The 137,570-nt window shown below is 42.6% G+C and overlaps 1 protein-coding gene across 1 annotated transcript; it reads right to left on the bottom strand.

Annotated features, from left to right (window-relative positions):
• Positions 1–16,765: 16,765 nt before the first annotated feature.
• On the bottom strand, positions 16,766–126,171 carry SH3RF3 (SH3 domain containing ring finger 3). Its single transcript, XM_026055355.1, has 11 exons — positions 126,142–126,171; positions 111,634–111,726; positions 109,323–109,598; positions 102,089–102,184; positions 78,206–78,559; positions 63,684–63,784; positions 58,447–58,617; positions 55,000–55,247; positions 50,565–50,878; positions 27,894–28,231; positions 16,766–17,436 (listed from the first exon to the last, which is right to left on the bottom strand). Exons 1-11 carry the CDS (start codon positions 126,169–126,171, stop codon positions 17,268–17,270), a joined length of 2,190 nt encoding a protein of 729 aa, XP_025911140.1. The 3' UTR covers positions 16,766–17,267.
• Between the last annotated feature and the right edge of the window lie 11,399 nt (positions 126,172–137,570).

Raw genomic sequence — 137,570 nt, 5'->3', positions numbered from 1 at the left:
GCAGTCTTGGCAATAAGGTATTGGCCTGTAGGTGTCCCTCTCTAAGGCAGGAGTGACTGTTTGTGGCCCTGGTGATCAGGGGAASAGCACCTTTGGGAAGGGCAGGAAAGAGAACGGAAGGGCAGGGAGCTTCCTGCATTTTTCACACCTCCTGGTAGGGCTGGGATTCGTGGGCTGCGGTGGAGCAGCAGAGCTGAGCCTGCCCAGCCACCTGCCCCTGGGTTTCCTAGCAGAAGCACGGACCCTGTGTCTTAAGCACAAGCTCCTCCAGGCTCTGGAAGATGGTACAGTTGAAAATCTTGATAACCATTACCTACAGGCAGAGCTAGCTCCCTAGTGTGTTATTGTCTTTAAAAGCCAGTGCTGCTTCACTACATTAGCCGTGATGGCTCCACGAGAGGTGTGTGGGTCTCTGACCCTTTCTGACAGAGGGTTAAAGTGTGATGTGATGTGATGTGGAGGCAATTCTGTTAGAGCTGGTGGTACCAGGGAGAGCTTTTAGCTTTGCACTTGTACTTAGAGGTTACTTACTCGCCATATGACAGCATGCTCATTTGGTGGCATGGTGCTGACCTTGGAATTGACTCATGTTGACAACAGAGTTTTAACAGAATTCTTCATGATATTAATGGGTGAAAAAGTGACTGAGGTTCTCCCAATTCCCTTAGAAGGCAATCTTTTGCTACAGCACCTATTCAAATCCAAGAGAATATTTGTTTTATCATTTAAGGAATTAAAAATCAAAGGGTTCCTTTAGATCTTGCTTCTAGGAGAAACTCTCGCCTGTATTATGGAGGTGCTGTGACTGTTCCTGCCCTACCCAGTCCACGAAACGGCAGCTGTTTCCCATTAGCTGGTGGGGCTCTTGTAGGGCACTGGAGGGGGTTCTGGAATATTTTACTTCTTGCATTAATCCTTATAGGTATATCTTAGTGCTACATCAACTGCTATGTTGCTTTACTTGCTAACGTTTTAAAAAGTGTACAGTGGTAATGAGACCTGAAGTCTTCTCATTACATTGCTTATTGTTATTTTTCTATTCATGCACTAAAACAAATCAAGATATTTTTCCAAAATCAACTCAGAATGCGAGTTTGTTTTTTATGTTCCGATTCAGTTTGCATTCAGGTAAATACTGTGTTTATATGGAAGATAGCGCAGCCTGTCAGACCCTGCATATAAACATTTTATCGTATACATTTTGTAACGCTAGCAGAGGTGAGTGGATTTAGGCCAGCAGGACATTGTGCCTGCCTGGTACAGTGCTGTAGTCCCAGTCCCGGGCAGCAAGGGGTTGGACTTTCCAGCTGTCCAGCCAGGGCTCAGCTGAACATTGTGGGGAGGCCATGCCTGCACATTTGGGCTATGATCTGTGAACTGGACTTCATTTCCATAGACAGAAATAGTATAGCAGCATTTTATAAAGGTGAGGGCAAGCTAAGAGACTGCTGGAGACTATTTTTAAATATGAAAAGCAGTGAAAGCATACATCCAGCATATGAAACTTCCTAAGAAAAACTGAAAACTGGGAGAGCATTTTATCCTCAAGCCTTATAAAGTCAGTGGGAATTAGGTTTGAGAGTCACTTAGGCATTTATACCTTGAAGCAGGTATACTTCTTGCCCTTGCTGGCAGAGAAGTAGGCCTGTATTTAATTCCACATGTAGTGGATAAAGTTAACCATGTCCTTAAATCTTTGTAGGACTGTGACTTCCTTTTGGCTGGCTCTATGGCGGGATGAGAAGTTCCTCCTCTTCTCCTTGGAGTGTTGTGCTTTGGCTAAAGGAGAAGCGGGTCAGTAGCTGGGAACACTTACCTGGAAGCCTGCGTGGTGGCAACGCAGAAGTGGAAGGAGCTGTGCCTCAGTGAGACAAGGGAGGCTCAAAGGTCCCGCGCTTGGGGCTTGAACCCAGTTCCTGGCTCTTCCCTGGCATCCTTGTGGGACCTGGGACCTCCTGGGTCCATCCTTGTTCTTCTGTGAAACAAGGATAATACTTCTCTGCATCCAGGAGTGCTGAAAAACAACCCTTCTGGGCCTAATACAAGCAGGTGTTTAGCTGTGGAGGCTGCCAATGGAGAGCTGGAGTGGGCTGGGGTTGGCCAGGAGCTCTCATGAAAGGGAGAGGCGCTGAGCAGCTGGCATCTGCTGTCCTGGGCAAGGGAGTGGGGAATCCAGCCCCGACCATCTTCCTGCAGACTTGTTACGGGCCTGGTTTAATTTGTCTTTTTTATAGGTGTGAAGGGGTAAAAGCTTCAGGCACAGGCAAAGCTCACCCATGTTACAGACCGTGGAAAGAGCATCTGGAGCAGGGCAGCACCGAGGTCACACCTCCACCAGCTAAACCCACAGCCCTGCTGAACCTCTCTGCCATGAAATAATCCCRTAATTATTCCTCCTCCGCTGGAGGGTCCAGATTTGTTTGCCAGCCCTACCTGCTACGCGTGCATTTTGGTGCAGCTCCCCACGGGAACCCTTTTCCACTTCAGCTTTGCTACTCTGCCTCTGCAGTATCTCCTTTTCCCCCCTCCCTTCACTTTTCCACACTGCCTCCCCGTCCCTTGGTAGCCGGTGTCTCGGCTCTGACGGCTTCGGCACCATTGGGCTGGGGTGACAAGCTGTGCTGCTGCTGAACGCCTGCTGGTGCAGGCTATTACTTAAATAGCAGCTACCCGAGCTGCCGCTGATCTCATTCCCTCTTTGTGCACTACCTCCTGCCACCACCCCTGCCGAGTCCTAAATAAAACCAGAGAAGTCTGGAGGCATGAAAAGGAGAGGTGACCTCAGTAACGCCTTGTTCACGTAGCCTTGCAGGGGTCACGTGGCCTTGCAGGGGTCGAGCGTGGCTGCAATGGGATAGACCGTGATTTCTGGGACAGGAGGAGGGCAGCCATGGGAGATCGGGTTTCCAGGTGTGTTTAATCTGGTTAAAAAAGCATCTCTCCGTTTTCCCTCTGGCCTATGGAAATGCTGCATGTGGTTACCCCGCTTGCGACTTCTATGTGGCAAATCCTCCAGGCCTCCATCAAGCCACTGCTGCTATTATCAGAGGCTATTACAGTGTTGTTTTGATTCAAATGGACATTTTTCACTGGAAAAATCATCCATCTGATGATTTTCACTTTCTGTGCAAGCAGTGATTACAAAGCAGTGAGAAAAGGTAGAACAGCAAAATTTTGGTTTTCTTCAGCTTGGTTTCAGTGGTTGCTTGACCCAGTTTTGTTCTGGTAGATTTTTGCCTCCAAAATTTGATGAGCTCTGATCTCTCTTCCAGTGCTGAAAAGACTTTATAAGCATTTGAGAAGAGGGAAAAAGAAGATGAAGAAGAAATAGATGCAACACACTTAAAAAGATGACCTATCAGAAACTAGGTTGCAAGAAATACTTTAATAAACACTAGCTGGTATTGTAGCAGATTAACATCTGAAAACCTGAGGTAAAAAACTGAGTTACACTTATTAGGATATGATGGGGATTTAAGTGAGACATTAAAGAGATGTGTTCAGAGTAATATATTGGATTTGCTCTAATTTTATTAAGTCAGAGACAGAGCTGGCAAAGTTCGCTTTGCAAATGTATTATGTGAATGTTTGATGTCATCAGAGAGGAAAAGGAGCAGACACCAAAGATGGATTTTTAAATTCATATTGTCACAGTTTGGACCAAGGAATGGCGATGTCTTAAAAGAGCTAAAATCAAGCCTGAAACCCATCTAAAGAGAAAATGGACTGTTTTTATATCCGCAAATGATTACTGGCATTGCTACTCAGCACCCCAGAAAAGGGCAGGATTTATATTTAAACTACAGCACTCTGCCCAGTAAGAATGGTAATTTTAGACTTGCTACAAAGGTCTTTTGTGCTGCACTCCTCTTAAAAATGTTATTTCAGGGTCTCCTCTATTCAATTACAAGTGCTCTCAGGCCATTAGAAAAGTCAGGGTTGCAAAGTTACCTCCCGCATGATGACAGAGGGATGTGGGGTGCAAGCAAAGAAAGACACTAATCTGCATCAAGCCATAATGAAACTAAATTCTGCCTTAACTGTGTTCGGTTCTTCTGCTGTCTTCATTGCAAGCCAGAGGCTTTTTTCCTAATTGAAAATGATAGCTCCCTGGGTACTGGGGAGTCACATGGCAGCCTTTTATTGCTAGATGTATTATGTGCCCACTATATTTCACATCCTGCCTGGAGAAATGTGGCAGATTTTATTGATATGAGGGACAGTCCCTCATTGGGTTTTTCTATCTCTCTCAAGCTTACACTCCTAGCGTAGCTCATTTCCAATTTTATTAACAGCTGGGATGTGGCAGAAAGGCTTAAATACAAAAATTATCAGTGAGATCAGAAAGAAAAATTCCCTGATGCTTGAGTTACAGGGATGTGTGTGCACACACACGCACACACACTTGCTTTGATAAAGGAAAACTGGGGAGAAAAAAACAGTGAATTTCTTTGACCATAAAAATGTTAAAGAAAGGAAATTCTTCTGTCCTCAGAAAGGTTAATTTAGTCTGTGAAGTGAGGAGATTAATGAAAGTGCAAAACCTAATATATTTTAGAAACTAAGTTAGTTTTAGAAAGCAAGATAAGGCTAATGACAAAATAAATCATTTTATAGACATTTAGGAGGAGTGTTTTATGACTAATGGGCTATTGGGAGGGTGTCCCTTGCTGAGCTGTGGCCATGCCATAGGAAAGGTCCCTGAGTTATCCAGCGACATTGCGTCTTCCCGGTGCCTTACCGCAGTGCGCAGGGTATGGCGCAGAGTCACACAGGCGATGGACACCAGGGCCTGTGGGACTAAATCAGCAGGATGCTGCACTGAGGGTCTTAAAGTGCAATTTGCTATTCTCATTGCTAAAAAGAGCATCTTTTGCTGTGTGATACAATTTAGTCTGCATCTGCCCTCTGAGACCTAAACCCAAGACATTTATTTGTAGGGATGCAGGAATCTCCCTCTTCTTTAACATCTTGGCCACTTTCCTGCGCCACCTCAGCTTCCCTTCACGGAGACTAAAGGGAAGCTTGTGGCACTTTTGGTACAAAAGCTACAGATTTTGCAGTGTGAACCGATGGGGGCTGGCCCCTTGGTGCAGCTCAGGGGCAACTTGTTTGCATTCAAGCCAGAGGGGTGCAGCCAGCACTGCTGTCCCGCTCGCCCGCCCCGTCACCCTGAAGCCTCCAATGCTGCAGGTGGCCATTGGTGCTTTTGAAATGTCCTCTCCTCTCATACCCCTTTCCCCCCTTCAGGCTATGCTATTTGGTCACTGTTTCTTCAAAGTGGCGTTTCCTGTCACAAGGCAAAATTAAAGAAAGAAAAAATCTGGTATTAAACCCTAATGTAGCTTACTGAAAGGCAGTAAGGGTGAGGTTCAGCTTGCAGATGTAGACACCTAAATGTCTGTGTCTACATGTAGGTCCCCAAACATGGTCTAGGAGTACTATCAGTTGCCCAGTGTCATCTGAGACACCCTGGTGCAGGTGAGATGCTGCCCATGGCTACCAGTCATGGCCCAGGACTCGTGGGGTGCTGGCACCGGGCTAGTGTGGGGCCAGAGGGGACACGAGCTGCCTACATTTAGGTGCTCTCTTGGGTGTCTGGGCTCCAACTATGGCAGGATCCCCTGTAGGGAGCTAAGCAGAATTCAGCTGCTTAATTATGTGTCCATGCATTTCGATGCCCTGGGGTACAGGAGACATCCACGCAGGTCTGGTAGATGTGGCACAGTACCCCAGGGGAGCTGACCCCGCTGGGGCAGCAGCTGGAGGCAGCCAGGAGCCCCCAGACATCTTAGATGGCCCCCACCACCTCCGCATGGGGGCCCGCATCCCACCCCGTTGCCAAAAGCTCCGCTGACCATAAGGGGAGCATTGACACTTCATGCTCATGCAGTCATCTACATTGAGCCATCTTAATTTTGGACTGAATCCCACCCTAGGGACCACCTAGTTTAGTATCTATGCAGATGCATCTCGTGTCATTTTTAAGTGCTGTGGACTAGCTTCCTTGCCTCTGGCTGCTGCCCCAAGAGGTGCTGGACTGCAGTAAGTGCTGTGCCAGACTTGCTGGCCCTGTGCGGGTCCCCGGGCACTGCAGATGTCACTAGACATCAGTGTTTAGGCAAGCAAACTCAGTCCCAGGTGTCTCAAACTCCGAACTGCATCACACCCCTATTTTTGCTCTCATGCATTTAGACATATGGAGGGGGCGGAAAGGAAAAAGGGCACTTTATAAATAGATAAGCTCTTAGCTGCATTTATGTGCTTCCAGAGCTGGGCTGAAGTGCTAGAGAGCATTTCAGTGCTTCCTACTTTTGCTGCAGCCTCATGCAAACATTTGGGCTTGGTACATTTCAGAGATCCCCCCTCTGAAACATCTTCTCAGCCAAACCCAGCTTGCCCCTCTGCACTCTACGGCTTATTTTAGTTGCTCACACATGGATGGCTGGTGTTATCTGAAGGTCTCTAGCGTACTGGAGATATCTGCAAAGGGCTGGCAGGGGCTAGGGTAGGCCTGCACCCTTCTTCAGGGGCAGCTGGAGGCCAGGAGAGGAGTCCTATGAGGCAACAGAAGTCTGTATTTGGCTTACCGATTTGAGCCCTTAATTTGGAGCATGGCATTGCCTTGTGGAGTTGTAGGACTGAAGAAAAATGTTGCTCCCCAATAGCTGCTCTGGTACCCAGCTGTGTTTAAGAACATGTCATTTCAGGCCCCAACCCATTTCTAGGTGTTGCTGAGATTCTCCAAGCCCTTGCTCCTGGGTCCAAGGGGTTTCGGCAGGTTGTCACGGCAGGTATGAGCAAAATTGCTGGAGACGTTGACGTCCACATTGCTGGGAGATAGGGGACCACCAAGCCCTAGCAAGGTCCCATGTCCYCAGAGAGAGACAGCTGATGGCACCATCCCAAGTGAGGACTGGGAMCTCCTCCCACAGTCCAAGACTGGGGTGCCGACCCCCCATCTCCAAAACCACCTCCTGGCTGGGGATGATGGGGCAGGTGCCCTCAGAGGCTACTTACGGATGAGCCAGGAGACCCTGAGGGAAGGGGAGAGCTGCTTTCCCGGTCCTGCACCACCCAGCTCGGGGCAAGGACATAATTCCTYGCTGTCCTCCTGCCAGCGCAGCAGCCGGCCCCCCGGGCAGGAGGACCATGGGCTAAAACGTGCCCCGGCTGCTCGCCATCTTGCTCTGCTTTGTATAAATAATTCAGCATCCACTGGAGCAGGGAGCAGCAATCTGAGCCTGCCTGTGCCAGCCACCCTCACTTGTGCTCCCTCTCACCCCATGAATATTAATTTGGACAAAGTGAAACAGTGCTTCTTACAAATTGTCTTGGGCAGAATTTAGTCTTAATTGGGTGTGTGTTTCCAGAGCACTTTACTGTCCTGTGCTCATGGACAGAGATGAAATACTGCAGCAGCTCTTCATCTAAAGACATGGGAAATGCTCAAGAATATATTTTTCTGCCTTTAAATCTGAACAAACAGTGCCCTGTTTGATGAAGAGTTCTTCCGTGAGGAATGGAGCGTTGATGGAAGGAAGACTTCATTTTTTTTCCTTTTTGCTTTATTTTTCCTTTAACTTTAAGGTGCCTGTTCCAGAGCCCTCTGACATTAATGGGAAGTTAGGGCATCAGAGCACTTCTCGAATGAATATTATTTCTGCACCTCCAAACTTGTGGGAGGGCATTAGAGTAAATCCAGAAGCCGCTCCGWGGGTCATGCTCCTCAAACAAGCAAGTCATTCACAGTTTAGACCTCAGAATGGCTTTGTTCAAGTTCCCTTTGCCGTTTTACAGCCAATGCCTGAAATTCTTGCAATGTAACACCCTCTAATTCAAACAGGGGTRACCTTGGAGCAGTTTATGTAACATTAATCAAAATGGCACACTACACTCAGCAGCATTGCCAAAGCTCAGCAAGAACACCTAGCTGTTTTAGGGGCTGCAGCTTAGGGAATGATGACGAGAGAGATTTATATACAGGTACATATATATATATGCATGTGTGTGTATATATATTATATATATATATTTATATAACATACTATGTATATATCTCTCTCACAGTGGTTAAGGCAAGATCCATTGTATATAACTTGTGCAGCCAACTGTGCTGAAGGGTTCAGTTCCCACTGGCAGAAGCAATAATCTCCAGCTTTCCTTAACTCACCTGTATTCCTAGACCTGCAAAATTAACAGCAATATCATCAAAGCCTTTTAAAAAATCCCATATTGTATTTTATAACGACAGTAAATTAAACAGGCACTCATTAATTTGCAGAATTGGCAAAACTTCCTTATTCCTTCTTCTTTCATGAGTCCCGTTTAAGAGGTTCCCCTGGTCAGGTGGCAATGGTCCTGCTCCAAGGAGCATGGCCGGGGGGGGGAAATCGAAATCCTGGATCCCCCTGAACACAGCGCAGAGCCCTTCGAGATGGGGTTACAATTTCTATTCACTGATTTCTCCTCCTAGGAATACAGATTACCACAGCCACCTCAGGTGTATTCACTTACTTTAAAATGTCCTTTTAATCTTAGATTACTGTGAGTTATTCGGCTATTCTGCATTAAATTGTCTGAGAGTCCTATAATTTATATGCACACAACCTGTGCCATTTTTACAAATCTATTGCTTTTTTCATGCCCTGCACAGATTCATGCGCATTTTTCCGCATGAGACATATTTAAAACTGGAAGTAAAAATAACACATTAATCCTTTCCTTCCTCTGTCTCCCAGATGACCCAAACTGTTAGAGTAAACTCCAAACCATTCCTTAGTTTATGGAGAAATGCAGAAGCCTAAGTCAAGCTCAGAGGAGGTTAGATTACAAATTTTATTGGGAAAAACTTCAGGCAGACCGATTCTGCGAGGGGCTGAATGCTTTGTGTTGTTGAACCCCCTGAACTGCCACAAATACCTCTTCATTTCAGGATAACACTAAAGAAAATTATTTTCTTGCCTAGGGAAAATGCCACGTCATATAAATGCAAACAGAGATGTCATGCCTTAATGGCAAACTTGCTGGTACCTCTGGATGCCCCCTCAGGCGCTCTGCCTGCATGGTGTGGTGCCTTGGCAAGAGGTAAATGCTACAAGCCACCCCAAAGGCAGATGCCGTAGCACCTGGCATGGAAGAGCAAGGTCTCCCAAGCAAGTCTGAAGTCTTCGAATTTCATGCCAAATTTTTTTTTACAACCAACCGTCACAAAAATTGCTGCAAATCCAACCTTGGGCACCTAGCTAGAGAGATAATACCAAGTGTGCGGCGGACTCCTAGGATGCCGGTGGTATTTATTGCATTTCATTTTCCAGGTGTGTCCTGTGATTGTTCCTGCATAAGGGACAGTGGGAAATACATAAATATCCCATCAAAACAGAGTCTGGGAGCTGAATCTAGCTGCTGAATTAGTGGTATAAGGAAGGCAAGTGGTGCTTCCCTGCAATAAGCATGCAATGTGCTCAGGGGTGCCCGACTCCCGGCAAGCTGAGTGCGCCTTTGCCAGGTACCTTGGCCATGCCGCTGTATAGAAACCTGCTAATCTAACAAGAGAAATAGCAAATGTTTTCCTGTCTGTACTCCAGCCTCTCCAAGTCGCTGCAATGTGTTTCATCAGGTGAGAACAAGATAGGAGCCATAGACATAACCGGATTAAAATGGGGGCTGCTCTGTCATTTTCCATGCTAACTCGGATGCCCAAGAATTGTTGAAATACGGATGAAATGCTGCTGTGCTGCATGTTGTTTAAAAAATGATTTGTTAAAAGAAAACCCTTGCTGAATAATGGAGCCTAGTCCATTAAAATAATACGTAAACACTGGCCCCACAGTTTAATTGTCACATATTTTGATAGCCTTTGTGAACTGAAAGGCAATTCTCTCCCCTCTCTGCATTATCATATAACCTCATCAGAAGACAAACAGCCTCCTTACCACAAAACATTTTGCAATTTGCATTTAGATTGTTCGGTGCCAATGCTCAGAATAAGATACTTTCCAGCTCCGTCAAACAAAACTTGATTGTTGTTTAGCACCGTGGCAGTCAATTTATGTTTCCATTAATGCAGTTCCCAGACAATTATCTGGGGAGGGGAAGGGGAAAAATCTTAATAAATTGCCCCTGCTGTCTGCTGCACTTATTTTCAAGTGGGCAGCTGCAGGGCAAATTCAACGTACCATGAAGATGAGCTATTGCTAGGGAGCAACTGAAAGTGTGGGACTGAGCTCGTCAATCCCTCGGGTCCCTCTGCATGCTGGAGAGACCCTACGGTGGCCGCCTGTCTTCTGAAAAGCGTCTTTGGGAGAAGCTGKGCTGATGGCACTGGTTCGACGCTTCACCAGTACGGGAATGGTGCAGTATGGGGGCCACTGTTTTCATGTCACTTTAATGGACCAGATGCAATTATCTGAGTGGCGTGCACAGGCAGCAAGGAGGGAGGAAGGCAGGTCACAGTATCATACTCAAGCCCTTGACCTGATGCAGGCAACAGAGGAGCTTGGTTTCTCCAATGCCACCTCCCAGAGGAGCTCCCTCTGTGTAAGGCTATTCCCAACCGCTTCTCGGCTGCTTTTTCAAAGTGGGGACAACAGCGCGTTGGCTGCTTGCATGTCTGCCCTGAACTGACAGGTGAGCCCCAGGGCACGTCTGTTTTTATCTTAGTGGTGGCCGAGACAGAAGTTAGGTACCAGACAGACACCCTGCCTGCCCCACACTGCATAGCATTGCTTCACACTCACACTTGTACACTAAATAATTTTCTAGGTGTTTAATGTTCACTGGATGGTTCATCTGTTGTCCTCAAAGCTCCCTAGATGTCACACCAAAGTGCCCTTGCCGGGGAGAGAGGCCCCAACTCCTGCTAAAGGCTGAGGTGGCAAGACACCTAAATCCAGCCCATGTTTCCGGCCTGCTGAGATCCAGGAGCACTTGGGTGCAACCTGCCAGGCTGGAGAAGGGTCTGGGCACCGCAYCTCCATCGCCTGGAGGTGGAAACCAGGAGGCCGCCGTTGGTTAGGAAGAGGGACCCAGGCTCAGCGCACTGCCCAAAAAAACGGCAGGCGGCTGGCAGTGCATGTGGGGTCCTCTGCCCCCATCAGTCACTACTACTGTGCCCCGTTACTGTGCTGCCATGTGACGCTTGCTGCTTCCCGTGCTGCCGGCCTGGACTCGTTGGCAGCCCCAGGGGCCGCCTCCTTGCCCCTGGCACAAGGGCAGTGGGATGGGGCTACAAGCACCCCTGTAGGCACATTGCAACAGCCTGGTGGCCCAGGACTCCCCTGGCTTTTAGCAGCATGCTGATGTGGGGCAGCAGTGATTTACACACACTCACACATGTGCACGCAGGAGAGTGCAAAGCTCGTAACCCTGCACGCACAGCCGTTTCACTGGCCTTTTTAAATGCCGTGTTGTGTCTGAGCTGGCTGCCATCAGCATTAAAATAACAAAATGTCCTGAGCTGTCAAAAGTCCTTCACAAGCAGACGAACATGTGTTTTGCTAGTCAAGCGCCTCAGCTGCTTTGGACTCCCAGTGTGGTGACAACTGCAGCAGTGAGAAAAGGTGTGAAAGAGCCATCTGTGTCAAAGATACCTTTCACTGGCTTCCTTGCCAAGTCTGTGGGATGCTGGTCGTCCTTTTGTGGGGCTGTGGGGGTCCCAATAGGGTAGAAGGAGTAAAGAAGAGTAGTAAGTGTTTTGGGGAAGGGCTCGCCTGCAATGGGACTATACCCATAAATAAGGGGGGGCAGTTCATGGTCTTCAGGCGGCCACAGCACACTGCAAGTCACCCTGTCGGGCAACCTGCGATGCCTCCATGGTCAGAGGGCCTGGATGTCACCACAGCAGGAGAAAGTAGCCCACCCACTCATGTACTGACTCTCGTCAGTACTCTGCCCAGATGATTTCTGGACAGCGCCTTGCTCCAGACTCAGCAGCTCCCCCGTTGCAGCGGCAGGGCCCCATTAGGGACAAGAGGTTATGGGGGCCGGGYGCTGAGGCAACCGAAGATGGGGCTGCCCCCACCCAAGCACCCCCCWGTCCGCAGTAATTGGAAATACATCTGTGACTGCTTGAAAAGTTATTTTTTTGCTACATGAAAGGCTGGGATGTGAGGATAGGACCTTCTCCAAACTATATCACCTCTTGGCTTGCCTGCTAGTACAGCTTATTTATTTGGTTTGGCACGGGCTCGCCAAGCTCGCCAAGCCAGCTTCACCGTGTTGTAAGGAGCTGCTGATGTCAGGAAGAGCTTTTGGAGCCAGGAAAGCCCGGCAGATGTTGTCCAGGTGGTTCTGCTCTCCACAAGTGTTCAGGAACAGTCAAGCCGCATAACAATTTTACGATGATTATTTTTCTTTTAAAACATGCCCAGAATTCCTATGGGGCGCTGGAGCAGGGGCCAAGCGCTCTGTGCGGGCCTCGGGCCAGGTGAGGTGCATGGTACRTGCTGGCAGGACAGCTGGCAAGCGGCCAGGCTGCCCGCGAGGAGCAGCGCTAGCCAAGCTGGGAGGAGACCACTGCTCCCGACCGGCTCGGGAAGAGCTGCTGTGCTTCTCCACKTTGCAGTTTGCACCACTCCACTTGCCGAATGGGGCAGCCAGGGAGGCTGAGCAGAAGGGAGAGCTTTTGCCTGGCCACAATGAAGTTCTTGTGGTTTCCACATTTTGAAATTTTGACTCAGGAGCCAGCTCCTGGACTGAGCCAAAGAGAGCCTCACCTCACCTCGCTGGAGAGGTCGTTTCTTGACAAGGCCCATGATGAAGATCCCCCAGATCTGGTCATAACACTCGGTCGTAATCAGGTCCCACTGTTGCAATGCTGGAGCTGCTGAGTCTGGGGTTAGCTAATCATGGCTCCTCCCACTACCCTAGTTACTTCAAACTGGGGCGATATATCACTGCTTGCAGGTGCCCCTTCCTCGAAACCATCTCTGTGTCCCAGTTGAATACAGGCAAACATGTCATGGCTGAGCACATGCACTCCCTCAGCTCTGCTGTGCTGTGTTCCTTGATGGGAAACTCAGGTCCTGTGGAAAAATGTGGCTACGCAGCTCAGCAGGGTCATGGAGGTGTTCAGATGCTGAGGTAAAACCTGCTGCCTCCTTCCCTTGCCTGGTTCCTGAGCTGTACATAACCTGGAGGGCACGTGTGGGGGATACTGCGTCTGCCCGCAAACCTGCTCAACCCACTGGGGGACCCAGAGCACACCTAAAGCCCTCTGAAAGGATTAGAGGTTGCAACACGGAGATGCAGCTGATGTTTTCCTTTAAAACATTTGCGTTGCCATGTCTGCTCCCAGCTTTGTACCATAGCCTCATCCTCCGTAGTGCATCCTCCGGGCTGCGGGCCCGGTGCCTTCTCCCTCAGCTCTCGGCTACCTGGAGGGCAGGGACCAAGTTGCGGGGACACTCCAGCTGCTGGGAGCAACCAGGAGGGAGTCAAGAGGCACTGGACAGGTGCTCCCTGCGGAGAGGGCACTTCTGCACCTTAGTCCCTCTCTTTGGCCTGCTCCTGCTCTCTTTCTCTGGACCTACAAACCTGCGCCACTTTTCTCGAAGCAGAAGTTAGGCATTTTTGTGCAACTTTCACGGGCTATTTAGCCTGGCAGCCAGATCTCCTGAGAACTGCTCTGTGCAGGCTGGCAGTTGGCACTTACACCTCAAAACGTATTTAGGAGCACCTAAGTGCCTTCGTCTGGGCTAGACATTTGTGTTCCCTATTTGGAGTCTCCTCTGCAAGTGGATCCCATGTTTGCCCTTTGAGACAGCACAGGCCTTTTTCGGAAGGGAGTAAGGAATCCCAGCAAGTCCCTCGTGGGAAAAAAGGGAAAACCAATGCCCTGGATGCCAGCGACAAGTCTGTGGAGGATGAACCCCCCCAAAAGACACAAGGCCTGTTTCTCTCTTAGGTGCAGAATAGCAGGCCAAAAAATTCTCAAGATTTTGAAAAAACACAGATCTGCCAAAAGAAAATGCAGAAACAGATTTTGTCTTCTGATCGGGCATCTCTTACCTTTAGCTGTCTTATACTTAGGTGAGAATTATGACTGAACGTAAGGGAAACAGGTTTGCTCAGAAGGAACAGGGTTTGGAGAGGGCTTTTTTTCTTATTTTCCTTGGGAATCTCAGAGGCATTTATATTGTTTAATCACTTTGCCATCAATAAAGACAGAAAACTCAATCAAGTTATCTTAATGTTTATTTTATTTAAAGAATCAGAAACACAGTCATTGTAGTTCATTTGTACTCATATCCGCCAACATTTCCTAAATCACGTTAACATTCATGTTTAACAAAAACATTTTCTGAGCTGTGCAAAGTTCAAAGGAATTCTTCAATTACTCAAACCCATTTCTAGAACAAACCTGGCATTTTACAAATGGAGGCTGCCAGAAGGATACTTTTCTTTTTTTTCCCCCTCTGTTGTAGGAGATGAAAACACCTCCTCATCCCCATTTCCTTTGTATGACAGGTAAAAATTAGACCATAGTACAAGTCAGACATCTCTCAGCCCAGGACTTTCCAAATGGCACTGGGTCACTTTCTTGTATCACTGATCTGTATTACATTCTGCACTTGTGCTCCTTGCATGGAAGTGATTTGTCCAAGACGATTACTCAGTAACCCAAACTATTACGATAAGCAGTAAACAGGGGCCAGAAACAGCTGTTATCAAAATAGAGCCCCTCGCAAAAGATTTTTCCTTACAGGAGGTATGACTGGAAAGGTTGTTGTCCATTAAAAACAATTATCCTCTCTGCAAAATATATTTTAAAACACTAATTTCATGACACAACATCTGCTTGTTTTCCTCTATCTTCTTGCATACCAACTTTTGTCCTCTTAGAGTTAAGCATTAAAACGTGGAAATCTGGAACCATTTTAGATCTGGCTAAACACAATAGGCAGCAACCAAGCCGTCATCCTGTTTCATTTTTCTGAGTGTAGTAAATACACTCACGGAACAGAATTTTAAGAAAACTTTAACCACTGTAAATTGTCAGAAAAATCTCCTTGTCTCTGACAGATCTAACCCAGGATTTTTATTGGAATCAGTAACACACATTTTGGCTTTGCTAACTCGCTAACTGTGCAGTTTACTGCTTGAGGTGCAGTGATACCAATTCTGATTTGGACCAAATAACTGGACAGATATGGTTCTATTCTCAAACCAGTCATTGCAGAAGACATTTCTTCAATCTCTTATTGGTTATAAAAAGGCAATTTCCTCTCAACAGTAACTAAACTTTTTAGTGGCTGACTCRCTACAATCTGGAACATGAACAAATGCAGCAACGTTAAGTATAAAAAGAAACACCCTGAAAATAATGCCTCCCTTTTTGAAGGTGCTATACTTGGCCATGGACTGTGTTTCTGGAATCTGTTTGTTACATATGACAGCAAGAAAAAACTTATTTTACAGAGAACAAAGTCACAGAGCTGAACTTAAATAGGAACATTCACTTCTATGTGTTTTGATATGCCCTAATATACTGTACACGGCTTGAATGAGAACAAAACTTACACCTTCGCATATGAAATACTGGTAACACAGTAATGATGTTCACCCACTGGGCCTCTTCCTTTCAATAAGATCATCTCCAGGTTATAGTGCCTCCGACACGCTTTTAAATGATCACCACATGCTGGCTTTGGCCAACAGCCAGCCGCTGGGAAAGGCAAGGTACAGATACAGCTAAGAAAATTCTTTCATCACGTTTCATTCATCAAGAATTGATTTCTTTTTAAATACTCTCACAATTACATTATTGATTTTTTCTCATTCTGCTTGATATGAATAACTGACTAAACTTGCTTTACATTTATTGCACCTTTAAGTCCCTGGTAGATGGAAGCTTATATTGCCTGATACATTTTGTATTGTAGCTTGACCATGTTAAGAAATGGAACAGTCTCCAGGACCGTACATTTCTACAGTGAGAAATCACATTTCGATAATGATAATTACAGCCATCGCAGATCAGCTCTCGTCTCTGTGATGCAGCTCCAGAGGAAATTTCCACAGTCCCTGTGTGTACTAGAACCTGCAGTGTTCTTCTTATTGCCATGAAAAAGTCAATTAAAATGATTCCTCTGGGAATTACTTCCAATTCTGGAGTAATTATTACTCTCTAGACAGAATGTTGTGCTTTAGTGTAGGTCATCAGACGCTATAAATATATATGAGATGTGAGCGTGTGCTTATTGCACACGCATACTCCTTAAGGTATATTTATCAGTGACCAAGCAGTTTTTTTCTTTCTTCCTCTATGAAACATGAACCAAACTGTCTGATCTTGATCTTCAGGTACATTTCTAATTTCACATGTTAAATGCAAATCTTGTTGCAGCCTCTCTGTTTAACCAAACCAAATCTTTAACAATTAAAAAAAATAGCACCAGATGTATGAAAAAGAGGAAATGTCTGATCTATTAGGAATATATATAAAGTATAACAATTCTTACAGTAAAAAGGTACGTCATCAAAAAAGCAATGGAAAGTGATACTGAAGGACAAAAATCCATGCTGCATATAATAAGGGCAGAAGACAGGCAAAAGGGATTCTGCTCAAATAACCACAGTTGAATGGTGGATCTGAACTTCCTCCAGGATCTCCCCAGTGATAACACTGGGACACTGGATGATATGGGACTCTGAGCACTAACACGTTTACTGACAAACTTACGCAGCATATCTTTGAGGTATATAGAAAGCATGACATTAACATTTTGGACTCTTCATTTTTTCTTGCATGACAATGCACAAATCTTACCTGTTTTTTTCTCCACCCTCCCCTTCCCCTTTTTCCCTCAGGAAAAGCAAAATCCTAGTTTAAGAGCTTCCTAGCACACCTCCTTGAACTCTCAAATCCGTCTTGCATAGGCCAGTAACAAGAACACTGCAGCTCTGACAAATAAGTTACAGCAATATAACAACTTTCCTCTTAATCTTTTTAAAGATATTTTCTCTATAATTTACACAAAGGGTTAACAGCTGGAGTTTAGGTTACGTACAGTCCAAATGGGCGTCCTTTCAGTCCATGATTCCAGGTGGAAGGCACTACTTCAACATACCACTGTATGCACCGCATGCGGTTTCAGAAGCACAGAGGGGCACTGTGTCTCCAAAGCTGTAGACTGAAGGACCTGGGGGAGTCTTTGGAAATAAAAATGGCAGTGGTTATCAGTCAAGTTTCCCTTTGCTGTCTCTTCTTGTGCTATGGGATTTCTCCTGAAAGCCCCGCCAGTTCGGAGAGCCACGATCGGTCCTCAGAAGCTCTCCACAAAGCTCCCAGGGAAGAGGCCCGTCCTGCCGTTCCTCTGTAATGTCCCTTTATACCAGCCGTCCTCCCTTTTCTTGTGCACAAACACAATGTCACCTTCTTTCAGTTCAATCTCAGCCTCGCTCTGCGGTGGGTAGGGAACCACAACACGGTACCTTTGGAAACAAAAATGCAAGGAGTGCATCAGACGCAAATCAAGCCGCCTGACGCAAGCACCAACACAAGGCTCTGCAGATTCAGCCAGACTAGCAATTTGGCCTCCGCTGTTGGTGTTTGCCTTTTCTGGACAGGCCAGACTCCTCTCAGTGGTGCTCAGTGACAGGACGAGAGGCACCGGGCACACACTGAAACACAGGAAATTCCACTTGAACATAAGAAAACACTTCTTTACCATGAGGGTGGTCAAACTGGCACAGGTTGCCCAGAGAGACTGTGGAGTCTCCATCCTTGGAGATATTCAAAACTTGTCTGGACACGGTTCTGGGCAACCTGCTCTAGGTGATCCTGCTTGAGCAGATGATCTCCAGAGGTCCCTTCCAACCTCAGCCATTCTGTGATTTTGTGATTCTGTGTTACATTGGCCTGGGCCCCCACTTTTCTGACACTCCCTGGGTGGATCTGAGGTGCTGTGTAAGAGGACAGGCTGGCTGTTGAAAAGGAAACTGTCCCCAAAATCCTACTGAAGGTACCGTAGTGACTGCACAGTATGGCACTTGCAAGCCAGTTTTGACTATGCAGATCCTTTTCCTATTTTTGGTGCTGACCTGTAAGTAAGACCTAAAAGTCAGCTCTGCTTTCACACTCTTTGCTACTTTCCCAGGAGCGCTAATGAAGTGCCAGCACCAGCAGCTGCCTGAAATCCCACATCAAGTCAGCCTGCTCCAGGAAAGAAAGAGGAGGCAGGTTTCCTCCCCGTTTCAAACACTTGTGCAGGCTCGCTGTGCGCTTTGCAGCTCAGAGGCAGGCTGGTTTCTCAGTCAAGCTGCCACATAGGCTCCTGCTGGCTCAGAGCTTGTACAGGACAAAATTCAGAACATGGGAACATTTTTATTTATTAAAAAAATGGCTTTGTTTCAAGTCAGAAACAATCATCTCACCTCCCCCACTTCCTGTGAAGCAGAAATCTTGGGAAAAGTACTTTTCGAAACATCAGTAAGCTGTATTTTCACAAATCAGTTGCATCTGATGCAGCTACGTTTCCTACTAAAAGTCAGTATCATGGGAGGATTTCTGGCCAGCTTGACTGGAGACCTCACTGGGATATGCTCTAAGGCCAGACTATAAAAGCAGGCAGGTATTGTTAAATGTCTGAACTAATGACAGCAGTCCCTACTTCTGAAGGCCTTCATGAGCCTGCACGAGGGACACTGGTGCTCTCTCCTAGCGCTGTATCTGCCTCTACTGTAACGTGTCTCATTCATCACTGCATCTGCTGCACCTAAAAATGGAATTTGCAGTGCTGTGACCAATTGTCTTTGATATCACCAGAGATCAGTGAAAACAGTTCACGTTTTTCTTCTTATAATGCATCCTGTGAATGCACTTTGGGTCCCTCAAACTTAGAAGGGAAGCTAAAAYACAGAGATATCAAATGACTTCCTAAGTACTCTCCAGATCAAGAGGGAGCCCCGGTGCTGAACCATTCACAGGACTCTCTAGGTACTCAGTTTTCATGCATCACTTCATTTTAAAGAAGTAATGATGGGTCTGATCCTGAGATGACTATTCTGCACTCAGGCTCATCACCAGACATTGTCCTCCTGAGAATACAGATTGGGCCCTTTCATATCAGTGCACTTGTGCACAGAGTAGTGAATATATTTCTGGTGCACTCATCTTCTTCCTAAGCACAGGTACTTCTGCAGTCATCTGGCATTTGTTTAACAATCAATAATTGCCTTGCTAATTGCAAAGTAATGAATAGGGTAAGATAGTTAAAAGATGCCAATTGATTATCCAAAGTCCATCTCCTGAGGATTAATACCTCCACAACCACTGCATGGCCATTGATGCCCCATTCATGTTTTTTAAAAGGCAAGTATTTATTTAAAATAATATCCTGCCTTTCAGGCCTAACTTCAATATGCACCGACAGGTCTGGAGCATTCCCTGAGGCCATTCCCAGTGGGATGGTACCAAAGCAAGGGGCTCTTGAGTGGCAGTCGTTAATTTTCTTTGCAGACATGGCTTTGGTACCTAGTGATTGCTGTTCTGAAACTAGAGACTCCATTCTGACATGACCGTGAAAATACTAGATTTGGCTAAAGGAGATCTCCGTGGCCAAACATCCGGTTACTTGGAAACACATTCAACTCCATTCAGAGTGTAGGTTCTGCTCTAAAACCTGATTACAGCCTTTTTATCTTGGCATGGCAACACAGTCATGTAGAAAATATAGGTGTTCAAGTGCCATCAGAAATCATCTCTGTCCCTTGGCCCATAAATCTAGTTGTCACTGCCTTCCTCTGTGGAAAAGCAAAATAATAGAAGTTGAAATGTGTGCTGTTGGCTGCCTGCAGGAAAATGGTCTATCACACTATCATCTGTGGAACAGCTACACTTACATTAGGAAGCTTTGCCAATTACAACCATTATGCAAATGAATGCACACATTATTTCAAACACTCTGCTTCAATGTTGATTAATTAAATTATCAGAGTGGAACAATTTTAGCTAAGATGATGCCAAGTTTCAGATCTCACAACTGTATATACAATCACAGCATATCAGAGCTCTGCTCTAGGATCTCAGAGGGCTTTGAGGAAACAAAGGATTGATCCTCAGCAGCAGCCAAGTCGTGCGGAGGGACTGACAGGCCCTTTTGACATCCAGGGAAACAGAAATACAGACACATGTGTAAGGTCATCCCCAAAATCCAGCTGGGAATCCTGTACAAAGCCATCCTTCTAAAGATAGATTACAACTTACTAGTGATGAGTTGCTAGTCCCTAAATGGTTCATATTAGCAGAGAAGTGACCACGCTCAATAAGAATGTGCCCATCTTCATCAAATCAATTCGACAGAACATTTCCTTAGAGATTTAAAAAAATGAATCTCAGTCACTGCATTACAAAATGAAGTACTTTTTCCCATTTAAGGAAACCCAAAATGTTATGGTTTAATTTTAATTAACTATGGTACCTCATATGATAATGCTAAAGTATTTTTGATGGAAAAATAAAATCTTAGATATAAAAGACCTTGCAAATCAGTTACAAAATCTTCCATGAGAGACAGAAAAAGATGCTTGCCTTTTTTTTTCCCTTGAGATGGTTTGGGAGCACAGCCTAGGAGAGCCAGAACAATCAAGGTTGCAATGTACAGAATAAATGATCACACAGCACCGCTGCCAGCAAGGGACTGTCAGGCACCATAAATCGCTCCTGTCAGAGCATGTGATGCTACTGGACACCTCCAGGTRGCATTTCAGCCTAGTTTTTTTTCTCTGGAACTTAACTGCAAATATATATATTAGCCACATTTTTTGGCAGAAGAGATCTCTTTTCTCTTCCCTCGCATACATCCTCTTCACTCCCCAAAAGGCAGTCCTATATACTTCTATTTATATCCCCTCTTCTCATTTCCCTTTCTGACCCTTACGCTTTGAGAAAATACCATAAAATAGCAGGTTTTCTTACACCAAACTGTTTTCTGGCATCTYACATGGGTCTCAGAAGAATGTTGATTTTTTCCATGTCACATTACACCTCTAAATTACCAGCTTTTTAAAATGCTAAGTGGCTACATAGTGACCACAGTTACAGGTGTGGCAAGCAGCTCTGCCTATTATTAAGGATGTTTGGTATTTTCTGTTGTAATTGCATACTTTCAGTGAGTCATAATTTTCCCAATTGTTATCCATATTGGACAAAACTCTCCAGTTCACTTTATCAGGCTGAGAGTCCCACACGCAGTCCAAATTGTTTCAGCACTTCTGGGAATAATACTAGGGTGTTTTTGCAGTGCTAACAGGACTGGGGTGAGGGCTTCCACAAACTGCTCTTGGATCTTCAAACTCTGCAGCAAAGATGTGGTCTGTGGCCCAGCTGGTCTGTCAAGGATGATCTTCTTTTGAAAAACTACCCACTCTTGGCCAGATTAAAATCTTTCAAAACTTCCCAAAATGGCACATCCTTAGTAGAGATTTGCAGGAGCACTGAGGGTAAAATCTCTGTTGATTCATGCTCCGAGTTGTCCTGGCTCCTGCAGGACCTCAAAGGTTGCATTTCTCTTCCTTCCCCGGCAATGGGCTCCTCTCCTCTTTTTCTCTCAGGGCATGGGCTTGATGCTGGACTTCTCCGGGGCTTGCTGCCATGGCATCCCTGGTTGGGCACTTTTGCTGAAGCAAAGGATGAAACCACTGACACAGATGCAGAGAAGATGAGAGCCACAGTGGGAGCATGGAGGAAGGAAGCGGGATGGGGAGAGCAGCCTGAGGAGACCGGGACTGGGAGCTGGCCTGGAGCGGGGGGATGGTCCTCAGTGCCCAAGAGAAGATACACTAAGGAAGGCTGTGGGCAGTATCAGCAAGGACAGGGGACTGTGTTTGCCTGGGAAGAGAAACTTCAGGGAGTCTGAGAGTGAGGGAAAGCGAGGGAGGGGATGGAGGGAGGTTGATGCTGGATGAACTGAGGGAGAAAACCGGGAGCTGAGGAATAAATGGGACCAGAGTGAAAACTGGAAGACCCAACACAAGATGTGGACATGGCTGTGGAGGGGGAAGCTGTGCTGAACTGTGACTGGCAGGACAAAGAGGCTTGGTGGGAGAGAGCCTGGGGCTTGACACGACACCCCATGGGGCAGGAGACTGCAAGGCACAGAGGGTGGCCCTGGGGCTGAAGGGGGACAGAGTCTCCAGCAGCATTCACCCACTGAGAGCTGGAAATGGGTCAGTTCTCACCGTTCCTCTGCTGTCAGCAAAGACCTGTGAAACCTGGTGTCCTGTGACTTTACTGTGCTTGCTCTCATGAGCAAAAGAAATGCTGCTCCCATCCAGCCCTCCCTTAGCTACAACCACTGACATCTGCAAGGTGGAGCTAAGAGTTTCTAAGCTCAAATGTGTGTTACGTGATGGGATTTCTGGTTTTGTTTCCTTTAAAAAAAGCAAAATCACTCTAAAAATTATGGGTATATAGATGCATAAAAACACCCATCACCTTAAATGAACACAAATGTTTCACAATCATGCATCTGAGATGAAGAAACAGGCAACTAACATTGGCTACAACTTCACTTTTGCTTGTACACAATAGAGTCTTTCATTACACGGTCACATACTATTTTTCCCATTGGATCCCTGCCTCATTCAGTGCACAAAATGGTCCTGTTCTGGGCATGAGTCAAGGCTCTGACATGGAAGAGATTTCTGTCTGCCAAAGTCACCTCATCTTTTGCAGAGGTTGGAAGATACCTAGTAAGTGACTACAGAGAAACCCACTGCGTAGCACAGGTGAATGCTATCCTGGGAAAGTGGATTCTCTCTCTCCTCCAGTTGTAAAGCCTGATGCTGGATAAGTTACTTCAGCCACGCTTTCCACAGAGTGAGACTCATCTCATGCACGTTAGGTGTGCAGGAATCAGTTGTCTGGTCTAAGTTATTCATGCAGAGATAGACATTGAACAGCATCAGTCAGAACTGACCAGTAATTAAGGGCTGGGCTCCAGCCTGGACACTGAGAAAAAAAACAAAATACTGAATATTTGCTTCCCTGAGTGAATACGTGCATCCAGGGCACTGATGGAACCAGAGAGACTTAGGAAAATAGAGGCACAACAAGGCAAATCAGGACTGCAGGGCTAACCTCCAATCTGGACACATTTTGTCTTCAGAGTGCTTGAGTTTGGAAGCTTAATGAAAGTTTCTGTTTGTAAAAGTATTCTGCACTAAAGGAGCAAGGATTTCAGGCAGAACAAACAGGTCACTTGTGTGTTAGGGATGCCAAATTAGTTTTGTGTGGGGACAGTTAATCAGTGAAAATAAAGCATCTAGCCCACTGCTCTTGCTCATCAGTGGAGCTCTATTTCGCTATCCTTTCATTGGCAGATTGCAGAGACCGGCAAAGCTCCTTTGCACATCAACAGCCAAAAGCTGCTTCACCACTTTCCATATTACTGTGTCTGAATCAGCAGCCTTAGAAGAACAGATCTCAGCTGGATCTTTTAGCCTTCTGCTGGAAATATTGCAGTATTCAATTTCTGAGATGGTTACTTCTAGTTTCTCAATTAGGTATCCCTGGTCAGAGAAGCACTTAACCATGTGTGTGCATGTCACTGTTCAGGCAGAACATACTCCTGGGGTCATTCCTCTAGTATCACTTTCCAGGAATGAAAAAGCCTTTTCTTTGCTTTCCCTTTTGGCAAAGAAGATATACGTAAATGGCAAAATTGAAGTCAATGGGCATGAAGCACATGCTTGAACGCTTCCTTGAAGTGGAAGCTCAGTTTCTAATGTGGCAGTGATTTGCAGAAAGTATACATGGCAACTCATGGAGAGGTGTACTTTAAAGCTCAACCCCACTGCTCCGATCTTATTCTGCAGCACTGTTGCAGTTACAGCTTGCTTGAAGGCTCCATGAAAACCACATAAATACTGCACGGATATGCCAGTCGTGACAGTAAGTCTGGATATAACTGCTTTATCAGAATATAACATGGCAGAATTAGTGCCAGTTACTATAAAAGAGTCAACAATGCGTGACATGTTTTACTCAGGTTTGTATCTGGGAACAGTGCCAACCTGCAAGGGGAACGTGACTCACTCACACACACACACACGCTATTCAGTGCTCCTATTTTGCTTAATGTACAGGCATATTTTCTTGAAGGAGGTGGTAAGGAAAGTATTTTGCTTTGGTGCTGTTAAGCAGACTACATATCCCTTTTCCACGTAAACAACAGTGTCAGTGCGATGTGGGCCAGTCTGCTGGCTCAGGCCCCGCATCACTACAGGGTATTGCAGTACAGGACTGGCTATACTGGTCCTGTTTCTTGCACCAGTAGGAACTGGACGGAGCAGTAGCTGGAAAAAAGTGTATGTAGCACAGGCAGCCTGATGGGGTGTTCACTGGACAGTCAATCATTGCAACACAAAGTGACAAGAGCACCACCTAGGAAATTTCTCTGCTCGGCTGCTTGGACTGCTGTATGCTTTATGGCAGCGAGCAGCTGAAGGAAGGTGGCTTTATAAATGTACTGTTGGAAACTACACCCAGAAGGTAGAGATGGATGCTAGCTGTCCCAGCAAACTGGGTAAACATCCAGCCTAAGTGACAGGAGAGCTAGGACCAATTTCCAGCCATCCTAATGGAAGTATGTTCTGGAATAGGTTCTAGAAATACGAAGTATGGTAAGATAAAATAATTGTTTTCCTTGCTTTCCCCATGCACAAAAAATTGAAGGAGAGCATAAAAGTTAGCAGAGTCTCTGAGAAAACCAAGTTCAATTTGCCTTCCTTTCTGACTGGCTGCAATTCCCGCACAGGGTTGTGCTGTACGGCAGCGGAATAGGTAATTCTTCTGTTAAATTGTGAGTGTCAAGCTGCAAGCAATTAGAGCCTTTTAATGCACCTCTGATACAGCTAGTGGCATGAATGCTTGGTTTTGCTCAGTAGCCTGCATGTGGCGAGTGCTGGAGCTGCAAGCCAACCTCTGTGGAAGAAGTAGCAAGGCTCTGCTGCCTGTATGAACCTCATTTCAAATGCTGTAAATATTAAGGAATGTGCTACTTCTTCCAACCTTTCAGTGCTCTGTCTCTATGTGCACAGATGGGCGTTGGGAGACAGAAAGCCAAGTACAGCTAAGTGCACTGAAATGCTTTGCAGCTTTTTAAAATTTCATCCAGCATCTGAATCTGTTTATCTAACCTTTTTTTCCTCCCCTCCCTTTGCTTTTTTCACAGAATTGCTCCTACTGTGCAGATGAAATGCACCAAAATGCAAACAAGCAAAATATGGAGCTGAGAGATGTTGAATGCAAGTTCCTCCATTGCCAGATGTGAAAAGAACAAGCAGTTTGAAACTGTAATTTGTTTTAAAAAATATATAATTTGGTACTTCTGAGCCATTTGACTATTTAATGAGCACAGATGGATGTGGGATGAATTTCTAAGAGACAAGTGTTTAACGTATCTGCTCAGATTATTCCAGGACTAAGCATTATCCTTCCTAGTGCATGAAGGTAATTAATATTTCCCATTATGGGCATAAAAAACCCATATGATCAGTTAAGGAATGCAGATACACCAGTGATATGGAAGTTAATTCATAAATCAGTTAGAGAATCTTGCCTGCTGTGTATAATTAAGGTTACTTCAATTATAGCTTATTTTCAGATTTAAGACTCAGGAATCAAAAATGCTTAAAATGAGAATAAGTTCCTTACCATTGTATACTGCAGTTGACAGTATTTGCACAGTTATAGAAGTCTAAATCTCTTTACTCATGACTCTAACAATGCTGAGCAGACACCACCAACCCATGTCTCTCCGGTTCTATCCTGTTTCCCTGCAGCTGCTTAATACTATTATTAGTTAAACCTTTCACTGTCAGGACTATCCTGAGGTGAACTGAGAAATTTGTAGAATAGGGGACTAGCACTGTCATATTAAACGTGTCCAGACTTCTCTGCAGTAAGGCTTTGAAAGCAATGCCTGAACAGCCAGCTCCAGAAATGTCAGGGAATGGCTTTACAGGTTTCTTTTCATGGTTACATTTAACTAAAGGTGCAGTATTCCACTGATTTAGTTACACTGGTGCTAAATCTGGTTTATATTGATTTAGCTTTTCTTATAGCATTAATCTAAACTGATGTAGACCAAATTAAGTGTGCAGTTGGTTTTTCACTCTTTTCATTAAATTGCTTTTTCATGGATTCTAAGGACAAGAGACTACTATGATGGTCTGCTATCACTGCCTATGTTACACTGCTGAAGGACTTGCCTGCATTTATTTCTGCTTCAAGCCCAATAGCTGCACTTGAACTACAGCACCTCTTTTAGAAAAACATCAAATCTAGACTAAAAATATTCCCATGTCTGTCCTTTCTGCAGTCTCTCACAGACTGTTACCAAGTTGTTCCTAAACCTGCTCTTTAATAGGTGTAACAGAGGTCCTTGTTTCCCTTACTAGAAGTATATTGTTTTAAATCTTCCATTGTTCTTATGATGCTTCTCTGAGCCCTCCATTTTGCCTAAATTTGGCTTTTCTGAAGCATACTGTTGCTCCATGTGCTGTTTACCAATACACTGAAGTAGCTCTGTACCAATGAGTCTACTCTCTTTATCATCTGCCTCCCACTTGAGTCATCTGTACTGCATCAGCAAAGATTTTATGTTGGACAGTGGGGGTGCAAGACCCAACTCTTGTTGGGCTACACTTCATACACAATCATTTGCCAGTGATTCCTAATCTATAATTACATTTGAAGCCAAGCAGTGAATCAGTTTTATATGTGCTTAATAAAGTGTGTCAGTTTTATAGTTTACTCAAAAAAMCATGTTGCACTGACAAGCCAGGTGCCTTAGGAAAGTCTGTTACAGTGTCAGTGTTACCTTCCCAACCAAATTTCAACCTGCATTCAATAAAACATCATGTGCAAGGTGTGACCTGTCCTGTAGTATTTCTTATCATGCCCTGCATTAGCTGTTCCATCCGCCTGAGTGGATTCAGGGTCAGGCTGACTTGCCCGACCCATTTCATTTATCCTCTTTCATACATTCAAACAAAACCAGCTTCTTTCAAAACTCTGGGACTTAAAACTGTTTCAAAATTGTTTAACAAATCAACTCCAGGTAGTTCCCTAGATTGCTCTTTGAAAACTCTTGGATGTTTTTTTTCAAAACCCATGTCCTCTTAGCGGGCACTGCCTAACATAATCCTTAGACACTTTTTGAGTGGAAAGCATTTCAATAGCATCATGTCAGTGCAATATGACTCTGCAAATGGAGACCTAGCTCTCTTTTGTACTACTGTTTCTAGTCACTTCTCTTTCTCTCTGCCAGTTTATCCCCTTTTTTTGCTGTTGCTATTCTACTCTTTTTGGGTTTGCATAGTCAATTATTCTAAGGTACCAAGGTGCAGAGCAGGCTGTTAAAATGAACCCCAGCATCCTTGGTACGTTCCTCTCTAGAAATGAGACACTTTTTTGGTAACAGTTCTCTGAGGAAGGCTCTAGCTGGGAGTATCCTAAACAAGAATTTTAAGCAGTCCTTGGTAATACAGTGCAGGCCAGAAGTGGCCTTGATGAGCAAATACATCTCCCTGCTATCCCCGAGCAGGGAGCACCGCACGGCTGCTCCACAAGCTTATTGGAACATGGGGATCCCATTTAAAAAGAGGCATTTGCCGGCAGCAGCCACACTCTCTGGGCTGAGAAAGCACAGCTGCTGCCCAGCAATACCATTTGTTTGATCAACGAACATTAAAGCTGCACCGTGTGTCAAATGTTTTGCAGTGGGCAGAAGCACCTGAGCCCCCTCTTCTTGAAAGACAGCTGAGCAACCGACGGTCAATCCACAGAGCAGCAAAACGGCAGCAACCCTCATGCAAGTTATCCTCACACCTTTCCTCCAAACACTGCCTGAGGAGGCAGACGACTCAGGAGACACAGGGCTTACCTTTCCCGGGGCAAAGGCTTGGGCTCTGGGCGGATAGCTGCCATGGAAGAAAGGGGCTGCCTGGCAGGAGAAGGGATGGAAAAATTCAAATCCAAGGAGCCTGTTTTCCTGTGCAGAGGCTCCAACCCCATGGCTCCCTGCATTTCACTCTCGATTGGGCACGAGCCGGCCCTGCCGTGGCTGGAGAGGGAGGAGAGCTCGGGTCCCAYCGCCCCTTGCAGGACTCCTTCAATGGCTGCCTGGGCATCATGTGTGGGGGACACAGAGGGTGGCGAGCGTGACTTCTTTTTTGTTGATGCTCCTGCTAGAAGTTTCAGCAGCCCGCTCTTCTTCTCCTTCTGGAAAGCAACCACAGGAAACATGGAGAGTGAGCAGACACCCCAACTCCCTTTGCTTTGCTTCTGGAAAATCTCACTGTGCGTGGCAGGAAACCTCCTAAACAGCCTTGACTAGGGCACAGGATTTGTGCCTTTGCTGTTAAAACCCTATGAAAATCCCTCCCTACCCAACAGCGCTGTGCTTGTTCAGCAGAATAAGGGCATAACATATTACAAAGACGATCTCTACTTTCAAATTCACCCAGGCAGTGATCATGAGCCTCTTGAGAGAAATAGTGTGGTTACAGTGGGATAGCAAAAGTACAAACTCCCCATCCAGAGAAGGCGGACAACCAGRCTGCTGCCCTCTCTCTTCTGGGAGGATCCTGTCCCTCAATAGAGGAACTCCTGAAAAATGATAAATCAGACCCTGTGGTGGAAAACCTCCACTGGGAAGCATGAGGGTCTTAGGAAAGATCTTGGCCCACTGCAAGAGAACCACTATTGTCACTGCCTCATTTACTATCCAATGCCAATTTACCAGAAGGAGAATGGAGACACTGGAGGGTGTTTTGATCCAGTGTGCTCCCTTGTCACATCTTGCAGTCCTACAGCTGTACCTACCCCCATCTCCCTCCCTGAAGGGGGTGACTTCTCCTGATGTGCTAAGGTCAGGAGAGTATCATCTTGATGTTTGAAGATAGACCACAAAATTTACAATCAGCAAGTACAATATCAGCGCGTGGGAAATTTCAGTGTTTTACAATGTTTTCTGCTACAGACAAATGAAAACTGGATAAAGCGCTCTTTCAATTAAGGCAAAAAAAATTTTCAAATTTTGTTCCTGAAGGAATGTATCCAATTTTACATGTCTTAAAATGTAAAAAATTTTACTACATGTTTACCTCAAGCACACACAAATAGAGAATATTTTCTCCTTCAGCTAGAAAGTTTTTGGGTGGAGGCATTGTGTGCAACAGCTGGACATTTTCTGGTATGTGCTGCACAGTGCTAGGCTTGAGTTGCAACCAGCATAACCACAATGCTGTGCAGTAAATTTTCCATCTTTTAACCAGACAAGAAGTTTTGCAAAAAGTCTGTTAGATTTCTTTTTCTTCTATCTGAAGTTCAAACCATTACCCAAGACTATATTCAGAGACTCAAGGCTGTGAAGTTTAGCTGTATTTGATAATTTGTTCTATAATGGGATCCCTGGGGGAAAAAAGATCCAGCAACTGTAGTACTTATGGGCCAGAAACTATCTATCTATCTTCCAGCAGAAATACTCCTTGGAATTACAAGACAGCAGTTTATTTATTCTGTGTAGACAAAATGTCCCATATAAGATTTAAAATGATGCTATTTTTATGTGCTGATTACTGAAGTCATTTCTCAAAGCAGCTTTAAAGAACTGGAAAAAGACTACAATAAAATGAATATAAGCGTTTGGAAGATACTCAGATTTACTGTAATGTATTTGGAATAGCTGGTGTCTCTGCTCCCTAAGGTCTCTTGTTGGCTCTCTTTAGCTGTCATAGACTCGTGAGAGAGCTGAGATACCTTAGATATTAAGACATGGGAAAGAAAAACTGAAGAACAGTTTTATTACAGAGACAACCTCCACTGATTTTTGAAGAGTGGAGTCTGAACTAAGCTTCCAGATCCCAGGCTCCCGCACATTGCAGGTCCCAACCATATGCTCTGCTAAAGGACGTTTGTCATTTATGGGTTACTTTACAGATTAAGGGACCTATCCTGCCAAGATGATGCTCATCCAAGCAGAATCCATGGAAGCCAAGGGAGGCCAGCCATACAGCACCATCAGGTCAAAATCCCTAAATTAATTCCTGTGGCAACAACCGACAAGCAGACCAAACCTCCCTGGTACRCCTCCTCTTTCCCTGATGGAAAGGAACCCTTGTGAGAACTGTGCTAGGTGCTAGGAATTCACTTAAAGTATACTTTGGTGTTTCTCTCACATCCTAATTAAGAGATATTGTTGCTGTCATCATTATATCAAATTGTAAAGCTCTTCACGAAATTGCAAAACTCTTCTTTCCCTGTGGCGCATGGAAACAATACCTCTAATGATCCTGGCATACTGTGTCAATATGCATTTGAAGGTGTCTAAAGGTCAGTGACAGAGTACAATAGCCATTGTGGGGGTCTGGAGAAATGGCTATTGTGCAGCAGTGAGCGCTTCGAGGCTCTTTAATTGGCAGCTTTGCACATGCAAAGCAACTATGTGAACTAAAGCCCTGTATAATGAACAATTAATATTCCTATGTGGTAGCAGCTTTTCTAATTTTTGCTTCTAATTTAAATACTTTGGCAAATTTTCATTAGAAAAACCTTGCACATCTTAGACCATTTAAAGCATGGAAGCAAAAATCTTTGGAAAGAAGGAAATACACATATTCACACCCATCTGTATATTAAAGAGTAGCTGAGTCCGACAGTCATTCAATTTTGATTATAAAAGAGCTTCAACCCTACAAGGTTACTCCTAGCATAAATTTCTACACTCAAGCTACTATGCCTCAGATAATAGAGAGCTATAATGAAAATACTGATGTACCCTTTGTTCTACTGTAACAAAAGGAAAAATCATAAAGAATTGATTTTTAGCCTCTTTTTAGTCAACAAAGCATTTTACAAAACTTCTGAGATTAAAATCTCTGTTCCCTAAAGAAACAAGACGACTTACTTCAGTTGCTGAGCCTAGACCTGCTAGTCAAAAATTGAAGAGTCCCATCCTTCCCATTATGGCCTCGGGCAAGATATTTAGAGGTGAACCGATATTAAACAGTTTGGGTGCCTGGATGCATCCAGCTTTCTCTCCCTTTAACCGAGTCTGGCAAATGCTCTCCGCCTCTKCTGGTATTGCATTGTCAGGTCCCCTGCTGACGCTGCTCAGAGCACTTCCAGCAAAACGAAGATTGCCAGGAGCTGATAACCTACTGCTATGTCTGTCATGAGAAACAGATTGGTTTTGAACCTTCTGTGATCAGCAGCTCAACCTCACCATGCCTCCTCCCCGCATCTGTAAAACAGGACTAAGTTAAAACTCCTCCTAGTCCTGGGGGAATGCATTAATGTTGCCAGTTTTTCAAAGCTGTACATTTCTCTGAGAGCAACTGGTCTTTTTCCACGGCTTTAGTATTACAAAAAAAAAGATGTAGTCTTTGGAATGGAATTTCAGAACGCAGTCCCAGTGATGATTTATAGCAAATGTCCAAGTATTATGAATTCATTTAATATTTAGTGTAATAGCAGCCATCCTTCACAAGAAATTAATTTAATATTTATATGGCCATCCAAGACAGTCCTTTCTGCAGCAGTTTCACTGTAAATCAACTAAGCATTAATTAATGGGCATAAATGCCATAGAAAAATCTACATCAGTCGGTTACAGACTCTGTGGGTTTTGGAAAGGGATAAAAAATTTACAGAGGCCATACCTGATGACTTTCAGGAATTACATTTTTTAATGAAGAAAAATAAAGTTTCCCTTTTGCATTCACAGACCACTGTTACATTGTTTTCTAGGMAATCTGTAATCTGCTAAAACAGCTGTGTAATTATTGAGTTTTCTTAGTCTGATAGCTACATTTCCAATTGACTGCAGACTGTGTTTGATGTGTCTACTTCCTGAACCTGCCAAGGTTAGAACCTTGCATCTGTGTTGATGGATGGATTCACAGCACTGACAGCACTTCTCCTGTCTCTTGGTTGCTGCCAACATGTTTAACTGAATTTAAATCATCACCTTTATGTTGCTCAGATTTTATTCTAGGATGTTTATACCCAAAACTTGAAAACCATTAATTTCAGAAGGATCGATACTTTGTTAGAGAAAAAAAGAGTGAAATTAGCTCTTTCAAATAAATCCCAGGCTGGTTCTTGTTAATTAAAAAAAAAAGGGACTGTGAACATAGACAGTATACACAGGTCAGAATTTCTTTCTTCCCCAACAAAGTCTTAGCATGAAACTGTTCCTATGTTGGAGCCTGAAGGGATCTCAGTGGGAATCAGTCTCTGGTAGCACATGGACGGGATGTGCCACATTTCTGTGATCCCGAAGTGCACTTTGTGGGAGCTAACACTTGGATAGGTGCAAGTTCCCATTGATATGTCACTGTGGGAACATTTTGAAAAGTGAATGCAGTCTGAGCTTAAAAACTCGTGCAGGACTAGATCAACATTAAAGTCTCAGATATGTAAATGTTGAAATATTTTGCTTCACAATAATTGGGGATGATTCTTCCCCTCATTAATAACTCTACTTGAAGATAATAACCAGCTCTTCTTTCAGCTTCAGAGATGAGATGAGCACAGAATGCAGCTACTTTGCTGATGACTGAGTGATAACCAAGTCCCCTGTCTGCAAGGTAATAATCATGCCATAATCCAAATACCAATTATACATGCTGGCTATATTAATACAGATCATCTTCCTTTTTTTTTTATAACCGTCCTAATACACAGAAAATTCCGGTTTACTTTTCTTCATCTGCAGCTCCTAATTCTTCATTTCCTACCTATCCAGGCTCATTAAATAAATGAGGAAACTTTATTGCAGCTGATTGATTGATAGAAAACCTGGCTCCAGCCACAGAGATGAGGTAATTTTTCATGTACCAGCAGTTACAGCAATAGATAAGAAAGCCAGAGGGGAAAAAGAGATTTCATTTGAAAACAGAAAAAAGTAACAAAACTGTATAAATGTTGCCCTGAGCCCTGAAAAACAAATGAGAAATTCATCTGTCAGTCAGTACCCCCAAACCACCACCTCTATTGCGTGTTTAACTTGGTCAGTACTTGTTTCAGTAAATTTAAGTTAGTGTGTGGAGAGTAGTCCATTTTTATTCTGACTCCAATTTGGCTATTGATGATTGACACTTACCATAGAAGAGTAAGTGGTACTGGATTAAGTCTTTTAGGGAAAAAGTTATTTGGATTTTTAAAACCTGTGTAAAATTATTTGACTTGAGATTTTGATAATTATAAAAGAAAAACACACAAAAAAAATCAGCATTGTCTCAAATGAAAACTTCAGGTCTGTGATGTTTCTGGATATGAATTTATCATTTGCAGTTTGTCACTATTTCTGTTGAGGCATAGGTGATGTGCTGATCAAGATGGAACAGTAATTATTCTCCATAATTACTACATAATTCTTTCTGATTTTAGGAAAAGACTAGTTCTGTATCATACATTGCATGGAAATACTTGCCAAAGATTTAATTTTTAATGGAGACAGCTGCTTCTGGTCAGAAGTCTATTATTATAAAATCTGAGCATACAAGTTAAATAATAACAAGGAAAAAAGGATTTTAGAATTGTAGTATCATTCATTGGGTTTCAAATCCCAGTGACAGTAACATACATACATAAATGCACAAACATGTTAGACTTATGGCCACTGACTTTTAAAATAATTAGTATTAAAGTCAGTAGAAAATAAGTAAAATGTCTTGCAGTTAGACCTGACCAAGGCATTTCAAATGTTTTGGAAAAAAAACTGAGAAGAGGAACTGGTGTACAGGTCCCAATACAGCAAAGCACATGGGTACTTAATCATGTGCTTTTGTTGAAGGGGGGTGGATGCAGGGCTCTAGAGACTGGTAAAAGAGATAAAGGGAACTCTAGAAATCTATTTGAATATTGAGCTTAGATGGAATATTAGATCTTTCCAATACTGGAACAAAGTTAAAGGCTAATTCACAGAAAAAAAAAAGAAGTAGAAGTAGAGACTCTCAGATCTTGGCAAGCTTCCTGCAGTAGGTTGCATTTGCAATAGACAGAAGGTAAAAGGCAAAACTACTGTCACACTAAAACTATTAATGGTGAATGAGGGACAGATGACTTGTTACACTGCTATTGCCTTTCTCTGTTTGATGGAAGGAGAACCTGATGGACTGATGGTTTATATTTCATCCTTTTTCCTGGTCTGGCATGTAGGAAAAAGGTGATGGCTATGAAAGGTATGGAAACTTGTAAGATATGCAACTTACTGCATGCCTCACTAACAGCATTCAGTGATTTTTTTCAGTAGGAAAAGCTAAAACCAAGCTTTGGAAAACTTAAAATTTCCCAATACCCTGATAAAGTTATTCAAAATCAGGTACCGATAAAGTGAAATGTGACAACAACAGCAAAGAGGATGATGAAACCATGGTTCCAATAAAGTCAGTGGTAACATTTCCACTTTTTTCCAAGTAGYCAGCATCTTTAGAAGTTCAAGCTCACAAGCGCTATGTGCTTTATTCCTAGTTTTATTCCACTTTTCCCCTGCAGTGTGAGCAACCCCTCCGGGAACACAAAACAAGGGGGTAGACACAATATTCTTGTACCCATTTGAGGTATAGCTTCCTTCTTCACCCAGCAGCCTGCTGGGTGTTTGATTATCCAACATGAATAAGAATCTGCAGCATGACACACTGAGATCTCCCCTGCTCTGCACCACCCTCCTGTCCCTCTGCACAGCCTATGCGGAGAGGCGTAAAGTGTTGATTCACCCRGGGAATGCGAGTTCCCATCTCGTTTCAGGAGAAAACTGAGCCAAGGAATTACAGGCAAGTGCTGAAAGCGTGGGACACCCAAGCATGACTACCAGCTCCTGCTCAGTTTTAAGGGGAATGCCTCATCCTTTATTTTTAGAAGGAAGAGTTGTCACYCTGTGGGATGGGTCATATGCTAAGTGGAAGCAGGTAACTTCCTTGCAGTGAAAAAAGCAAGACCTGAGCCACCCTTCTCTTACCAGTACCCTCTGCCAGCTAACTTAGACCCAGGATTTTGTGACTCCAATTTTCTAGGCACCTTATTCTACTCCCACATTGTCTGGGAGTTGTGAATTCCACTATGCAGCAAGAGGCTTAAAGGTAATAAACCTCTGTACTCACAAAAGCCAACGCCCACTGCAAAACTGGCCAAAAAGCAAATGTGGTATGTGCTCTGGGAATACAAATACTTAATCCTAAAAAGGCAAGCAGAATATTGGGAATTGTTAGGAAAGGACTAGAGAATGAGGCAAAAAACATCTGTAGAAAACACCGCTGCAGAAAACCCTGCCTTGCCTACCATCTTCAATGCTGTGTGCAGTTCTGGCCACCGCATCTGAAAACACATATTGCAGAACTACAGAAAGCACAGAGAGTGGCAACAGGGACACATAGAGGTGGGGAACCACTTCTGTACAATGGATTTGTCAGCCTGCAACACTGACAACTGACAGGAAACATGACAGCAGCCTATAAAAGCCTTTACTGCATAGAGAATGTCACTTGGGAACAGACTGGTTATTTCTCACAATACAGGAATTAGGGGAAGCCTAATGAGATTATCAGATGAATGATTGAAAGTAAAAACATAGGAAGCACTTTTTCATATATCACATAATTAAGTAGAGACTAACCACACACAGTATTGTGGAAGCCAAAAGTACAAATGGGTTCAAAGGGGGATTAGACAAATTAATGGGGAATGGATCTAACAAGGGCTATTAAAATGATGGTATGGATCCAACCTCTGCTTCAGGAAGTCCCAATCAGTAAATGAAACAGCACTTACAGCATTATAGAGGGTGCCTCCAGCTTGCTACAGAGACCTCATAAAATCAGTGAGAACGATTGCTATGGTAAAAAAATGTAGCTATTTGGGCAAGAGCAGGATAAAGCCAAGAATGATCCCTCCCCTGTGCCCTCTCGGTGCTGGGAAATCAGCTGTTCAGAGACTTCTCCAGCTACAGGGGTCTGAGAGAGGGCGAAAGGCAGCAGGCGGGATGCACTGTGAGCCAAGGAAGAGACAAAAAAGGGTTGGGAACTGCGACCCCACAGCACTTTCACAACCCCGCAACTGCTGTTTGGATTCCTCAACTCCACCTCTGCTGGGCAAAACATCACAGATGGAGGGCCGCGGAGCTCCCCCTGGACCAAGGAGCCCCAAAAGTAGTGGCGATGGGGCTGCTGGGCCCTGCTGCTCCTGGGAGGCCAGGTTGTTTCCTGGCCTGGCATCACACTGCCATTTATATGTACCAAGTGCTTCCCTGGAGATAGCGTGGAGGTCTCCTACATGATGCTACACTGTGTCTTGAAGAAACACCTCAGACTAAAGCCCAGTAATATTTAAATCTTTTTTGGTATAAAACCAAGTGTGAATAAATGATTTAAGCAACTATGCTAGACCGATGGTACTTTCCAGAGAATTTAAACAAAACAGATGGACAGAGTATGAGCATGTTTTCGAAAGTTTAGAGGGAGTAAAGATTCATTTATTTGAACTAGAGAACCTATCATCACAGCTTCACTGACAGCATAGGATTCTGAAATGAGAAAAAGATGTATAAATACATTAAATGTGAGACAAACTGCTAAGAATTAGTGTTTTTAAATACCAGATTATTTAGACTGACTGGTTAGCTTGCTTCTCCTTGTCTCTCATAAGGAAGTGAAAAAGATTTATTGGTCACGGGTAGCACTGGGAGCAACACTCATATTTTGCAGAAAGCCAGAGCAAGCTCACTCACTGAACACTTCAATGAAAGAGAATCAACAACAGGATTCGGGATGCGCATTGACATACTCTAATCTTACACATAGTTAGCACTGGCTTTCCCCATTCACAAGGGATGGATTTCATTTCAGAAGCAAACAGCTAAAATTGCTTGGTCCTGCTTTGTAATCTTGTTAAATGACAGATAACTGAGACCTGTATTTTTATGGTAAGTAGAAACATGTGGGGAAAAAGGTTTGGGTTAGTGGAGGTCATCTTGTCCCTTATGGCTGATGTACCTATTCCTGCTTGGCTGATGTTGCTCCAGCAGCCGTGCCACCTCAGGCTGTAATTTCAGCAGTTCCAGCAAACTAAACAGTATTGGGCTGGCCTGTACTCAGATGGAAGATTGCTTGTGGAAAATTCAGGCATCACAGGAGGTATATTCTTCTCTCAAAATCAATTCCCCATGGAAAAGAAAAAGGACGTCTATGGACAATGAAAAATTGCCAGAATTTGCTTGTCCTAGACACTGAAATACATTATAATGAAATAATTCCTCCAAACAATTCATCAGTTCATAAAAGATGCACTTAATCAGAGACTGAGGAGTAAGCTGCAACCAGCAAAACTTAGTACATTCTCATGGACTGTGGCCTAGAGGTGACAAGAGCAGAAGCTCCTACTGTTCAGGCACTATATTTCTGAAAATTAGCCACAGTTCACATTGCTATTGGGATACCCCTGCTCGGGTGAGGGGCAGGAATAAGAGGTGCCCTCCTAGATCTTAGATGACCTAACATTGTAGTAGCAGATCCTTGACCTGATCAAAGCCACGAGCATGAATAATTTTTCTCCCTCTGGAAGCTGTCCTCCAGTTTCAGCAGCTCCCACCACATCAAATCTGAGTATCCAAAAAACTGTTCCTAGTGTATTTCACATAAAAAATACCAGGTCCTGTCCCCATTCCCTCATGCCCTCATGAGAGTGTGTTCTCAAACAAGACAAGCGATACTTTATTAGCATCAAGAAGAAACAGCAACTTGCTCAGCCTGCCAGCTTCTCTTCTCAGAGTAAAGGGAAGCTTTGCCTCGCGCAGTTTGTGGGACTACAGGGAATCACAGGTGCTCTGTATCCATGGATATCGCAGGCCTCGCTGCACTTGACAGCACAGCACAGGGACAGAGGTGTTGTCCATAGCACTGAGGTACAATCAATTATTATTGTGCATAAGCTTTGCACTCTCCTCCTGCAGTCTCTCCTGTCAGCAGTGCTACAGGCATCTTCAATTCTACTACGTTTCCAAGCAATGCCCTATGAATTACTCCTGGGACACACTGAGGTGGCTTAGGTCCTTTTCTTTCCTAGGGATCAATTTATCACACATGCTCTTAAGAAAAAAAAAAAAGGAAGAAAGAATCTGAGAATCATTTTAAAGAATTGCAAAATAAGTGGTTCTCAATGTCAGACGAATGCCAAGGCATGTGTATGACAATTTCTTTGATAAAGTGATGGCTTTCCAAATGTCACAACACTTGGGTTGTAATTACTAATAAGGACACAGCTTTGCAATAGGAAAAGACTTGCTAGAAGCTGCTTAAGTCCTGGCAGAATTTGTAGCAAGAACATCATCTCTACAGCAATAATTGGCTTTCACCTTTTCTTCCTTGTTTTGTCTTTTTGTTATTTAAAAATAAAAATGGAGCCAGCAAAGACCATTCGCTAAAAAGCAATACTCTTATGTCAAGGTCAGGTCCCTTCAGGAGAATAAAGTTTTCCTTTCTAAAAGAGATGAGCAAGAAGAATCATCAATGAAAAATAGCAGAATGTTGCAAAACCAAAGTGAATAATGAGGGTTTAAGTAGGAGCGGGGAGTCAATACCACTGTGGCTTTTTCCCCTTTTCCACTAAGCCCTGTTCATTTTACAGTGCAATCTTATCCCTTCATTCTACCTTCTCTTTCTTTGTCTGTTTTACCCACTTAGTCTTCCCTGACACATGAGCTGCAGGTATGACCGTATGAACAAATGCAATTGAGTTGCACTGATTTAACAAATTACCATCCATCACATGCACCTCCTAAACCGACGTTCTCCATTTTCTCAGTCCGCTTCAACTGGGAGGCAAAACATGCAAGCTCAAATGTCAGTTTAAGCTCATCTGGGTAACCAGAGATGTCCAAGAACATGCTTTATGTCAAAATTGGTCTAGGCTAATTTCAGTGGTGTAGCCAGTGAGTGGCATCTCGCATGGGCTACACACAAACTCATGCCTGGAGCCTCAGGAGCACTCTGGATACTAATGGCTCATTTCTTGCTTGTCTGGAGCATGCTATGCAATGAGGTGCTGCCACTGCACAAATAATTAGCAACAACAATTCAGTGTATTCTTCGTTGTTCCACCAGCTAGCTGATTGATACAGAAGAGGACGGTGTGACCTGAAATCGAAGGTGGGTCCTGACAAATAATAATAGCCAAAATATTTCCTATTTTAGCAAAATAATAATAAAAAATTGCTATTAGCAATGATAACAAAAAATAGTCTGTTTTAACATGCAAGAAATGTAAGCCTCAAATACCTCTGTGAAGATGTTGGTCACATATGCCTCATATCTGAAAAYGATGGAAACTATATAAAGATACAATCACTACAGCACTGGAGCAGAAATGACAGCTTAGTCATAATAGTCTGTCTCCAAGCCTGCCTACTATAGAGAAAGATGAAAATCCATTTACGTAGGCAGATAATGGCACAAGATTTCCTCTGGACCCCAGTGGTTGATCGACTGATGTTCTGTGCAAAAAGACTGACAACCTTTCTTATTTTTATTTTAGTAAAATAGTATAGCTAAACATTAACTTAGAATCATTTCATCTTCAGTTTGATCATGTTTGATTGGAATGTGTCTGCCTATAAAGATAAAAAAGAATTAGTTAAGCAATCATGACTTCTGTTCAAGCTCCTGTACTATGATTACTATTTTTGCATCTGACAATCTTCCCATAGTAGATCAGGCAATATGATGAATATCTTTTACAAGTTTGTTCTTTTGACTTCTTCCTGCTAGGACAGGACTGTGTGCATTTGAGGGGCTCCTTCCAGTCTCTCATGTTCTCTCTTTTGTAACCCAGCAGCATACACACCAGAACTCAAACTGCAGACAGAAAACCAGAGGCTACTGGTTACTTTGCGATGTGTTCCTGATAATGATTTTCTGTCAAACTAGGAGGGCCTTTCAAGTGGGTTCCAACAGGGCTTGTATTAGGMCCCATGCTATTCAATCTTTTCATAATTAGTTGGTGGATGAGCTAGAGGGTGCACTCACTAAAACCTGAAGCTGACACTGAGTGGAGTGAATCTGCAAGCACTTGGGAGAATTCTTGAAGGCAGAGAACTTTATTAGTTTTCTAATATGTGGAAGGTTATTAGAAGGAGAAAGCTGATCAGCTGTTGACTCCATTCATCTGGAGCAGGACATGAAGAAGCAAGATTGATTTGTAAGCATAGAACATTCAGGAGTGATAAGAGGGAATTTTCTAGCCCCAGGGGTATGAAAAGACTAGAACAGATTGTCCAGAAAAGTTGTGGAACTACCTTCATCTTCATTGAACAATTTTAAGAAACATTAGACAAACCCCTATGGTGGGTAGTCAGCACACATCTGACTTTCTCATGGCTGGTGAACGGAAATCCCTCCCGGGCCTACAGGCTATGATCCTTCAGTGCTCCTCTGCGCCACTTACCCTGCTGGCCAGCAGCATCTCTTTTAGCCAGGTTGCACCTAAGCCTGCCAACTGAGAGTGTCTGGCTTAGACATAAAACCTGTCCAGAAAAATTTAAAAAGTTGCAAAATCAGTTCTCCCTTTTATGTCCTGATCAAAGCCTAGGTTATGCGTTTCCCTTGCCACAACAGGCACCATTGTGTTGATAGACTCTGCCTCCCTGTCCTCCCCCATCGTCTCTCTCAAAACCTAAGATATGAAGAATAACATGATGGTGTGCAGGAGGAAATAGAGATTTCTGAAATCATCAAAAAAGCCAGCTAGTTTCATTTTTAAACATACCAGTTCTGAACTGTTCTGAACTATTCATACAGTATACTCTGATCATGAATTGGGACTAAAAACTATAGTACAGGAAATTTACTTTACTGCAAAATAAATTGGCCATGGACTCGCATTAAATTACTTCTTCTCTCCCTGGGGCACCTGGTGATGAGGCCCAATGCCAGGCTGCTGCTAGCAGGCTCAATACAGTGAGCTCTGAGTGAAGATGAATATTTTAGTTTTTTTAGTCTTCCTTTAAAGAAACAGATCAGTGAATACGAACCAAACAAAATAAATGCAAAAAATGCAAAGCAACAGGAGAGTTCTGTTTTTATAATTAATTGTTTTTTAAAAGGCTGACTAGTTGACACCCTTTATTAATCAGTTAAGGGCAGCCTGCAGTTGTAGTGCCTGAAAAGCAACTTTTGTATGATGTACTTTCTGAATTCCTGTGAATAATCTTTTCTCCAGAGGGCATTTTAAGAGCATTATTCATTAGTCCTTCTTCAGGGACAAGCACAGACTCCACGTTTTGACTTGGTCTGAAAGGAATTACTAGATGCTTGAGACATTCAGACAAACAAAAAAAGACCGTTTGCCTCTAAAGTGACTTTGCCATTTGGCAAAATGAAAGCTGAGGGCTTGTGAATCTTCCTGCTACYACTGCAAAATGAAAAGCAAACAAAAATGTACAAAATAAGATAAGTATCACTCTGCTATACCTTGGTTATGCCCTCAGGTTACACGATAAGAACAGAAACATGCGGCAGATAGCTGTTGTCCRTTATGAAGTGCTGTTCCTACAGTACTGTTGTTTACCTTTTGACAGAAACTGTCTTTTCATTTAGTTTATGTAATTCTTCTAACAGAGCTTATTGAAGTATTTCTGCAGCGACCCTAGATATTTTAATCCAGCTATTATGAGTAACTATGGAGCTAAGCAAGGAAAAATATCAGTATCTGTACAACTGAAAAGAAAAGCAGGGACACTGAAAAGTTGATTATAGCCAGTTTTCACAGAAAACTTCAGACTTTGTCTCCATAAAACAACTGTACTGGCACTTGAGATACTTGTTACATCTCAGTGAATAATCTGTGTTGCCTCTTGGCTGTTTACAACTTACTGGCTTGTGAGTTTATAGTTGGAAATCCATTAAGCAAAGCAAATGAGTCCTGGGCACAAAGCACATGACTCCTGGGAGGCCAAGACGCCACCAGCTCTGACACATTGCAAGTGGTTTTCAGAGCTGTGTTGTTTTCAAGGTGTTCAGCTTTTTACTGTGTTTTTCTGCTGGAATGAAATCATGACAAGTATCATCCTGTCTGGGGGGACAGGGCAGTGGCAGGCCACATGCCAGCTCTGTGCTTCTGCTCCAAGCGGAGGGCAGGAGTCCTCCTTGCGTTTTTTGGAAAAACTTGGGTTTTTCACCTGTGTGTGGGAACCGGGAGCTTACTGTTACCAAGGAATGAGGGATCAAACCACCTGCCCTCCGCGTCTTCAGGAGCTGGGCAGGCAGTGGGCTCGGCTGTGATGGACTGCTTGGAGGCAGAGTTTGGAGGCTTGTGGCAGGGGCTAGGAAATGGGGACTTGTGCAGAGGGCGAGCAGAAGACAGCGGAGCTGTACTGTTTTCCTCTGGCTGAGCGTGAGACATGGTAACGCCAGAGCTGCCAAGTAATGAGCAGTTTTTCAATTGGGAAGGGAGGGCTACTCCAACTCACATCACTGCCTTTACCTTCTGTCACTCACACCCCTTAGCTCATCAGACGGCCTCTGTGATCCCTTTACAACTGGGACGTGGCAGTGTCTCCCATCGACACCATCACAGTGCCTACACTTCACTGGACTAATAAAAGAAGATGCTTGTTATCCCCTCCCACAACATGCCCCCATCCAGCCATCTAGGCCAGGCTGATTGCTTCTGCAGGCACAGGAATGCCATAGCAGTGCCTACACCGTAGTGCTCACACACCCCATACACAAACACACACATGCACACACATGATGATAGCCTGCTGCTTCCAGCACTCCCGTGTGTGCTCTTTCTTTTGTCAGTTCTACTTTTTCCCCCCAAACAGAGCTAAGAACTTAGTAAATACCCACGGGTCTTATGCATTAGAAAATTAGGTCTCCACAGGTGCCAGCAGAACATTGTGTCTTGGCATCCAAACAGCTTCATTTCCAGTCAGTAGATAAACTGAATTTCATCTTGAAGCTAAAGCACTCTCCATCCACACTTCCCCTGGATCTGTCTCCCCTTATGGCCGCAGAAAACAGCACAGAACCACTCGAAATGGTGTTAGAGAAACCTACTGTGGACACTTCAGAAATCCTCTGACAGTATTATGAGGAAGATAGCAGAGGAGGGGGGAGAGGAGAGCAAAGAGGAAGAGCTTTCRGAGACTGCTTGGCAGCAAAGTCAATGCTTGAAATATCTGTGGGGAGTTTGAAAGCGTTTCCTAACATCAAAAATGCAAAGAAGAAAAAGAAATTTTGATCAATGGCTTATTGCCCTTGATCTAAGCAAAAGAATCCGAGCCAGTCAGAAATAACAGAAATCTGTTTTATTGTAAAGCTGAAGTTTTCTATGTTTTGACAGCTGGGGCTCATGCTTTTGGCTAGGTTATTTGCCAGCCTTAAAATATTCATGATGATGATGATAATGAGTTGCCAGATTTTTGTCCTTTCAAATTAAACTCTAACGATGAAGGAGAAGATGCTGGAGAGATTTTAAGCACGAGTCCTCTGCCCTAAAACAGAAATTTGTGGCCTGAACTCACATGACCAGAAAAAGAGGTTTCTACTCCCTGGCCAAGTTTCTGGTGAATCACTTGCTGGTCACAGAGCCAAGATTCGCCTTCTGGAGCATGGGAAGCAGTGGATCATTTGTGCAGAACACAACCCTCCCTCTTTTGTTGAAAGGAAATGGATTAACAGTATGTATTCTGCACAGAATTCTTTAGAGAACTGGACTGAAATATTTCAAATTAAAGAATTTTTACTTTAGAACAAACTGGAACACAAATTGAACAGAAAAGTCAAATCTCACTCTGAAAATGATTTGTGAAATGTTGGCGTTGGTGGCTCCAGGATCAACTCGGACATCCTACAGAGCATCTGAACAAATTGTCTTCACAGAATTTATTCTTTACCTTTTGGATGCAAATCTTTATATTATTATCTCAATGTTACTTCCTCTTAATGCTATCTGCATTTTGATAGTTATTCTAAGAATTCAAACCAGGCTCTTTTGCTTTTGTGCACTTTGTTTATTTTTATTTCTTGCTCTGCTTTCATTTAGTCAGTCAGTTGTTATYGTTCCATTTCATACCCATACAACTTAGGAGGCTGTCTTAGGTGAACTGGTTGTAATATGAAAAATAGTAAATCATTTCATATATATTAGGAAAATGGAATTCCTCTCCCAAAACTTCAGGGTTAGTCATACTGACTTTGCATCTGAAAAATCTACTTCCATCAACTCTGTCCTTAGCTTCCTTTCTTTGTCCCCGGGTGACCAGTATTTTTGACATGTCATTTCATATCTACCAAGTCCTTACAAGTGCTCAGCACTTCACTTTTGAGACTGATCTTCCATTTTCTGGATGAGGAATTCAATTTCTTTAGCAGATATGAAGTGATAACAAACCCATTTCACTCAGGGACAAGTTAGTACGAGAAAAAGTTGCAATACAAAGGTTAAAACTTAGTAAATGAAAATCGAAGGTGCACTATCTTGTAGAATAAGGTTCTTTAGGAAGTTGCCAACTGATAGCTTAAACAGAGAGTTTTAATATAAAATCAAGCCAAAAAGCATCTTGTAGTTTACAGAGCTAAATTTTCAAAGGGACTTTGACCTAGTCTCCAACCCTATGTAAAGCCAGGCTGGGCTGCTGAGCAGGCAAGGTCTACCGTGAGGGACATTGCCTGGAGGGACCAGGCACTGGGCTGCAAAACAGAGGAAGGCAAAGAAAGGCACTGGCAGAAAAGGGGAGTGGTGGAGAAGGAGGTCCGCCTGGTCATGTCTATAGCWGTACATAAAAAAAAAGCCAGGATTTAGGATCAAACACTGGTCTGCATCCATTATTCATTGTAGTTTTGGCCCATGTCAGCTAGCGCTCTCCCAGGACAATGCACGGGCACAGTCTGGGCCACACAACGCACCATGACTGTTCCCATTAAGCAGTCTGGATGCATCACCCTCTTTTGGGTGGAGAAGAAAGCATAGACATGTGGATGCAAGTCATGCAGTGACATTTGTTTGCAGGGCCAGAGAACAGGCTTTGGCTTATTCTATTTTGTAACGTAGTCCTTACACCAGGATCGTGCCAGACATACTATATCATTGGAGGAATGCAGCTATTTTGAGCAGAATGACCAATATTTGGGAAAGTGAGTGATACTGGTGAGAACAAAGAACAGAGAGATGTTTACTGATTCAGTCCTCACATGCAAAACTGTTGGTGCATGTTCAAAGTCCTTTTCTGAAGATGTGACTCTTGTTATCTTAACATCAGTAAAAAGTATCACAATATATTTTCCCATTTGTTGCACGCTGTTTGTCCAGCTCCTCTACAAATTCCAGGAACACAGTTACCAATTTTAAAGCTGCAAATAGATTTTTTTTTCTCAGTACACTTACAAAAAACATTTAATTTTATGTTGCTGATTTGCAAATCTTTCTATATGATCTGCTATGTACAACAGAAAAGAGCTGGTGTACCTGAGTGATGAATTAGTAGGTTGCTCACTAGAACAAGCTCTTTTTTTCTCTCTTTAACAGAAATTGTGCCATATATTTTGGAGGAGTTTAATCAAAATTCTCATCAAAAGCCAAATGAGTGGATTTTAGAGAAACTTTAATTACAGTGGTCAAACCACCCAGTGTGATTTGCTTGATTTGATTAACGTAATGAGGAGCACATTTAATGAGAAATGCATTAATTCATTCAAACAAGTGGTTTTATCAGAGGTATTAAGCACCACACCAGATTATGTATAGCAGAAACTATGATAGAAAAAATTGACCTAGGTCAAAATAGTAGTCACACCATAATTACATGCTCTCAGCTGTAATCTACCAGTTGAACTTGAGCAGTGCTCATCATGACTGAAAAGTAGGGTCCCCATTTAAAAAAGCCCCAATAACACAGGGTTTTGCTTCCATTCCACCGCTGGGATATCTATTCTGTTTTTTCAGATGTTCAGAAGATTCAGGGACAGGGATTGTATTCTCTGAGTTTCAGATGATTACACATGGAGATATTATTAGCAAATGATGAAGCTATAGCTCAGAGAACCCCTGAAACCATCCCCACCCTTAAAGGAAACAATGATGTTCCCTATTTGCTCTCTGTTCTAACTCCCTCCTGTCCCTGTGACATTCTAGGGACACTCCTGAACATAACCTTGGGGAGTGACTTATGGGGGCGTTATTATTTTCCTTCTGAGAAAAGAAACTTCCTTGTTGGAAAAGAAGACAAATTGGCTTAAAACAGGAAGTATTTGGGAAAACTTTACACCTTGTTCTGTTCAACCGCTTTCTTTAGCTAAATGTCAGCACCTCCATTCCAGCTTTCCCCTTTCATGTTCCCTTTCTGCAGGCTTTATATAGCACCCTTCACCTCAACCATGCCCACTGGGATGCTTTCTCTGCTGCCTCCTGCTATACCTCCTGGCAGCCACTAATGCCCACATCTCTCCTATGCTGCCCTTATCATGTTACTTCTTTGACTTCTGCCATGCTTTTTTGTTTTTATTCTATCCCCAGTCTGTTATTCCTGTAGTGTCTGCTCTACCTCTGCGTGAGCTGCCTTTCCTGCTGCTTTGGATTGAGTTAGTATAGCACTGCAACAGCTTTGATTTTCAAGTATTCGGCTGCCTGAGCACTTTTCAAGCACTGTTGCACAGTGGACTTAAGCACTATCCATTGCTCAGTCTCTCATCAACTACCACCAGCAGCTGGCAAGGGAGGACAGCTTTGAAACTATTCACTAACCAAGTAGGAGACTGGTCAAGGAGCTGAGAAGCTGAGCAAAAGCCCGGTTGCAGACAGGATCCTCCTGGGATAGGTGCACAGACAAGTGAAAACTGGTGCGGAGGCCAAATTTTGCCTCCTGTTGTCTCCAGATTAAATCAGTGGGAATTTGACAGTCAGAGCCTTTTATGAGGGTGAATGAAAATATGAATGTAGGTGCCAAGGTTTACCTGCCGGTTTAGAAGTTCTGATCAAGACCTTCACAAAATAAGTTAGAGAACTAGATATGGCAAAAAACAGACCTAAGGATTTACTTGCTATTTTAATAGAAGATGAGCAAGCAAACTATTTCTACTGAGCTGAAAACCACAACTTTTGGGATTATTTCTGCCACTTGTATGTAAACCACAATGAAACAAGAGTAAAAATTGGAATCAGAGTCCCTTCATTTTAGAGAAGTCTTGGAATGTGTCTATATCTGACTGCTGCACACCAAAAAAACCTTCTGATATATCATTGGCATCTAAGACATTTTCACAGAGGAAAGCATTAACAATGACTATCTCACCAATACACTCAATAGAGTTGTTCCCAAGGAATAAGTGATACCATCTTGGAACAAGCTCCCCATATAACACATACAGTCTCCCTACAACAGCTGCCCCTTGATGTCACATTTGGTATCCTTGAGTGGAATCTAGATAGGAAATCATAAAACATAAATTAGTAGAGGACCATATTTTAAAATACTTTTTCCCACCATCCCCTGGCCTGGCCTGCCAGCAGCCAAGCAGCCTTGCTAAACTTCATCTGAACTTCTTCATCTGAAGAAAACTTCCCAAAGACCAGTATGTCTGACTACATCAGAGTGATGCATGCAAAAATTGCAATTTATCTCCATAGCCCTCACAAGAAACATCTTCTATAAAAGGACCATGAAAACCAACGGATTCTCAGCCTGTTCATCACAGAATGCAAACTTCTTTCTATGTCCCATGCACCCTCACAGTGAACTCACACTGACAATCAGGATGCAGAAGAACGAGGTTATTAACAAGAAGATGTTTCACAAAACAGCCACTCTCCCACTGATCACTCAGCCCTTATCCTCAAGGAAATCCTACAAAATACCTCGAAAGACAAGGCTGGGGATTAAAATCCACAACATGACTGGATAACAAAAATCATTGATTTCAGCAAAGATGTTAGTTTTATGGCACATTACAATTTACCTCAAACCATAATTGCTAATCTCAGTTTTTCAGGAGATAATTACCTGTGTATTTCTTCCGTTTTGTGTTCAGTAGAGCTAAAGACCTTATTACCACTCCTCTTGTTAACATCCCCTCTGTTCCTTCCATCTCAAAGTACCTGACTGATTAATATAATGAAACTTAACTCAGATAAACAGCTTCCAATCTTTGCTTACCTGGCAGCTTGCTAGCTCTGTCCCTGCTTATGTTTTTTGCCCCTTGTCTGTTTTTTCCTAACAGCTGTACTAATAGCAGATACTGCCTCTCTCCACAGACCTTCCTTTTGAATGTGATAACAGTTCTCCATTTACCAAAGAAGCTGCTCAACTAGCCTCCACTTTGGAAATATCAAGTGTGGTTCCAGATACAGCTCCAGTTCTGACTCTCAGATTCTTTTTTGAATAGTTACATGGCTTTTAGTCTGGCACTATCCAAGATCTCAATGGCTTCAAAGAGATATTTGGCTTTGATTTGGATTATGCAAAGAATAGGAGCACAGCTTAAACTGGCCAAACATCAGTCACTACTTCTAATAGGAAAGGAAGCATCATTAACTCAGATCTTCCTAAAACGAAAGCAAAATATGACATGGGTAGATTCAGGAATCTATTGTTCAACACAGGGGACAGTTATGCACCACTCTATCCAATCAGAGATGACAATTTTAATTGTCACTCCTCTCTCCTAGTTTCAAGGTATCGTACTAGTCTTTGGCAATGCTCTTTGTGTTGCTGTAATATATTATTTGCTTCTCCTCATTATCCATGAAGCTCAAAAAATCATGACTTTCACTTCCCTGCATCCAAATTCAGTAACTTAAAGCTATAACAGCTTGGGAAAGCTTAACTAGGACCTTAAGAGGGAACTCAGTATAATTTTGCCTAGGAAATCTGTGTGTGTAATCCCACATGAATTGAAATATATGGATGTATAGAATAGCCTGCTGAGTTTTAGGAAGCATTAAATATGCCACTATACAAAGCCTGAAAGAAGAAGATGTTTCTGAGGTAACATGCATATCTACCACTGTCTGCCAAATACCATACACTTTCTTTGGCTTGCAGAGGTAGAAGGCATTGTACTGGTCACATACCATGAAGTGCTTGATATATACTTGGAATTCATTCTTTGAAAACAAATACTTAATTTTCAGATCCAGAGCAGAAGTTCTATACGCTTCTCATGTTTACTGAAAGACACTTGGAGAAATTTCAAGACAGGATTAAGGAAGAGATTTTAAAACTCACATTCCTCATCTTGTGAAATGAGGAGTTATCTCTGACCCTGACCACATGTGGTATGTACCAGTTTCCCTCAGCATACTCTAGAGATCTCCAGCCTTAACATTATTGTGTACAGAGTAAATGTTTACCCCATATGTGTCTGTCACCATGGAAAAGCTTGGGGAAGTTACGGAAAGGAATTTCTGCAAGTCCAAAGAAAAACCAAGCCCCCACATCTCTTCTTGCTATTCAGATACAAACTAGGGATTTGCTTCCAACAAGCAGTTTAATCAGTAGGGTCTGCTATGGAGTACAGAGACGGGTCTCAGCATTGATATATAGCAACTTAGCAAAGTGTAAACTTCTGTTAAAAGCAAAATATTTACTATGGATCAAGTGTTTTAGGCTGAGTGCTTAAAGCAGCCCACCATGCTGGCTTTCCTTAGCAAGGTGTGTAAGGGATGGGCACTGAAGTACTGGTCCCAGTGCTGACCCCTAAAAGCTTGAACCTGCAATGTACTGATCATGTATTGCAAGGAGTCATATTTAATCCACTTCTCCCTATTTCACTGAACCATTGCAATGAAATTTTCTGAAAGAAATCAAGATGTTTACAGAGCAGTTAAACAGCTCCTGCCATTTACACGTCAGTGTTTTATTATGCTTCTATCCCCAGCCCTAAGGCTTGTACCCCATATAACTTCTTCCATGTAATTAGGCAGATAGCTTCTGACTTGACCATCTGGTTTTGACGCCTCAGACCCCTCTATAATGTCTTTCCGCCCTATTGTGAATTTGTAAGATCCAGACACCAATCACTGGGAGTGCCAGAACGCAGAAATTTAACAGATTAGGAGCTACCCTCACTTCTCATCTGCAAGTGGATAACGCTAAAGCAGAACCAATGAACAGATGCAGGGGAGAAAAAAAGATGAAGTGTGAAAATAGTCTGAGTTATGGATGCCCAGCTGGTATATGATGAAAAGCAGCTTCTGCCCCTCACAGAGGGCCTGGCAGGCAACAGCATCTCTTGTTGATTTGTTCAACTTTTCCAAAATCTAACGTAGGCGGGAACGTTACATTCAGTAGAGGATCCTTGCCTTTTTATCTTCCTCCGCGACAGCGAGTTAGGGATAACGGCAGTCCGTAACTCTGAGGGGCAGACAAGATGTTAAACCTCAAGCGTGGCTGGTTGACCTGGCGAAGCATCACACCCCTTCCCACACACAGGAGAGGCATCAGCCCCAAAAGACGCGGGCTGCAGCGAGGAGGCGGCAAGCGCAGGAGGGGACAAACCGGCGGTTACTGGGGCCCTGCTTCCCTCCCCAGAGGCCGCCCGGCCGCCCCCGAGGAGCACCGTACCTTTTCATTCTTCCTCTCCTCCGCCTTGGCGCCGGGGGCCGCCAGCCCGCCGAGGGGCCCGCCGCCGGCCTCGCCATTGAGGTGGGCGGCGCTGACGTTGGGAGGGGTGATGGCGGCGGCGGCGGAGGTGAGGGGGATGACGGGCCGGGCCCCTGGCAGCCCCGGGGCCGGCGGCTGGTGGCCGTGCTGGGGGGAGACGGCGGGGTGAGGCCGGACTGCCGCGGCTGGCAGGCGGGAGGGCGAGCTTGGCGTGCGCAGAGGCGAGACCGTGGCCGTCGGCCGCTCCGGGGCCTGCGCTGGCGGGTGAGCTGCRGAGGGAAAACAGGAAGGAACACGTTAAGCCCTGGTGCCCACTTTGTGTTAGGACTGTAGATCTGTGACAGCAACTCCTACTACAGTTACCCCAAAACAGCCGTTTAATGCACTGGCCTGGCCTGAAGGTCCAGAGCTGGCTCGGGGCAGGAACCTGCCCTTATAGCAGCGGCAGGAAGCCATCCACGCTCAGAAATGGATAACAAACATACTGTACTTTAAAACGCTTTCTTACTTTATTCCAACTGAGCCGTGTTTTCAGAACCTCTGAGACCCCCTTATAATGTTGCTGTTGGCTTCCTGCTAATTTTTTGGAGCAATGCAGCAGTGAACCCAAAGGGTTAGCTTACGTGATCCAAACTGACCTTGTAGAATGCAATTACAAAGAAAGCTCCCTTATTTCAGTCTTAACAAAAATGATCAGCAGCAAATCACTGTGTTGTGCAAGATAAATTAAGCATRAATTCACTAGAGTATTTCTGAGATCAGCCTTGTCTCTCCCAGTAAGGTCCCTAAAGGACTATGCTGAGCCTTTTAGCCTTCCTTCCCCAGATGAGCAAACCCTGCTCTTAACCACTAGGAACCAGGAATTAGCGCTCATCTGTTTAACAGTAACCAAAATGTACTGCTGAGGTCTGTTCTCCAGGGATTCAGAAGCATCTTGCATGCCTTTTGTCAAAAAGTACGACTGAGCTCCAGGTCCATTTCTACAATGTTGTTTTCTTTGACCTCCAAGTTAGTTGATTGCTTAGGCATAACCTACATACAATTCTATTTCAAGTATCCATAGACCAGAACCTGAGGCTACATTCACTCACTCACTCACACAATTCAATAGTAGGGCAAATAATTTCAAGGTTTCATAATCTGGTTTAGTTCTGCATCAGTGCAAAATTGGAACCTTTGAAGAATTTTCTGGGCACAACCTACTTACCCATTCCACAATAGCCCCTATTCTGGTGGTTGGGCATTCACCTGGGATATGGAAAACACAGGATCTGTCTATTCTCTGCAGAGAACAGCTCTGGATAGCTGCCTGTTCTCTTTGCCTTTCCTTCTCCTTCTCATTGCAACCTGAGCCAGGGCAGCTTCCTGGCTGAAGTCTGGTTGAACTACATCCATTCCTGAACAAAAAGTTTTGATTTCAAAAAATCAGCTTTCTTTTGGGCAAGAAGCATTTCATCGGAAAATTCTTGACCTGGTCTATCTGCGGTTTTCTTTCTTACAAACTTATCAGCAGGATACATTTTTATGCAGCACCAAAAGCAACTGCTCAAACTATAACTAAACAACAATGCTAGAACAACTCAAACCACAATTTTTCTATTTCTRTGGCTAACAACAGCACCCATTACTAGAGATTAAAAAGATAAGGAGTGCCATTTACCATACTCAGTATACCAGTTGAGCACTCTTGGGGCCAGGAGGGAATTTCATCCTGTAGCCTTGTGACCTATAATGCCAAAGGATACTCAACCAGATGGGCCTGTGATAGTCAGACAAGCATCTCCATTGTTTACATGATCGTCTTCACAGTTACTCCCTGATTCTGCAACATCTCTTTTTATTAATGCTGCTCATAGCAAAGCAACCAAGCTATCATTAACCAGCCTTAAACTTGCAGTGATTTTAGCCTGTAGGATGTGGACGGGCCTAAAAATTGTTACTACGGATCCTTCAAGGCTGTCATTATTATTATTTACCATTTTTCCCTCCCCAGATTACCAAGAACATATATTGGAAAGTGTAATTCATTTCCAGAGAGCTAGACAGGGCACCACTGGTTATCCTGATGTGATTCCCTCCTTCTGATTTTTCCTGTTTTGAACCTGTGTAATGAACCACCCCTCCTGCCAGAAATCTAATCTTCTGGGCTAGTTAAGCTTACAGGGTCAAGGTTTTAAACTGCTGGTTGTGGGGAGGAATGGCTTTCCTAAATCTAGAATAAAAGCACTACAATGGAATTTCACTGCATGTACCTGGATGCAGAAGACTGATTTGATAATCGTAGTAGGTAGGTACATTACTTCTTTCATATAGTCCTCTGTTTCCAGACATAAAGGAAACTGAAAGCACGAGAAACAGCAAAATAAATGGACTGAGAAAAATCAACTGTGAGCAGGGCTCTCACATTTTATTCTGTAAATTCATCAGCTTACTGTTCCAATGTATGTCTTTGCTCTGATATCTCTGGATCTGGACTGTGCTGCATCAAACATGCTATTAATTAGCAATGCTCACTGAAGGCTATTTTTGTTCTACACCACTCATATTTCATTTTGGGTGTACTCCTACACTAGTGGCCTTGTGCACAATTGATTTGTTACTCATGTATATTGCAAGCCAACAGAAACGTGATTGGAATATTGTGTCAGCTTGCTTCTCTTGTAAAGCTTTTCAAGAAGTGGGTCTGCATTGCTCTGTCTCACAGGACTAAAGAGACCTTTTCTGAAGGGCTGCTACCCACAGGTTACCAGTCAGGTCATCTATTATGGAGAGAAATACTGGTAATCCTTAAAGTTTTCCTTTATTTACCCCTTTTATTTAATTAAAAAAAAAAAGTCACGAACAATTCTGGAATGGCTTGGGAACTCCCCCACTTATGAGGCTTCAGAGCAGCTCTGTGGTCTGTGCCTTACCTGGCCTGCTGACTCCTTGGCAGATTAAGACATCAGAGTGCCCTGGAGGCACAGTCTTAAATCTAGGAAGCAGCTGGAGCCGTAACACAGCAGCACCATGGAGGGAAGGTCCGCGGCATTCCAGGTGCATGGGGTAAAAATAACCCTTCATCTCAGCCTCAGGGGAATATGTCCTTCCAGTGGCRAGGGGACAGGAGGTACCAGGAGCTGCCTAAATAGGTCCTGCGAGCCAAGGGCGGACTGGGCTGCCAGGGGCGGGTGCACGGGTGCTCCTGAGGCTCTGATGCCAGACATACAGCACAGGGGCAGACCTAGCACTGCTCTCCCACAGGCACTCCGCTACGCTTCATGCACCTGGTTCCGAGAGTGGACATTTCTGCCCTTGCTCTGTGTGAGCAGAAGGGCTTTTGGATGTGTGTAAGCCTGAGGGAAAGCAGCAGCCCTCTGAAGCAGACAAAAAGAGGATAACTAGACTATTCTCCAGTTTGACATGGATGTCAGGTAAAGACCTGCCACTGTGTGTTCAACAGAGGAGTCTGCACTGTTCAAGATTCAGATTCATGTGTATTTAATGACTTTTTTTCCTTTGACTTGGACTGGGAAGGAGGTGAGATTAGACGGTCATAATGGTTCCTTCTGGCTTCCAAAGGTATGAATCTATGACTTACATGGCAGTATAATTCTCTTTTGTATCTGCTCTGTTTTGTTTCTAAGACCTCAGTTTTCAACAGTCACAATCCTTAGTGATCTCTCTTTGTAAACACAATGGCTCGTGTTCCCATAAAATGTCAGAAACAAAATGTTTTAAATTTTGCTATAAAGTTCCACCACAGGATTTACTTTTACTTTATTCAACATGAGAGCTGTTTAACATCAGGGAAAGGGGCATAAATTGTGCTCTAGAAAATTGTGCTCTACATCAAAAGGAAACCTAGAAAGAACAGAGGCCCCCTGGTGCGGGAAGCTCTTATTCTCATTTCAAAAAGGTGGCGGTATTTTTCAGATCTCTTGCTTTATCACTAACACCAGGTCCTGTTCTGCCTAATAAATACCTTTCATCCCTGAAGCCCAATGAAATGCTTCTTAATTTTAAGTCGCATATTACTTGCTCTGTGATAAGAGCAGGTTTTTTTCTGTCAGCAAGCCAACTGGACTCGGAACTGTTAATCTCCTTAGTATGCAGGGTGCTTGCTTTCGCTCAGATAAGTTGTATAAATATTTGTAAACACTATAATCTATTTCAGCTGTAGCAACAGAACAATCTGATAAACACAACCTGGTTCCCAGAGATCAATAGAAGCCCATAAATATTACAAGCAAATAAAACATATTCTTTTCCACATTGACTGAGCTGTGACTAAAACAAGAGACTGGCAAAAGCAGCTACGGGGACTGGCAGATTCCAGAGGCTTGTGCTCCAGGGATGCAACATCAATCCTGCAACCGTGTGGCGAGAGGCATCAGCAGGCATTCATACATACCCATCTGCATGGCGCTGCGTGGCTGGCTGGCTGGTTGTTGAGCCGAATATCTCAAGCAGTTATTCAGCTGCGGAGAGGCTGCCTGGAGCTGGGGATGAGTCTGAGGCGCAGTGATAGGAACAACTGGTCTGACAGCCGTGGCGGTGTTCGTGTGACTTGCCCCTCCAGGGTGGATGGCTCCTGGGGTCCCTTTCGTTGCCTGAGCTCCCCCGGCTCCACTGTTGCGGGGCTGCCCAGCTCCCACAGGCACTCTGCGTGGATGAAGCAGTGCATGAGCGTCCTGGAGGGACCCTGTTACTCACCCACCGTAGTGATAAATGCCCTGAGTTACTCAAGGGCCTCAGCATAATGCTGACTCTGGTATTAAAACAAACTGAGCTATGTGTATTATTTTTTTCTTTACAGGACACAGTTATAAGTACACTTGAGGACATTTGCACCCTTTCATCTTGTGGGAAGAAGTGCAAGGCAAAAATGAAAAGATCTCTTCAACCACTTTTTTCTTAAGTTACATTTCTGTCTGAATAATTTCTAGTAAAATCCAAATCTGAATTCAGAGGAAATGATATCTCCCAAATGTCCTTTTGTGTGCCAAAGGCTATTTTACGGGCAGTAAAGGAGTAACAAATAAATCAGACTTAAAGATCTTTTCTTGAGACCAAATCTTCATACAACCCCAGGGTGGGAAAAAAAGATGGAGAGCACCAAACCTCTGTGTGTCTGTTGCAGGGGACCCAAAAGCAGCAAGCCTGGCAGGACTTGGCTGAGTGCTTACTCTAGTTATTTAACCAGCTCTAGGTTAGACTTGCTAAGGAAATGCAAAGGGGAAAGGAACTCAGCTGACCTTCCTGGAAAGGAAACTCCAACAATAAACAACCCCCCTTTCACTGCTGACTTGAACTGTATGCAGAGTTTTTCTCTCATCTGTGTGACAGAGGGAAGGAAAGAGGCTGCTTCTCCTATGCAATGAGTTCAGTATGGAGCTATTCCTGTGACGAGCAGGTCTCATTCCTCTTACCACTGAGTAAAAACTCTCTGACCAGGGAAACAGGGCAGTAATGCACAGGTTTGGCTGCTGCTCAGCAGCACTTTTGCTGAGTTTCTCACTCGGATTCCCAAGTGCTTTGGCCTTCCCAGTGGGAGATGCTGTGAAACAGAGGGAAAAACAAAATCTAAATGAAGGCTACCACTTAGTGGTCTTCTGCTCTCCCTGGCCATCCCATGTGCCAATGTCCTCTTCAAGAAGAGGACAGCAAAGAGGATATGATGCAGAATGAAATATGGTGGAGCAAATGGAAATGAGAGTAGGGCAGGAGGTGAACAAGAGAAGAGGGGATTACAGAAAGGACAAATGCACATATGCACAATCAGCATATGGGTCGTGGGAAGGGAGAACTTTGGAGGCTGAAACTGTTGTGTGAGAGCAGAGAAAGGAAAAGGAGTATGCTAAAGAATCTGGTCTGGTTCAGAAGACAAGAACTACTTCTGAGGAAAACAGTGCATGTGAAGGTACAAATTCTGACAGAGGCCAAAAGACAGGCTAGAAGATATGATCCAAAAGTGCAGAAGATAGCTCTCCCTTGGAAAAAAAAAATCACAGAAGGAGGAAAAATAACACAGTAGTGTCATCAAATCTTTGACTCTTCTCATCGTGCATCATTTGCCTGGTTTATATTTTGTTAAATGAGTCTAATTTCTTTTTTTACTTCATACTTTTTGAAGCTGGAGCTGGCTTGGGTTTGTCAGAAAAGCACACCTAATAATCCACTGAGAGCTGCGTTTGGGCAAACATGCACACTGAAAGGTGGAGAAATTTATCTGTGACTCCTGTAAAGCTGGATAGATGCTGCATGTGGCAAATTTTCTCTGCTCTCCTGTGGCTGTCTCTCTTTCCAAAGGTTCCTGCCTTGGGAGTCTTCTTCCACTAGACTCTGCTCACACATGCATTCCCTAGTGGCTTATAAATCTAGTCCAGTGTTATTAAGACAGCTTCTTTTTCTTGCGTTTTGTACAGAGTGGCAGAAAAACGCGTATGAATCTAATCCTCTGCTTTGCTGCCAAAATAAAGAGGAACAAAGTAAGTTGGAAGTACAGCAAACAAGAGATTTTGTTCCTATCAGATTTTTCTTGCTGTTCTCACTGAGGGTGATTTATGCAGGAACTTAATTAGCTCACAGGATCATAAATATATATATATCATAAAGTTGCTCTTGGGTTTTGTGGGAAGCATTTTTGCCCTTTAGCACTTCCCTGTGTCTTGTTCTAGCTGTGACATGTTGCATTTAATAAAGTCTTGCTGACTCAGATCACCAACACTTCAATATAAACCTCTTTACTAATTAAGACCTGAAGAGGCAAGGAGTGAAGGCAGTCAAGGGGCTCTATAAAAATCAGGTAAATATATTCAGGTTGATGAACATTTAAGACTCAATGATTTAATGCTTTTTTTGACTGAAATGCAATATTAGGACTGTCAGCAGACTGTTATCAGCATCTAATCTTCTCTTAATTTTTAGTCTTGCCCAGTCCACATATTACAAACTTCATATAAACTGAAGATGGAATGAACCTGGAATCATTTTTCAATTTCAACACTTTCTGAAATGTGAGGTGCACTTCTTTGGAGAGCAGTGAAAAATGGTGGGGACTGTGTGCATGTGGGAGGAGAGACCCAGAGCATGCGAGGAGGAGTGAGTGCAATTCACAAACCCAAGGCTGCTCTAAAGGAGAGATGGGCATACGCTTGGCAACATTCACCTGGCAAGGAGCACTTGGGACAAAACAGTCTGGGACACTCCGGTGAACTTTCTCCTCAGCTAGTAGAGTATTTCACAGAGCGGGCTCTGGATCACAAACACTTTTTGATTTGGGGTTGTCCAATACTGAACTCTAACAAATGGCATTCCTTCCCAAACATGCTATTCTTTCTTTTCTCATCTTCTGCAATTGAGACAGAGGTAGCTAACATGAAATAATTTACTGAATTCACCTACCAATTTTGAATTTTAATGGTTCAAACATTAGTCCTGATCCAAATAACCCAAGAGCTTTGATCTCAGAAAAACAAAATCTAAATGAGGGCTACCACAAAGCAAGTCACAAGCATTCCTTGCTTTGCTCATCCCCATTACATGACCAGTATTTCCATAATGATATGAAATCATTAGCCAACAGATTCTTTAAAACAATAAAGGCTAGGCCCATCAGACCAATTGTAAGTGTCAACATCTAAAACAATTAACAAGGTCTTCTGAAAATATGAGTAATTCCGAAGCCACAACGAGAAAGTTGCATTACCCAAGCCTAAAATGGATGACACTGCCACTGGAAAATTTCTGGAGGGGGAACGTGATTTAAAAGCAGATTTATCCTTTTTTCCAGCGTCCTCAAGACACGGAATTCCTCCCACCTCCTGCCCAGGCATAGCCATTTTTGGCCAGTGGTCCTCACCTGGAAACCGGAGTCACGTAGTTGCCTGGGAAGACTCCAGACATCCCACTTCTCAGAGATGTGCCCTTGAACCAGCCGTCTTGACACTTCTCAATGACCCGGTACATCTCACCTTTGCGGAGCTCCAGCTCATCATTTTTCTGAGGCTTGTAGGCATACAGAGCTAGGTAGCTGCAGGGAGAGGTTACACACAAAGAAAGCACACAGCTGACATCAAACCAGGACTGTCCTGTTTCGATCACAGCCTCACAGAGCCAGAAAGTGCCATGGTGCACACACTGCTTAGAAACAGTCATTAAGACAGGACATAATTACAGTACACAGAATGAGAAATGGCATAGAACATATCAATCAAATGCTAAGATGATAAGGGGACAGCTAATGAGATTAAAGGGAAGGGGTAATTTAGATATTAAGAGAAGGACATACTTCTGCACCTAATGCACAATCAGTCAGAGGAAAACACTGCTACAAAACAGCACTGAAGTTAAGAACTTAACAGCAATTTCAGAAGGACTAGGCTTTTACACAGATAGCAAGAATATCCAGGATTCTAATAGTAGGGATTTCCAAAGTCTAACATCTGGATGAAGTATATATTCATATGGTTCAGGGTGTGAGCCACCTCTAATGTGGACTGTGAGAAGAAACTTTTCTTCTGGATAGGCTATTTTAAAATATTTAAGACATATTTAATATAATATTTAATATTTTACTTTTCCTGAAGCTTTCTCTATGCTTTTTATGCTGACTAGTGCTAGAAACAACACACTGAACTGTTCTGATCCAGGACAGTAATTCTTACATCGTGTGGATAAAACAAAAATTGATAGACGGCCAAATTCTTCAATGGGATTTTTGCTTAAGTAAGTGGTAGAATTTGGCCTTAGATGTTTTGTATGCAAGTATATTCATAAGTATTTGATCTGGGACCCAATATGTAGAACTTTTTATTTATTTAATTATAGTTTCATTTATTCTCTTTGTTTAGAATCTTTCTTTTTATCTCTCTTTTGTTCTTCTGTCATTACTTCAGGGATGTGTCTAATGTTATGAAATGACTACAACTTAAAGTCCCCAAAAGTAATCTCTCTGTTTGGAGAGATCCTTGTTGAAAATTAAGAATGATTGCTTGCACTTCGGGGAACAGCGGAAAGTCTGGAGAGGATAGCAAGAATGCACACAGAAAACAACACTTTCTTTGTAAATATCAATTTTTGGCACTGTCACCTTTCTATGAATCCAAAAGGGATTTCTGGTAATTCTTGATCAAGGTTATGCCTCCTTGAGGTTTTTTTTTTGCTTTGTTTCTTAGAGGCAGTGCAGAGAGATTAGGACAAATGGGGAAACACTTACAAAGAATGTATTTACACTACAAAGTGCAGCAGAATGCTTTTAGGGTAGGGGGTGGGTAAGAAGATGCTTGTTGCCCACCTCATAGCAGTGAAACAGAGAAATAATGAAAACTATAACCATTGTGATTGTAGACTTGCAGCCAATAAAAATGATACATGGCTTTTTACTTCTGCTCTCTAGGAAATATAATTGAGAAATAAATCCTGTTAGTTTTACTGATTCTACTTCTTTATGGTACCAGTAGATTTCTTAATTTTTATTCTGAAGGCAGTAAATAAACAGCAGTAATGAGAAGAATATGAAATATTTGGTAACAGCTCCTTGGGGCATCCTTAGGTTGATGTGCTTGGCTCTATTTACCATGTGCATAGAGTACAAAGATCTAATCGGAAACTATATTTCATTAGTCAACAGATGGGAGAAACCATCCTACACATCCTTTGTTTAGTCTGTATAATCACATGACCTTGATCAGGTCTGTTGTTGGTCACCTGATGGAAAACATGAGGCTACATATGAACTACAGAACATTTAAATGCATCTCCCTGGCATGAAACAAGGTTACATGCTTCAGTGCTAAATCTTCTGCACAGTACTCTGCTAGGACACAATGGAAAGTGCCAGGACTGCACTCACTTGAGGGAGCAAAAAACATAGTTTTGACTACCTGTTCTTAAGTTGCTGCTTACCCAGGTGTCATATTCAGAAGCTAGGGTTAAAGCAACGGTCACCACCAGCATTTTAGAGAGATGAAGTTGTTTTCCCAAAGGGCTATATATAACGATGTAATTTACAGGTTGACATGTTGGAATAAGGTGTAAGGAAAACTAGCTTAAGATAAGTGGATTGTAGGCTGCTTTCCCTTGCAGCTGCCTCCAGCTCTCCTATTAGTTTCTTTCTGCTCCTCTGTGAAAATTCCTCCGACTTAAACTCCAGGAAGTCTGAATTAAACAATAATCAAAATGAGCCTAAACATATGCAAGAGAGAGTACCAAAATCCTTGCAAAGATTAAAAGAAGATGTACAATAGTCCAGCCTGGACTCCATGCCAAAACTGACCAATCTTGGTATTGCCAAACTCATAACTATATGTGACAACTGTATGGCATGACTCTGGTACAACAGATGTGATCAGTGCTTTCTTAATGGACTGGTGATCACACTGCCTATGTGATCACACCACCTATGTGGCGAAGGCAGGATGCTGGTCCCTGAGGGTTTCCACTACAGTCAGCAAAGAGACAGAGGCTTCTCCAAACCCAGACATTGGCCCAGCCTAGTTTTGAAGGGCCTATAATCTGCAAGGCAGCACAGCTACATTGCTCCTGGTTCTCCGTCACATCTGGGGACTGTACAGCTGCTTCCATGTCCTAAGCTAATAATCCTGCAGTCTCAACCTGTGCTGAGCATCTTGCTGTACACTCTCTGAACACACTTCAAGGATGTCTGTGGACTCAACATGGAGCTAACAAGGGCCTAGGAAAGTTTATTAACTCAGGTTTGGTGATGGTTCTGCTAGACCTGGTCTGGTTCAATACAGAGCCACTTGGACAACTCTGCAACCAGCACTCACAGCTGTGTGAAGGCTGGATAACCTGAGCCCAAGGCATGCTGATGCATGGGGATTTCCTGTCCTGTGCTGGACCCGAATCCATGCTGCCCACCCAGAGTTGCAGTGCTGGGGAATGTGCTCTGAGGCAGCCACATCGGCTCTCGAGCCTGTAAGACCTGCTTTACTGAGGCAAAAATCTTCTCTTCCATTATCTTTTATTCTTCCAGGCAGAAATACCACCAGGAGTATCTCAGCACTTAGAAAATGGAAATGCCTGACCCTGAATCTCACCTACATGTGCAGTGAAAACCCTGTCCACTAGGGACAACAGATTGCGACAAGCAGCACACTGACTCTATCGGGGTCTCACCACGTTTGCTGGATGTGGCGGACATGTCCACCCCATCCAGACACCAAATATGTTGGTGGGGAGGGGACCATGGAGAGAGATGGGTCGGACACCTGCTGTCAGGCACAGCTGAAAACAATTTGACTACGGACAGCTTCACTCACCAGCAATTGTTTCTGGGCTCTACCTTTGGCAGAGAATCATGGCTAACAGCTCGGCTCGCTGAGGCTGGCTTTACTTAAGCCAAAGCCTTCGAACCTGGCTGCATTTCACCATTCTCTAGATTTAAGATGTAAAACTTCACTCACAAACTTTCTGCAGCTGAGATGAAAGGAGTAAAACAATAACAATTGAAATCTCACAAAATGGAGTAACAAGTTATTCTGGGCTATGTAAAACAGTGAGACTAACGGTTGGGGAGTAAGACCTAGATGAAGCCAAAATCTTTATAAAAAGTTCCCTAAAAAAATTTCTAACTTAGAAGGTAGCTCATGTTCTTGGCCTAAGGGAGCTGTCTGTGACTCTAATTATAACACAGAATTCCCAGGGCTCTATTTAAGGCTGTTCCTCTCTGGTTCTGTTACAGCTTTGAGATAACACTTCCTTTTCAACTGGAATTTGGCTTGTAAATATAAAATGACAGAGCGGCTTATGAGGCTGCTTCTCTGGGGAGACGACAGGAGAGGAATGGGAAAGAGAAGGGGATGGCTTGCTGAGGGACAGAGGCAGAAGCACATTCTTCTTTCACTGAGCTGGAAGATATCCTGGTTTAGCAATTAAATTTTGGAAATACTGCAATTAGTGCTTCCTAATCTAAGCAATGTTTAAAGCAAATTTTTGCCCCACTATATTTCACACAGGCTCCCTGGTCTAAGTGCTGAGATACTCCTGGTGGTATTTCTGCCTGGAAGAATAAAAGATAATGGAAGAGAAGATTTTTGCCTCAGTAAAGCAGGTCTTATAGGCTCGAGAGCYAACGTGGTTGCCTCACAGCACACTCCCCAGCACTGCAGCTCTGGGTGGGCGGCATGGATTCAGGTGCAGCACAGGACAGGACATCCTGTCYCTGGACAGGATGACTACAGGGTGATGTTGTGACCTCTCTGTGGGGCAGAGTGATGTGTGGTACCCTTTGAGTATGAAGACCTCACTTAAGAACAATATAAGAAGACGTAAAAGAAGAACAATCTAAGAAGACCATACCTAAGAACAATTTTGTCTTGGTTCTGTTCCAAATTCCCTATTTTCCTTAAAGCAGATTTGCTATGCTATTTTAGGATTTTATTTGTGCACTCAGACATTATTTTCCCTATATCATAAAACCCTAAAATATTTGTGTGCATGTTTGTGTGTCAGTATGTTTCTACTGCTTTCACAAGACATATGTGATCAGAGGAAAGGGTTCAGTAGTTTAACTAGGCAGGTACCAAATAAACCAACTGGGCTATAAGAGATTTATTATAATGAAGTCTATCATTTGTATTCTGTATCCAGTCAACCTTTTGTTCTTCCAAATACTATTTAATAAGCTCATATGCTCACAATACTCTTGCATTTAAAAAGTTTACTTGATGTCTTTGTTTATGGTGCTGAAAAAATGTAATTGGGTCATTTTTTCTGGTTAATGATGAATGCATCAGGTGCATGATTGTATGGGGCTACACCTTTATAAGAGCTTTAATCGAAGGAATAAGATTTTCTGTAGCTCAGAGACATTCCATTTGCTTCACAGTGATTCATACAGCTGTAATAAATATACCAGGAGCAGAAAAAGGCTTACATAGAAAGGGGGGGCTCTCGCCTTTCACTGTTCCTTTTCCAACTTCAGCAGAGGCTGGGCCATGTATGAAACTGCAGTAACTGTGCTCTCAGAATGCTGCTGGTCTGAGATGCAGGCTTTCAGATTCAAAGTGTAAACACACATGCACACATGATTTGAAAYAAACAGTAACCAGTGACTGAGATGAGATGGCTGCTTACATATTGAGGGGGAGCTGGACCTTTGGTGGTGTTCCCTGATCTCCAATTATTGCACTTGTCCTGGGACCAGCCACCGTGGCTGTTCCAACTGAAGGGGAATCCTGAAAAAACACAAATAAGAACACACAAGGATTAAGGTGAAGCCCACTGCTTCCTAAAATGGTGTGGGAAGAAGGCACAGAGGAAGAAATCACACCCTGTGTCAAATCACAGACTTTTTACCTTCCTGATACTGCATAAAAAAAACATCTTTTAGCTGCCACCATTCCAAAAATACATTTCTGACACGAGGGATATTAGCTTATTAACAGCATTTCCATGTACATGTCAGAGAAATTCAGCTGTACCTTGCATGCAAATCTTAAAACATTTAGAAAGCAAACCCAACTGGCTGCTTTGTAAAATGAGCTCAGCATGTATATCTCTGCAATGGTACCTTCTCTGATAAAGGTAACCTTTTCTCTCAGTAGCTTGTTTTTTAATTCTTACTTTTTTCATTAATGACTTACGGACCTACAGAAAAGAATACACCATTCAGTTTCCAAAACGTGATCTCATCTCAGTATACTGTTTTATCATCAGGAATATTCTTCTCCTTAAGAAAGAGAGATAAGCGACAACACAACCCAAAACAGGAGTACCTCTGAATGGACAGAGTAGGAGTCCACCCCGCTTTTATTTTACTTTCTCTCTTACAAAGATCTGGGCAAATATATTTTCCAGCTATCACTGTTGAAAGACATTTTTAAATATAATCCTTCTGTTTTTCAAAGCTTAATGCTGAGCAAAAGTATGTAGGGCAAACTCTTGTGAGTTGTCGCAATGAAGTCCCAATTCATCTATGTTAAAAATGAATCCTGATTGTAAACGTCTCCTGGAGCAAAGACAAGGGCAGCAGCAACAAATCTTTGCTGCAAAGACAAGGCAGAGCTGGGCAAATGGGACTTGTAATGGTTTACTTGAGCAAAAGGTGTTAGTAGGTTCAGCCAAATGCTGCATACAGTAAGAGCTGGAGTATATGTAGAAACTGCAGATTCAGACAGAGCCTGTTACATTCAATAAAGATTCTGTGTAGTTCACAGACCTTCAGTGTAGCTTTTCTGTTTCCAAGTGCCATCTAATAAGCTGTAAATATTGATGTATTTTGGGGACAGAGACATAGGGACTTTTTTTTGCACTTAAAAATTACACTGAATTAAACCAAGACACACATTGCTATTTAATTAACAGATTTCAATGTCACCTCCTTCCAAAGTAGCTCACATAACTATTACAGTGTCATCTCTCAATATTGTGTTGCTACTCTGTATTGCTTTGCTATATATTAACATATCATCATTACGAAACTATGCAGCAAGATATGAAGACACTGCCCTGTGATTCCATAGCTTTTGGTGACAAGCAGCAAGCTGTCTCCTCTCTCACCAGCAACTACTCTCAATCATAAAGTTGCAGTGACAAGTACATCTCCTTTTTCTCATTATTTCTCCTCACTTTCTGGCTGCTTGCTCAAACAGAGAAGGTTCCAGGCAGTTCTTAGTCCTATGTGCAAAAGCAAGCATTCTTTCCAGTTCTGTGACTAAAGCTCTATTAATCGTGCCTGTCACGTCAATGACATAATAYCAATTTACAGGAAAAAAAAAGGCAGGGATAGCTGGAGAATGATCCCTCATTTATTATTTTGAGCTGGTTATTGGGGTTAGGRGTTGTGGAAGATGCTGGGCAGAGAGGCATGGCAAAAATCAGTGGTTCAAACTTTCTCATGTTGGGCCACCAGTGTACATCTTCTCTGCACTAGAGAAACTGCCACCAAGAAAACAGAAAAGAGATCAGTCTCCACCCTTTTCTGGTAAAACAGAACACTTAGTTTTTACCTCACAAGAAAAAAACAAAGCTGAGCAAACAACCACAGGGTGCAACCATATAAACAGAGAAAATCACAACAGTGTAACACACATACTATTATTCCTTCCTTAGTTTATACTGGTCTCTCTCCACACACCTCAGTGAAGGCAGAGTTTGGCATCTATCCCACCCATGACTGCATGCTGCAGGCAACCTGGACTAAGCCAGCCTGTCTCTGCAGAGCAGCATTGAGCTCTAGGGAGAGGCCAACTCAAGCCCCGAGAGCAGTGTAGCTGCATTACATCCATTCATTCACTAGTCTGCACTGAAGGTGCTGGCTTCTGTGTCATCCGTAATTCTGGAAGTGTGAGCCCAAATACCTTCTAGTTGTTATTACTCTTGTGCTAACATATTGTCCTGGTGATTAGGACATCACATAATTGTCATTTAGTGTTGCTTGATGGCAGTGTTGCCTTCTTCCCTTGAAAAAACCTGAAGAAATCTTCATAGTCCTGGACATTTTGTATCAATTTGACATTCAGTTTCTTGCTTGTTGTGTGTTACTGTATTATTGGTGCATCTGGTGCTAGCCTGGACCCAACAAACCATTTATTTTTGCCACTTTACACAGCCTAATATCATATGCCTCCAAATTCTAAGTCAGTGCCTGCTCCCTTATTATGCTCCAGTTTTTCTTTAGCTTCACTCTGCAGGCTTTGACACGATGGTGCATTTGCCAGTCTCAGCCTATGACCCCACATTTCACCATGAAGCTTTACTCTACAGGACCTACTGGCCTTCCATTGCACTGAATTCAGCTCCTCTGTTTGTGCCTTGACATTTACTTGCACACAAGTATTCTTCTTTGCAGTTTCATGTGCCTCTGTGCTCCCTGATGAATTCTCTCAGTGGCTGTCTGATTGCTACTATGCATCTGAATGTTCACTAGCTTTGCATTTAAACTACAGTTCCTGATACAGTTGGTGGAGGCTTTCTAAGACTTGTCATTCAAGGTCATGTTCTATTTCTAAATGTATCACTAATTAGCTCATACTGGAAGACACAATATTGCTAGATTATTTTGCAATATAACAATTGCAAGAAGATTTTGCAGAGACCAAATTTTGGTGAGAGAATGATCTCTTATTTCTTCATATTCTTGATTACCTTTATTGGAAGTTTACCTTTCCACTCAAAATGTTTTTGAAACATTTCTATGACTTTATGTGAGTTTCCCCAGCTACCGGTAATATTAATAACCCTCCTGGAGCATGCTGCAGGCCTTTCTCCGTCAAAACTAGTGGGAAGACTTAGTTTGTTTTCCTTCTTTATTTAGCCCTGGGGCCAGCTTGTACTTTTGCTACTGTGATCTAAGGAACAAGGTACTAAAAATGTCCTCCTTTCTTCTTCATCTGCTCAAGGGAATGGGAATTTGAGTGAATGCCCTGATTTTTTTGTTCTTTGTTTCGATACCTTTTGGGAGGTTTGTGTGCTACATCCTTCCTTTCTGATTTCATGTCCCTGCGTGAGCTGCCTGACTGTGGCACCGTGGCACACAAACACAGCCACATGCAGGCACTACACAGGGACGGCCCAAACATTGCAGCACTTGGATCTTAATAGTTCTTCCCCACCTCTGCTACTCACAGTCACTAATCACTCCCTGAGAGGAGACTTCATCTGACAACCAGGTTTTTAAAAGGCATAGGGGCACCTAGTGATAAAAACAGGCATCTTGTAGAGTTTTCTCAGGGAGGCAGTAAGAGGTACTTCAGTGCCTGACTCCCATTGATTTTATTGCAATCTAAGTAAAAAGAGTCACTTCTGAAAACGCTATTTGGTGCCCCTCTGTATCCTTATGAACCTTTAATACCTTTAAACATTTAGCCATTGAGTTTCCAGACATGACCTGCTGTGTAATCAGACTGTAGTGCACCTCCTGATTAGGAGGCCATTAACTGTAATAGCGGTGTGTAGTTTTCTGAACTAGACTCTACTGGCTCTCAACCTGTGTATTTAGGCCACTAAACAGACACGTCTGACTTCTGACATGTCCCCACTTCAGTCTGGCAGCCTCTGAGCACCACTTACCAGTACCGATGTTTTCAGCTCAATAGCAATAGTTCTGTTCTTCTAAAGGACAATTCAGCCCCATCTGCCAAGCAGCACAGAAAAGCAATCACACAAAAGCACACTAAAGACCACCTCTGGATATCTCTGGGCTAATTTCTGTCTCTTCATGCCCATTAGTAGCACCGTAATACCACCTGTATTGTGGAGGGCTAAATCTTGAGTAAAACTCCAGAACTATACACACAGGCACAAGATGCTGTTGACAGACTTCTCAGTCCCAGCCAAGGCTCTATCACTTGTTTGTAGCTATTCTGGTGTAGTTGGTGATTATGTACCCATGGGCTGCATAATAATATAAAAGGACTTCTTGTCTGTAAACACAGCAGGCCCCTCATTATGATGACTGCTGAGACACAGCCCCCTCCAAAATTCAAGCTAATGCCTCATAGCAACTCGTGCCTCAAGGCCTACTTAAAAACTGTCTGTCTGAACAGAGAGTTTCCTCCTCCCTGTTCCTGTGCTGGCTGCTACAGTGAGACTTTGTGCGAGGGCCAAGAAGGAGAAAAGGTTCTGCACAAAGGTACCTTGAGGCTTGGCTAAGCTTTATCTAGTCCTAACAGTAATGTGGTCCTCCGGAGCAAAATGGAAGTGGAGCACAGCATCTCTGCTCTCTGCCCCCACACAGCATTTCCAATGCAAATTGTAGGTGTTTGAATAAGTAGTGGTGCTAGGCATTGCTCGGGTCACATATGAAAGGAAGGCTTTAAAATACTGAGATCCACAGCTAGCTGACAAAACTGAATCTTCCAGATGACTGTCCAGCCTGAGRGTCAGCATTTCCTGGTGAGAATGAATAATCTGACTTCCTCAGAAGTCACTGGAAGTTGTCTAAGCTCAACTGTATCTCATTCCTCCTCCAACTGATAAGTATTATTTACAAGACAACTACAGGAGCATCAAAACAAACTGTACTTTAATGTATATGTAATGGTATATTTCTAATACAGTTTATGGCATACACTCCTGAGTAAATAATACACTGCTGAGATGTTGCTGCCTCTTGTGTCAGCTCTGACATATGTTTAAAAGCAAACAGCCTCGCAAAATGTTACTGACAAGCCTACAGAGGCCAGGAAATCAAGGGTAATAACCACCCATCTAGGCTGAAACGTCATCTCATTTCATTCCCTGATGCTTTCTCTCTTCCCATCCACACCTTTGTAAAACCATGAGAATTAACAGCCTGGACTTCCAGCATGAACTATCTTTTTCTCGCTCTCGTAGATATACTTCAGATTTTCACTACTACTTTAAGGCCATATTTGTGGTTTAATTTGAAAAGACATGGTACCTGTGGGAATTAGTGAGGTGTCTTGCAAAAGCACGGGACTCTGTCTTGGAGGGGAATAGAAGTTATGAAGACAGTGATAAAACTAGGAACAGAGTACGGCGATATTGCAACTTGCAGCAGCCTTCACAGAAAAATAATTGCTGCTGCTATCAGATGAATGTTCTTATCATCTTGAAAATCACCAACCAGAAATCTCTATTTTGACTTCAAAGCAAATCCAGCACTGTCTCACCACAGGGCACTTACCACATTCATTAATTCACAGGGAAATTTCTTTTAATGTCTTGAATGCATATTTACAGCTTACTTTAAATTTCYCTTTAATATTACTTTATAATAAGAGAAAAGCACTCAAACATTCAACTCACATATAGGTTAATATACCATCCTCTGGAAATATCACAGAAAATAGGCAAATGGTCTTTAAGATTCCTGCAACTTATTTCTCTAATTCACTGACTCCATAAAACAATGACTGTGCCAATCACTCCAGGCCTTAATGCTCCTAGAAATAATGTATAAGCACTTAATGCATGATAGTGACACCAAGTATTGATGAAAAGTGTTATAGGCAAGATCAAGTAGCCTCATCAAATGCTAATTATCAAAGTGGGAAGTGAAACAGACTTACCAGTTCTAGACTTTTTCTTCCTTAATGGTATGTGTGTAAAAACAAACAAATGCACATAATGACAGCTGCAGCTGCATAAATACCCAGCTCCTTCCTGCAAAAAATGGTGCTAAATTTATATAATTTAGTATTTACTAAGGGTTTCCTCCAATCTGCAAATGTCTAAGGCTGTACGTAGAGCTAAGGCAGAATATTATGCCAGCCTATGCTGGCACCACATTGACCCTGATTCATAAGAGGCCAGAAATTCTAGACCATGTCACCACGTCTTCTGTGAACAGCTTGTGAAGCTACTTGGAGAGCTGGAAAAGTCATGTAAGCATGTTTCCTTAGCTTTCATTTCCACTATCCTGCAGTCTAAAGATGGCTACAAGTTGGAGAAAAAAAAAAGTTTTTGTCATCTTCTTCCATAGGTTCATCTGACATTACCATTTATAAGAGCACTGATTATTTTGGTTTGCAGTTTCTCAGCTCCCCCAAATGAGGACTAATTACRTATCATGTGGATAAGGATCATGAGAATTATATTTTATTCAGCTTTGTTTCTCTCTCAGAGTAACCCTTTCAGCACTTAGCAGCCATATTCTGGCTCTCTGCCATGCTATCGGAGGTTTTATAGTAAATGGATTCTTGCAATGCCGGGATCAAACAATGTGAAAAATCACAGGTGGAGAGACAGGAAAGCTTAAAGTGAGGGCTTGCCCTCTAAAAGATGTTAATTTAATCACAAGTTTGTAATTATTCTTTTGATAATTGAACAATAAACTCATCAGGAGCCTGTGCAATGGCTCCACTAAGAGTTCCCCTTCAGGGAAATTGTAATATTAGACAAATAAACAAGAAAAAAAGCCAAACAAACAAAAAGGGAAAAATACACATTGCAGACATTTCTGCTAAAATGTCGTGCATGTACACATAGCATCTGCTGGATGGACAGGATTTTGTGGTATAGTGTAAATATCAAGAGAGTGCCTTGCTTGTTCCTGAGTATCCAAAATCAGTAGTTGACTGGCAGGTAGCTTAAAGCCTCAGGATTAGCCCTATGCAAAAATGATTTCAGTGGAAAAATGTTTTTGGGTTACTACCCTGAGGAGCATGTGGAAAAAAAAAAWTGTTTTTGTTTTACAGTGAACAGGATTTCATAACACCCTCCTAAAGCATATCCTTCTTACCTAGATCCAGTAAAAAATTAGGTTTTGTGGTTCTTGAAAAAATCTTTCAAATTGTATTTATGATGAGACGAATTATGGGATAAAGAGAAAACATTGTCTCTGAAAGCGGGTAGTTTCTGAAAGGTGATTCTGCTTTGACCCGGATTGTTGGTAGCTTATGTCAATATGAGTCAATAGACTCAGTCAGTTAATGTGTCTCATTTGCAACAGTTTTGATGAATAATGTAATATATCCCAATGCACACAGAGTACATTTAAAGACCTGTTGGTAGCTATAAAAAACATAGCTTACATGCCTGCCTGAAACACTCTGCTTTAAAAAAACCCAACTCCTCCCCGCCTCCAAAAGCCCCCCAACAAAAGTTTATTGTAAAGTTACTTAAAACAGAGATGCAAATAATAGCCAGTGTTTGGATCCAGTTCTAAATAATTGAGAGTAGAGTTGGGAATATACAAAGACAGGGAGTAGTTTATGTTAGACTTCAATGAAGTCTCTTGCACTGTTTTTATGATATATTTGGACCTAAATGACAGAAACATAGATTGGATCAACTGTTATTATCTCTCTTTTTCCTTTTTGAGTGGTGAGATCCCCTGAGACAGCTGCCATTGGTTTCAGCTGTCTAAATCTCATTAATATATGTCTAGTCAGTTTGTTGTTCACAGCATAACAGCAGGGCAGGTTGTATACAATTTGGACTCCAAACCAAACTGAAAAATATCTGAATTTCTCTCCTTTTCTCAGAGCCTGTTGAACACTTGAAAATACAAGGTTCATATTTAGTCTTTGGATTTTAAGTATAATCTCTATGCTTCTCATGGTTAGCACTTTTAGATTATCAGTCAAGGCTCAACCGCAGCTCTGCTATTACATTTTCTCAGCTAAAACTCAGGACTTCTAAGTAACTGATAAGGAGTCACATTTCCAAATGATTTATATAGAGAGACTTTTTATTTCAAATACTATCAGTGTCTGGGACTGGGATCGTGCAAGACATTGCTCTCAGCTTTTCCTGAATGTGTGGTCTCTGGTTAGGAGCCTGTACTAATACACACAGATACAAATGGATTTTCTGTGCATAGTGATGAATTGTTCAAAATACACATACAAGTTCCTTTGGTGAGGAGGGTCTTTTCCTCCGCACTCAACTATTATGCTGGTGTGCACAAAGCCACGCTTCATTATTCATGAGATGCATTTTCCTTCAAAAAACCAGGGGTTTTGGAGCAGTACTGGCCTATGACCTTTCCAAATAGCAGGGTAGAATAATTCATAAGGGGTGAAAATGGAAGCAGGATGAGCCACCTGAGGCCTAGGCACGGTTACTGTCCAGCGGGACCTCCCTAGCACCCTGGGGAGTCTCAATTACGACCACCTCCTCTGCACCCGTAATCAAATTCAGCTTCAGCTCTATCCCAGGCCTGCAGCATTACTTACATCTTCAATAAAAATCCATTTCACCAGCACGTTAGGATATTCTCCATGATGGACAGCCACTATTACCTTTCAGATGGAGTTCTTATGTTTAATGAGTGATATTCAGCACGCAGGCATAAAACATACAGCATGTAAATTTGGCTGCAAGGGAAATGAAAATCCCAGCCCCACCTCTTTCAAAATAAATGCTTTGTATCTTGACTATTGTGGTTTTCCAGTCTGCACTGATTTGGTGCTATTTTATCCAGCTAATGTGGCTTGAAGTTGATTGTTCTACCTTTGAGCATCCCTAGACTTGCAATCAATTAAAGTATTTTTAGGCCTCATTCATTTCCAAATGCATCTTAGCTAGCAGGAAACAGCCGAGTTGGTTCTACTTAAAGAACACAAACATGTTATCGAAGGCCTGTAGTCTTCATTTATTAAGTTAACAATATGTAGAAATGCTTTCAAAACATGTGATTTCATACTCTGGTCTTGTTCTTGTGCATGTCAGTGCTCAAAATGTATAAATATGTGCCCTCCTAGAGAAGCAGGAGGCTTATAACAGTCTAACAACTCACACAAAGAAAACCCATGTGAACACAGCATGAAAGTCTGGTTTCAATTGATACAAACTGACAAAAGCCACAAGAATATAGTCCCATGTATGAAATTACTTTTAAGAGGTGAAAATATATTCCACATTTACTGAAACAACTACAATTTGTGCCTACATTTTAGGTTCCTGCAGTGGGAAGCCTTCAAGGCCTCTGTTCCCTATCAAGTCAGTAGAGGGAAGGAAGGTCCCCTTGAAGGTCTCCTGCAGAAAATCCTGTCTGCCAGATGTAAGCACCTCAGATCCTTAGGGAAAATGGGTGCTTGCTTTAAGAAGACTTTTTCACAGGGCACCTGTGGGTTGCCTATGGTAAGGGACTGGATGCCATTCAAGAACTTCTGTGATGTAATTCTGCTTGTTTGAGGGACAAGACGCAGGAAAAGGTGTGTGGGACTTTCTAAAAAGGTAGAAAAATCATCCAGTTAAGTAAATACCAATCCTCATACATACTGGAGAAACTCATGTCTACTGAAGTGAATAAAACTCCTTTATTTCTTTTTCTAAGGAGATCTGCTAAATAAACAATGGTAAAGTGCCTGGAAATTTCAAGAACATGATATAAAAACACAACAAACTAAATTTAGATTCTAATGGTAAAAGGAAAGGCATAAGTTTGCCAGATAGTCAGCAGTGAAACTGCAAATTTGTTGTTTCCCCTATAAAAAATATACTTTGGCTGAATTTGCTGCAAACCAGCAGGGACCTGAGATGGTTAAGCCATTCAAGGGCTGTGATGGTGACTTGTAGGGAACAGTGGTTCCTCTTCAAGGGAGGAAAGAAAAGGTGAGACATCTGCGTGTGGAAGAGCTCACCCATAAGGTCGGCAGCTACCTGCACAGCCTTCTTACCAACCCACCCACGCTCTCAGTAACACCACAGTGGAGTAAGTTTGCAGGTTGTCGGGATGCCAAATCCCTAACGAGACATACAGAACATTTACCTTAAAGATGCCAGACACATTTTAGAACAAAAACAATCCAGAGACAAGATTCTCGTTGCCCTGAATGCCTGTACATGAGAGCTCAGGGGTCTGTTGCTCGCGGTACTTTGGTGGGCATTCAGCCACTTGAATAAAAGAGGAACGCTGAACTGATTTTTCTGTCTGGGGCTGCAGTATCATTAATTGTTTCAGAGCCATGTCAGGTCCAAGCAGATGGCAGAGAAGGAAGTGAGTTTCTGACATTTTGATTTAAAATGTAATCCCTATAATTATGGTATTAATAGATATATAAATATAGATGCTATTTGTTTTGTAAGAGGTGAATTCAAATTCTTTGTAGAGCTAACCAAGAAAGCTGAAAGCAGGAGAATTCATGTGGGTAGCTCTTGTGATTTTATTGCAAGCATTTCAATAGTGAGGCATTTTTCTGAAGGTTCTTGCTCCTACAGTTAAGAGAATATAATGAGAATGTCAGCTCTGCTTTTTTTTAACAGATCCATATTTCTAGCAAAGTTTGAAATATAATTTTTTAAATTTCTCAAAGCCGAAAGCAATAAAAAGGCACCAGAAAGCAGACATATGTATTTGTGCATGCAAATGTCACATTTTTGGTGACTGGGTCCTCAGGGCTGCAATAATGGGCATCAACAAAGGGAAACCTCTTTTCACTAAGTTTGGTCTGAACCACCAGGTCTCTTCTTTCCCTCTCTTGGATTTTGGCTAAGAAATTTTTGGCCAGTGCTGATCAAGGCAAGTGCTCTGCTGCCTTCTCTGCGAACCTGCTCTTTGCTTTCAGGCGGAAGACTCGATCCCCACACTGGGGGCTGCAGCACTGTCCCTGCGTCAGCCTGTCTCTGCTCTGGCACACTTGAGTGGTTTCATTATACCCCAGCCTTAGCTTTGCTTTTGCACTTAACACTGATTACATGTCTTCCTTTCTGCTGCAGAGAAAGAGCCCAACTAACCTTCCACAGGATTGAAATTTGATAACCATAATTTACTCTGGAGAACATGTTCCTCCACCGCTTGTCGAAATAAAATACAAGAGTGTGTGGTGGAGCAGATCATTGACCAGCACATGAAAGGGAATGGTCCTATCATGATCCGGAAACTTAAGCAGCATTTTGTTATGAGAAATTTGTAGCCTTTTAACTTATCAAAGATATATCCTGGAAAAACAATCTCTGCTTGTCCAGGCAGATTTGAAGACTTTTATTTATCTGTGATTTCCAGAAGTTTGTCAAACTGTCAGGTCAAGAGCCAGTGGCCAGCAAATAAGGTAGTCCATCCAGAGCTAGTATATCTGTGTGAGCGCTGCACACACGGAGAACTGCTGGGATGTGCTGGATACATTGCGCTTGTGCTGCCCAGCCTGCATGCACATCTGTGCCTCATGGGAGATGCTTCTGGAAAGTGCTGGATGGACTTACTGTGCCCTCATAGACCAACTGTACAGAAATTCTGGAGAGAAATATGTGAGCCCCAATGGCCCTTTGTGTTCCCAACCAGTTGTGCCCAAGTGCCACAATGATCTTCAAAATGAGTGGAATTTTTGCACTCCAGTTATTCTGTTAAAAAGGGGGAGAGTAATTATGCACTTCCTGCTTTATCATCTAATTTTTGTGTCTTATTAGCTTAGAGTGAGCCTGCACATTACTCTAGCAAAGTGTGTGCACGATTTTTTCTCGACTAATATAAGAACAGAAAAGCCACAGACTGTCATCTCTGTGAAGTCCAAACGTGTCACACAGAGTGCCAAAAAGCTGGGTGTCATTTACTTGATGAGCTAGGGACCCTCACCCATGTCTAGTACTTATGCTGTTGCACAGTTGTCCCAGGATATCTTGGCACACGTAGTGCTTTGTGTGGGGGCCGTATCCTCACCTTCAGCATCCCGCTGAGGGGGTGAAACAGAAGAGAAGACTTTACGACAAAGAGACCCTGCCTGGAAAAGGCAGGAGGGAGGAAATGAGCAGTGGTACAGAGCTGCTTTGCTGGCTCCTACATGCGGACAAGGAGCGGAGGGGAAGCGTGCAGCTGAGGTCTAAGCAGAGTGCACTGCCCTGCCATGGCAGTGTCTCCTCAGCCTGCTGTTTCAGCTGGCCCTGCTGCACACGTCAGTGCTGCACACAGGCACCCTGCCTTCCCCGATGTTCCTTCAAACCTGTGCTGCAGGGGCTTGAGAGCCCGATCGTGCAGCCAGTGGCAGCATGGCACATACGTGAAGAATATGACCCTTGCTTCACAGTTCGTGGCACAAGTGTGTGTTGGAGGCCCTGGGGCAGGTTTAGACGTGAGGAAAGTCACACTGGTCCCCACTGCGGGGCCCCACCAGAGCTGTAAATGGGCATAAATAAGCATTCCTGCCTAAAGCAGCCCGATCCGCCCCTGCGCTTCATTGCTTGTTGCCATTCACACACTCTCCCAGTTGTCTGCACGCATACCAGCATGGCCAGCAGCTGTACCGTGGATCGCTTCCAGACTCGGGTCACTGCATGGGTGCGCACACATTTGTCCCAGTCCAGCAACACAGGTGCGAGGGGCAGGAATGCACAGCCAGGGACAGGAAAAGGGCAGGACTGCTTTTTTTCAGCAGAGTGCAGTATTAAATGATGGGTGGAAAAACCCTGCTACGCTTAGGTTACCTCCACATTAGCAAGCAGTGCAGACCAAAAGGAGCTATCTGTAGAGCGAAGCTGTTGGTGCTGAGGACCTGGTGTCAACAGCAAACATGTTTTGGGGCTTTTTACTTAGAGCAGTTCTGGTTGGGTCCCATGGACTGATTGCCTGTTTGTGGCTGGAGTGCATGGGTGTGCTCTGGAAATGCATGCTCTAGTTTAGGTTCATCTGAAAGAAATCCTGTTAATGTGGTCTGAGTCTGCTCCATGGTGCAAACCAAAGCACAGTAAGAGGGCAACAACTGGGTGATTCACTTCAGCAGTGAACTCCTGATCCACACTAAAACGCTAGTGTAGTTGCACACTTCATTTTCTCAGGCACACTGTACCGATGCTTTAAGAGAAGCTAAGCTGCACACAAAGTGTGTAGAAGATCGTGCAATTATTATTCTCCATTTTCTTCTGCTTCTTCAAACTGCAAATTACCATTTGGATTCCCTTATCCACTGAAACAGTGGGCAATTGCAAGGGATTTCAGCATATCCCTGGTGAGTTTGGCTCATATCTCTGCCAGGACTTCAGAAGACATAGCTCAGAAGTTCCTTTTCAGTTCTGCTGGAATTTTCAAGAGAATGTGCCTTTGCTCCCTCTCATTAGAAAGGAGAATGGAGGGAAGGGCCTGTACAATCAGCACGTATGCTAATTTAAAACCTTGTTGAGTTGTTGAGCTACCAGCCAGGTGCAACACTTATTAAAGTACAGTGCATTTGTTTTTCTTCCAGTAAACTATAGAGAAATAATTACTGTAAAAATCTTTTTTATTCCTGATGTGTACCCAAGCATATGAATTTCATACTAACGTTGTTACCCTACAGGACATCAAATACATTTGGGAGTAAAGGTGATAAGATCACTCAAAATTATTACTTTCTGTAACTGCAAGTGATGGAATATAAGCTGCATTATAAATAAATAAATTATTTATACGATTAAATTTTTTAATACATTGCATTACTGCAAAACAAATCTAACATTATTTGGCCTTATTCTTCAGCTTCTCATACCTGTCCAGTGATTAATGCATGTGGAAGACAGATGCAAAATACTGTCAAATTAGAACGACAGCACTTTAAAACAACTTTGCATAGGTGTAAATTACTTTGAAAGAGGTGAGGCAATGACAAATCAGGCCCTCTGGGCTCTGTGCTTTCAACAACCAGCTTACAAAGCTGTGTATTTTCCTGGCTTTGCAAATACATGCATCACCAAGCTGATAGTTCTGATTTCTGAGACACATTCTTTCAAAATGGACTTTTAGCAGCAATCTGAGCTGCTCCTTTCTGGCTGTGCAGATGCACAAAAGACTTAGAACTAGGTCACTATTTCTTTATTATTATCACAGTAATTCTACTCATCTGTCTTAACAAATGGGCACAGTGATTATTTTGATCTTTTAGTGAGAGTTGTAGGGGGAGGAGAAGGAAACATATGAACCAGCTGAAAGGCTGTCTATCAAGTGTCAGCCTAGAGATAATTGTTACTGTGAGCCTGAAATATCCCAATTTAGGGCTGGGGAGAGAAATGAGAACGAGAACAAGACCTTTAAGTACCCCCTCAGTTAGAAAATTAAAACAAAATAATAACATTTTATGGCAGTTAGAAGTTAATGTCATTGAAAGAAGTAAGTCAGTGAAAAGCAGAATGGTGCGTATAGTGTGCAATTATGCAAAAACCACTTCCATGTGTTCAGCTACCATCTAGGTGCTTGTGATGTTATAAGTCTAATAAATGGGGCTGTTTATGTAACTAGCCTCTCCTCAGCTCAGCGTTACAGTTCATTTATGCATCATTGTTACCTGGGCTGGAGCACTGGATGAAAGATGAGTCAAGTCTCCGATTCTGGCAGCAGCTCGCGGGTCACTAGAGCTGATCAAAACGGGAGCACTAATTTCCATGGAGTGCCTGTTACTCATGGCCTGGGAGGATTTGTGTGTCATACTGAGAGCAGTGAAGGAGTGGCGTTTCTTGGCATTCTTCTTGCCCTCAATGTGCCTCTGGATGGCACTGACCGCTCCTGTACTGTTTAAGGTAGAGCACGGCGCCAAATTGACTGCCATGGTGGTGTCAGATGGCAAAGGGACATCACAGCCAGACGCGGCAGCTAAGCATGTCTTGTCCATCTCAATAAGTTGTTTAGCTGATTCGTTGAGCTGAGGGCAGAGAAAAAAAAAAAAGAAAGAAAAGAAAGAAAGAAAAAAAAATAAGGGGGAACATTAACAACCTGTCGCAGCTTGCCGGTGGTGCCTGCTGGACCTGCCAGGGCCACTCTTGGAAAAGCACCACGCTCCTTTCCCAGCGGTGGGGAGGAAGCAGGGACGGCTGTGCTGGCCCCAGCTCTGGCAGGGGGATGACGCTGAGCACTGCAATGGCGAGGGAGGGTGTCAGGGCCCATGCATCGCACACCTGGAGGCTCTGCCCTCACAAATAGGGCGCTTGGGAAATATTTAAATCCRACCTGGTTTTATCATTTGTCTGTGATCTCTCTGTCTGCCAGACAGGTCCCTGTGACTCAAACAAGCAATTCTTGTGTGTCAAAACCTGCCCCAAGCCTTCCAGTCCCCAAAGCCCTACAACACCTACAGTGTAGCATTACTATCCAGCTCCAGGGAGAGGCTCAGCTTATTTAACTTTCTGAAGTTGGGCAAATTATTTCCATCCTCTTTCTAACGCCAGATAAACAGAAAGAGAGATGCAGAAAAAGTATTCAAGAGAGTTAAGCTAAAACCGGACACCCCAAATTGGAGGCAATTCAAACTATGACATTTCAAAACAATGTTCCCCCAAACAGCCTGTCTAAGGCTGTGGAGACGCAGCTAGGGGTAGAAGTCAAGAGTACCTGCGTTCCTGACACAATCACCACGGCACCCTGATTTCTTCTTGCCAACACCTCTCACAGTTCAGATGCCAGTCTGCTGATGTCTGCTCTGGTTTGTACCACAGCACAAAACATTGCTCTTGGGCAACATTTATTCTACTGTGATCACTAGCGAGGTGTTGGCACATACAGGAGCAGGTAACAGCATCAGAGACTCTATCAGTGTCACACCGTCTACAGCTTGCCAGCATCCCCATTAATTCCTCGCTATTCACAGGCTCATCATCATAAGCATATTCTTGAAGCTTGCTACACAGGCTTTTGAGACAGCTTTTAAAACTTTCTGAATTTATATCCCTGCCTTCCACCTGCCGTAGGTCATCTTAATGCAAAAACAAAACGAAGGCATTTTTCCAGCTGTATCACTTCTGCTGGGGAGGATCATGATGGCCCCCGCGTCACTGGCTCAGGGTCTAACTTAAAAAATTGTTTTCAGCAGTCCTACTGAAGGGTTGAAAACTTGGCCTTCAGTCCACACAGAAAGCAGAATGTTAGGATACCACCAAGGTCTGTTTTCAGCCCACTGTTCTTTATTCAATCAAAACTCACAGATAACCTCATGCTAAAAATGCGGAAGGCATGCTGTGTGGGACAACCTGTCTCCAAAGCATCTTGCCTCCTAGCTACAATAACCTGTACAGGAAAGCTACTTCTTACACAGACAATTTTTAAGCGCATGGGGTGCTACAGTCACTGATATATGAAATACACTCTGAAGTTAGCAGCGTTTTTTGCAGAGTGTTCATTGCCAATAGATCTTCCCTCAAGGGGTGCTAACAGCTGAGGGAGAATGCCACATTTTGCCAACAGACCTTTATATTAAACTAGGATGCAACACAATATGTTTGCATTTAATGAATAAAAACAACATATGAAACAGAGAACCATGGCTAACACATACATGCTTTTGCATACACTACCATTCTAAGGCCCACATAAACCAGAGGTACATGAAATACTATTCTGGACCCCCCAAAAGACTATTTTTATTACTATATTCACTGTATAAATTATGACAGCATCCAAGAAACTCAGTCAAGGACAAGGACTTCCTAGGCTCCAAAAAAAAAGAAAAAGAAGCATTGCTGCTCCAAGCTAAGCCACTTTAAAAACCTAATACAATATGTGAAAATAAAAAGGGAAAAGAGAGGAAAGGGAAAGATAGCAATAATAGAAGCGTGAAGCTAAACAAATGTGTAATTGAGTAGCTTTTACGGCTTCAAATCACTGCGACCATGCTGTAAATACAAATAAGAAATAGATATTGTCAGCCTTATGCCAGTCTTCCTAAATTTGAAAGTACTTTGGTCTCCACAAGGGCTCACTTCTGAGTAAAAGGCAATRAACACGCTAACGCCTAGAAAGTAAACACTGACTTGCAGGATGCTTCATTCAGTGACAGCCTCCACCAAGTCAACCAAGAGCCTCCAGTTAATGATGCTCCACCACTGTTGGAGCTGCTGGGCATCCTGCTCCCATTCAATTAGCAGGCCATTTTCCCAGCTGCACTCTCCAATATGAGCCCAYGCTTACAGCCGACATAGTGCACTGCACCTGCCAGTCTTTGCCAGTAACAGCTGATCCCATTTCAGATTCTTCAAGAATGTCCATTATTTCCCACTTCATCACGCTCTAAATTGGTACAACCTAATATTTGCCAGAAGGCTCCAAGTTGCAAGGAAACCAGATGGTTCCCCTCCCCTAAGTAGGTGTTATGGCTCTGCTTACCCAATTGATGGAGATACTCTAGCTGAATTATTTGAAATGTTAAGGAGAAAAGGAGAAGGACATCAAATATGCATGATTCTTTTCTACAGACAGGGTGAGCAAATACTTTGCTAGTCACTATTAATCAGGACAACAATATGTTTTTAACCCTTTTATATAAGAATATATAAAGGGTCAAAAAAAGAATTTTGAACTCCCTGATTTTACAKCAACGCTCCATATAGACAGAGAAGTGCTCCAGCTCCTAATATCAAAACTCTGATTTCTCTTGCAAGAATTAGATTATAAATCTCACTGGCTGGAATCCAATTAACCACTGAATCTGTTCCTTTTAAAACAACATTTACTTTTTTTGTTCAAAGCAAAACCTAGTTAAAAAGGTCAGTAAGAGAGCTAGCATCTAACATGGAGTGATAAAAAATAGCCTTGTACTGATGTAAAAAAATCATTCTCAATATCAGTAGAAGATGTGAAGCAAAAAGAAAATCACTTCCAAAAACAGTCAAGCTAATGAACTACTGGGACTGTCAAAGCCTTCCTGAAATACTAGAAAAAAAGTATTTTGGTCTGGCAAGGCAAAAAATGCTTTGTAGCTTCACCACTTTATTTTTGTACTGAACTCTTGTTTTTGAACAACTTTGCCCATGGGTGCTGGGAAGTACTTCCCAAATAGGTTATGAATACCATAGAAAAGGTTCTGCTTTCTACCTAGCAAAAGCAAACAGCRCTGTCTTTTCATAAAAAACTTTCATAAGTTCTTTATGAACATGATTTTAAACATGATTGCAATTTTTTTACTCTAAACTCTGAATATCTAAACAAAGCACTGCTTTCTGGTGTCTGTCTTCTGATCTTCATCCAGATTCGGTTCCAGAGGAGAAGCTTAATGTAAAGGTCTGACCCACAGCCAGTCTCAGGAATTCGACATTTCTGAAAGACTGTACCTCCTACAACAACCCCTAATACCAGAATTCGGCTTTCTTGCTCATTTTTGATCCTTCCTCTAAAAAGAACCTGTGTTTGAAATTCTGGTCCTGCTACTCCCAAATAGTAAAATACCCTTGCAGTTGCAGCGGGACTGATTTTACCCCAGATCTATTCTATAATAATGAGAAGTCCTAGAAAACTCAGTATACAATGCAGAGGGATACGGCCTGGATTTGGATGCCAAACCAGTCAGACAGTCCCAGCGGTCCTGCAATCTTGGGTCTGGGAATGCAAAATCCTGCAAGGCTAAGCCTTAAATTAGGTGAGGGACAATGCTGCATAAGGGATGTGATGAAACACTACAGTAAAACTGTTCACAGGGTCTCAGCGAATACTGAATGGGGGTACTGCATGATAAGATAAGGATGTACCAGCCTCAGTTTATAGAGTTACTGTGCCTGTTTCTTATGCAGGTATTCCCCAGTTCTTAGGAACTGTACTTGAGACAGCTTCAGTTCATCTAATTTTGAGTGTGAAGGAGGGTGCATTCGGAATATGCCTTTGTACTGAGCCTTGTTCACCTCCAAACAACCTTCTCCCTCAAAGGGAGCAGTAATCAAGCTCCGCTCATTAAAAATTTGCTGACCTTGATCTGAGAGCCACACTGCTCTCCCAGCCACAATACAAGCTGTCATGAGTTTGGCCACCAGCCAGACAGTCCATACAATATGAACTGAGAGGTTTTTTTTTTCTTCTTCTGGCTTTTAGATAYGACTCTTTTAGATAGTTTATTTGAGACTTTACCATATGGGCAACAAAGGTACAAGCATTAAGCTACCTCACTCAGGACTTGTCCACTGCCAAAATTATTGTTTTATTAGTCTCTAGATAAGCCTTACTTTTCTGCAGAATGCATTATGATGGCTTTTTCTCTCTCTCCCTCCCTCCCTCTCTGTTGCACATCCTCACATACCCCCAAACCCCTACCCCCAGCCCCCTACCCCCCACCAATTTCTGATACATGTGTGTTTAAAAGGGACTAGCTGGCAACAGTTTGAACAGATTTCTCAGTTAAGGATGAGCAGATACAAGAGAGAGACTGTCACCTGCACTGTGTATTCCAACATGGACCTAGATATTCCCTGTATGTCACAATGTAATTTAATGAACTATAGTTTCAATGTGCAGCATTGTGCACCTACCTACACACTCAAGCTGGGATGAAGAATGAGAAAAGAGTTACTTGTCCATTGTGGACTGGGTAGGTTCATAATTCTAGTTTTAGATCAAATAGAAAATTTTTATTCCATAGAACAAGGTAGAAGTGAGGGAGATTTGGGTCAAATTTAAATGATTAACCTTTGCTGCTCTAGTCTGTAAGAGCGATATTTAAGGTAACTATTTTCTTAACATGCCTGAACCAGAAGAGATCACAATATATGCTCAGTTACACCAGCAAAAACATGACATTGCCAGCATAACTTATTTTCTTTGGGAAACCAATATACATCCGTAATGGCAAACCCACTATTTTACTAATAGAAACTGCATCTCCCCTGACAAATGTGCCAGTGTGTTTATATTAATCAGTGGTACTGGCAAAATTATTCTAGTGTAGTTTAGACCTCCAAGGGACACTCTGATACACAGTGGTCACCAGAGCAGCTCCTGGGTTGTTGCAGTTCACTAATGGCACTGTCTTCTGTAAGACAGAAGACATTAAGTCTTATTCTGCTACTGAATACTCTTACCTTTCTAGTCATTTATGTCTGGGTAATGGATTCATTTCTGACTGATATCTGACCTACTAAAGATAGACCCTCACTCTGTTTCTGATTTAGCAACATACTTCAGCACATACTTAATACAATGCACAGACCAAAGTGCCACTAATGGAACGAAAATGCCATTCTTTTCAGAATAAGGAAGGATTGCTTAAATTCTCAGTGTTAAGCACATGCTTAAGTGACTTTGTTAACCTGGAGCCAGTTTGAACCAGAAAGTACAATTTATTAAGGCTTTCAGGAAAACACTGCTTTATTTGGTCTGCAAGCTTTCTGCTGTCTCCATAGAAAGAAATACCTAAGTGATGGTGCAGTGCAAATACAGGTGTAAACTCAGAAGTATGGCCCCTTCAGGCCCCTTTGAAAAGAAAAAGGTTAAAAAATCCCACAAATCCATGAATAGCTAGTAAAAAAGGATAAAATGGCCAGAAAAAAATATCTTGGTCAAGGTCTTAGAGAGGCACCACTAAGCAGAGCAAAAAGAAAAAATAAAACTATTTATAAAACTTCTTCAGAATGCCTCCTTGAAAAGACTGATAATATTTTCACCCAGAGAGTGCTAATTTTTATACTTTACAGTTCATAAACATTGAGAAGATCATGCACATCCCTGTGTTATGCCTTGCAGAAACTTTGGTAATTTGGAGTTATGTAGCTGATTTTGTGACTAAAATAAGCAGTCTGAATTTATTACAGTGTTTTCAGTTCGGAGTAGGTACTTTCAGAAAATATTATGTTCTTATGCCCCCATTGAATTGGCTTCACTAGGATTATAATTTATGCTCTGAAGCACAGTGAGGTTATTAAATAAGCAAGGGCAAAACTGCACAAGAGTCTCTGTGTCTGCTAGGTTCCTGAGAGGACTCCATCTTTGAAAGCATTCAACCTTTTCACCCCCCAAAAGCAACATTTCAAAAAGTTAAAGAAGCTTTTCCTTATTGTTATCCATTTTTGCAAATGCAGGGTAAAACCCTTCTTCTACTAAAGCCAAATAGTAAAAATGTCCTTTGACTCAAACGGGCATTAGGAGAAAGTACATAACACTTTATCTAAAACTTTAAATGTTCATTGGGTAAGTTAGTACAATCCATGCACAGCAGTTCCAAAAGCTTACTAACGGGATATTAACAGATAAAGCTGTGCCAAAGGCTCTTCAACCAAGTCAAACCGAATGCATCTATAATTTTCCTCTTTTATATGTTTTGCAAATGCTGAATAAAAAATATTTAGAGAAAGTTCTCCATGAACAGTTTAAATGCACTGGGCAGAAGTTACAAAATTCTATCTCAAGTATTCATTTTTGCATCATCTTTTAACAAAGAATCGTTAGTAAGGCACAATTTACAAKAAATTATTATAATTAAAATAGAGCTTTATTTAATGTTTTTGTGTTAATCTTTGTAACAATCCACTACTGCCTTTTTAAGTTTATTGCCAGGAAGGGACAAGCAAATGTGGAACAGATTTTCTGCAAGCAGTTTATCCACCATGGAAGATAGATTTCTGAAACCCTAAACTGTGATTGAGAACAGAATTATTTATTCCATGCACCTAGAAAATACAAGAAATATAGCATATGCACTTTCTTGGACACATTCACACAGAATGATAGCTGCAAAAATAATTTTTTAGGACACATCTCAAACTCAAAGCACCCTGTTCCTCTACTCATAGGCTGAGGTGCCTCTCTCACTCTCTTTTCCAAAAGCTTGATAAACATGTTAGCATGTTCTTGGAGAAGGAAGAGAAGTCCCTAAACATACCATCATCTAGCAGATAGCTTTCCTAATAAGGGTCATACATATACGCAATTATATATAGTCTGGAAAAAAGCAAGCCAATCATTTTTGTCTACAGCATGGTTCCTTGAAATGTAGAACTGTTTAGTAATCTCTTTCCCTGTCTTACAAGATCTTTCTCATTTAGCAGCAGTGTCACTTCTAACACATGGAGAGGCCAAAGGAATGTAACATATTAGAACAGCATGTGCTTGGACAAGCGTGTCATCATGATCTTGCAGAATGAAAATAAATGATGCGTGCAGCAGAAGTAAACACTAAGCCTTGGGTGGTGAACTGGGAATTTTTTTTTTCTTTTCCTTTTTTCCAAACAATCTTAAGATGGAAATGGTTCTCAGGGATATAGAACAAACACATGGCTCAGTGAAACCCACAAAATGTACAATCTGCTGCAAAGTCTGCTCAGGAGCAAAGCATAACTAGTAAACTTACGGAAACTAACTTCCAAATGCTGAGAAGAACGAATATACAAATAAATGCAATGGCATTAAAAATAGAGGAACTCACTAAAAAGAAGTATGTTTCCACATTCCCCACCATCCCCTGAAACAACTCTAGCTACCTAGCCTTCAGCTGAGTATGAGGACTACCTTACCCTGATCTGTCATCTCTGAATCTCAGATCTGCTGTGAGTCTTCAATGTGCCTAAGGATTTCCTTCTCTTTTCTTCCTATCTGTCCTCTATGGACACCTTTTTTTTCATAATGAGATGCTCATGATTGCACCAAAGCTTCTTTGAAACTAAAAAAAGTAACTGAATACAGCTTTATTCAACATCAGAAAGAGTGGGAGAATCCAACCTGGTTTTGCTTATAAATTATTCAAAAAAATAAATAAAAAAAAGTGCAGTCACGAATTCATGGGCTTGATCCTAATTCCTTTGAAGTCAATGGCAAAGCTCTAGCTGCCTTCGATGGTGGAAGGATTGGTGCCCATCTGGCACCAATTTCAGTAGCAGGAGAGTCTCTGTTAGAGACAGTCAGGAGTTTACTGACAACTGGGTTTTTCATCAAAAAATGCCAGTTCATTAGAACTGAAATCCTTCCCTGGAATATGCTAGTTTTGACAAGACATCCATCAGGAAATTTTCTCTCAAATCATGGATCAGCTAAGAAACACAGCAATGACCCAGGATACAATGATTCAGGAATTCAGGCAGGTGCCTCCAAGTTCAAAGTCCCTGCTCTGCGTAATGGCAACTGGAGACCTGAAAATCGACTGCCACTTTCATGGGAGAAAGCCACCATGCCTCTGGCCATGCTGAGTCTCCCTCACTCTTTCTCTTGTTAAACGGAAAAACTTTTCAATGATGCTATTTGAGGAATACTGTGGAAACTGTTGAAATCTCCAGAATGTGCAGAGAACAAGAATCCCTCTTTCGATTGACCTCAAGTGTCTGGTACCTTGAGGTGCCAGTTTTGCATAGTAGTTTTAAGTTTTCTAGCCTATACGCTCAGAGGTATTATCAAAATAACGCGTGGCTGCTGAGCCACAGGACAGTCATCATTGCACTGAGTCTGCCCCAAATACAAAGAATTGCAACAGTTCACACCAGTTACTGCAAGGAAAGGAAGCCCTCTAAAGTAGCTTTGTGCTGAAATTCAGAAACCCTTCACTTGCAGAAACTTTCACTTTGAGCCATTTGGATCTTCAAACCTGAGCACGGGCTAGAACAGACACTGCAGTTCCTGGAGCAGAGCTGTGCACATTGCAAGTGAACAAATACCACCAATGAAGGCACAAGATCTCTTCAGAGTCAATGAACCCATCAAAATTGGAGTATTAAAGCAAATGACTCCCAAACTAAGGCATGTGACCCCAAATAATTATCAGTGGGCTTGTGAACCAGGCAATACTACACTCACACTGTTGTGAGAACCCTTGTCTTTTTCCTAGCAGCACTGGCCACAAGTTACCTGACTGTACATAAGCCACAGGCTGCTAGACACTACATTGTGCCCTTTTGTTCATTCTCTGAGATTTGTTTGGAAAACAAGACTGTAGTTGTAATGTTCAGGGTTGTATGAAGGAAGCAACAATATCATAATTTCTTTTTTTAAGGAAAGCACTTGCTTCAAGCTTATGCTGATAAAGTATGAAAGAAACATTAAAAAATATATATGCTGAAGTACTTTCTGAATTTGATTACAGGAGTGTTCTGGTGGACAATGAAAAAAAGGCCTACATATACCCCACATGCAATGTTGCCTGCAGAAAGCTTAAAGCTGGATAAACCTGAGAAGTTCTTGGAATTACAATACAAGGAGCACACGGGAAAGCCAAAGTCATTTTTCTAGCATTGCAAGGCTTCACCTATATTTGAGCAAGCAAGGAGTCTTTGTCGAGGTGATTTACAACTTTGTGTAGAATAAAAAAATCTCATGCAATTGGGGAAAATTAAGTTTTACCTGCTGCAACTGAAGATTACTCGTGGGGAATTGCACACAAATAAATGTACTGCTGTCTCTATCTCTGATAAAACAGCGAAATGAAGGATGAAAGCAAGTGCCAGGAAAAAGCTTTGGTTCAATTGTTTGTAAAAGGAACTTCAAGCAGACATCAGCACTAAAAGGTTGTGATAAACAGTCCCTTAGCCTGTGTGCACTATATATAGGGAAGAGCCATTTTTGAGGACAGACTGTTCTGGCTCCTGCTTCCCAGATACAAGACAGCAAAGGAATGCTGGATGTGCTACAGGGCTATTTGCAATAGAATAATGTCCCATGGGACTGTATCGTTAGATATCGTGTGCAGGGAGCTCCTGCTACAGTTGGCTACAGAACAGGGTTGCTTGTGGTGAAGAGCTGCCCCATCAGTTCTGGGTTCACACTACGTGTTTCACTGAGAGCAAGTAACATTAAAGGATCTGAGCCACCAGCTGAGCAGAGTTATGAAAGCTGCCACTCCATCAGAGAGCTGTGTCTAGGCTTTGGATTCTCTATTTGCCAATCTGGGTGAAAAAAATGGTTCGGGACATGATGTGCTGTTGTTTCAAACAAGAGCCTGATAACTCCCTAGAGGGACAGTACTGAAACGTTTCAGTGAAATGGGAGATGAACTATGTGCAAATGGCCACAAACCAGGATATGGTGATCTTCTGTGTGACAGGGAGATAGGACTTGCCTATGCAGATGGCATTTAAAAAGAATTTTTTCTGAGAGAGGCAGAAGTTACCAGCCTGCATTTGTGTCTCATAGTTGCCCTATCCTGCTATTAAGCTGTAAGCTCTGCTTGAAATTATTTGTGCATTTAAAGTGCTTCCTTCCCGCACAGATGTGCTGATGCCTGGTAATACAGTGCAGCGCGCTCTCTTTCAGTGGGAGCACTAATTTGCATCCTTCTCTTCCCTGCATTTTTTACACAATTTTTACACAAGTTTGTCTTACCTTGGAGACCTTTATGCTTCTGTCATATTTGGTAAAAAGTGGGAAATAGATTGGAAAGGCATTAGGAAGGAGTGGCTGTTAGACATGGCATAACCATGCACATCTCAGTTGTTTAGAAAGCCTGAGAAAGCTCTGAAAGCTGGTCTGTAAGACAAGAAAATGTGTTTTCTGGGCAACATGATGATGTAATCAGGTTCACAACCCTCCCCCCTCATTTTCTGGAAGAAAAATCTGACGAAGCTGAACTATGATGCATTCCCTCAACTCTGCAAATTCTTGACTGAAAATGGCAGCTTTCAGCTTCATGTTCACAGTATGACTATCCCTTAACTAGAGGAACCATTTGCAGCCTTCTTGGGAGAATCAGAGATACTAACATATGATTGGGTGCAAGGCYGAGGTCAGAGTCAAATGTTTCTCAACTGACTTGTCAACAGCTGCAGTCAAGAAGTTCATTGAACTCGCTGGCTATGAAACTAGAAAATGCTATTTGTTCTACTTCCTGAAATTGATTTCTGGTTCAGTGTAGAGGACACGTACCAAGCTCTGTTGAGTCATGCAGTGAAACTGCTAGTAACTTTCCCTCTTGTATATGTATCTAAAGCTGGATTCATGCTCTGGTTTCTCTCAAAGAGTGCTCTGCCATGGATGTCACTGTTAGATAAGAGGTGTGCCATTCCATCAGCACCAATGAGCTTTGAGCAGATCTGTCAGGGTGCTCAGGCACATGTGTCACATTACTGCAATAAAGTATGATGATTGCTGGCATTAGTCATTTTTACAACATCCATATGCAAATGTTGTTTATGTTAGCATGCTACAACTGGAAGGAATTTGGAAAACCACTGCTCGAGGCCATGCTGTTTGAGTTCTGAAATGGCAAGATTAATGGACTAACAAAAATTTGCACAGTAGGAAATCTTTCTGAAAGTGCAGAATACTGGTTTGGGGGGGGGAACTCTTCTGTTTGTGGAATTACTCAAGCTCACATATTTTTCTAACACATTCCTTTTTGAAAATGGACTGCCTTGGATTGCACCTATATTCTCTAGGCAGAGAGACAACTTGTCCCGAGGGAACTGAATTTCAGAATTTCCTTTTGCAAACTGTGACCACACCATGTGATATAGTCACGCAGAGACATTTGTTAATAATACTTTATTATTTTTGTCATTAAATGCTGAAGAGCTCCCACCATGGATCAGAACCCCATTGTGAGAAACACTATAAAAACATTATGCAAAAAGACAGCTCTTGCCCCAAAGAAATTACAATCTAAAATGAAGACAAGAGACAACATATAGATACAGATAAAGTATAAAATGAGACAGTCTTGTCAACCAGATGGGCAGAGAACTTGGCACACCATGAGTCTTCTGTGGGCATTACAGCAAAAAACAATTTTAGAAAGGTGTCTGGAGAAGCAATGCTGATGCAGTTGTGCAGATGTTTTTGAAGCACTCTTCACAACACTGAGGAGCACCATGGAAGAAAATAAGAATTTCAAAATCTGAGAAAAGTGACTGGCATCACTGACTGATCAAAGTCAGGAGCTGATTTTTCAGTGGTAAATAAAAGATTGTAGGTAGAGTAAGAAACGAGTAATCAAAGGTCTGCAAATGAGGGCAAGTTGTGTGTGTTCAACATGATAAAAAAATGGCAGCCAGAGGTCTACAGAAACAAAGAAGGGGCAGCAGATGAGCACTCTGGAGGGATATGAATGAGGCAGGTCTGCATTTGTTAAGGATGGAAAAAAGGATGTTGGAGTAATCCGGATACAAGGTGATAAGTGTTTGATCTCTGTGGATGTTCAGCAATCAGGATCTGACATGACCAAAGACTAGGTAGGAGTGCCAGTCGCATGGATGAACGGAGCCAACTGTGAGGATGATTCCCACTTGCAACATCTTTATTACTTGCCATGAAAGCACATTTAACTCTCTGTAACTAATGACCAAATGGGAATAGTCACACACACAAATCTGACAGTGCACTGCATAGAAACCTCTGGTACGCACTGAGCAAAAGTTGCTCTATGCAAAAGCAGCCAGATGCATCCTCAGAGCAGCACGGAGCTGCCTTTGTTATGACCTTAAATCTTCTTTTTTTGAGTCAGATTCAGTCCCCAGGAGCCCTCTTGTGCCATCACGGACATGCAAATAACAAAAACTAGAGGTGGCACTTGAGAAGGAGCATGGCCCTGAGCAGCTGCTGCAGAGAAGCCCCCTCCCTTCCCCCAGTTGTTGTGGTGCAGAGAAGCCCAACATCGAGAGCTTCCAGACCTTGTCATGGCTTGGGGGACTACCAGGAACAAGGTATCAAGCACCTCTATAGCCCTCCTTCCACCCCAGTAATTCATATATTCAGGGAGAGGAAAAACAGGCAGCCCCTGACTCAATACAACCACACTTCTCTCTCTTGAGCAAAGACCAAAGGAAGGAAAAGGCTTGGCTGGGAACAAGCAAGCCTAAGTACTAAACTGGAGCCAGCAGAAAAGATGGCGAGGCCATATTTCTACCCTCAAAGAGAAGACACGTAGTCCCTTCTCCTGGGGCAAGAGAACAAAGGAAGGAGGAGACAAGAGGAAAGCAATCCCCTGTAAATTCCATACTCTGCTGCCATGGTAAAAGCAGATCAGAGAAAAAGGAGCAAGGAGCTCCCCAGCAAGAAACACCCCACCGAGCCTTACTTCCCCACTGACAGCAAGGCGGACAGGGTTTGAACCAGGAGCACTCTCCCTCCTCCTGCAAGGCTGCCTTCTTCTAGAGAAACAGGTAAGGGAGGCAGAGCTCCCTCTGCCCTCAGTTCCCTCTCTTGAGCCACAGAGCAAGAGGAGAGAGAGTATCTCCAGTGTGAATCCACCACTGCCTGAATTCTCTGGTGCCTCTCCTGATTTGCCCCAAGGTTTCCAGAAAAATTCTATTATGGCAAAATTCTATTATGGAAACCTCTCTCATGAAACTTCCTGCCAATCTGATTCAATTGTGCCTAAACAGATTGGAGGGCTTCAAAGTCAGATTTAGAGCAGGGCACTCCCTCCAGCCTTACTGAAACTGAGGCTAATATTATTAACCTTGTTTACAGAGTACCTAGTGCTGCTTTGTCATAAAATAATAACTAAATAAAATAATAAGATAATTTGAGGGAAGACCAGGAGGAAGAGGGGGTTGCTTGTGCATAGCCAGTGCTCCTTACCTCACTGTTTTGATGTGGTGTCTTAGAGCACAGTTCACCGACGGTATTGCCTACAGAATATCTGTGGGGTGAGGGTTGCTGCCTTGGTCACATTTCCCTGAGGTATAAGTGGCCAAATGCCCTCCTCTTCCATTTTCTGTCCCCTCCCCTGTGTCAGCACAGATGTTCACGTGGTTATGCAGTAAGTGGGATGAGGGAACAGATGTGACTGAAAACTAAAAATTCAAAGACAACTAAAATGAGTAGCTTTCCACAGGATGCGTTCCTTGATCCATCTCAGCACACAGCCATGTGTCTGGTAGTTCTGGAACAAGGGAGGCAGCAGGAACATGTTGTCACAGATAAAGGAAAAGCAGGACAATCCCTTTGGCAGCAGCCCTTGCTTTTGTCAGATTAAAATAACCACAGTATCACACCCCAAAATAGTGCAACAGAATATAAAAATAAACAGCGGTTAATCTAGTTTGTAAAGGAATAAAGGAAATAAAACCAAGAACTTGCACCAAACACAAAGGAGCGAGCATTCAAGAATCCTGTGCTCTCTATGACAAAATCTGGAAAAGATGGAACTACCCAAATTAATTCCAACTCCCTCCTCCTGTTTCTCATTTTTGTTTTTAATTTGCTTGTACTGATTCCTTCTCTAGTTTTGTGAACTTGGTTTTCTTGACACTCCACACTAACACCTAACAAAATGTTAGGGGATTTGAGACTTAATCCAAACATCTGTTTTTGGCATACATAGTGACATTTTTGGGCTAAAAATCAACTTCACATGTTATTTTTGTTGTTTGAGGAAAGCATTCTGTACATATCTGCACTCCTGGGTCTCTCATGCGTAGTATAGAGAGCGCTCAACCATTCCAGGAGCTGTTGCAGTAAGAAGTAGTAAGCAAAATTCATAGTTTCATCCTATAAGGAAGGTATTGTTCTTGAAGCTACTGTTTTTTGAAAGTTTTAAGGGTCAAGCCTAACCAAACATTGTGACTCTTCATTAAGGCAGAATAATATTTATGTAACATGCTATCTTCTGAGAACTGAGACAAGGGAGGGCTCTAACAGGCATCCTCCAGCAAATCATATTGCATCCATTTACAGTGTTATGGACACCAGCTGTCCATCCCGTCCCTCTGTTGGAGGCTATCACACCCATAACAGGAATGGCAGAAGACAACATGGGCCTCCACCTCCTCCAGGCTTGTTCATATGCTGTTACTCTAACAGCAGGCCCACTTTTCTTCAGCAATCCTAGGACTAGTCCTGGGGCTGATGTGTGGAAACATTTTGTCCTCTGCTCTGAGGGTGGTGGCTGTCAGCAAAGGGGCAGAGAAGACAGCTGATTTGCCAGGGAGCATCTCCCAAAGCCCTAATGCACTCCCTCTGTGGCTGCATTTTGATGGCTGATCTCCACTGTTAGAGTTTTACAGAACTAGGAAAGCTCTCCAAGGAGGAAGCTAATTAAGACATGTAACATACAATAACAACAACAACAGGAAACAAAAAGAAGAATGTCTGTTTGAGAAATAATGAAATCCTTTAGGATATTGTTTTTAATTAACTGCTAGACAAATTCAGTATCTGTTGACATTTAGCTTCTTAATATACATTCATGCATTAGCTTTAGGTGAGCGAGACAGATTTTCTTTTCAAAAGAAAAGAGACCCCAAGAATTCAGTGTGGCTGAAACAATCTTTAGAAGCTGTCAGAGGTGATCAATGGCTGGAAAAGACAAAGCCTCATTCACGTGACTCCTCCAGAGAGCGACCAGATTACTGATGATGTGCTCTAGAGCTGCCTCAGGACCCTGGGGCAGTGTATACACTGAAAGGGAAATGGCACAGATGCCCTCAGAAACCTGTGCTGCTATTGAACCATATCACTCTGAAGTGTGATGTAACAGAAGAACATTAACTTTGAGGCAGAACTCAAAACTCAGCGTAGAAATAGCAGAAACAAGACAGAATGGCATGTAGGAATGAAAAACATTTATTTGAATGTATGCACAGTTCAGAAGTGTTGGAAGTAAAGGGAAGGGCAGATGAGTAGCACTGTATGCTAATAGCATTGGGGAAGTGACAGCATATTTAAAACACAGCAAGGTCACTCTCCTGTCATTTCACGCTGTGGAAGGATGACAAACAGGATTTTGCAGGGGAAGTGCTGCAAGTCCATAAGCGGACTATGGTCAGAGATCAAAGTATTGTTATCATATCAAGAACGAAAGTCAGTCCATCTAACTTAGGTACCTAACTTGCAATTCAATTTTAGGTACCTGGTAGGTAGAGCTTCTAGGAGGAACTGGAAATGCCCAATTCAGATACCAAAATGATATATATGCCTTTGAAAGTCTCAGGAAATGGGCTTATTTGCCAATGTTGGGTGAATAAGTTGGCTAGACTGGAAACCTACTAATAGCCCTGCAGAGTTGTTTCTGTAAAATAAATCTAGGAAATTAAGATGTTACTAACAGGGGGCAGGTGGGGAAGATATTCCTGAGTGTGACAGCTGACCAATTTCTAGTTCAGCAGTCTCTGAAACAAGAGGTGCTAATAGTTTGAATGTGTTTTTGATTGATAGAAAAATTGGTCATAATGTAGAAATCTGAATTGAACTTAATTATGAGTTCATTTATTTGAAAGTAAATAAGAGGACAAACAAGAAAAGACCTGTAACTAAGACTGCCAATTTCAAAAAGGCAATTTTTCACAACCCATGACAATGTCTACATTTACATGCTGCTTCACACCACAGCTCATCACAGGTGTCATGATTGGGCTGGAGAACTACTCAAATGTAACATGGCTCTCACCTACCTCTGTACTCAAATTTCCTTTCTGTGGTGTCTATCTGAGACAAATTTGGGACATAAGTGAAACATGCTCCCAGATACAGACACCAGAAAGCAATCCTGCATCCACTTGTACAGATGTAGCCTAAGGGGAGTGATTATAAAAGGTCTATGGAGCCGAGGAGCTAAGCTAATCTAACTCAGAGGGAGCCTGGAATTTGTCTAAGTCAAAAGTTGACAACGCCAGGTGAATTTGTATCCTAAGGATGGAGGAAAATCTCATAGAAACTTGTAGGAATAATCACCTCAAAAAGGATATTAGAAATTAACAGATAACTTAAGAGGAATGGAAAGAAGGACGGATCAGCAAGGAAAACTTTTGACTTAAAGGTAAATAAATAAATAAATAAAGGAGAAAAAAGAATTGCCTAAAGTCATACTGATTTACATTTTACATAAGATATTAAAATAAAGAGCAAAAAGTTCTTTCTTTATATAACCAAAAGGGGAAAGAAAAAATTGAGCCATTATGTAGGTGGGACAGAGATTAAAAATAATGTATATATTACTTCCAAACTAGTGAGAATTGTACACCAGGAGAAGGTTTCCAGTAGCAGTATGAGATGCAAATACAATTGTGAAGATATTTCTTGACTGACTTATGAATAGGATTGTATATTACCTGATTGTCCACAATAGCTAAAGTTTTATTATGCAGAAATGACTGCCATGTGTTCTTATTAGTAAAGAGAAATATGTATTAAAGGGTGACAGCCTGCACTAAGAACAAATGTTATTACACAGAAATCCTAGACCTGTGGAAATGTCTTTCCTTTGGGCTATACCTTTCTCAGGTGGAGAACACAAGAGTTTTCACTGGGAGACTGGTAAATGGTCAATATATTTATATAAGCTAGAGAGATTGAAACTGGCAAAAGCAGTGAAAACAATACACTGAGAAGATGGATGTATTCCAGAAGTGTGCAACAGACACTTACCTAAAGTTTTCCCTAATGAATGGCATGACATTTGGATGTTTAATCTGCTTTCCCCTTCCAGGTGCTAATGTTCTTAGTTCTGCTGACTGGCACCACAATTATTTGAAGTTCTTTGCATTATTTTACTTGGCACGTGTGAGCCAAAACTTTAAATCAATGACTTTTATCCATGGATTGACATGAAAATAGTAGTAGGTGTATAGATTCCTACCGAGGTCCCTCCTGCAGCCTACAACACAACTTCTGCATGTCCTACTTTGAATGAGGAACATGGAAAATACAGATTTTATATCGCATTCACATAGAAACCTGGTACTAAAAAGTATCATTGGAATATTCTATTACATTGTATGCAAGAGGAAAACAAGCAGCACCAGCTTTTTAGATACTATGAACATGCAAGAGTGAAAGTCTTAAAACAATGTAATTATGAAATTTGAAAATGCATATCAGTAACAAAGCTTTTCAATAGAAATTAGCTGAACACCTCTTAGAGCTTACATTATTGTCAGCTTAACAAGATTCTTATTCCATTTTTATCTGACACACAAAAGGAGCAAGAACAGAAAAAAAAAAATCAATTCTGGTGTTAATGGATATAATTCTTAACTCATTAGTGTTACACYTACTTACTACTGGGATAAATTTGCCCCTCTGAGATTTAGTAAGTCAGCTTTTCTAAAATCATCTACCGTTTCACTCTATTCACCTTTCAAAAGCTTCCATTTTTATTAGCATTAAATGATATTAGTAAGACTAAAATGAGCCAATTTGGCAGTCCTGAAAGACAGAGATTGTACTTTCTTTTTGGAAAGGACACCAAAGAAACTTTACTCCAGTGACTGTCTAATGTTTCTATTTTTTTGAAGGATGTCATAAAGGCGACTCTGAAAGGTGCAGAAAATGCTGCCATAGAGACCACACACATATAAATGAAAGGTCAGATATCAAGGCTGAATTAATTTTGAGAGACCCATAGGTACCTGTCTGTCCTGTAGCTGAACAGAGGAACCAAACAGATTTAGGAGAGAGAAAATGTAGACAGGGTAACACTTATTCATTGATGTTGAAAATGATCAAAACATCTATCACAGCTAGAAACACACACACACACAGATTTGAAAAAAGGCAAGCACAAAATCTGCCATGCAGACTGAATACCAGACCATGGGCCACACCACCAGGAAAACGTATAAAAAATACTGAAGTTAAGCAATAGCCGGCTGGGCTATAGGAAGGACTTTGCTCTTTTAAAGTGATTCTCTGAATCTTCCTCTTGGAGTAGATAGTTATTCTAAGTCTTCAGAATAAAAACACACTGACACAAACACACATACTTAACTATTTGCCAGCTTTTAACCACAAATTCTGCTTGGAACAGGGGTCTCTGTGACGCTATTTTATGCCCATGTCTGTGATCCTGGCAGATATGCTTGCATACCCCTGTATGGGTTAAACTCTTTTTAAGATAACTGGAAGATCAAGCTGTACAGCACAAAAATCATTAAACGTGCTGCTCTGCAAAGCTAATTTCATCATGTAAAATGACTGTTTCCTTTAAGAATTGCATTTGGCTTTGGCTTCTTCAATTTTTACCCTTTTGGCCAACCCCTTTTTAAACACTGACTTGCAAGGACTCTTTTTCCCCTGGGTCTCATGGGAGCCTCTGGATCTATGCTGCAGGGTCCTGAAACCATCAGATCTGCCCATTCTCCTCCTCCCTCTTTCTCCTAGACCCCCCTTCCATCTTTTTTTCCTTTTTGACTGTGAAGAACAGAAGATCCCCCTTACGCTGCTTTGCTGCTCTGTAAAAAGAATTTTAAAACTCCTAATATTATTTAATCACAGCTTTCAGTGCCCCTGCTGCAATAAAACATAACAATGGGCTGGCACTTCATCAATAGTAATTTGCTGACATCACAGTCACAGTAGCGCTGGACATAATTGCCCTGCTCGGCCGCTGACTCCATAAGGTTTCTTGATCTCAGTCAATACTTCTTTGTACTGGGGCTACAGTGAGAATTTCTGGTCTAACAACTCAGCTTTGTAATTTACACTTCCTGACCACCTGCGCAGGATCCATCCCTCCAGTTAATCAGCATACTATTGCCCCCAATTTCATTCCTGCATATTTAAATTAAAATCTATTCTTCATTATCCTCAATTTTACACATTWAAGCACAACACTTAACTTCCAAACAGAGATAATAGCTCCTTCATTCTTAATAACTGCTAACTCAAAGACAGTAAAATAAGAGAAACTTAGGACTTTGAATTCCTTAGAGGTCCAAAGTCTTCCCAGCAAGAATAGGATCTCAGACCACACAGATTATTAATAAGATGTTTATTGCAGGACAGAAGGCACCTTGAGAATTAATTTGATTATGTTGTGTTTTTTCTGTAGACAAATAAAACATAAATTATCACCCCAAATGTCTTCTACTGGCAATGAAGGACAACAACAAGTAAGAAAAAAATAGTGTAAATTCTCACTGACAGAACATACGGTGTGTGAGACTCTGTAAAAGTCACCATTGTGAACTGCAAATATTTATTACTTACACTATCGGAGCTTCCCTGAATTTGAGACAGAGATGACACTATAGAGACAGGAAAAAGCCTCTCCCCAGAGAGCTCTCAGACAATGTTTCAGATTGGGTGGCTTTGCAAGTACCCTTGCTGAACATTTAAGGAGTAAGACATAGAAAACATGCCACATTATACTGTATGTTATATGGCTATGTGGAAAACCGCACATAATAATACTGAGATATGGATGTTCTAAAACACCACAGGGAGCAAATATATTTGATATCTTTGTCTAGCTTTTTGTGCCACTGCTCTGTGAAAACACAATCTTGCTTTAATAAAGTGGCCTTCACAGGCACAGCAGAGTCCTTTACAGAAGCAGACCACTGTAAAATTCAGTAACACAGGGTGGAAAGAAGATGAAGGGAGCCTAAGAAGACACTGCAGCCTTTTATGTCAGCCAACTGACAAGCCCAAGTGCTAGAAGCCAGTGGAGCCCTGATTATGAATTTACTAATTGCTTGCTCTTCCTGAGAGGCACCCAGGAACAGGTCAGGCGGCAGCAGTAGCACTGCAGTTCATCCCTCCTTCCAACCCCACTGTGGCTTACAAATGCAAATGTTTTGTAAGAGTACTTGCAAGAGCCTTTCTTCTAAGTATCCATGTGTGGGGTGCAACAGAACATTTCCACAAAAAATGTCTCACCAAAGGTGGGGCAGAACAAATATTATACTCCCCGGTCATAGTTCCGGCAGGCTCAACTCTAAGATCCCTGAAGAAACCAGCTAGTTATTTTAAGGCCTGGAGTGCAGTAGTGAGGCTCTTGTTTGTCCCATGGGAGGAGCTGGGGACGCTAGAGCCGGCCATTAGAGATGGACTATGGGTTGGAATTCACTCCATCCAGAGTGAATGGCTTTGGAGCCAACTCCATTCAAAAGCCCATCCRCTTTGGCCGATCGGCTCACACAAGTGAAAGACTACCAGGCAAGCTAAGTTTTGCTCACTCTGCACGTTTGGCCAAGATTTTCAAAACCACTTAATGAACTTGGACACACTCAAGGAGTGTTTTTAGATTCAAGTACTATTTGTTCAATGGAATTATTTTATAAACTTTGATGTTGAGATTTGCAAAACTATTTCGGGATTTGGCCAACTGATTTCTCTTAGTCTTTACTATAAAGTAACATCTGAACCTGGCAACAGTGAGAAACTTGCAAACTCCAATAGCTGCATAAGCTCATTTCATAGTCAGAACAAGGCCTCCATTCTCTGGGATATAGATGAAACAGGTGGCTGATGTTTTTGTCTGGAGGATTATTTCATGTTGGCTTTACAAACCACAGTAAAAATCTTCATGCCCATGTCATCCAAGTATCTCATTTGAAAAGTCCTTTAAGCCTCCTGATATGAAATTTATATAGATAAATATATGTATGTGTATATACATATAACTGTATGCATAAATGTATATCTGTATTTATTTTCTATATATGAATGTATATGCACACACACATTCATATGTCCCTTGGTCCTGCGTGTCTGGCTGTTTGCATCTGTTTAGAAACTTCCAGTATTGCTGTTCTGATTCTGCACAGCGATATCTCTTGTTCCTCTGTGGCTGCCTGGGATGTGCTACCGCTTGGAGAACTTCAGTGAGACACATTCCCAACAGGCTGTTTTCTCTGAGGCTTGGAGCCCTTCATCCTAAGAGAGCAGTTATTAAAGGGAGCAGGCATCTAGGGGTGGGAGAGGGATCAGTAGACTCTACAGTGTGTAGACAGTGCAAACACATACGGCCTGCAGGCAAAACTAGAGTTGGGGAAAGGTCGCAGGGTGTAATAGTGGCTGGTGGTGCAGAGGTCCCCATTTCACTTTTTCTGTAGCAAAGTTCAGAACAGTCACATTGCAAAACGGGACAGGAAAGAGAAGGGAAAAATGATGAGATCTCAAGAAACCCAGGTCTCCCATATAATCACAAGAAACCAAGAAGGTCTTACGCTTTCAGAACAGAAGAAAACTAGTCATTAACTTATGTGAGGCAGCTGGTTTCCCAATAACAGCTCCTACACATTCTGGTTTTAGTATTATTGTTCTTGTCAACTGTAGGAATGCAATATATATAAAATGACAGTTTATTCCAAATTGGTCATTGTTGGAGTTAATAATTAGGCAGTCAAGCACTAATTATCTCTGTTTTGTCTCAAACCATTAACTAAGAAATTTGGAGAAGTAATTTTGGAGGAACGCCTTAAAGCTGCAAACAGTAGGGTGGGATCTGCTGTGCACACAAGAGACATCACTCTGAAGAGTTACACCAGCATAAGCCTTGGAGCAGGATCAGGCCAATACTGTTGTATGGGAGCTCTGAATATCAGATGCAGAGTGGCAGCACGCTGCACTGGGAAAAAATATGCACATGTGTGGTGCTCAGCAGCTCTTTGCAGCACTGGTTCATCCCTAAAAGAGGAAAGCTCGACGAAAGCATTATCTGGAGCTCAGAGAGCAGAAAAACTCTGACAAGGCCATCATGAGTGCACATTCATGTAGGGGTCACGGGAGCTCTTCTCCTGAGCAGGGGCTGGCTGGCTGAGCATAGGCAGAAGGATGTACAGGAGTGGAAACAGGTGGCAAAATGGGACTGCTCAGAGGACATGAGACCTAAGTGTTTACTCTGAAATAAACGTCTCACATGAAAATGACTTAAGGAAAGTGCTTTGGATAGGGACACTCTTCAAGACTTCAAACATAACTGAATCGTGGAAAACATCCAGCTAAAATAATGCTGCAGATCCAATATAAAAGCAAAACAGATGGATTCTGACCTCATGCAACACTTCCAGAATAAAAACCAGACAGATGAGAGCCATCATTGATAGGGAAAGGCCCAAAGAGCCTCTCCTCCCACCTGGGAGCCCAGGTGCAAAAGTTGCCCTTATAAGCGAGTCATTGCCTTCCCCTATGGAGGCAACTATACTAGGTGTGCTTGGGCCAGAGCCCACACTGGGCAAAATTTTCCCCTAGCATAAGTCAAAGGGTTCTGTGGGAATCAGCAGAAATATGCCGAGCTACAGGAGATGAGAATCTGGCCCAGGCATAAGAGACTTGGGCACAAGGGTTGAGCTGTCAGGGTTCCCACTGAGGCAGTAGACACCTGTAACGCCCCCTCTGAAGAGCTGTGCTTTCCAAGCACAGCTGAGCCAGCCCAGCTGCTCCTCATGTGCTTTCTGACATCAACGGGGATAGCAAAGTGTTTACCGAGAATGTAAAGAATGGGAAATGCCATGGCCAAGGGAATGCAGGGAGATGCAGAAGGCTGTCAGCAGCACACTTCTCTTCTAAGGTGAGTGAAAAATGAAGCTGCATAGTGAAATCCACTATGGTGACCATCCTCCCCTATTTTCCATATGTATTGTGGAGATTACACTAAAACATGAGATGGGAACAGTCTAGACAGTTCATAGCATATATTTTTGCTGGCTGCTTTAAATTGACCAAGATGATAGCATATTCACACTGTGTCTTAGAGCAGAGCACCCAAACTTCCCTTTTCAGTTATTCCAGTACAACTTCTCCTCCTCATTTAAGGATCTCCAAGGTTATCCTACTCCTGTGGGTGCTAAAATAAACACAGGAGGCCAAGAAAAGCTCACACAACCTCTCATGAACTTACCTCAACATAGAGGATAGGGAAAATACCAATCTTGTCTCCCAGCATTCCTTCTGCCCAGTTATCATCTACCCTCCTGATGACAGTCAAAATTTCATCCTAAAAATCAGAAACAAACAAAATACATAATCAGTTTTTTCTATAGCGAGATGCCAGTTTTTACAATTACCCACGTGACAAATAGTAAGAGGAACAAAGACCGTAGACCACATAAAAACGCTACCTGAATCTTGAGCCAGCAGTGCCCCAAGCCTGTCCTCCAAAGTGCATTAAAGCGACTTACAGACAGCTGCAGTTCATGCTGGCTGCCAGCAGCTCCAAAGGCCTGGGCAAAGCAGGTGGGAACAGGCAACTTCTGTTTTCACTAGAGGGACAGGGAGAATATTTGGACCAGGAGGTAGCCTTTAACCCAAAGGAGAAAACTCTTTAGCATAAACCAGCCCCTGTGCTGTTTTATGCTAAAGAGTCTATCCCAGTGCTTGGCTGCTCCAGAAGAAAAATCAAAGGGAAGTCCCAGTAGAGAACAGGTAGACGTCCATCATGAAATGTAAGGTATAGCACGAAGTGCCTAGCAACTAGTCTGCACTGCTGACACACTGAATTTCAGTGTTTTTTTTTTTTCCTCTTTGAAAAAATGTCAGGAGGTGAGAGAGCAAACCATATAAAAAGGCAAGAATAATATAATGAAAAATAACTTGCATTCAACTGTTGCATTGGCTTCAGTTTAGATAAAAGTTAGTTTTGCAAAACCAATGGCATTTTAATATTACAGTTAATCTAAGCAATACTACAAAAATCTCAGCTGAAGATGTCCTTCTTATGATTACAAAAATGAGATTAAGAAAAGTATAAACAATCAAGTTTCATACTGTTCAAAGGTTCTCTTGATGGAGTCAAAATCTAAAACTCACCAGTGATTAGAAAAGCTCACACAACTTGAAACAAACCCTGAGTCACTCTTGTTTGAGATGCTTAACTCACCAGCTGATTTGTGCTATTATCTGTGTGCTTGGGTTTGTCATAATAAACTAGAACTTGAAGGAGCACCAGTTGTTACAAATACTGCTGAAGAAAACCCTCTCTCCAAGATACCGTTTGGCATACTAAGATCTCATGAAGTGTTTCCTGTGACTAGTGGAAAGCAGTGGGCTGAAAGAAGTTGTAAAGTTAAGTTTGCTGATGTCACTCATTTTCTCATTGCTTCCAATCTTATTCCATTCCTGTGCAGAAATTTAAAACAAAAAAACAACAAAAAAACCCTTCCTCCAGAAGGCTCATTAGTGTTCTAGGAAAATAAAAGCACACTTATCTACATATGCTATCTAACCATCCATGTTAATAATCTATCCATGCTAGCTGTTCAGGCAAGGGGAGGTTTTTTTGCAGCTACTTCTCACAGAGGGAGAAAAAACATTCAAATTCCTAAACTAGAATGCATTGACAATGATTTTAATTGCTAGAAAGTGATCAGAGCAGTGATGTACTTTGCAGATTTTGAACATGTGCATTTTGAAATAGTTTAAATGTTTCCCTTGATTTATTCATCTCAATGATCCATTATGGGAAAGCTAGTAAAAACAGCCACAGACTGAGTCCTTCAGCTATTTATTACAGCTGGAAGGATGCACAAAGAATCTGTGCATTTAATTTCCTGAAGAAATGGATAGTATTCCCTTCCAAAGCCCAGTCTGCATGGACCATTTTTGATCTGTGTAAAGAACTGACAGTAATATGGCTCTGTAAAGTTTCCACATGCTCTTACAAAAGACCAATTATCATAAATTTAGAATGTAGGCAAAGGGGGTAAATGAGGAAAATAGAAGACTGAATTGCTTCAAGAACCTGCCATGGTTGTTCAACTATTTTCTTAAAAGATTTTTTATAAAACCCAAAGCATGATGAGTCTATACTTTCAAGAAGATATATATATATATTTAATCTGTGCGTGCATGTATAAAAATAAAAAATACACATACACACACACATATGCATATATATGCACACACAAGATTAGATACTAAGAAAAATTTTTCTAGCTGTAAAAACACTGAAGTGCTTGATTAGATTTCTTAGAGAACCTGTGAAATCTTCTTTCCTGGAGCAGACTGGACAGGCAGCTGGCAGGAAAGATCTATCCTGAGTTGATGCTGCTCTAGGATGGGGCAGGGAACAAGTGACCTTTCAAGATACCGGTCAGCTTTATTTTCAATACACACATGATATCCAGGTGCATTTCTGTACGCTTATTTTAGCTTGGCTGTGCCAAGTCCGGCTGCCTAATGTGGTCATGTGTGAGACAATCAGATAGCTGCATATCAAGAAACATGCTGACATTCAAAATGTATATCTTTGTGGGAGAGCAAAGTGCAAATCCTTGAGAAAGAATTCCATAGTGGAAAACATTTTCAGAAGGATGTTGAAAAATTCCAGGAATTACAGCAAATCCTGAAACATCACTGAAATTCTTTATTAGTAGAAAGTTTCACTGAATTCATAGCACACGACATTGTTCTACACGCTGAGCTGGCAAAAGTTTCAGCATGAACTATTTCAGTACCTTAAATTAGTTGGATAGCAGTGCTACCTATAAATTCCTAGAAAGGTTCCCAAAAGGATCATGAATAGTAAAGAGCCACAGATCTCTTGGCATGCCACTTAAGCCTTCTGAACTTCACTATTTCACATATACTAAATTGATTTCCAGACAGCATAAGTGAATCCAAGCCTAAAATCTCATTTCAAAAGCCAATGGTATGTACTATAGTTTGACACGGACACCTTGTGCCCTTTTTTTGCCTGTTGCTGAAATCTCTAATTATTTGCTCTCTCTTACTTGCTAAAGTCTCTCTATTCAGCAGTGCCTGGCAGCCTTGCCACAGGCATGTAGGACCTGCAGTTCCAGTTTATAACCATTATCAGAAAGGAAGCCAAAGATAAATCACTTAAAGTCTGATTGACAGAGAAATGAACCCTTTTGTTGAGGAAACAGCACAAAATTACGTCCAATAACAGACATGATTCACAGCCTGATTTTTACTCTAGTCGTTAACGGCCATTAACGAAGCAATACAAAGCAGATGCATTTGCTAGTCTGTAGAGATAACAACTCCATCTAGCACACTGGGGAGATTTCAATGATGGCAGAACGGCAGCACTGCACGGCGCTCTGTGCGCCTGCCGATGACACTTGCCAGCTGGCACGAGAATCCCAATAGCCGGCTACCACAATGACAGTCCCACTGAAAAGCAAATGCCACTTGGATTGAATGCTAAAGGGTTGGGATGTCACTCTGTAGTGATGAACTGGTATTGGAAGTGATAGCTCCAAGACTGGCACAAAACTTGTTAAACACTGCTGTGGGCTGGGAATAAAAATGTTGGAAAATGAAGGAAATAATGAGAGACTGATGTGATTAAAAATGTAATGAGCAATAAAGCACAGGAAACAGTTGACGCTATCTTGACAGGTTTAAAACTCATCTACCACTGGGACAGAGCTTTCAAAGGGCCACATGAATCCCTGCATGCAAAGAGTGGTCAAGCACCAAGATAAAACTGTGGGCTAAATCTGGACTCAATCTAAGCCTGGAGTAACTACACAGACAGACAACAATGCAATTGCACCAGATTTACACTACTGTATCTGAAAGCAGAGTCCTTTTGTGCATGGCTTATACCAGAAAACCTAGGATGGATCATTTTCTAAAACAGAGACAACATGAACCCAGGCTTATACTGCGGTAACACATAAGAGGACATTAGAAAGTTGTGTTAAATGAGTATATCCCAGAGGCATGCAATGAGACTCTGTAGGCCGCATGCTGGTTGCAACCATGCTCATGATAATCAGGAGTAACACTTCTGCAGCTGCTGGAGTTAAACCAGTGCAAAACTGACACCAGACTGGAACCAGTCATTACAGAGAGCAAAATAACTGCTGAATGACTGATTTGGCCGATCCCTGCCAAACCCTGAGGAATAATACATAAGTTGAAGATCTAGGATATTTCATGCAGTTGTGGCCACTGCAGAGGGGGAGGCAGTGGGGGGACCTGATGCCTTTACACATGGCTAATTCAGGAAGAAGAGTTGGGAGGTGCAGTCCACATGGTGTAATAGAATACTAGATTTGATTTTTGTTTGTCACACTGGATACTCACGATGGAGATTTCCTAGTTTTATACTTACAGCCATACATACAAAATTACTATAATTGATTTATTTTTGGCCTTTTAACTTTAGAGCTTTCTGTCTACAGGAGACAAAAAGGGGCAAATGACAGAAGCCCTCTGCAGCACTGCTCATGAAGATCAGTGTAAAACACTCTTTTTCTTGTGTTCCACCTCTGGAACAATAGGACATTTTAATTTTGAAAAAAAAATAGTGACAGGGAAATCCAAATACATTCCTTTGTTTTTCTTTACTACACCTACAGATATTCCGACTGCATCATAACAAAGAGGATGGAAAAAAGAAGAGTCCAGCAAAAGAATAATAAAACACAATAATATGGAAGACCCCTATATTTGATTTCCCTTTTTGTAGTTTCTCCTGCAAGCAAAATCCTTCTTTATTACAAGTAAAGTCCAGTTCTAAATGTCTCATGGCTTTAAATGAGCTGCAGGACTATGGATAGGTTACCCTAGTTTGTATGATTGATGTGCTGATGCAACTCCTCTACCTGAGAAGAGAGGAAAATAGCATAAATGAAATTGAATTCAGGTCCAGGATCTTCAGATGCAAACAGAGACATTCGAATGATGAATATTACTCTGAGTGACAAATCATATCCACAGCAACACAGTACTCAGGACTCTACAAAGGAACTGACTACATCAGCAGATGATCTAAAATCCGGGCTGAACAGCAACCTTCATCAGCACAGGTGACAGCTAAAATTAGCATTGAGAAAAACTGATGAAAACATGACTGTAAGGTCCCAAGATGAAAAATAGATTATTCACTGTCAGAGAGAACAATAGGCAAGACATAAAAATGGTTACAAGGTGACAGTGCATATAGTGGAAGCAACTAAAGAAGAAAATAGCAGTAGAAGTGAAATCAAACCCCCTTGGGGAAAACACAATCATCAGGGATAAAAGGATGGAGACAGTAACATGAGGGTGAAAAAAGGAGAAGAGAGGGATTGAGACTAAAGTTATACCGCAGAAAAAATTGCGGCATGTGAGAAAGACATTGGACAGCCAAGAAAATGAGAACTATCAGCATACGAAGGCAGTTACTGTAAAAAGGGTAATGGCACCAAATATACCAAACACAAAGATGTCTAAGGAAGGCCCTGCTCTAACAAAAGAGACCGCAACCGTCTGCCATACTAATGAAGTTGCTTAGATCATGCAAGCACTGAATATCTTAAGGAGACGAGGAAGACTGCTTACCAGATATGCCGCCATCACTACCCCTGGGCAAACAATGGAAAACAACAYGCCAGCAAATATATTTACTAAGAGTATCTCAAAGGTAACTTCTGGCTAACTTTCTCTTATCGCATAGCTACTACTTCTCACTGAGCAGCCATCTCCTCAGAGAGATTCACAGCTCCGCGGAGGCTGGGTAGCCACAGTGTTTGCATTGTTTGCAATCAAACACTTTGCTTGCCATAGAGCAAAACTGCTTACAAATCTTTTGTTAAATAAATATGAGAAAGTATATASTCTAGGAAATTGCATTCAGCTGAGAAACACTGCACAAGCAAAAGAGATGTTACATTTGGTGAGAAAATTATATGCTGCGAATAATTCATTCAGCTATAATAAATAGCCTCAAAAGAGGAGGTCAGTAAAACCCTGGTGAAGGATATTTTTATCATCTATTTCATATTCATTTCCAGCATAACTGTTATTACTTTATGTGATACTATAACAGCCACAGACAGCTGAAATAAAACAGAAAATGACAATGAACAGGTTCCCCATAGCATTCAGTGCCATAAATTAACATTAGGGGATATGCTTTATTTTAGTATGGGTTTCTTGATATCCACGAAGCCCATCTAAGGTCAATACAAATTGCTAGGGAGGGGAGGGAGAAAGAGGAAGCAGGAGGGGAGATGAGGAGAGAGGGAAAACAGCACATTTTAATTCCAATGCAAGTTACAGTATCTCAGTTTTCCCTCCTTGCAAATGGAATTTCTTAAATGTTTGGGTTTAAAAGCAAACAAACAACCCCCCCCCCAACGTTTTTTAAATGTCTGTTTTTAAACTAGGAAATACTGTGCTATATGATAGTAGTATATTTCAATTGTAAATTGGTATATGGYATGAGGCAATGTAAACTTTGAAGCTAAATGGCATTTTAAAACAAAATCCTGAAACATCTGATTCAATAAGGTACATTAAGAGACACATTTCCATTTGATTTTTTCTGGAATTGAGTCATTCTTGCAGAACATTTCAGTGTAGATGAATATATGATTTTTAGATAGAAAAATCTTCTCGGCAAGTGTTTAGCCAGTACTGGTTGTAGATTTTCACTGTGTTTGAATTAGCCTTGCCGCATATCATGCAGGGTACCTCAGTGCCTTGTCCTTTAGGCAAAGTGGGAGCACTCTGTTGGCAAGGATAGCACGGCACTCACCCCGAGGCGATGCCTGGTCCTGCGTGCCAGCCGCGCGACGCCTGCTGCGCGCAGACCTGCTGAACCCAAGCCAGCGCGTGAGGCACTTCAGGGGCCACAGGGCAGGCTTGGCCTCTGCAGGAAGGAGGATTTACACGGAAGAAGGAATCAGCATCCTTCAGCACTTTACGTGAGGCAGGGATCTTGCTCAACAAGGAGATTCACCCCCATCAGCCTGCCCCTGCTCAGCAGCCTGAGCTCAAGGACTTCGGTTTTCACATACAAGGAATACAGAGCTGAGAGAAACAAACCCAGTGCAGGGGCCCAAGCTGCGCCGCACTGCGGGTGCGCTCGCGCAGACCCAGCATCCCTCCATGGGAAACACCAGCATCTGAAAGGGGCCTGGAAGGGAGGAGGCGAGTGGGTGGAGGGACCGTGCCAGAAAGGGATGTGGCAGAAGGGAGGAGAAGACAGCRAGGAGCGTGCAGCCACCGCTCCATAAGTGGCGTGTCCAGCCTGTGCCCATGTCCCAGGAGGGGAGCTGTCCCCCGGCCCAATACTGCCCTGCTCCAGCCTCAGCTGCCCGCACCCCACGCATCTCCTGGGGGCCTATAGCAGCAGCCTCCCACACGCTTTCTCTCAAATAAAACAMCTCCCTTACCTTGGTGAAGGTCAGGCAGTCCTTGTCTTGATCTTTATCCTTTATTTCAAAGTCRTAAAGTGCTTTGCCCTGAGGTGGAGCTTGTGGGAGAGGCTTGATACACTGGATGTAGCTGGCAGGGAAGAAGCCGTGGTTTCCATTGAGCTCCCCGTGGTACCAGTTCTCATCCACCTTGCGCCGCAGTATGATGATGTCCCCCTTGTTGAACTTGAGGTCTCCGGGCTCTTTTCCCTCATACGTGTACAGAGCTTTGCCATAGGGCAGCTGAGAAGCACTCTGAAAAATCAAAATAAGCAACAGCTGTAAGTAAACTCAAATCAGCACCGATTTCCTTCTTCAAGTCCCCTTCAGGTGGCAACAAACTGATCATCAGTGACTAAGTTACCCCAATGACTGCAGCCTACTGCTACATAACACCATACAATGGGTCTTAYGTGAAAGCTAGAATAAGTATGATACTAAGACGGCAAGTTGTTATGTCAGAGCAGGCACTGCTGCTGTGAGAAGGCACTAAAGTTTTCTTGAAGTTCAGCTGAAACCCACAGAATCTCTCACACAACCAAGCAGTATCTGTTAATTTGCAAATTACACTATGTAAGCAGGAATTTCTGACTAAACAAGTAAAGCATGACATGTCTAAAGATAAAATACTAATAAAAGAATTAGCCCATATAGTATTATATAAAATAAAATCATAAAACATTTGGCCTTCAGGCTGTCTTTGGTTTCTAAAGCACAGCAAGATAAACAAAAGTTTGAAGATTCACAGGATTTTGAAAGTTGGCAAGTTGAAAATTTTTCATTGTGTTTGTTTGAGCAACTCCAAACATTTTTGAGTTTGAAGCTTTTAGTTTAGCTTTTCATTCTGTAACCAAATACTCTTACTTCTTTCAAAATCCCCAAGTCTCATGCTGTTCATTGAGGGCTACTCTAAACAGTTATAATATTCTTTGTTGCTTCTGAGTTAATGTCCCTGGGGAAAAAGCAGAATAGGCAGAATGCATCAAATCATTCTCTTAGAACTAAAAAGAGGTCCAAGACTTTTGCTCTCATTAAAATAAATAAATAATTAAAAAAAAAATCACAGCATAAGGGTAAAAAAGCCTAAAAAGTGAATAGTTCAGCGTGGAAGAAAACAGAAAACAGAATTCTGTTCTAATGGAAACTACCTGACTGTGCAGAATTCTTCCCAGAGTTCATTTTAGCCTGGTGCAGGATTGTTTCACTCAGGCTGTGACTACATGGATAATTTTTTGGTGGAAGTGCCAGTTTACTCAGCCCTTGCCCTTGCACTTCCCAGATGCTTGCTCCCCTTCCTGCTGCATCTCACAGAGCAGGCAGTATCTGTGTTGGACACAGCTGCCTGTTGGTTTGGGGCCTATGGCACAATAGCTGCTTAACAGACAGTGTGACCCACTGGGGGGGCACTGGGGGTGAAAAGGTGCATTGCTGTGTTATCCTATGACATTTTTTATTTTATTTAGCCCGATCTAAGAGTCAATTTGCAAACCTCAGCACAAATATGCAGCAGCATGTACCACAGAGAAAGTAATACTTAATGGGCTCTGTAAAGTCAGCCTTTCATGAAAGTTTTTTTTAGGGATGTGTTTATAAATATGACATCTTTTTCTGTTGCTTATGGGGTGTCCTACAGAGATAATGAAAATGAAAAATATATTTAATAAAATAACCTGGTATTTCCCAGGGTGTTTCTTGTGCCTGTACTTCTGGATGGCATCTTTTCTTAGCGTTCATGTGCATAAGAATAGCACTCGATACTTTCAGTAGGGACAAGAGGTGGAGTGGCCTGACATTTCTCCACCCCAAGCAGAAAATGAGATGCTGGATTTAATTTTTTGATCTCTTTCAAAGCACCAAGCAGAGGCACTTTTAGACACCAATGGGTGCACTAAGTGGACCACTGATCTGCCCTGGTATGGCAGTTTTTATGCTCTTATACCTGCATCTTTCTGTAAGACAAACAGAAGCAGCAGCGTACAGTTTATCCTGCTTTCCAGCACAGTGTCTCATGTCTGGTTCTCGACACCATATGGTCACTGCAGCACACAGATACCATACTGATCAAAAAGTAGGTTCCTGAGTGCATCTTCACACACAGGTGTTAACTTACTCACTTTATTAGGAAGGGATTTAGTAGTTGTACAGATCTTGGAAAGCACATGCAACAGATCTCATCTACATTACAACGTAAGGGAGTCAGTCAAACAGGCACAGCTATAGAGTGCTGTGTTGCCTGGGCTGGGATTTAATTTCATTGAACTGTGTCCCCAGCTCTCTGCTTTCTCATTACCAATTTATCATTCCTCTTTTTTCTCCGTATTCTTTTTGATTTTGCCATATATGAACRAAGGTACCCAGTTAAAGACCAATATTTTGGAAGCACCTTCAAACATAACAAAAAGGAGTAAAAACACAGACAAGAAAATCAACAGCCAGATAAAAAAACGTGCATCAAACAGCTTCTGCCAATTCAGTGGCAGCATCCTACTGATATTTTTCTCTCTGCCAGGACGGTTATTTCCCTTGACACCAAAGCCTGCCTCTCTCCCCAGCATTTTAAAGATTAAGCATGCAATACCATCAAGGTAAGACAGAGATTGCATTACCTATTGGAAACTAGGAGAAATATTAAGCTGAAAGAAAGACTACAGAGCTATGTAGTAATCCAGAAATAAAAGATTCATTACTTTAACTCATGCTGAGAGAAGACAATTTATCAAACAGTGAGTAAGACCTCTGCCAGGTATGCAATGAACCACTGCTGATTCAGGCACAAGCCTGGCAACCACGCTCTGTATCAGTTACCAAAGATGGGGCCTGCTTATTCCCAAGATCTTTGCAGGAATTCAAGGTCAGATCACTTTCTTTTCTTTTTAACCTCCTTTACTTTTTAAGCCTCATTTTCCTGTGTTAAAAGTGAACAGCCCTCAGAGTTACAGAAAAAGAAACTGGATTCTAGTCAGTCTCACCCGTCATCAGTAAAATTCTTGTCCTCCAAGTGCTTGGCCTTTATTACTAATTAATGGAGCTGCTTAGAAAATTAGTAAGGTGTTTGTTTATTCTTTAACCTGATGAAAATGCAGACTTTTAAGCAAAATAAACAAACTGAAATACACAGATTTTAGTCCCAAATTTTGATTTGAAATCTGTCATTGTTTTATTTGGAGACCCTAACATGGCATCCCATGGAATCTGCAATTTAGGTGCTTTGGGCTCCTGTTCTCCTCTATGGGCTGGACTCTGTGCCCAGAGCTGCATATGCCGCACCACAGCAGTGCACCCAACTGGGGCTGATTGGGGAACATGTCATCTGGCTGGGGAATGTCCTCCACAGAGAAGAATCTGGACGTAAGGTACTTAGGCAACAACTACCAGCGGGAAGGTGCTTCCAAAATAAAATGTTTCAACTGGCAGCTAAAGATTTTTAATTCTGAGCCACAGCTTTCTGATTAAAAAAAAATGTAGAAAGCATTTTTTTTAAATAAAAATGTTGTTTAATCAGAAAGATTTTCTCCCATGTAATTCTGACCTAATCACCCCCTGTTTGTTTCACTTGAGGCCCCTCATTCAAAGGCAAGGCTATCAGCCAGGACTGCTTGCAGACTCAGGGACAAACCCCTGAGAGACTGCACTGGAAGTAAGCCATTCTCATTTTCTCTTTGGAAATTTTGTCCCATGCCCTGCCCTATTTCCTCTCAACTTTTTGTCCCACACAATGGCACTTAGGGAAACATTAGTATCTTCAGTGAGTCCAGATGGTCTTCCTTACAAAACTTCTAAATCTAAAACAGACTGCGAAGTATCATTTAAAGGAATAACTCGGCATCAGACTAAAGAAAAACAGAGGCAGGCGACGGTTTTGGTGGAAGGCAGTGAAAAGCACATAAGGACGCTCCTGCAGCTGGAAGGATGTGGAGAGCTTACACTTTCATCTTGGTCCCTCCTTCAGCTCCTCTTTTTTCYCCGTCTCAGGACAGCCCTTGGGCAGCACTACAGCAACAGTGAGGTGCAAACCACCAAACCGCACTATCCTCTCGTCGTCCTCTTTATCCCTGGCTCCTCAGCCAAACCTTTTCTTGGCTGTGCTCCCAGCTTGGGGCCTCCTGCAGTGCTGCGTCCCAGGAGCAGGACACAGCTCCCCAGTGTGCCTCCAGCCGTGCGGCGCTGCCCACGCCGGTGTCCCTTTCCAGCACACGCGGCCGACGTAGCCCTTCATTGAGCTCTAGCTGTGCCTTGCGTCATCCTGCTGCTCTTCCCGCAGCACCGAACTCTGCTGTGGTCTCTGCTGGATGCGAGGGGCRGAGGGGACCAAGAACAGCCTCGCTGCCCCGCTGGGAGCACGGCAGAGACCGCAGGGAGGGGGGAGAGCTCAGCCCTGTGCCGTCCATCCATCGCCCGACACCTCCTCGACACCAGCTCTTGACCTGTTCTCCTGCGCTCCCTCACTGCGCTGACACCCCCTGCCATTAGCTCTTGCCCATGTTTCCATGAAATCTCGTCAGGCATAATACCGGCGGCTTCAAAATTAAATGGCCTCTGCATCTGACAGTGTATTAAGGAATTGATTTGCCCTGTAGATTTACTGTTAGGTTAACTGGAATTCAGCTAGGATGTGTATTATATTTCAAAACTCCATGTGCACGTGTATACAACAAGAGAAACAAAGACAGAAAGAAGGGAAGGAAGTCACGGTCAATGGCAAAGGCTAGCTTCTTTTCCTGCCAGCAAATGCACATTGGCACAAAGCTGAATTCTGCCAAAGGTTTCTTTTCTTTTTTCAGCAATCAATACTGACGTAAAAGCCTGAAGCGTTAATATTCTGAAAGCCCCCCTTGCAGAAGACTTAATGATATGTTGGCAACTCAGTCATTCTGCATTTGTGTTTCAGCAATGTCAAATGGCAGCAGTTAAGCAGAAACCTGCTGGCAAATTGACAAACAACAGCCATGAAGCAGTTAACTGGCAGTGCTGGAGAATTTTTCATTACATATCCCAAAGAACAAAAGGAGGGGAAAAAAACTAAACATGCTTGTTTCCAATTCTCCCAGTAGAAAGTTTTGCAGAGCACAGGTAGAGTAGGTCTTAAGTTTTGAAAAGTTATGGTAAAGAGAGATTTTGTTAATATGCTTCAAAGCAATGCAAGTTTGGAATATGTGTCAAAGCTTGCCAGCTTCTTCACGTGACACTCGATGAAGGGGGTTACTGTTAAAAAAAAAAAGGCCTGACGCTTGCCCAAGTCCAGTGCAGGTGCCTACAAAACATGCTTTTGCTATCTCACACTATTTGGAAGTGAAAATAAAAGCTTCACTGTGCATGCAACAATTTTTTCTTGAGACAGCAAACAGAGCTTAGATGTTTAAGTTTCTGTATCTGCATATAATTAAGGAGGGTGTACACTGAAGACAGCATCAAAACCCCAACTATAAAACCATCAGATACTGGAAAGATTTGCTAGCTCACAAGTACACAAGAGAAATGTCCAAGACCAATCCTTAACATCAGTGCATAGCATTATATAAGAATTCAAAAATAAAATACAAAGGGGCAAGGCCTCCAGCTACCAAACACAGACAGAAATACTGTGACCCAACACCTGAAAAATAAAGTGTATTGTAGTTCTCTCATGCTTTGCTCAGAACAAGTTTGTGTGCAGACTCCTAAAACCCAAGAAACCCCGTGAGGCCTTTTAAAGTACAGCTACAACTCCTCTCTCTGGACCAGCAGAGCCAAAGAGAGAAGGCTGTTTTTCTATTGTGCAAAAGTCACATTTAACGTTGAAGGGTAATTTCCCTCGCCCACGCTTTCCTTTGTGTGGCTCGAGCAGCGCAAAGAGGGATAACCTCCGTCGTCTCATTGCTGCAAGGGGTTCCCCTGCCGCCTGCGGATTCCCAGGCAGACGAAGGTCTGGCGTGACCGCTGCCCCGTGCCGCGCCCACGCCGGGGAGGCAGCACGCGGGCAGCAGCGGGGGCCTGCACCGCTCTGCAACTTCACCTGGGGTCTGCTTTAGGAGGATGAAGAGAGGAAAGAAGCAGGGCAATGCAAAAGATTTCCTGGCAGTTTTTAACCCCCGCCCCTTCCCTCCACTTCAGGTGTTTTGGTCATAGTCAAAGCTAGAGGTGAGTGGATGAAATCAAACAGCCTGAGAACATCCTGCTCTAACAGCCTGGTAAGAACATTGCTAGCGACAGTAATTTTCTTTTAGAGCGTACTTGAGAGTCATCTTAACAAATCATACTGGCATATTGCTTGTTGCAGTTCTTCAAATTTCTCCATTGTCTCCATATCCCCCAGCCTCCAAATACATTTCTGAAGAGTCTGTTTCTCCCAGTGAATATTCATTTATCTCAGCTGGCCTTCACGAAGTATCGCCAAGCATAAACACCCAAACCAAATGAAAAATCTATTAATAGTCACATCCGCACAGAAAGAAAAAAGTCAAGAAAAGCATGTACATCTGAGCAGCACATTATAGTTAAACACAAACCACCACTATAAGGCATAAATAATAATTAAAATACATATTGTTAATTTTTKGCCTCATTACTCAGAAGCATCACACAAATCTCTCAGTCTATGCAAGCAAGGATTCAGTGGCGACACTGGGGATTGCATTTATGCCTTCCAACTAGTAGGAAGCTCCACATGAGCAGGTTGGGTAACACTTCAGCATATGGTTTCCTGTCATGTGTAACAGCTTCTCACAAATCACATCAGCTGTGCTGGAGAGGACAGGGATTGTACCAACAGGATTTTTGAGGAGCAGACTGGGTGCTTCAGGTTATTAGCACCTGGATCTCTGCATTGAAAGCACCCATTTAAATCAGTTGATGGTGACTTAAATCACCAACATAGAATGCCTGCTCAGTTCCCTTTGGGATAGAAAAGCGGGAGATGATCTGATAGACAGAGTGGGAGTAGACAGCGGTAGTACAGCAAACACCTCAGTTACTTTGGCAATAACAACTCTGCCAGACTTGATAAAGGCCAAAACATGAAGGGTGGCAGGGACTGTGCACTACCCCCTTGTACCTAGCTGTCGACCCCACAGACCTGTCCCTGCCTGTGCCACATCTCCCCYGGGCACTAACTGCTGATAACGACAGTCACTGTCAGTTTAACATCTTTCAGGAGCAAAGTATTTAACTTAAATCAGTCAGTTGGTGCTTAAAACAGTTCTCTTTTTAGTCAACGCTATGAAGTAAGAGGCAGCACTTGCACACACCTMCTGTAAGAGGTTCAGATTCTGAGACACAAAATGATTTGTCCACAGTAGCATTGAGGCTCTATGGCTGAGCCCAGAACTGAGGTAAATCCCCTAAATCCTAGACCATTGCCTTGAACCACAGAAATCACATGTCCCTCAACTGCAGGTCTCTCTAGCAAGCTGGACAGGTCACTTATCCTTTCTTCTGCTTCTGTAAATTGGGGGCACCAAAGCCTGGCAAGACCTTTTATTCTCATTTTACAGATACAGAAAATGAGGTAGAGAAGGCATGGGGAGGAGAGGGAGGGAGGCAGCAAGGAAGAGGAAGGCATTAAGTGACTTTCCCAGGCTCACTTAGAAAGTCTGCAACTGTTCCACGGCCAACCTGTGGCTCATGCCCCTGCTCTCCAGCTCCCCAGACTGAAAACAGGGCAGAATGCAATCGTCTGAATAAACAAGGGGGCTGACTTGCTGGGGCTGGTTTTAGCCAATGCAGACACCAAAAGGCATAGCAGCGTAGGATCTGCGCCCTGTAGAGTTCTAAGTGGCTTCTGCCGTAAAGAGGAACTTTCAGGATGAAAGACCACAAATCATCATTATTTCTCAGAGCAAAACCTCTTAAAATGGTTTGTCTTATGTACAACAATTTAAAGGAACTATTGCCCCCTGGGTCACCCGACTTTACAGATCATGTCTGTGACACTGCAGCGTTTGCTTTCACAGAAGGTTAGTAATAGGAAAATTAATCAAAGAGAATCTAATTTTGCACAGCGTAGCAAACAAAAAAACAGCAATATGCAATTAGTCGGCTCTGTGTGAACTGTCACTTGAAAAACACAGTTTGAGGGTATAAACATTTAAAAATCAACTTTGAGAGTAAAAGTAGTTAAACTGACAATTAGAAACAGCACCATAAAGAATGAAAACTGAATGTAAACCTTATACCCTGTAAAATGTCGTACTATATAAATAGCCATATAAATAGTAATAAATCACAGTAAAAAAAAATAATTAAATGTCTACCGTTTCGCTTAACTAAGGACTTAGTCATAACTATTAGGCTCTGATCTTGGCTGATGGTGCTGGCTGAAGTCCTTGTGACATCCCGGGGACACAGGCAGACAACAGACGCTGCAGCTGCACAGCTCTGACCGGGAGGAGGAGGTGAAATGCTTCTCTAAACCTATTTTAGGGGGGCTAGAAGTCCTGAGGAAGTGGTCTTTATACACAGAGAGGAAGTGCCCAAACAGTTTAGGAGCCTAGCTCCCATTTTCGGAGGTGACTTTCGCAGGAAGATACCATGGGAAACATGCTAAACCTATTGAGGCAAAATGAAAGCTAGTAGGTACAACATCGTTCTAGTGCATAGGCTCACCCAAAGAACGCGAAAAAAACAGTGTATTCATCTGTTACTGTCGCGTGAAGGGAGGGAAAGGGGTAATCAACGTTTGCCTGCCAGAACCCTCCTCAAAAGGGCTTTCACTGGATCAGGTTCAGAAAGTTCAACAAAATAAACAATTTATTAAAGCGACAGATCAACAGGTTCAGGATTGCCGGTGATAAATGCACTTACTGCAACAAATTCTACTTTTTCTGAGCTCAAACTGATAATTAAGCGCTTTCAACAACGGTATTTTTCCCGGGGTAACGTCCGACGTTGTCGGAGGCACAGACCTTACCAAAAGGCGTCCCTGTTTTGGGGAGGAGAGAGGTCCAGGCCCGTCGACCCGTCCGTAGGTTGGTGTTCTCGTCCTCCAAATGGAGGAACATTTATGCACTGAATTTAGACTCTTGTCGAGGTGGGGCTGAGTCAAACGCTGCGGGATGTTTGGTCCTTGTCGAGCTCAGCAGAGGGTGTCAATGGCTGCTGGCCTTTATTTTCTTTTGACCCTATCAACAACACCAGGCTGCAAGACTCCTGCCTTGCCCCAGGTGTCATTTTGGGTAGAGCAGTGTCAAGTGGCAAGACCTCCACCTCGCCCTGGGCGTTGTCTCACCCCTCACCAGCATGGGCATCAGGCCGCAAATCTCCCTTTGTATTCACTGTTTACCCCACGGCAGGGAGGATCACAGATAATCACAGACCATTATCCCACATCATCACACTAGAAAAGCAAAGAATGTTTTTAATTTTGTTCAACAACGGGCAAACAGAATACAAACTATTCTTTAAAGCGAACAACATCAAGGTTATTCTGTAGTTTATATGGCAAACAGGCTCAACTTGTATTTCTCCTTATAAGGTCCATCTTTGTTTCAAAAAATGTTTCAAACTTTTGCTTGGCAAATGCATTGATGCTTGCAGCACAACTGAGAAAAACAGCTGGATTTCCACTGCATTGCTTTACCAAATAGGTATGTTTAGGATCCTCTGCTTTACCAAAATAAGAGTTCAGTTTTACAGTGCAACACTGTTATCTTAGGAAGTTTAAAAACTTGAATGCAAGAATGTCCCATGCAGAGTTATTCCAATTTCACAATCACAACTAAAATAGCTTCACACGTTCAGCACCTCTCAGGCCATTTCAGCAAGTCACTCAGTATCTATCAATATACATTCAATATACATCGAAAGACCTCTTTTTCCTAGTAAGGCATTGTTTAAAGTGAAGTATTCGCACCCTACGTATACTTCTAGGATTGCCAAGGTCAGGTTAGATTTCTAAGCGTGAATTCACAAGCATTGCTGCCTAAAGCATCCATGGGAAACATCAGCCAGCTGTTTCACCATGTCAGCATAATGTCTCTCACATTCTGCAAAACCTGAAACTTTCCAGATTCTGTAGTCTTTAATAAGTTGTACTGTCAACACAGAGCTGGCATAGTAGGTCAAATTCTGTTTTCAGTTAAACTGCTATAATCCTGTTAATCTTGATGAAGTGGCATGGATGTATAGCAAATTCCTATACAATTTAGCATTTTATCTTGCAATTAATCTCCTCTGAAACAAAGCGGAATGGCTGACAGCCTCTAGCAAGGAAAAAATTTAGTGATGTTTTATATGCTGGTGATAACCTTTACAAAGTCTAGGTATACTCTGAGAATCTGTCTCTTTTTCATCTTTCAGACAGAAAACACTCACTGGCTCCTAAGGAAATATTTTCTCTCTAAGGGCCAGGTTTTATCCTCAGAATCCTGTGCATGGGTCCTTGTGAAATGAATGGGTGCTTCATGCACAGATTTCAGAGCAGAAACTGGTCTAAGAGAAGCCCCAACCAATAGCTGCAAGGACTTTTAAAGTAAATATGCAATGTGGCTTTATGAGAAACCACTAGACTAAATACAACTAGACTAACTGCCTTACAAAGGCAAGCGCCACCAAGTAAGTCCTGAGCGAGGACTTCAGGAACTGGCAGTTGGTTAACACAGAAGAAAAAAAAAAATCTTTTGCTATAAATTAAATGGGCAATCTCACTGCAATGTGCTACTGGAGCCATTGAAAGAGAAAGGACAGCAGAGTCAACTACATATATCCTGCCAGCACCACAAATACAGAGACATACTATAAAACAAACAGAAGTTCCCTTGAGGCTACAACAAAACACAAAACAAAACCTTATATTACAAGCACTACGGCAGTTATATATTTAAGGTTGCCTTGTGTTCTCCATTCAAAGTGTGTCTTAAATCCTTTAAATAAACATGAAATCTCACACTGATCACTCCCCAGATGATACCATTTCAGTTTGGACCACAACCCGCTTTTCCTAGCTCCTTGCCAGAATCCAGCCCTTGCTAGTTGTTTTTGTTAATGAAATGAATTAAAAGCCAGCCCGCTGTACAATTTTTAGAGTCTTAAGTTTTTTTTCAGGCTCCTTCACCTTCACAATGGCAGCATTTACAGCCTCGCAATTTTACACAGTTCTTTATGATGTAGGTCACAACAAGAAAGAGGAACATTTTGGAGAAAATACTGAAAGTATTGCATAAAAGTCCATAGCACAAATCTCTGTTCTAACTGCTTTATTTGATCTTTCCTTGTAGAAGTTGACAAAGCATTACATTTTCCAGTGGTGCCTTTGTAACTTTGCCACCCAGCCTGTTATGTCAGGTTTGCTTTCCAGCCTTTCCACGTCTTACTTCTTGGCTCCTTGCCTGGTGACTCAACTGTTTTCTTAGCAGCAACCCACCCCAGCAGAGTCCCACCTCCTGCCCCAGAGGACTTCATGGGCCGGTTCTGCTAAAACTCCTCAGAGCTCGATTTCCCTCCAACAGATACCAGGCAGGTCATCCCCCAAAGACATCCCTCGCAAACCTGCTTTGCCAGGCATTTTTCATTGCAACTTTTCCTCCGTCTCAGGTGGACAGCAGGGAGGGGAGAGGGGTAAGGAAAGACCTGGAGATGAAGCTGCCCAGAAAAATGGAGCAGGCAGCTGCAGTACAGAAGATCTTTACTGTCTGGCAGAGCTCCCACAGCTCAACAGAGGGAGCCCCACTCCGACGAATCTTACCAGGATTATTACGGGTGGAGAAGAGATTTTATTTTCTTGAATAAACGAAGSCACACCAGGAAAATCTTGCTCCTCCCTTCCATCTTCCCTTCACATACACATTAACTTAAAGTTTGCTCAAAAGCTTCTCCTATCATTTCAGTCACTGAAAATCAAGAAAATCAGCAGCTCAGACATCTCAAGCCACCTCATCAGTCTCAATTCACAAGCTCCAGCACTCAAACAGATATTAACAGCAAAAGTGAGTCTGTTAGCAAAAAAAGGCAAAATAAATCCCCAAAGATATAAAAACAAAACAAAAAATCTTTATCTTGCTGAAGTGAAACAGGGTTGTTCAAACACTGTTTTAGGATCATTCTTCTATACTTGAAACCTGCATTTGCCAAGGAATGAAAGAGTCTCTGAGGGTGCCAAAGTATTACAAGGTTTGTAGAGTGAGACAGCAAGGGTTTTATGGGGGAGCAACCAAGGCAACTGCCTGGGTTTCCCAATAGTAAAGGAGAGGCACTAGGAGAAGGGAAGTGAAGATCCTCTGAGGTGAGAGAGGGATGAAAAAGGGCCCATGCTGAGAGTCTGCCTGTGTTGCTTTCAGTCTAACATCAACAACGGCTGGGAAGCTTGTAAACTGAGACAGGTGAATATGGTGCCATGATGATAAGGCAGCCTTAGTTCAGTCAAAATTCCTATTTAAACCCTGAACAGTTATGCAAAAGATAGTGTATGATTTCCTTACACTGCTTTTATTGCATGCTTTATGATAAATATAGTGCACTATATTCTGCACTATAAAATTGAAAAATATATCTTCTGCTTTCCTCTTGTCTGAAGTTTTCATAAGGCAGCTTTAAAAACCATAGTCTATGAGAACTTTCTGAAGTGGTATTAACAGTTTGATAAACAGTATATTAACTGAACAGTGCCTTCACTGAACTGACAAGGCATTTGACAAATACACCACAGACTGCATACACAATGGAGCTAAATAACATGCTTACTCGGTAGCTCAGTTGTAAACTTCAATAGGTGGATAAATTCCCATGTCACTAGAGAATATTTACAACTGAATCTTATTTATCAGCTGTGTGCTCCTATCAGCAGCCCACACAAATCCAGTTACACAAAACAGCTAAGATTCTTTTTTCACATTTACATGAAATAGCAAAGGCTGGTTTTGCACTGGGACAGACTTTATAGCTAGTAAGAAGAAACTGCATTAGTGATGCTAACGCTGAAATATTTTTGGCTCAAAATGCCAGTGTGAGAGCAGTTAGCTCATCCACATCTGCGTCACAGGAACAGCCTCATCGTCCCTTTGCTGTTAGGAATTTCTCAAGTGAGAACACATCAGATCTCTCCATGCTCTTGTCATCTGAAAAAACGAACAAGCCCACCCACTTGCCAGGAATTTAAGAGAGATTATTTTCTCCCTGTTTGACATGCTTACTAGCATTAAAATATCCAGTATCCATTAAAAATGAAGAATACACATTCGTTAAATCACAGAGTTTCAGCTGTGTTTATCAAAAGTGCCACTGTTGTTATTTCTCCCCAATAGCACCTTATTTTGGGGGCTGCCCCCTGCCTCCCCGCACACCGCGTTTGCAGCACCTGCCTGTTCTGCCTTTGCCACCAGATCCCTCACTCAGAAACGACTCATTAGCTACCATTTCCTGACACGCACTGGCTTCACGAAGGCGATTAGGAATCACTTTCAAGCCTAAATCCCGCTGACAGTACAGATTGGCACCTTCTCGTACGCGCACATTAGCCAGCCTCCTGCCAGAAGGTCTTTAATCAGCTCCGGCTTTGATAAGTGCTCAGCAGTTCGAGGAGGCAGCACGCCACATCGCTGAGCCGCACCTCCGCCAATCTCGGAGCGCCGCAGAGGGCAAAGAGCACCTCGCACTCCTGCATTTCAAATTGTCGCCGCCTCCGCAGCCAGAAAGGCCCCCCGCCGAGGAAGGCTCCCATTAAGAACAGCTCGGCTTTTCCCCGAGCTGGAACAAACCCTATCACGTTTTGATGTTAGAAAGCAACAGTAGTTAGAGCAGACAAGGAAAAATTCAAGGAAGATACAAGCCTTCAGAATGCAAATCACGCTTTTATGTCATTCCCCTGAATCCCCCTAGGGGAGAGGAAAGTTGATTATCTACAGAATGTGGGTCAAAGTTATGCCTTAAGGATCTTTTATTGCTTTGAGTGCTGCTGACATATTATGGGGCTCCTTGGTGCCTTTTCAGGTTAATACTTTCAAAGTGCTGTCCCTGTGCATAATAATAATAATAATAATAATAATAATAATAATAATAACAATAATAAAAAAAACTCATTTCCTGCACCCACTCCCAGGAGTTTCATGCTGGATTTAATTGATACTTTCTCCTGTACTCTGCTGATTAAAATGAATGCTACACATGTTTGGAAGTGCCTCGGATTTCGAACTCTGCATGGTTTCTAATTAAAGGGACACACACAGGATGCTTGCGCTACATTTCGCTCCTCTGTATGCCTGTTATTATTACATGCATTTCAGCAGCAGTCAAAAGAATCTCCTCCACCTCACATAATAGGATCTGGATTTAGACTGGATAATCACCAGTGGTTGATCTGGGTGAAAAATGTCTTTAGAAAAGGGGGAAAAAAGGCCTGGGATGTAACTAGCCCTCTGACATAGACACCAACATTAATGACCTAAGTGTTTGAATTTCTGGATAACCTGGAGTATATACTACCCAATGTCAAGCACTGCTGCTAATAAAGTACAGCAGAACAATAAGACCTAGATCAACAAGAACAAAAGAGCAGAAGAGGGGTTGTCCATAATCTGCAAGGACATATACGAGTGATTAAGTAGCACACAACTGTCTGGGGAGTTATGCAGGTCTCTGTTGCTACAGCCAGCTCACTTGATTTTAGGACTGACTCTCTCTCCAGGGTGAAGTTCATCAAAGGACTTGTTACACTCTCAATCACATGTCTGAGCATCTTGACATATTATTCACATATCTGACATATTCCTCTATCGCCTGCGCTTTGTGCTTCCACACAGCATGGCCAAAGCTGGAGACATCCTCAGGTTCAGCACTTTCTCGAGCCACAACACTGCTCGTGCCGTGAGGTGGGCTCTAGTGCTCACCGGTGGGGTCCTGAATGGGAACATGGGAGAAACCACACAGTCTGGCGCACCCAAAGATGCTCTCATGCCTTCGCTTCACCCTGTGGTTCAGACGAAGTCTGCGTGGCTGGAGAGGGCATTTATCTGGGGGGCTTCTGATGCTCAGAGAAGGAGGAAAGGGCAGGAGTGGGTGAGTCTCAGCTCTATTCCTCACACCCGCCCCTACTGGCCATCTCCCTCCTTCCCAGCTGCCTGGCCTTGGCTCATCTTGGTGGTGAATATTTCATTCCTGGGCATAACTGCCTGACTTCAGGTACAAGCTTTTGAGATATTGCTCAGCTTTACCCTCAGAAGTCTCATGACCCAAAAGCCCTGGGAAAGCAACCAGCATTGAAACCTTGCCCCAGTTGCACCTTTGCATCATCAGCACCTGCATCTGACATCAACAAAGCTGCACAACGAGACTAATACCCCTATTTCTCTGTAAGAAAAAATGGGGCTGTGAAGATCAAAGGGGAAAGTATTTCACATATATTTGCTATGAATATAAAGCCAGCTCATAAACCCTGTCTTGCAAAGCTGTACAGTAAYTTTGAAAACTGCAGCTACTATTTACTAGATGCAATGACCTTAGCATTTTCCAGGGCCTGCTTCCAACTTTGCTTGCATGAATGTAAATAAATCAAGAGCTCCCCCACTGACCATAATGAAAGTATTCCTGATTGTCACTGTTGTGATATCACAGTCAAGTTCTATGGCTAGTGACACCAGGGGAAATCCTATGATAGTGATTGATAGTGATCCAATACTGCATTGCGTGCATCTTTTTTTACCACTGAATAACTTCTAAAACATGGGATGCATTTGCTTTCAGAATGTCTTGCAAAATGCTACATGCTATACATAATTCAAAACAGCATTAATGGGATGCCCGGGCATTTCTTTTTCAGATTTAAGAAGATAACTGTCTAATTTGGTAGAATAAACTTTCTACTGAAAKAGCTTTCACTGCTGATAAATAAATGCCTTACAATTAGATACACTGCGCGTTAGCAATAGAAAAAGATTTAACAACAAAGCAGAATAGTGCTGGTGTATACATTTTTATTATTTCTTCATCTTCTGTATGATTTTGAATCCCTTCAGAATAGAATTGAATTCCTGTGCTTCTATCCTGGACTAATGCTATAATCACTAGGATATTGTATAAAAGAAGAGCACTGGCTTCTCCTCTAGCCATGTTATAGAAATGAAGAGTATTTCACTTTTCAAAGACAGATTTTAGGCACCTAACTTCACGAAAGGGATTAGGGCATATATCTCAAAAGGAAGAAGACACTTCAGGCCCTGAGAAGGGCAGAAGTAAGACATACTCCTGTCCTCAAAATTTCTTTAGAAGCTAATTGAGCATACTGGCTTTAGTTGTCTCCTCCTTCAGTGGGCTAACACCTCAGGATCCCAGCCTGCAGAGCAGCTAACTCTTTTCACTGTGTAATAAGCTTAGGTGACCATTTAGGACAGTGGATTCTGGTATGGGAGCCAGACACCTGCAAAACAGGCATGACAACATTGAGCTTCTGAGGTTAAGCATGGAGTTAAGTATCGCTCTAAAAAAATATAAATGTACAGTGAAAAAGACTACATCCTGAATTTCCACGACATCAAAACCAATTAAGCTTTGTTTCCATGCTCATTATGTCTAATTATGCCATCATAATGCCTCCAAAAAGCTATTCATAGTTACATATGTCATGTGACCTCAGCATATTTCTCAAGAATAAAGGTTTGCCTGAACATTTTGTAAAGCAGCAGTAAGCAATTGGGGCAGTGTGGTCAAGTGGCCTCTGTCAGAGCCATCCTCCTTTGWGGAAATGCTGAAGGAAGCTGCAAAACCCCCCTGATTCTCTCTACTGGCAATTGCTCAGCAACGGGAAGTAGAGGAAAGAACTTGAGAAAGGACAGACCTGGGGTCTGGTTTTATGGCAGGAGTGAGCCCATCTTCAGGCAATCTTTCCTGGTTAACTTACCTGCTGGTTTAGCTTCCTGAGCAGAGTCATTAGGTTGTGAGATGAGCACAATGTGCCAGGGTGAGGAAGGCAGTGGGAGCACACACCTGATGGGAGGGCTCGGATGGGGACCCAAACCTCCCTTTTCAATGGCAGACCCCAGAGGGGCTACATCAGCCCAGCCCGACTCTAAAACCACAGCTTCAGTATGACAGTAAGTGATAGCTGCAAGCCTAAGAATGAGCTAGTTTGATCAGATGGGAATTACTTTGCTGAATTTCAAAGGAAGAGAATTTAATTTCCATATTATCCCAGTCCTTTCTTTTCACCACCTTGTCCCTCTGCCTGCCAGAATCTCAACTAAGGAATTGTCCACATCCTGGTTTGAGCCAGAACTCAAAATAATATGTCTGTGCTCAGAAATTACACCTAAGTCCATCACAGCACAACAACTCAGCTGTAATCTCTTAACAGTACAGGCTGGAACAAACCAAGTATGAGCAAATCAAGAATGTGGGGAGGTAAGAGAAAAATCAAGAAATGTTGGACAGATACTCTTTAAGACCACTGGACTCCCTCTAGATCACTCTGCAATCACAAGAAACTTTGCCATTTATTCCACATGCTCCAGTTCACCACAGGCAACAAAGTACTTCCCAAAACCCTCTCCCAAGCTTAATACCATGTAGGAATGACCAGAAGCTGTAACTCTCACGTGGCCAAGGAAGAGAGCAGAAACATTGCCAGTGTCCTGCTCCTCACAAAAGAAGGGAGCTGTTAAGCAACGCTTGGTAAGAGGGCTTGCTTACCAGGTGAGCTAGGTAAGTGGGCCATATCCGGCTACCAAAGAAGATTTAAAAAAATCCCCAAAGTACTCTGTAACCTGGGTCAAGGAAAAAATTTCTTTCTGACCACAGATCTACAGACTGATGTAACCTGGAGCACATGGGGAAGTCACACCAACCAGACACTTGGTACAGCTGTGAGTCCCAGTGCACCCTGACCTGTGTCCTGGCTCTAGATGTGGCCAATRCCCAAACCTTACAAGAAGACCAAGTCCCCACAGAAGTTGAATGATGTACCGAGACAGAGAAAAAAAATCCCATCAGCTTTTTCAGAAAAGCTGCAAAAGTCCCGCAGCATGAGATTAAGACAATGTAAAAATATGATGCAAACAGTGTAACAGCCACTTTAAAAAACCCTTGGGAATACCAATGTAACAAATACCTAGTGATTCATACTTCTACAGCACTTAACATGTTGTTAGCCCTGCAGAAACCTGATAATTATAAAAAATCCCCAGATATATAGGAGCTATGTAGCTACCAGATCAGTCTCTTCTCACACAGGTAGGAAAGGGAAATGACATGCTCAACAGCTGAAAAATGCAAATTTTCCTTTTCCTCAGTGAGGAAAAAGAGGAGAGGTAAATCAAACCCAGTTCCAAACACTGTTCCAAGAACATGACACTTGCCCTCAGTTCTGTTTCCATTATAACTGTTGTTGGGAAGTGCACAGAAAGTTTGCACACTTGCTATCAGACAACTTAATTTCAGTAGATCTTAAAAAGTGTTGATGACAGTGGAAAGGTCCTGCAGACCAAACTCTAGAAAACAATTAATCTGTGTTAATGATGTCCAGAGGAAGTGTCAGGGAATGCTGCTTAAAGGAGATCAAACCCATTTTACTCTTGAGCAGATATTACATGAGAAGGCAACAGTAGCTTAAGATGTTCCCTTTCACATTTGCTAGTATTGACCTTGTTCTGGCAAATTATCCATCTCTGCATCTCCTCTGAACTCCCATCATTATGTGTGCATGTGCACTCACACACAATGTCTGATATGCATACATTATCTACAGAAATTAAAACAACTTGCATTTGTACACTGAGCAGCTGGTCTGAAGTTTACTCCAGAATAAAAAAAAAGGTCGAAAAAACATATATGCAGCTGGGATTGCTTATGAGAGAAAAATGTGGTATCTTTATAGCCAACAGCATATGTATTCAGTTTGCAGATCTACAAATATTGGATTCATTGCCAAAATCATTGTTAAGCAAACTGGCTGACTCTCTGCATTTTCCTGATGAACCAGAAGGAACCTGCTGATGAGCGGGAGACAAAGTAGAGTATTTTGTGAAAATTTCAGATCACGTATTTACGCTGTGCACAATGCAGCTAGTTCCAGAGGAGGTGGACATGTCCATGCAGCACAGCGCGTTTCTGACCAGAGGTATGAGTTTGGATCCTAGGGAGGTGTCAGCACAGTTGTGATGAGCCCAGCTGGTGTAGCTACTTTGCTTAGGGATCCAAAACTAGCCTATCTGCAGCAAGCTCAGGTACATCTGCGCAGAGCTGCAGTGAATGCTGTAGACTCACCTGACAGCATCCACAAATGACACTGGAAATGACATTCCATTTTCAAAGCGATCTGTGTTGCCTGCTAAAATGGATAAGATAACACACACAACAGTCTCTTCCTCTGTAACACTTAATCAGAAAAGCTATATTGCTTAGTTAGTGAGATAAGAGATAAATAATAATAAAAAATTACTCTTCAYTTATGTCTTTATTTCAAACATCAACAAATGCTAAACTCCCCTCTTCTTATTTCACATAATGGATCTATGTAATGAGAATCATTTTTAATAGACCTTCTCTGTGTTTTTACTTAGAGCATATTATTACTGAATCCATACTGAATTACTGAATCCACTGCGTGGAGCTGACTTTGCAAATATTCATTCTGCTATTTTAGCAGTAGGAGACTAGGTTAACACACCAGTCATTCACTCCTGGAGATCTGGATTCAGTTCCTGGCCTACATGACAAGTGATAATGAGTTTGGTTATTGAATCTCCAGGGGATATTTGTTCACATTACTAAGCAACCGCATAATTTGGCAAGATGTGTTAAGTATGTGCTAAGGATAAGACCAGGGGCCACTTGCTCAAATGACTGACACTATGCAGCCTCACTCATACCACTACACCAAACTCTTCCTTTGTGTAATTGTGCTGGAAATGACAACTATGCAGGTTTTGCAACGCTTCTTATTGCAAACAGAAACAGGCCAGGGTACAGCAGTTCAGATACGAGCTGTATCTGCAGATGCATATGGAAACAGGCCCTATATCCCTAACATCAAACTTAACACATAATTCAAGGTTACTTCAATCAGCTGTGCAGCTTTTTTTCAGCACTTGTGGCATCACAAAACCCAAGCAATAAAAAAATACAATGCAAGCTGAAAAAATCTTGAGATTTAAAAAATAAATACATTGTTTGTTTTTTTCCTTCTGGCATGTGACTCTTTAGGGTTTGCATCTTAAAGCTTTTCTCTGCAACCACAATGTTTAAAAAGTTTAATTTAAACAAAATGAGAAGAGAAATTCTTACATGTTCGCAAAAGTCCATGAAACAGTACATCATCCATTGCAAATACTAGTAACACTGCAATGTCATGTTAGCTAAGCATTTCAGCATTTCAGGCTTGAGTTTTCTTAAGATGGGCATATTACTCCTGCAATGAATGTGGCTAAAGTAGTCACTTATCCTAAGGCTGCACATTAAATGTCTTTGTGCAGGGCCCATCTTATTACTTAGTTACCTAGAAGCTAAAGCAATGACCCCCAAATTGGACTGCTGCATTTCGAATCCCTTCTCAGCCTGACGGGGTTCAGGCTCGCATCTCCCTCCTTCCAGGAGAGTGAGCTACAGAGTAGTTAGAGGAAGAGAACACTCATCCTTCCTGTTGAAATGTGATGGCTGTGAGGCCAAGCACACATGATTCACGAGGCCAAAGAGCAGGCAAGAGAGAGGAAGCATGACTCTACAGCCTAGTGGGATGAACCACTATGGAGGTCAAGCGAGGTGGGAGGGGAAATCTGTGTTCCTCTCCCTTCTAAGGGATGCTTCTGTTTTCCACAGTAAACAGAGACTGGATAAAAAAACAGAAAAGACCTAGGCATCAGAACCAAGCTGTACTAGCAAAATGCTCTACAGATGCAAAATACTTCCAGGTGATCTTCTTTTGACCCTAATAATCTTGCAGTCTAGCTGACTGTGGCCCAGCTTCAACAGGAGGAGTGCGTAAGCTTTTATGTGTATCACCCAGCCTGGTGGCATGACACCTCTACTGGGAGAGTCAGTTGGGTCTCTCAAGGTAAATAACTGCTATGCTATTACTAAAAAGGCTGGCAACGTCCTTTGCTTGGACCTTTGGATAATAGCGAGGGTGGCTCCCTTTCAGATGTGTGCTCTGAGCACACCTGAGGAGCAGACCCCTCACAAGATTTGGGAAGAGAAAGGCAGACTTTGGCTTGTTTCTGCATCACAGTGACACGTGTTGGTGCTGCACGCCCTGAGCCGAGGCTAGAGGCCTGTCTGTATGCATATTTCTGCATCTATGGACCTGGGAAACTTCCAGGCCATACAGGGAAGTGCAGGGAGATTTAGATACTTGAGGAACAAAGGTGTTCCTTGGGATCACTTTCTGGGACTTTGGTGTCTACGTCTTAATTTTAGGCATGGGAAAGAAAGCATTCTGGACCCTTCATGCCCTGGAGCCCTATGGCTCCATGACTATGGGCCCTTGCTATGGATTAAGGTTCAAAAGGGGTTAAAACTTCCAGCATGTGGGAGATCCAGGTGCCACATCATCCCACAGTCACAAGACAAAAGTCAGAATTCATTGACAACTTCTCCAGGAATTAAGGTTCAACACCTAGCAGGCTTAAGTCCATAATAGAAAAAAACACTAGTAAGTCTGCTCCCATTCCAACAGGAACAATGCTCATTGTGGGGGTGGCTGGTAGCTGAATAAATCTGGAATGACTGCAAATCAGGAAATGACTTGTCAGCCAACTCCAATTCTTTTTTTRGCACACAAGCCTCTTGGGGCGGATAGTGGCAGGAATGAGGTATTTATGTCTGATCATTTGGGAATTTTATGAATAAAAAGATAAAGTTCACTTGCTGTGAATCACAGAAAATCAGAAAACTCTCCCTGCACCAACCAAGAAAGTGTATGAGTAAAACTTCATTGAAGAGAATCCATGGTAGAGAGTGATGCTACTCCTAAATAAAAGCCAATAAGCTTACGTTCACTATAAGCTGAGACACAAGCTAACAATCAAAAAGCTCCCATTTACACTGGAAATAATGCTATGGCACAGTTCCAATTTTCACTGAAGGTTTGGAAAGAGATGGTGTCTGAGACATCAAGGGAAGGTGATGTGAATGTGATATTTCATTTTACAAGCTACAGTACTCAGCAAATTCACTGTGTACACTTCAGTATGACAGCAACTGGGCAGAACAGAGTCCCATTCCTTCCCATACAGCCTTTGCATTTCAGTTGCGTCTACCTCTGCAGCACACCCAGCTACAACAGTAACAGTAATTTTAAAGGCAGCACTGTTGGCGGGACAGAATGTTACAACCTACCTGATTTGTCAGTCCATCTATGGAAACATCAAATAGTGTCAAAAATGGCAGTGAAAACATTTGCTTTGGTTTAGAATTCCTGCCTTTTATTTAGGTGATGCCAGAGATGCAAGAGTGTGAAAAAGTAGCAAAGCGAGGAAGGCATCTAATCTAGCTGTTGAATTTATTTTATATGTATTTTTCTCTCTTCTTTCACAACACTCCACCTTCTCTGGATTATCTTTAAATCAAGTGCTGCTCCAGYCTGATGTAGTTCTTTGGAATTGTATAAACCTGTCTGCTCAAATACTCCACCAGCAGAAAAGCTATGCCAGCTTTAACATCATCAGAACCAGTCATAAATYTCAGATGTGCCAGAAAATGCAGCTGAAATGCCAAAGTAAGCCACATTTTCTAGGTCTCCTGCAGAGAGAATAAGCCCTGAACCCCAAATGAAGGCCTTCAAAAATCAAGTAAAACTATGATCATTTATGCTATTTGGAAGACTATTAATATAAACAACACTTTCCTCATGCATGAAGCTGCCTTTTCTCCTGCCAGAGTCCTCTCTTTTAAAGACTGTATCTTCCTATAGTAAAGCACTAAGGTGCATTCACCTCCTACTAAAAAAAATCAACAACATAACGACACTAGAAATATGAATACACATGTGAGCCAGGGTGGGCTAGGGAGGCTACACAGGCCAGTATCTTGTCTTGAGCACTTACAGTAAATGCCTGCAGCAGACACCCTGCAGCCAGGCCTCAGCCTCAAGCAAGAGTCCCAGAAAAAAGCATGTCGCTTGCTGGAATGTCCAGCCATCAATAGATGCTGGACTAACAACAGCACGGCAACTGTCTCCAAAGGTAAAGATGCCCCTGAATCCCCAGGCAGACAGGCCTCATTATCCACTGACAGTGGTGTAAATCAAACTTAAGCCTCTGGTGTAAAGGCAGCCCGCAGGAAATTAGAATTGAGACCCATTATCCTTGTGGCACATCAGACACCAAGATATTTAGGAGTATATTAACAAAAGGCCTCTTCACTCAAAAATCTGCATGTGTGTCATGCAAAACATGAGCTGTGGCAAATTAAAAAATTAGGGACTGATCCGATTTATGGCATCAATAGGTATAATGCTGATGATGTCAACAGAACTGTGGCAAGTTATACCAGCTGAGAAACCGGCCCTGTATGTTGATTATACCACGTCTGGACATCTTTGACTCTTGGAAACTGCTGAAACTGCATCTGTTGCAGGTCAGCTTTCAGCTCAGGGGATTAAGTAGCTCAGAAGACTGGTAACAGGATATGGACTCTTCCAGCTACATTCCTGGCCGGAATTCAGCCCAGGTTTAAGCTGACCTTTGTGAATGAATGGTTGTTACACAGCCATTCATAAAATGCCAAGAGAGTGACCCTAACTGATAGTCTCTCTTTAGCTTCCAGCACACATATTTCTGCATCATAAAAATAAAACACAATACAATTTGGTTACCTCACCAGTGACAGCCCGATGGGAATGCAGTTAAATGACCTTGTATATCTCTCAGATTGCGGTCAAGGCATAGTGGTGGGACAGGCAAGGAAATAAACAGGGTCCCTGTATCCAGGCTAGGTTACACATATTAAGATTTTTAATTCAGCATATTTTATCCAAATGAACGCTGGCAATTTTAAGCAACTTCAGGGGGATGGCAATCGTCAGAAACTTTTTATTCAGGCAGCAAGGTAGAACTTATTTTGTTGAAACAGCTAATGCTGACAGACTACAAAGTTCAAAGGCAAAACCACATTTACATTATCTGCGAATATCAAAAATAACCTAAGTAACTAAGTAGAAAAAGAAATCTCCTAACTTTCCCCCTGAAAAAAAGAAAAATTTAGTAGGAAAAAATATATTTTCAACTAATAAAGATAAGGGATCAGCAAACAGGGGGTAAGAATATGCTGTACATTAGTCTTCTTAGTGGCTCTGGATGCTTAGGGTAGGGTAGGATCCAGCCTGTGCAGCAATGCTATGGGAGGACACATGCATCACTGCATTTGTAATGCCAGGTTAGCTGATCCAGGCTGTTTTTAGAGGCCCTCTATATCCTCGCTCCTCAGAGAGGAGCAGACCAGCCATTTCCCCACAGCATGTAGCTCCTCCTCCTGCTGCACCTTTCGGAGATGCTAAAGAGCAGTTGTGGTCCTGCTGTGGTCTGCAGACTGCCACAGCTCCTATGATTTTGGTGTGACAGGAGAGCGCGGCTGGAGCCACGTGGGGCTGGGGATGCGAGTGCCACGGGCAGTTATCAYTGCGCGGTCCTCAGTGGTGCAGCTGGACCTACCCCAGCTGTTGGCAAAGACCCTTCGCAGCTGCAGAGGCAGGATTTGCCCCAGCACAGTGAGGTAATGAAACAGTCGAGGTCTGTTGAGTTTTGTAGCTGGAACGGGAATCTCTCTGGAATCACTTGCCTCTTATAAATGTAAAAAGTAGTGTGCTTACACAATACCGAGACTGAAGACTTAAGCAGTGGGACAGATAATATAATACTCCTTCTGTGGCAGTGTCATTAAATAGAACTTTGCATACAAGCCAAAGCACAGCACTGCAAATCTCTCTCTCCCTGGCAAATCCTCGCTGCCTGCATTTTTCTGTATTACTCATTACCACCACGAGAATGATTTATTTTGAAACAGGAGGGAGAGGAGACACTTGGCACAGTGGCTTTGAAGAGTTCCAGTCTTCTGCTCTGCAAAAAGTATTCTGGCAAAAATACCATTGGGGAAAAAAAAAAAGATTGCACATTAGAAGTGAGAAGAATAAAAGATTTTGTATATTGTGAATTCCAAAATGATTCACATCCTGTTTCCCCTTCCTCAACATTCATCTTTACAGTAGTATGAAAYCTCTTGAAAAGAGTCTTTCCTTGATGGTGAAATCCACTGAGGAAGGTCAGCACAAGGTTTATGCAAAACTGAAAGCTTTCCCCCCACACCAGTCTTAGTGCTAATGGGAATGACTGGTTAAAATGAGGCAACAAATAACAACTACCTATCAACCTGATAAAGGATGGGGGCACTCAATGGGACGGCAAATGTTGACATATATTCTGTATACATGACACATATGACATCTGTAGAGGGGAGGGCATAGAGACAGCTGGATACTCAGTGATTTGAGAAATGAGAATCTATGGTTAATTAAGCTGTACTGACCCCTTTGCAGGGCAGAGAGGACTCCACCTTCCTGCAATATCTTCTCTATATTGTARTGAAGCTCTCTGAGGGGATTTTAAGCACATGGGGGACCTATCGGTTCCTCAATCTCTTTTTGTAAAGGTCAAAAGGGAGTATAATTCTTTGGCTGGCCTAACACAAGAATGAGTTTCACCCCTGAAGAATAAATATGTAATAACCTTAAAATTCACTTCCTGCATTTAGTTTTAATTTCTTATGAATTCTAATGACATCAAGTCATATGCTATAAGGGTCTTTGACATTGAACCTTAAAAGCACCACCTAAAAGTGAGGTAACTCAAGTTAACCTTCCACAGATTTCTGATGGCTATCAAATTATTCCTGATCTCTACAATTTTCAGCTTCCCTTTCTCTTTTTTAAATGTCTGAAGAAAGTGAGCCTTGAACTGTACCTTGAAGACTATCTGAAAAGTACATAGGAGGTTCCACATATAAGCAGTTCCTGTTCTCATTCCCAACAATGTGGCCAGCAAAGCTCAATTATCCAGGAGGTCTTTGCCTTTTCTCATGCTACCTGACTGACCCCTTTTTTTGGCTGCAGGCTTCTGCCTCTCCCACAGATCAGTAGTGTATCTAGCATTTTTACTATCATTAGCCACACAAGTTTTCATTGAATTTTTCACATCATTATCTGCTTGATGGACAGTTGTCAGTTTGCTACTAACCCTTTTTTAGCTAAGCAGCCCCAGGAGGCAGTTCCCCTTTAGCAATCGTTCACGATGTTAGTATGATAGTTGGCTTATGCTGACGGATTTGTCAGGAATCAATCACAAATTGCACTTCACCTTGATCATAAAGCCACAGATCACCGTTTATTAAAAGGAAGCCTTCATTTGATCATGCACATGTTGAATGGCCAGTTAAATCAGGCTGACAACCAATTGTGAGCTCAATACAAGAGAAAATAACAGTGCTGACAATATGACAACTTCCCAGGAAAGCACCTGTGGGAACTGAACGATATGACTGTGAGCAGGCTATTAGAGCATGCCATGCCACAGTCTCAGAAAATCCCTGTGCAGAGCAGTTTAACTACTACAAACGTGTTACGTACTTGTCTTCTCTCATTAGATCTTGCCTGATCTCATTAAGCTAACAATGTAACCAATGGAAATAAATAAACCACTCGCTCAACAAACACTGTGTAACTCTAATTGGCATTAACAGGAGATACCCACCAGCCCCTCCATGCATCAGAAAGGGTGTAATCCTCCGGCACGAGCTCTGCTGCTGGCAGAAATCAGCATCGCCCCAATTTCCTGCTGCCTCTGAGACTGGGCCACTATGGTTCATCCTGCAATTAATTCTTCCTAGGTCCCCCCAGACAGGTTACCAAATGGACACTGTAACCTGAACAGGCCTGCCCAGTTTTTTGTCCAGTTACAAACCATTGACATCCATGGACCACAGACCAGGGCCACTGTCACAGCCTAGCCAAAGGGACCTTCAGGTATGTGAACAGCATCTCCTCTACAGGCTCTGGAAAGGTGGGGGAACAGGCACAATTTCCTATGCCTTGCTACACCTGGAGCACTGGTTCTTGAGCGGTGGGGTGTAGGCTTGCAAGCCTTTAACTAAGGAACTGGTACTGTCAGGGATGCTCCTACATTTGGGAAGTAGTACCAAACCTGCAAACATGCTCTCCTTCTGGTCTGTAACAGTTATATCTTTTGCTGCCACTGAGGGACTAGCTCCACTGTGTAGTGGTTTTGTGTTCTTTAAATATTGCACAAGATTATATTTCCACCTCACAGAATGATATAAACTGGCAATACACAGCAGAATTACTCACTCAAATTTATCCTTGTACCAGCAGCAGTGAAAATCAGCCTCCATGCTTTATTATACAAAGCATCCCTTGTGAAATTATTCATTTATAAATCAGATTAAAAAATATATATATATTGGCAGTCATATCTCCCTCTTTCAAATTCCAAACTTTAATAAAAACAGATTTCCATTTCAGAGACCTGTGTATATAATACCTAGCAATAATTTAATAACGTTTATAAAATCTGGGCATAGATCTTCACTGCTAGTTTTCATTTATGAACCATATTTGTGCCACTGAGCACCAGTTTTATTTAAAAGGAAGCATGCATATGCGACTACTCTTTTTGAGCCACCAATCCCTTCCCCAAATTGCTGTCCCAAGCAAGAAGGACTATTTTGCTTTGCTTTTCTTAACTGGCTGATGCCCTAAGTGACTGCTTAAAACAGTCTGCCACTCTGGGTTCCTTGGGGTATAGCCCCATGACCCACATGGTCAGGTTCTGGTGTTAATAAGTTAATGCAGGCCAACTGAGTTGCCCTAATGCTCCCTGTGCCTGCTTGCAGCCCACCCAATCCTGAGGTAAAATGCATTAGCTTAAACCTCAATGAAGGGCAAGTGTTTGCTAAGATGATGTAATTTGACCATATGCCAAGCCCCCACGTCTCTTGATCCATTTAGAAACAGATTTGCACAACATGCATTTTGCTCAGAAACATCTGAAAAGATTAATAAATGAGGAGATTGATCGTGCAAACTATTACTCACATGCATGCTCCCCCCTCTTAGTGCCAAGTCTCATAAATCTACTGGAAGTCTCCAGGTTTTCAACTTTTCTAAAAGCCCCAGCTCCTGGAGGCCAGCAAAGCCTCCAAGTCCTGCTCTCGTTAAGAAGAAAATCAATAGGAGGCCTCAGCGCAGCCATATCCATTAGCCATTCCTCGCTAACAGGTATTAATGAAAGCCAGTGGTGAAATTCCCTTGTCTAGACTGCCTGTGAGAGT

This window comes from Apteryx rowi, unplaced genomic scaffold (genome assembly GCF_003343035.1).
Source record: "Apteryx rowi isolate R43461 unplaced genomic scaffold, aptRow1 scaffold_123, whole genome shotgun sequence".
NCBI classification, from domain to species: Eukaryota; Metazoa; Chordata; class Aves; order Apterygiformes; family Apterygidae; genus Apteryx; species Apteryx rowi.
This window is presented reverse-complemented; position numbering and strand designations above follow the sequence as displayed.